The sequence below is a fragment of the Bactrocera neohumeralis genome, chromosome 4, assembly GCF_024586455.1.
Source record: "Bactrocera neohumeralis isolate Rockhampton chromosome 4, APGP_CSIRO_Bneo_wtdbg2-racon-allhic-juicebox.fasta_v2, whole genome shotgun sequence".
Lineage (NCBI taxonomy): Eukaryota > Metazoa > Arthropoda > Insecta > Diptera > Tephritidae > Bactrocera > Bactrocera neohumeralis.
Window position 1 is genome coordinate 5,821,536 of NC_065921.1, and position 124,265 is coordinate 5,945,800.

The 124,265-nt window shown below is 36.6% G+C and overlaps 7 protein-coding genes across 13 annotated transcripts; 6 read left to right on the forward strand and 1 right to left on the reverse strand.

The window, feature by feature from the left end:
- The first annotated feature begins 26,131 nt into the window (after positions 1-26,131).
- LOC126755085 (polycomb group protein Psc) lies at positions 26,132-48,599 on the forward strand. The gene is made up of 5 exons (XM_050467403.1): positions 26,132-27,374; positions 35,544-36,886; positions 37,774-37,864; positions 43,361-43,564; positions 43,798-48,599. The coding sequence occupies exons 2-5, from the start codon at positions 35,584-35,586 to the stop codon at positions 47,966-47,968; spliced, it is 5,769 nt and encodes a 1,922-aa protein (XP_050323360.1). The 5' UTR covers positions 26,132-27,374; positions 35,544-35,583; the 3' UTR covers positions 47,969-48,599.
- On the forward strand, positions 47,971-71,900 carry LOC126757498 (60S acidic ribosomal protein P0-like). Its single transcript, XM_050471439.1, has 2 exons — positions 47,971-48,061; positions 71,581-71,900. Exons 1-2 carry the CDS (start codon positions 47,971-47,973, stop codon positions 71,886-71,888), a joined length of 399 nt encoding a protein of 132 aa, XP_050327396.1. The 3' UTR covers positions 71,889-71,900.
- Positions 71,901-76,275: 4,375 nt separating this feature from the next.
- On the forward strand, positions 76,276-93,574 carry LOC126755281 (uncharacterized). 4 transcript variants are annotated; one of them, XM_050467734.1, is made up of 4 exons: positions 76,276-76,398; positions 77,490-77,915; positions 91,112-91,648; positions 92,200-93,574. In XM_050467734.1, the coding sequence occupies exons 1-4, from the start codon at positions 76,395-76,397 to the stop codon at positions 93,426-93,428; spliced, it is 2,196 nt and encodes a 731-aa protein (XP_050323691.1). In that variant the 5' UTR covers positions 76,276-76,394; the 3' UTR covers positions 93,429-93,574. The 4 variants fall into 4 exon arrangements, with proteins under 4 accessions (XP_050323691.1, XP_050323688.1, XP_050323689.1 ...); XM_050467731.1 differs by lacking the exons at positions 76,276-76,398; positions 77,490-77,915 and adding exons at positions 90,162-90,342; positions 90,673-90,714; XM_050467732.1 differs by lacking the exons at positions 76,276-76,398; positions 77,490-77,915 and adding an exon at positions 90,163-90,342.
- On the reverse strand, positions 80,132-83,447 carry LOC126755282 (uncharacterized). Its single transcript, XM_050467735.1, has 2 exons — positions 83,349-83,447; positions 80,132-81,169 (listed from the first exon to the last, which is right to left on the reverse strand). The coding sequence occupies exons 1-2, from the start codon at positions 83,350-83,352 to the stop codon at positions 80,313-80,315; spliced, it is 861 nt and encodes a 286-aa protein (XP_050323692.1). The 5' UTR covers positions 83,353-83,447; the 3' UTR covers positions 80,132-80,312.
- Positions 93,575-94,013: 439 nt separating the features above from the next.
- On the forward strand, positions 94,014-96,391 carry LOC126755284 (uncharacterized). The gene is made up of 2 exons (XM_050467737.1): positions 94,014-94,113; positions 95,665-96,391. The coding sequence occupies exons 1-2, from the start codon at positions 94,098-94,100 to the stop codon at positions 96,069-96,071; spliced, it is 423 nt and encodes a 140-aa protein (XP_050323694.1). The 5' UTR covers positions 94,014-94,097; the 3' UTR covers positions 96,072-96,391.
- A 1,504-nt stretch (positions 96,392-97,895) lies between these two features.
- Positions 97,896-100,089, forward strand: LOC126755283 (natterin-4-like). The gene is made up of 2 exons (XM_050467736.1): positions 97,896-98,053; positions 99,260-100,089. The coding sequence occupies exons 1-2, from the start codon at positions 98,050-98,052 to the stop codon at positions 99,778-99,780; spliced, it is 525 nt and encodes a 174-aa protein (XP_050323693.1). The 5' UTR covers positions 97,896-98,049; the 3' UTR covers positions 99,781-100,089.
- Positions 100,090-106,874: 6,785 nt separating this feature from the next.
- On the forward strand, positions 106,875-120,809 carry LOC126755371 (multidrug resistance protein homolog 49). 4 transcript variants are annotated; one of them, XM_050467897.1, is made up of 11 exons: positions 106,875-106,954; positions 114,771-114,807; positions 114,876-114,918; positions 116,467-116,660; positions 116,735-116,879; positions 116,941-117,041; positions 117,105-118,624; positions 118,683-118,852; positions 118,919-119,631; positions 119,693-119,855; positions 119,920-120,809. In XM_050467897.1, the coding sequence occupies exons 4-11, from the start codon at positions 116,500-116,502 to the stop codon at positions 120,667-120,669; spliced, it is 3,723 nt and encodes a 1,240-aa protein (XP_050323854.1). In that variant the 5' UTR covers positions 106,875-106,954; positions 114,771-114,807; positions 114,876-114,918; positions 116,467-116,499; the 3' UTR covers positions 120,670-120,809. The 4 variants fall into 4 exon arrangements, with proteins under 4 accessions (XP_050323854.1, XP_050323856.1, XP_050323853.1 ...); XM_050467896.1 differs by lacking the exon at positions 106,875-106,954 and adding an exon at positions 111,540-111,617 and having other exon boundaries at positions 114,656-114,807; XM_050467895.1 differs by lacking the exon at positions 106,875-106,954 and adding an exon at positions 111,549-111,834 and having other exon boundaries at positions 114,656-114,807.
- Positions 120,810-124,265: the final 3,456 nt, after the last annotated feature.

Genomic DNA, 124,265 nt, shown 5'->3' on the forward strand with positions numbered 1-124,265 from the left:
GAATACCGAGAACGATGATGGCAGTGGACGCCCTAAAGAGGTTGTTACCCACGAAAAAAAATCCCAATGTAGTTTCGGTTACCCGTAAAGTGAAGTTATTGGAGAGAGCTGAGACTCTTGAGATATCAATGGAAAGTATTGAATATATTGAGAATGAGTGGCTTTGCGAAAGCTCTGCGCAAAGTGGGTGCCGCGTAAGCTCAAAATCTGAGAAAAATGTCGATATGTGACAATGGATGAAATAATATTTCACACTGGAGTCCAACTCAGACTTCGGGAAGTCGGACACATTAGGGATCCCAGGGTGGGATGTTCCGAAATCTTCTCACTCTTCAATTGCATCCTATATATCTTGGACCCCTGCGCTGCAGAACCTATTCCTAGCGGCTTCTTCTCTACGCACACACCTTCGTAAGAAGTCGATGGAGAAGAGGTGCGGTGAAAATTTTCACGGATGGATCGAAACTGAAGGAGAAAGTTGGAGTGGGAGTCTTCTGCCGGAAGCTCTCAATAAAGTCTTATTTCAGCCTGTCATACCACTGTAGTGTCTTTCAAGCGGAAGTGGCAGCTACTAAGGTGGCACCAGAGATGTACTTCAAAGAAGTGCAACTTCTTTTAGATGCATACCTCCGATAGCAAAGCACAGGTAAAGGCTGATATTTAGTCAAGGAATGCATGACCCCACCAGCTGTATGATCAAGCTACTTCCAAATTAAACCTGTTCGGCTGCCTGGTCACACCGAAATCGCCGGAAACTGTAAAGCTTGTTAGGAAAGGCATCCTTAACCAAATCCCTTAGGATGGGAACAAGCTGGTTCCCCTGTCGTCGTGCACTCGGGCGCTGGATCTATGGGCCTCGCGCGAACTCAGCAAACGTTGGTCGGCAACCAGCTCTTGTGGGGTTGCGAGAGCTCCTTAACCCTAAGTGGAACGCAAAAGATCCGTGGAACTACTAGCTCATACCATGGTTCATATGGCCGCAATGATAGTTGTCCTAATTGGATATAGTGCCATTGGCACTCAAGCGCTGAGGCTAAAGATTTTGGGGAACAGGTAGGAAGGTGAGGTGGAAACATCAAGAAACTGTCTCCTTCACTCTTCAAATTTTGTCAGGCTAAGGTTGAAGTATCAGGATTGCGATACTTTCTACGAACCCGCCGAATTGGTTGGAATAGATATAAGCCAGCTCAATGAACTTGTGGCTGATTCTAGGCGCTTTGTAGAACTTCGACGGTCCGTTTGATCCGTATTTAGAAGTTCTGGATATCAAGCGTCTCTAGCAGTTCCAGTAATATTTTTCATGGTCTCATGAATATCAAGTTATTTACCTAACCTAACTTAAATACCAATCATTTGTTGGCAAACACATTATGCAAAATGTGTCATATCCCTGCTCGTTAAAATTCATAAATAACAGTTATTTTTTGTAATCAATTCCATTTGTCTGTTTGCATAAAAAACGCCAAAAACGCTGTCCTTGTGCGTTTAATGGGTTATCCAATACAACTGCCTACGCAACGGCAACCCACTGTGCGCAGTCAGATAGAATTACAAATACACACACACACATACAAACGCCGCCGCATTTACGAGCACATCCACTGAAATTGAACATGAAAGGATTCCAGTGAAGTGCGTAAATTTGCATTTATGTAAATGAGGAACATATTTACTTGCTACATGTAAGCGCTTATGCGTTTATGTAATATATAATATACGTATATATATCAATATACTTACAAACTTGTATACATACATACATATGTGCTTGATACAATACAACAAAGGTTTTGTGCTCGTATTTTATTTGCAAGTTTGTGGAAGTTGAGTGAAATGTAAAGGCAAATTGCTACAGCAACGCCTCGTCTTTAATCATCGAGCTGCTTGTCATTTTCATTTGGCGCGAAAAAACAACCAACCCTCTGCCCTCAAGCAAGCAGGGCAAAGTCAAAAATAAAACGAATACATACATATCTACATATACTCAAACAACCACAAACCAGTAATCACGCTAATTGCTTGTTCGGCGTCTGCCACTGGCGCGATGATAATGAGAAACGATGCAAAGACATACATATCTACTAGTAATTTCTCGAAATTGTGAGTAGTAGGTATAAAAAAGGGAGTTACATAAGATATATGTATGTATACTATATAGACACATGAGAAAACTCAACGATGGTTGTATTCAAAGTTATATAATATAATTACTATGTCCACATATGTATGTATATATATGTATATATACATATGTATATATAAACACATGTGATTTGTATATATAAGATATACATACATATATGCATATACATACATACATAAGCAGTTAGTTGGTTAAAATGGGAAATCAATGGAGGATTTTTCAAATTTGTTGACCTGGCATCCAAACTAATTCGGCTGGAACTGAAAATTTAAACTCTTTTTTCTCGAAATATAAACTTTTTTGTTACTGGAACTAGCCATAACCTCAAATTTGACTATTTTTAAGAAATTCGTAACATTCAAACAAAGAAGTACAAAATTTCTTTTCGGGCAGTCGTCATTTCGGCTCTCATCGGCATCTCCGGTACATTGCGGACTACACCAAGAAGGGTGCTCCAAGGCTAAGGAAAGCTGGGTATATGAAGGGTAAAGAACAAGGACGCTCCGAGATTTTCTTTTCCTTTAATTGCATTCTTAAAAATCTGTACCAATGCGTCGCAGTGGCCACTAGCTGCTTTATCTCTGCTCTTAAACCGACGGGCGAATGTGAATGAAGGGAAACCGCTGGAAAAGAGGCGCAGTGAGCTTTTTCACAGATGGATCGAAGCTAGAAGGTAATTATGTGAACGAGTCTTCTGTAGGGAACTCTCCATCAATCTTAGCTTTAGGCTACCGGATCACTGTAGTGTTCTTCAGGCAGAAGTGGTTGCTATCAAGGTAGCGATAGACGTACTGCTAAGAAGTTCAGCCTCTTTCAGGGAGGTGAGCATTCACTTCAACAGCAGGTGGCAATACTTGCGGTGAGCTCGCTAACTGTACGTTTAAAGATATCTTAAAGATAGATAGTTAAGCAGTGTCTGTTTTAACTAGAAATAGCATCAAGCTACTTCATCATCAGTCTCGTTGGGTGGATGAGCAAACCAGAGAGTACACATCCGCTCACATCGGAATGGGACCAAGTTGGATCTCCATTGACGTCTTGAGTTCTAGCCTGAACCAGTGGACCTCACGTGGGCTTAGTAGGCGCTGATTGACGGCCAGTTCGTGTACGACTAGGAGGTCATACTGGCCTGGAGTAGAACCTAAGAAATCTACGGAACTACTTGCCTTGTACATCTTGCCGCAATTGTAGGAGTTTTTACTGGACACTGTCAAATAATCATTCATTTGCTAATTGTCAAAGTTGGAGGAGGGTGAGGTGGAAACAACAAGCACTTTATACTCCATTCTCCAACCTTTGCAAGAGTGATGCTGAAACATCTCGGCAATCTTATCTTCGGCAAATCGAAGGACATGGCCGAAACTGATATTAACCGTCCCAACGTAATTTGTGACAGGTTTTGTCCAGATAGAACCAGATTTTGCGTCATTATTGTAGATTAATAATTTTTATAAATATAAATAATAGCTAGAAGGGTCGTAATCGCGACTACGTGTCAGTTTTTTGGGATACTCCACTTCATCAGCTGTTAATATTTTGATTTTTTTACATTTTTTTTTTTTTTTTTTTTTTTTAATATTCTTGTAACGTTAATAAATAACTAATAAAAAATTAATGGTAAAAATATTAATTGTCTTTTTTTTTAAACATTTCAAAAAATATCTGAAATTCATGCGACTAGACAAGAATACCCCTTAAGCCAACATAAGACCCAATGTGATCCCAAGTAATACCCAATACCACCATTTAACAACTTACAGAATTTAAGTGTTTTCATCCCTGGCTGTCCAATTTCTCTTAAATATCACATTCGCCAAGGTAATGTATGCTGAAACTTTGAAGTGTAACGATTCAATTCACCAAGTTTCCTGAAGGTGAAAATTTGGAGATAAGTGTTCTGTGATGACCGCTACAACGTTGGTTAGTTCAATCTTTCTCAAAATTAAAAGCTTTTAAATTTGTTCAACATGAATATTACCACAAAATGTTTTGCCATATAGTTGCCAAACAAACTGACCGATCAAAATAAAGTCTTTGTATGGACATTTTCGACAAGATAATATTACACGAAATAAAATGGAACAAGAAAGAATTTTGTAATATTGAAAACTGGTTTATATCTGATATGAACCTAAAATGGAACATGATGTAAAAATATATGTATGTAATTTTAATATTGGTTAAAACTCGAATTTGCATTTCTGATGATACATTATTTTGTACATAGTACATGACATAACATATGTCTAAAAATGTTGAACTTATGTTTTAGATATTATATATGTATGTAATTTGATTCTCAAAATAAATATGAAATTAGATAATCTCATTTAATATATTTGCTGATTTATAAAAAATGTATATGTTTATAAATATATGTTACATATATAAAATAAAATTTCATGATTATAAATTTCATTTCTGCATAAGGTATTTTCACGGAGAAACTTATAAAGTTTGACAACATAATAGCATAAGGTCTCATTATTTTATTCTACAAATAAGAGGTTTGTTTTCATATTAGTATAATCAGCCATTTTTCTCTGTTTCTCTTAATATAAAATGCATATATTGTTCGGTTTGAAGGCGAGCTAAAGTGAGAAGGGGAAACATACCTCTCCAGGGTGGTGCGCTGAGTTTGGGACAGCTATGTAAAAAAACACCCACAATGAAAAGAACTAAGCACCATACCCTACAGCAGTAATTAAATGTAAATAAGACAAAGAGTGTTTAAATTATTGTACTCCATTTTTTATTCAATTAAATTATTTTGACTTTAAAAAAAGCGAAATATGTACATATTTTATTAAAACAGCTAACTCTGCAAATTTAGTTGTTTATTGTTCATTTAGATTGAGTAGATTTCCGATTATTATAATATTAGCAATTTACAAAGCTATACATAGTATGTACATATGTATGTATGTACATACCCATGTTATAATATTTTCTCTACATACTTACATATGCATGCATTTATGTATATGTATGTATGCATGCATTTTGGTCTAAGATTTACATACATACTTATATACTATCTACTTAATTATATATTGTACGTGCTTCTTTTCGAAATGCGCATATTCCACAAACATACACTTCAAAGTACCCACATCAACCTTGGCCATGCCTAAGTACATACTATAAATGTATTGTATGTATGCACATTCTACTATTTTTCATACACAAAATACTATGTACATACTTATTTACATACATATGTATATTAGAAGCCAGTTCACATTTTTATATACTTAGCTATATCTATATACCAAAAGCCGATATGTACCTTTATTGAGAGGCATCATATAAAACCGTCTTTCTAAAATCGAATATGTATGTACCCAAATATACATACATACGTATGTATATGTGTGTACATGTAAATATTTATCATATTCTTTCATTACCATTCACTCCAACATGCAGAGCACGCACAATATCTCAAATTTCCTCTCTTTCACTTTATTTATTCCACTCGCCTTACAAAGATTTATTCTCCTCGCAACGCATTTACTCGCACCTATGTATGTATGTCCATATATTTTCCTTCTATTCGAATTCCTATCGCTTTAACGCATTCCTTATTTGGAATAGCTAGTATTTCCAGTATGCGAAGAAGGCAGCAAATGTTATTCCAGCAAAGCAAGCAGCCAGAGTCGCGACAGCAATAGCAAAAACTACCGTGCCATTAGCCAATATTGAGTGGAAAATATTGAGAACCAGCAAAACATTGAAAACATAGGCTTGTTTACTCCATTATTATATACGTAAGCACACATATATGTATATATAAATATATGTATATGCATGTAGACAAACATACGATATAAAAGAAAATCTCATTAATTTATTTTGTGCTCAAAATGAAAAAGCGAACCAGCAGCGCTTTAGGCCCGCTAGCGTTAAATACTCTCCAAGTTTTCGGCTTGGGCATTCGTTTGCTTGTTCGCCTTCCTGAACATATCTTTTTGTGTTCGCTGATAGCGACCGTGTAAAATTAAGGTATACAGAGGCACAGGGCTGCCATCATTCCTGAAGTAAAAAGTAGACTTAATTTAGTAACAGAATACATATGGATAATTTGTATGAATCAGGAGAACAGTTGAAATATTATTTTTTCTTATAGTAGGGGATTTTATCCGTTTGTGAATTTTAAAAAATCGAGTTATGGTTTTGAATATTTATCGAATTTACATGTATGTATGTATTTAAGGATGCCAATCAAAAACATTTCATCGTGACAAACAAAGATCACCGGACGCCTTTTCCAACATTCTTAAGGTTTCGGCACTAGAAATTTTATTCCGCACACTAAATCTATTGGAACTCCTTTATTCAATACTTTCAATTATTGCAAAATCGCCGAATACACTTTATGGACTTCCAAACAGCAAGCCTATACTTTAGTGATATTTGTCACAGATGTCACTGGCAAACACACCAACCTAAAAAAAGCTTCGACGAATGCCTTTTCGCTTGAAATTTAAATTAAAAAGTCTTACTATTTTTTGGCCAGAGTACTACTAACTAAAGATTTATGTTAAATAATAATTTTTCTCAAATTGGCGAATATACATTCATGAAAAATAAACTTATTATCACGTTCAGAGAAGTCGTAGTGTTACCAGCTGCTAAAATATATACACCACAATTATAAACTGCTAAACTAGCAAACTGATATTCTACTAGTATATGTTGGCAACCCTGTTGAATAAATTCGTTCGTTTGCGTCCTCGTCAGCACCTTTGTATTATTTGTGTGCAGAGTAGTTGTTGCACTGTCTTACCGTAACAGTTGTGTGGTTGTTTTTCGTAACATTGCGTTATCCACACACACACACACCCTAATATTAATGCAATGAGTTTCTGGTTGCGATGACTGTTGTTTACGTACATTCATATGTGCTATATGTATGTGCAAATGTAGCTATTGTTGTTCTCATTGGCGTTGTTATTGCTATAGCAGTAGCCGAATGCAGCAAACATCTGCCGCGAACAACAGACGACAATCAGACTGTCAAGCTATTATTTTGAATGCGCAAATGATAAATAAAGGCGTACCAAATTGGAAGTAAATGTATGTTTGTATCTACATATGGACATACTATATAATCAAACATAAGGTATATTATACATAAATACATATGTATGTATGTTAATACTATATACAATATGTACTTACATATTTATCATATAAAACTTATTCACGAAGTCTCATTAACCTGTGAGGTGCAAATAAATTATTTAGTCGTCTGTTAAAGAGTTTTAGATTTTTTAAGCTGCTTAAGTTGAATACAGCAAAGCAGTTTTTTATGCAAGGTCTGACATCAGACAACCCCGTTTTTTATTTTGTTAAACCAGAAGTAACAAGTAAGGAAGGCGAAGTTCGGGAGTTCTCACTCTTCCAATTTTCGAAGATGAAACCCGGGGGCACATTATGGTATCTGGTGCTAGCATAATAAAAATTATTGCGAAAGAATAAAATATTCTTTATCCAACGAAGCTATGGATGGATCATATTGGGCATCTAACTGAATCATAATCACTTAGTCCGATAGGTTTATATTAAAATCTATCTCACAAATATCCATATTCATCATATTAGTGCTGGGGAAAGTGCTAACCAATACATATATTTTTGCTTAAGGTGGTATTCTACTGTATTTAATTTTTTTTATATTTTTACTATTCCTATTTTCATTAGTTATTTATTAACATTACAAGTATACAGAAAAAATTAAAACATTAAATATTAAAAAATTAGCTGATGAGGTGGAGAATCTCAGAAAAATTGGCACGTGGACCGACTTACGATTTCAACCATCCTAGCAATCTGAAGCCGCAAAAAAACTTATTAATCTATAATAATGTCGCAATGACTGGTTATACGAAAATTGGAAAAACAAATGTTTCACGAAATGGCGACTGCCTGAAAAAAAACTTTTATACCGTTGTATTGGTAAAGAAAATATTTTTAATATTTTTTAACAGATATCTCTGAAAAAGTAGAGTCGATTTCGATTTATTTATTATTTTATTTATCAACAAATATTTGTATATAAAATCGGTAATTTGTTTCCAATATTCCCGGTTGCATTTGTGATACTTTTTTGTTGATATTTACATACATACATACATACATATATTGTGTTTTTCCTGACATATGTATGTATGTACATATGTATATGTACTTAGGTTCGCTGCAATTAATAGTTACATGCATATGCAAGTATATGGTAAAAGAAGCAATAAAATTGTGTACCCGAAAATTTACAAACCGATTCTTTTGTAAATAGAATTTTATGATAATTTGATATACATTGGAACAAAATTACTCATGCTCAAATTACTTACGAGATCAAAATAGTTATACATATATACATGTGTATATATAAATGATCAGAGTGACGAGAAAAGTTGAAATATGCCACCTTATGACCAAAAATTGTTCACATCCAACCAAAACTATTCAAGCCCCTAGGTACCGCATATGTGGACCCCAGTTGACTTTTGTTCCAAAATATCGGTTAATGTCTAAGATATATAATTGCAATTCTGGGAGAGTACTTCTCTCACAATGGTGTTTCTGTGTGCCAAAACTGGGTTGAATCGGACCAATACTTCCATTAGCCCCCATAAACCTAATATAAAGATAATCGAACTTCCGGGTGACTTTAAACCGCATATGCATACATACATACATATCGGCCAATATGCACGTTATCTCAATGAAGATGAGCTAGTGTGTTTTACTCATAACATTGTATCTTTATGCCTAAAATAGACAAATTTAAACGAAAACTTGACGTACCCCCATATAACTAATATCAGGATTTTCGAAAATCCGACTGACTTTACTCTAAATGATGAGTTTCTTAGTAACTCAAATGTTAATAGTATGTGGTATTAGGAAAAAAATAAAATCGGGTCGATACTACGCCAACTCACGAATACTACACAGAATGATTTTCGTTTCTCTAACAAACCTTGTATGTCTGTCAGTATAGGAGTTATATATGTATGTATATTATATGTAGACATAAAATTGAAATATGAAAAAATGGAGGACGTTTTACACCTCAAAGTATTTTCCTGGCTTTGATTCTTGCAAGTTGCAAGACTATAAAATGTTCGGTTGCACCCGAACTTAGCTCTTCCTTACTTGTTTTGTCATATTTCCGAACCATATTAAAATATTGGTATGAGAAAAATTTGCGGTATCGTTTTGACATGTAGTGATCATTCTTCTTCTTCTTTATTGCCGAAGATCCCGCTTACGCGGTTATAGCTTAATTTACTATACAATTTACAATCGTTCTTCGTTTTGCTGTTTAGCGCCAATTGGAGATTCCAAGTGTAGCCAGGTATTTCTTCGCCTGATCTTTCCAACGGAGTGGAGGTCTTCCTCTTCTTCTACTTCCTCCGCCAGGGACCGCGTCAAATACTCTCAGAGCTGGAGTTTTTTCATTCATTCCGCCGCTGACTCTTAATTCGCTGAACTATGTCAATGTCGTCGTATATCGTAAAACTCATTATTCCTTCTATAAATTTTTCGCCGAACTTTTGTCGAAAACTCGTAACGCCGACTCATCAGATATTGTCATCGTCCATGCCTTAGCACCATATAGCAACGTGAGTTTACACAAAAATCGACGAAGAGGGGGTATGTGTCGATCTTTCTTTCACGATTCTTTTCCAGGATTCGGCGCATGGTGAATATCTGGTCAGTTGTTGAAGCTGAAGCCTCATTGATAAGGTCAAATCAGTTTATTGATCTCCTGGTGTTATGTTTTCTCTACCATTCAGCAGGTTGGAGAAGTTTTCCTTCCATAATTCCAGTTGTTACACCAATATACTCACAAGCTTTTATCTTTTATTTTATCTATAGTATTTTTCGATTACTATAGTTTTTTCCTTAACGCTAACTACATCAGGTTTGAAACTTTGTGCAAAGAAAATTAAATCTACAACATTTTATACAAACTTCAATTTATATCCTTTTTGTAAAGGAATGAACTAAATTATATTTAAATCTAAAAATTAATAATGGAGAGTCAAACTTTAAGATACGTGGGTGCCTATAATTTTCAAAAGTATTGTATATTTACCGGTTTTTCTTTCGGGGAAACATCGCAGATAGCATTAGTCCATTTCTGCATCTCGGAATATGTCATTTTATAGCATTTGCGTAACTGTCCACAATGCAATGATGTGGGGTGCTTTGGTTTTTTGCGTCCATATATCCAAACTTTTCGGTGTACGCCGATACCATCTGTCTCTTTAATGTGCTTTTTAACAGGTCAAAAGGTGTAGATTCTCTGGAAACACTCAAATCTGATGAAATTTTCTCCAGCCAATCTATAATCCGATTGTAATTCGACAACGCCTCCCTGTCAGCGCGAAATGGCATATCCCGCACGAACGTAAAAATAATAGAACACGTGACACATGATAGATTACGTTAAGCGGACCGATTGGATGGTAAAAAATGGTATTTGGGAATGAATAGCAACTCAGCTTTCCGATAATGCTTTATCACGCAAACTATAAGGACTTTTATAATAAAATTGGGTAGTGATGTTAGTAAAGGACAAGTATTCGTAGTTCAACTTCTTGCAATCCTCCAAAAAATTGCATTACAAAACATGCAGTTATCAGTTATATTTTTCGTAATATGTATCTTTTAACTGTATAATCGTGTTAACCAATTATTTAATTAAGTAAAATAAGTATTAGAATTTTTATGTGTTTTACAAACACACAACAACTTACAATGGCTGATCTTCTTCTTCTTTAATGGCTGATAGAGGGAGGAAAATGTGCCAAGCGTTGTCAAAATAAGTACACCACAATGCAGGATTGCATTATTGGAAAATTTCCCCTGAATAACCCTTACTAAGAATCCAATGGGTATTCTTTACTTGTTTCAAAATAGTATATTTATAATATGGGCATTAACTTACCATAATATCTGAGCCCTACCTTGAATTTAATAATTTCACCAAGGAATTTATTCTCAAATTTATTGAAGAGCGTTAATACATATACATTTTTGTCAAAATTTGGAACGTGGTGATTCAATGATGATGATGATGATTTAACATACGTATCAGCTAAAACTAATCGAGATGCATAGATAGATAGATTTATTATAATTGAAATTTAGGGATATTCTTTTCCTGACAATGGTATATTAGTGTGTCAATGCTTCCCTTAGACTTTTAGATACTTTTTCCGCATATATCGGCCAACATGTGAGTTATCCCAATGAATATAAGAGAGGGTGCTTTATTCATAACAGTACCTTTGTACCTAAAATGGATATGCATCCGGGCGACTTTACTCCATATGATTCGTGATGGCATGTGAGGTACCTTAATGAAAATTATTTAAAATCGTGTCCATACTACCCCAAGTCCAATATACTATAAACTACATATGTATGTATAATGATTTTCGTTTTTCTAATAAACCTCTTGTCGTACACATACATACCTGTCGGTCCGATCCTCTGGTTGACTCTTTGCACCTTAAGGTATTTCCCTGTCTTTGTTTCTTGCAGGTTGCAAGAGCATAAAGTGTTCGGTTACACCCAAACTTAGCCCTTCCTTACTTGTTTTTTTTTTTTTTTAAATTTCTTACAATCGGTCCACATCTCAGCCCAAAACCTCTTCATGCCGACGATCTTATCAATTTTATGTGGTATTTTTAGCTCTTGGTATATTTCCAAAAATAATATGATTTTTGAAAAATCATCTTGCAGACTTATTCTTGAATAGTGAGGGGTTGTAAAAAAAATTGATATTTTTTTATTTCTAGATTAGAAAGCCTATCGAAAAGGCTGGGAAAAGTATTGACTTAATTATAACCTTTGTCAGCAATTATCATGGAAAGAATCTCTCTGACTTGAGATAACTCACAAATTCACCTTTGAATACGGTATAAATGAAACCGGTAATACGGAATCTTTATTTTCTGATAACTGTATGCCTGTGTGTAAATATGTATGTACTTGGTTGAATCGGATTAAGGATTCTGTTAGCCGTCATATACTTAATAAAAAGATTTTCGAACTTTCGGTTTAATTTATAGTGCATATGTGTGTCCATATGTGAGTTATCTTAATTAAATTGAGTGGGCGTAAATCGGGTCAATACTACATTTATTTCTCACACACCTAATTACTAAGATTTACAAACGCAAACTTCAAGTTGGTTTTGACCTTGGCCTTGGATATTCCATTTGAACTTTTGCATGTCAACTTTATATATTAAATAAACCCTCTTCGGCTAAATTTATCTTAGATATGTATATTACATTTGAGTATTCACTGACGCTGTATACATATATACATATGTATATGATATAACATAATAAAATACTACTTTTAATCGACAACTGAAGGCGTCCCCGTTTTCAATCCTTCGGTTACACCCAAACTTAGGCCTTCCTTACTAATTAAAATTTGCTTAAGTGATTACTCAGAGATCATTATGAATTTTTTCGATCGATTGATCGAATATCGAATTTAGGCAGACCAAAACCGCTCAAAATTTTGGGTAAAATTCAACCCTTTATAATGCATTCCCTCAACAAATATTATTATAACGATATGTTTGCGTACAGTCAGAGATCTTTTAGTCAACAACTCGCTTGCAATGGTATCCGATAATATTCTTACCGATTTAAGTGGCTGCACAAAAATAAATATAAAAAAAAAAAAAATCCACATCGATAAAATGATTCAGCGGCAGTCATTTTCACCCGATTTTTTCGCATAATTCTTCCGCAAAAAAATCCAATGCAAATTAATAGTTTGCAAAAAATTGCTCAGCGGTCAAGCAAAATTAAATATTAAAGCGGGTAGGTACATGTCGAACGTGCCGATTAGCATAACTAAGCGCTGCACAGTTGTTGGGCGCCTGCCAGACCGCTCATAAATAAAAGCGCTTAGCTGGCAGCAACTGAGCAACCTAAAAAAAAAAATCGAAAGAAAGTGTTAACGACTGGATTTCATTACGGTGGCGAAGGGTCGGGGTCCGTTTCGAATGCCAAGCAGTCCAACTGGCAAAAGCAAGCAAAGTCAGCCAAGACGAATGTAATGACACCCAAGAGACACCGAAGATATTCAACGGATGTAAAAGTAAACGATATTGAAACGTTTAACGGTGTACGAAGATGTAAAATTTTACGACCGCCAATGTATTGGCGAAAGGGCCGGGTCAAAAATGGGTTGCATTCAAACTATGTGTGTGGTGTAACGGAAGAGGGAAGGGCAACATTTAAAGACGGAAACTTTAAGTTAATGAAATATTTACGGAAATTGAAAATGGGGAAACAAGCCCCAGCATGCAAAAACTAGACACACACTGACTAGCAAACCATTTTAAATGCCTCTGTTGGGAAAAGCTGAACATCATACAAATCCGAAAATTGGTTTTAAACTTTGTTCATACAAATATATCATATATAAATATATACATATGTGATATTATTATGTATACATATAAGATATTATTATATCTTTCTCCAAAATGCAAAAGGTTCTTCCGAATCAATTATAACAAAAATTGCGGAACCTAAATTTCTTTTAGTGCCACGCATGCACACCCAATGCCATTTCCTACATGGTATTATAAATGTTGTCGGCTTGGTGAGCTAATGTTATCGATATTATTATTATCGGTTAAGGCGTGACTTATTTTTATACTCTCGCAACAAAGTTGCTAAGGAGAGTATTATAGTTTTGTTCACATAACGGTTGTTTGTAAGTCCTAAAACTAAAAGAGTCAGATATAGGGTTATATATACCAAAGTGATCAGGGTGACGAGTAGAGTTGAAATCCGGATGTCTGTCTGTCCGTCCGTCCGTCTGTCCGTCCGTCCGTGCAAGCTGTAACTTGAGTAAAAATTGAGATATCTTGATGAAACTTGGTACACGTATTTCTTGGCTCCATAAGAAGGTTAAGTTCGAAGTTGGGCAAAATCGGCCCACTGCCACGCCCACAAAATGGCGGAAACCGAAAACCTATAAAGTGTCATAACTAAGCCATAAATAAAGATATTAAAGTAAAATTTGGCACAAAGGATCGCATTAGAGAGGGGCATATTTGGACGTAATTTTTTTGGAAAAGTGGGCGTGACCCCGCCCCTACTAAGTTTTTTGTACATATCTCGGAAACTACTATAGCTATGTCAACCAAACTCTACAGAGTCGTTTTCTTCAGGCATTTCCATATACAGTTCAAAAATGGAAGAAATCGGATAATAACCACGCCCACCTCCCATACAAAGGTTATGTTGAAAATCACTAAAAGTGCGTTAACGGACTAACAAAAAACGTCAGAAACACTAAATTTTACGGAAGAAATTGCAGAAGGAAGCTGCACCCAGGCGTTTTTTAAAAATTGCAAATGGGCGTGGCCTCGCCCACTTATGGACCAAAAACCATATCTCAGGAACTACTCGACCGATTTCAATGAAATTCGGTATATAATATTTTCTTAACACCCTGATGACATGTACAAAATATAAGTGAAATCGGTTCACAACCACGCCTTCTTCCAATATAACAATATTTTGAATTCCATCTGATGCCTTTTCTGTATAATACGAGTACATACATTAGGAACCAATGATGATAGCGGAATAAAACTTTACAAAAATACGGTATTTGAAAAATATGTAAATGACGTATAATGAAATCTCGATTATCACTTTATCATGCGAGAGTATAAAATGTTCGGTGACACCCGAACTTAGCCCTTCCTTACTTGTTATATTTAGAACAGGGTAGGAAACGACGAAGACCCTTTGAAGTAACTGTACATATATATAAATTATCAACGTAACAGGCTGAGTCGATTTATCCATGTCCATCTGTCTGTCTGTATATGAGCGTATAAGTTCTTCAGCTTCTAAGATCTCGATCTGAAATTTTGCACACCCCCTTTTCTCTACAAGATGCTGCTCAGTTGTCGGTACCGCCTATAACGGATACAAGAAATAGTCGAAGCTAGCATACAAATTCATCTATCAAAATCAAGTTATTGTATGGAAAACTTTTTTTATCAAAGAAATTATCTTCACGAAATTTATCACAACTTTTTGTTCAAGACAATGCTACAATCTCTACATATTCGTATTTTGTATAGAGCGAACTATTATAGCATATGGATGTCATACAAACTGGCCGATTAAAATCAAGACACATATGTATGTAGCTTCATAAAAAATCTGTTTTACTTCTTTAGTAACCAAAATTCGACTTGAGGGTCATCAAACAATGTGGACAGAAACAGCTTGAAAACGTTTTTCGTTGGATGCCAACCATTGCCGGTTTACAAAATAAATATAAAATATTAATTATTATACGACTTTGCATCTTTAACGGTTGTATTAAGGGCTCTTTTACACGGTCGAGAAGTTTTTTCGAACCTCTTACTACGGCTGATGATCGATTTTTATAAACGACTCAGACTGTGCTCATCGCCATTTCAAAATGCTTTGGAAATCAAAGAGTAAGTTAACCTAACGTCTATAACTTGGAATGCTTGTAATGGATTAATCGTTAGTTCCAAAGTTAAAGTCTCTGCACCGTCTAACAAAACCCCGCAAAAAAATGCGACAAGACTTCCAGCAAGTGTTCTTAAGCTATAAATGTATCCTTTTGTACACGAAAACCTAAAAAAGAGATTACGATTTATGACACAATTTAAGAGAAATGGAAATAAAGTATAAACTAATAAATATAATATCGTTAAGGTATTCGTTTGTGACTAATTAAATCTAATTGTATCCTAAAGGTATATTTTGGCCATTGTTGTCACTTCAAAAAATCTTTGAGTACAAAATGTTTACCAAATCTGCTGCAAAACTACCAAATTTTGTTATCATCTAAACATCACATTTGCGAAAATATGTACATACAAATAAAAATTAGAGGTTAATTAAACTGAGCTACAAGTACATATACTCTTCCTCTTCTTCAAACCAATCGGAAACCCTTAAGGGGTTAGCTTTTCTTCAAAAATTTTTTGCGACGCCATTGCCGGTGATCCCTCGAAAAAACGATGCGCCCGTGTTGGCAGGATAACTCCTTACAGGATCATCTAAAGTGAAAAAAACCTTAACTTAGAGCTTGGACGAAAGAAAAAAACTGAAAATGGGATTTTTGGCAGACATTTTTACAAAAATAGAAAATTTTACGACATTTCAATTAATTTTAAACGAAAAAAATTCCTTTGTCGAAGTCTTTAAGAATTGTATTTCAAAGACCTGGGTAAAAATTTATGAAGATTAGTTGAGTACTTCTCGAAAAATTTTGCCAACCGACTTCTAAAACACAGTTCCGAGAAAAACGCGTTTAAAGACGGCGCACTTAGCCTAACTAGCCTCGAGCCCACAAGTTCTCAAGGATATATGTATGTATGTATATCCGAAACTATTACTCAGATCAAGTTGAAAACTTATGTCAATATTCTAGAGATGTTGTAGAATTTAATCAGACAATAAAAAAAATCAATTTTTTTAAACCCTTAAACCCATGTAACCCATTAAACACTCCCTGGAATTTTCACTTTGAAGGTCAGGCAACTATTCCACACTACAAAAGGTTATCAAGTTGTCAAGAACTATTTGAATGGTTGATAATCATCCGTACTGTTTCGACGTCAAAGTTCTAGATTAAGAAAACTAATAAGATGGTTCCGAATGGTGGTGCCTCTCCCCGCTACTATTTAACTTCTACATTTCGAGGCTCCCTCAACCATCAGAGGGAATTTCCATCATCTCATATGCAGAAGATTGTTCGATTTTGACGTCGTGCAGTGGAATCGGTGGCATGTGTTCGAAAGTAAACAGCTATGTATCTCACCGATCCTTCTCGCTTTTTTTGTAAGGATCCTGACTGTCTCCCCCACTAAATCAATAGCGACCATATTAACGAAGTGAACGAAGGAGTTCAGACTGGATCTTATTAGCTCAGACGATGGCTTGAAAATTCCAACTGTCAACAATCTTTAGATTTCAGGTGTTACATTAGGCAGCCTATGCTCCTTCACTCCATATACGACCGTATTTAATGCAAAAGCACAGGGTCGTAAGAAAATCCTCAAGTCTGGAGCCAGAACTGATGAGGCCGGCCGATTATGAACTACGCTGCACTGATATGGTCAACTGGATGTAGTGAAACGCAGAAGAAGAAGCTACAAACGCATCAGAATACTGCGCGGTCGATGTCTCCTGTCGAACGTCCGGCCAAGGAACACAATGCACTCCTTTTCAAGCAGTTTCTGCAGTCACGATTTCATAAATACTTGAACCCCATCACATAAGCAAGGATAAAATAATCGTTACAACAACAATAACATTCTTCAGTTTTTAATTGACTTCTCGTTAAAGTTTAAGTTTTCTTTTAACTTACGTCGCTACCAATTTGTCCGCTTACAACGGAAGTTTTAGGTACTTTATAGTTATACCTAAAAACAAGTTGAAAATATAATATTAATAAATAATTATTTAAAGTAAAACTGAATTATTTCTTAAGCATTTTTTCTTTAATTTGATCCAGGAAATTAAAGATATGCTCGAATATATCAAGTTCTTGACACTGTCAATCTTTATTTCACAGAATAACAAACAAAAAAGTTTGAAATTTTAAGCGAAGAAATCTTCATTCATTCTATATACAGCTGATAAAAAATATCACCAGCGACAAACGCTGGTAGTCGCGACTAACTCATTCCCATTACACTCTATAGAACGTAGCCGGTATACTCTCTTTAAGAATTACTCGCACAATTTTTTACGACAAATTATACATGGCAAGCACATCCCCAATATCCGGGACAGAAACGGGAATGACAGCATATTATATTATATAAGAGTTATGAAGTGATTAAGAAAAGTTCTAGATAAGTTTACCCATCAAGGGAAATGAAGCAACTGATGAGATACATACATATACCATACATACTGTACACATATACATATACATATGTATGTATTTACAGGTATATCTTCCGTAGAAAAACTTTTCCATCTTACATACATTTATACATTCAAAGGTACATTTGTACTTATATGTTCAAGTTCAAGTTTATGTTCAAGCTTCTGCTATGAAAAATACTTGTTAACATCAAGAAATTCGTGGCTGAAATTGAACTAGTTGGAGCAATACTAGATCAAAGATAGAATTAGTAAAAGTAATAATCCTAAACTACTCTACCGCCGATTGAATCGGTACCAATTATTTAAGTTACATTTCCATATTCGCTGCAGAAAAATAAAGCATAAATAAGAAAGGAAGAGCTAAGTTCGGATGCAACTGAACATTTTATATTCTTACAACTTGCAAGAATCAAAGCCAGCGAAATACTTAAGATGCAAACCGCCAACCAGCTTGTTCCTAACTCTAATCACCCTAATTCACAAAAAAATTTCGAGATAGAGAGACTTCGATTTATGGAAGGAAATCTGTATGAAATTTGACTTCTACTACAAATTCAAGAGTTCGAGTTATGGAAGACTGCCCGATATTCAAGAAAATGTTTGCTAGAAAAAATAAAATCATTATACATTATGTAGTATATATGAGTGATTCCCTTCACTCGACTCGATTTTATCTATTTTTGTCAATACTACATACTATTAGTACATATGCCACATATTAATAAAATGTTCTCTGGGGCTCATTAAGTTACCATCACCAATCATATGAAGCAAAGTCACCCAGAGATTATATGTTTGTTATATATGTACATAGGTGCTAGGTCAAGTTTTCGCCCAAATTTATCCATTTTATGCACAACGACACATTATTATCAGTTTTCATAGAGATAACTCACATGTTGTATATACGAGGGCGATAAGTGTGAAGCTACCACATCTAAGTCTATGGCTATTTTCATAATTTCAACTGCACTCATAGTTTTGCCGCGTTATGAAATAAAAAGGAGCAACATCGGTCGATGATTCGACTCTTGTTATGTGCTGAACAGGGTATAATAAGTTTACCACGAAATTTGTAACACCCAGGTGATGATGTACATACATACATATTTGTATAGTCGCTCAGTCTAAGAAAAATTTTATTCTTATACCTTCGGCGGAACGGAAGTTATTATTATTATTTTTTAGTTTTTTGAATAGAACTGTACTTTGGCACAAAGTGCTCATAGTCCGAATATTATAAGAACTCCCACTGACAGAGTGATAATCGATGAAATCGTGTGATAACCTCGCGCACTAGCCATATAACGGCACTGTTAAAAACTACTAAAAGCGCAATAAATCAATATTTAAATACGCGAGAGGCATTAAATGTTACACCCAAGGTAGTAAAACAAGGCTTTAAAAGAGCCGGGGTCAAAATTGTACAATGGGCGTGGCACCGTCCATTTTTACGCAAAAGTATCTCGGTACCTGTTCGATCGATTTCAACGAAATTCCCCGCGACAATCTTATGTTACAATGTAAATATGAGCGAAAACGGCCTACAACCACGCCTACTACCTACAAAACACAATTTTAAATTCCATTTTATTCTTTCAGTTTCCCGTATACAAATCAATTAATATATTAGAACAAAACTTTGTACGAATAGTGCCTTTGAGGTGTACCACCTTATGACCAATCGAACCAAATCTGTTCAAGGCCCTAAGTACTGTATGCGAGATATAATATTCAATATATGTATGTACATATGTTTAACTGAAATTGTGATAGAATCCCTTCCATTCTGTTTGTTATATTGGGTTGAATTGGGTCAATACTTCTCTCTAGTTTTCATCAATAAATAATTAATAGAAATTTATTAGTCTCGATTTTGTAAAAGTTATAATAATTTTTTAAAACTAATGTGTATACAGCTAATATAAAGGTTTTCTGTGACTTTGAACCGCATGTACCGGCCAACATATCTTAATTAAATTAAATGAGCATATTTTCCCCTAACGGTGCATCTACATATGTATAGTGTATGCTTAAAATGAATAAAATCGGGTGCAAAACTGCCTTAGACCCCATATAACTAACAAGCCTTATGTACTTGAAGGTATTTCCCTCGGAACATACATATCCCGAACGTGCTCCCCTCCTTACTTGGTTTTCATATAAATTTTGTTAAATAATATAATATATATAAACGGAATATAGGGTCGCAATAATGAATTTTATAATGTGATTTATTTAACGCTAGAAATTTAATTTTTCTCCATGTGTGCTCTCTTTTCTGAGATCTGCTTCGGCTTCTCACCTCCATGTGTGGGCTTGTTTTACACTTCCTCCACTTACTTCAAGATTTCAGTCTAGCGCTGTTCGGGCAATGACGGAGAGTAGTGTTCTTAAAATATGACTGATGTACTTATTTCTATTTACATTTCCACATGAAGCGGTACTTGTTTAGCTGCAGTCCGGAGGTTAGCTTTGCTAATAACGCTTGACCAGAATCTCGGCATAATTTTTCGAAGACTTCAGTTAAGAAAAGATTGCAGCGTTTATAATATGTGTTTTCTTTTGCTTTCAATAATTAATAAATTTAAGATGAGTAGGTGATTGAACTACTGCATCCGAGACTATGAGTTGCACCTTCGTTGATGATAAGTTACAGCGCGTTTGCTTGGTCGTCAGAGACTCGTTGATAATGAGCAGTATGTGAAGTTGACGTGTGGGAGGGATACATAGGTTGATCTGAACTGTTCAGAGATTATTATGCTGCCTTGGGCTAATTTAATATACGCTATTCAGGGTATAAAAATTATACAAAGTAAGTTATTCATTTGTTGAGTTGACTCTAACAAACACCTTTCACCTTTACATAAACTGATATCATTATTTAAATTAATTTATATACATATATACATATGTATGCTTACCTCGCTTATATACTGTTAATAGATTTATCTACACACATATGTGCATATGTATATCAATTGGATTTTGGTTGACTCTTTATCTACGTAGCATTTATGTATATCTGAACACATAACTTTTTTGTAAACACCCTTCTTAGGCAGCGAATGACGTGCACAAAATGAAATGTGGGATAATTAAAAATAGACGAAATACCAAAGCGACGCAACCTTCCCCTCACTATCAATCAAAACTTGTGTGCGCCGAACGAGTGTTTGCACACATTCACGCGAGCATAATTGAGTTTGTTTGTATTTAAGTGTTCTCAAAGGTTGGTTGGTTGGTATGCCAGCCCTAAAGCGATGAAGGTGGATGAAGGTGGAGGGTATAGTGTGCCCACTACATTCTTTCGGGCGAGTATATAACACAATAGCATTGCATATGCATTTATGTATAGATGTTTATACATACACATACTGTGTAGAGCGCTGTGTATATGTAAATAATATACTTGTATGCAAATGAGCGCAAGCACATAAACACATAATAACATTTGTTATATTATTTGTATTACATTTGCCCGAATGAAATTTCAGTCTCCTTATATTATGTTCTATGGACTTACATGTACATATAAATACCTAGAGAGGGTACCACAAGATGTCATAAATAAACTAAAAGCACACCAAGTCGGTCGCATTGAATAAAGGGTGAGTGTGTGCTCAGAGTGTGTCTTGCTGACTGCACGTTGTCTTTCTGTTTTTATTACCGTCTTTTTCGGAGGTAACAGCTGTAGCAACAAATCCAGTTCAATAACAGAATGTGAATGTGGCATTGAGTGTAAAGCTTCGCCGTCGATCTGTTGCTTTTACATTGCCGCTTTAACATCGCATCATTTTTGGGGAACGCTACATAAGCGACTACAGGGATGTAACAAATGTACGTAGGCATGTGTGGATTTATGTGTAGTCTTACATATGCAATAAAACTGTGCATGAGCTACAGCCAAATTTCTTTTGAGTAAGCAAGATGCTGTAAGTGGTCGCTTAAGCGTCATTAACCACTCACGTACTTTCTGGTGGGGGTCAGTTATTTTAATAGATACCATGAGTATGTAAAAGTAATGAGTGAGTACATACACACAAATGTATGTACATAAATACTTATACATACATATGTATGTATGTAGATCTACTACCTATCATATGGAAGTCATCAAAAGGTAAGCTCTTGATTCTTGATCTGTTATTATATTGATATTAAGGACTGTTCATTTGGTCTACAGAAGGGACTTAATATTCCTGGATTAGAATTTTGATGAGGAAAGCGAATAACAAGAGGATCATTAAAGGGTTTCTATTCGCGATATTTACAGTACAAATCGGTCCGGATGACGAGATCGTCTTTAAAAGCAAGCAATACGTTGAAAGCATTTTAAACAATTTTATATATGCGGCATATTTGGGCATCCTCTCTGAGTGGTGGATTCTTAATGACCATTGATTCTCTAATCATAGAATACTATATATTAGTTTTAACCTAGACAAAGCGGGTCCAGTTAGTAAACTTTATAGGATCTTTAGAAACACGGATTAATATTTAATGTATGAAACTTCGATCAGCTCTCCCAATCGGGCCAGGCTAGGGGTCTTTTGTATCAGCTAGCACATTTTATGATTGTGTCAAGTTTTTTTTACTCTACATGGTAGCTTGGCGACGAATTGGGGTGGCATATTTCGGGTTGAATGAGTCCTTTGCGTCAGAACTTTTATGGCGAAGTTGGTAGTCCATGTGCCCGTCGAAAGATAAATAGAGACACCTCAAAGGGTGGATTCTCTCACTTTTGCTCTAAGCCCTCCCTGGGAGCGACCTAATACAGGAACTCGAGAAAATAAAATTCTTGGACCCTATCTACAATATTGCCCAAGGGGATCTTAATGTCACTGGAAAGTAGGTGCAGTGAGCTTTTTCACGGATGGATGGATACTTAGAGAAAAGATATTAGGACGAGTCTTATATCACTATCAATTGCCACCAAGGTAGCTGTACTGTACTTCCTTCCTACATTCACTACGATCAGAGGGGTAATAATGTGGTTTTGCTGCCTCTGACAAAGACTGGTGAAGTAGTGTTTCACCTCTTGATCAGTAACATTAAGATACTTTATTATCCGAAATGTGTTTGTACTATCTCGCGTCATAGCGAAATCGCAAAAAACTGATGACTTTGCTGGAAACAATCAAAACCTGTGCCATTTTAAGATCCTTCTGACCAATACTGAAACGCAAGAGTTCTTCTGAACTATTCCCTCTTAGCAAGGTATGGTAGGTGTTGAAAATGGAGACTGTCCATTAGGACCACATGCGATGAGGCCGAGGAGATGGAATCATCGGAACCCTTTCTGTTCAACCATTGTTGAGGTTGCTTGACTGAGGTTGAAACATCTTAGTAGACTCACTTTCACCGAACCTGGCGGACTCAACAAATTTGTGGTAGGCTCAAAACGCTTGGTCGATCTATAAGGTATCCATATCTGGAAGTTTTGGGAATCACAAGGAACCTGTGTTCACTGCTGTCCAAATGGATACTTGAGTCGCTTTTGGTACGAGGAACAATCCAACGACCTAATCTAACCCTATCTTGATTTAAGCCCAATATTAACTTTACGAAAAATTTGTAACAATAATTTTAAAAATTTTAACGTCAATTTTTGCGCATTTATCGTAAATAATACATACTTTCACTGTTTCCTATATTTTTCTATAATAGCTCTCTTCGACTCGCCAAACATTCGAGGGTATTAAATCGGGCATACCAGTAGTTTAAGCACACTGGCAGCACTTGCTTGCAACCCTTTACTATTTGGCTTTCTTTTATGGAGGAAGTATTATTTTCACGATTTAGAAACTTATGCTTCGGATACTTTAAGTTTAAATCTGAAACTTTGGTAATCAATAAGAACAAGAGAAAAATAGACTTCGGCACACCGAAGCTATAATAGATACCATTCGCAACTACGGAGAGTTCCACCCCCAAAATATACATTATTTCCTTCATAAGTGGCACAAAAATTATATAGTTCCTCCCCTCCCCCCAAAAAATTCTAATCTGGATCCGAACCAGAATAATCTATGCCAAATTTGCTGGGGACTTGAGTTTGATTGGTCAGTTTGTATGACAGCCACATGCTATAGTTGTTCGATATCGACGGTTCCGACAAATGCGCAGCATTTTAAAGAGGAAAAGACGTATGCAAAATTTCAGATCGATATCTCAAAAACTGAGGGATTAGTCTGCGTATATATAGACAGACAGACAGACATAGCTAAATCGACTCAGCTCATCAAGTTGATCACTTATACATACATATGTATATACATATAATATATTGTGACAATTCAACTCTATAACTTTTTTGTTAATTTTATATGTAAATTTTTTGACAAGAGAGCAGCGCGCAAGGATAGCGAGCAGAGAAATAGCGAATCAAAGACAGCTATAAAAATTTAATGTTAAACAAAAGTATCTATAACAACGCGTGTGTGTATAAAACTGTAGTAAAATTTTTGTATGGGATGCTTCAATATGCAGTCTAAATTAATTATAATTAGTTTGTAGGTCCTTAGTTCCGAAATATAATATGTTAATAAAAAAAACAGTTTCATATTTTATTTGTCAAAAGTTGGTATTGCACTCGGCTTAACATCTCTACCCAAAACACTCCAGGTAACGTCTGTTATCTACTAATTTAAGCTGTTCTAAATTGTTTAGGACTTCAAATCATACTTATGATTTGTTTCCTAATTTGTTTCTGGACATGACAGGTTGATCTGAATATACTACTTTACGACTCTAAATATTATTATCTAACTTGATTAACCGGTTAGTTCTAAAACTGTGAAGTAATAGTTATCCATATACTTATACTACATTTTGCGTATGTATATATGTATGTACATATACATATATACATACATATTTACGTCGATTTATTTTAATTACAACAAAGTTTTTAGTGACAATTTTATTCGCCAGCACTTTGACACGCTTCTAATTTCAATCGCAAGTGCCACATGAAGCTGGCCGTGGGGCCGTGAGCATTGTGAACACAAAATACGGTAATAAACGGCTTAACTCAACGCCAACAATAGCAACAGCAGACACAGAATCGTTGTCGGCAGCAGAAACCAGTTCGAACATCCAACATTTACAGCATCAACTGACGACCAGTTTATTAAACACAATGCAAAAACAACAGACTTCGCAGCAGCAACTCAGCCGAAGTATTTACCACAGTCTCCACCGAGTGCAGAGCGATACATGTGTATATACACAGAAGTATATATTATTTATATAGAAATCATAAAAAGTGATTTCGAAATTGCTCAAACCAACTTGAATATGAAATGTGTCATGAATGTGAGCAGCTGCTTGGAAGCAGCAACAAATAAATAATGGAACTTATATACTATTATTCACTGCACTTATTGAACACTCGTACCAATCTAGTACCCGCCAATAAATATATAGTAAATGCGAGTACGCTCACACATGCCATAGTATACCGTTGAGCAGCAAAAAGAGCGAATCAACACATTGTTACTCAAATGAGACCAACCAAGAGCACGAGCCGCTGAAGCAACGTTAACGCTAAACCACGGCGACAGTGACAGCTGTCGAACGTTCAGCAAAGCAGTGTAACTGGACTGGGCCGGTCGAATGGCTGCGTTGCTGCACGGCAACGATGCGTGTGAATGAGCGAGAGAGGCAGAGAAAGAAGATATGATGGCAGTGAGTATATGTGCACACGAAATAAATGAGTGCTGTTGCGAATGAAATAAGGGGATGGGCAGTAAATAGCAGCGCTGTGTATAGCTACAGCTGCTTTGAGCAGATATTATATGTATATAACACGAGAGAGAGAGAATATGAGGAGGATGAGCGTTGAAAGAAAAAATAAATTCGTTGAAGTCCGGCGCCGCAAGGCACTAGCAATGCCATGTATTTGATTGTGTGAGCAGAAGCCACTGCCTCTGCGCTTGTATATACATAGCAGTAAGCGCTGCGGTCTGGCTATATAAAAAAATTATATATAAATGAAATTGAGTGTTTTCGAGACGGTTTATGGTTCATGGTTACAGCGAGTCGGAGCATAGCGCCAGAGCTCATTTCGAGACGGAACGTAGAGTTGTGTGGTAACAATTTAATATTGACGGGAAAATTAGTGTTTCTCGCCTTCACAAAGAGAGCATAGTTTGAAAGAAATTTCAAATGTTCAAACAAAGTAAATAAATTTGGCAACGGAGAATTATATATTGAAAACAAAGAAATTTATTTTAATTACAAATAATTAATAATAAAGTGAAAATAACTAAAAATTAAAGTCACGCTGACTAAATAAGTGAAGGAGAAGCAGCTACAGGCCAGACAAATGAAGCTGTTCATATGCAGAAGAGTGCACTTTGCGTGTATATACATATATTTGTGTGTGTAAGTGGAATATTAATGTCGGTAGCGCTGCCAACGTCGCCGCAGTCAAAAAACGCTTCGGTTGTCGCAAAGTCGCATTAGCAACGCTGCTATCGCGCTGGAAGAGAACAAATACATGTGCTCGCATATACAGAAATAAGTGTGTAGTGCCTCTCCATAACGCCAGGGTGCTTGTGCGTTGATAATAATTTTTTCGGAGTATCTCAAATACGGTTGTCACGTTTTTCGACGGCAGACTGCCAGCTACCTCTGACGTTTCATTTTACTGAACTACGCGTTCGTTATGTGTGTGTGTACAAACACAACACCAACAACATAGAATTTATGTACGTGTGAGTGAATGTTGTAACGTGCGGGTACAAAAAAGCAAAGTAAGCGATAAAAGTGTACTTAAAGCAAAGTAGTGGAAAATAAATTGAGGAAGCAGAAAAAAGTGCATTAGTGCCGATGTTATTCAGTGTATGAATAAAGAAATAAGCAAAAGTGAATAAAACTAATGCAAGCACACAAAAAATAATAAAATTCAAGGCAGATTAAAATAAAATCTGTAAAAAGTGTTGAAAAAAAATTAATTGTAATTAATTATTTACTAAATGTGCATAAATCATGATTTTGATTGGTTAAGTGAATAAGTTAAAGTTGGAGCTATGTATGTGTATATAAATATATTTATTTAAAACTACAATTGGGATTACAAATGGATATTGCCTTCTCCAATTTGGATAAATAACATACAAACATATATGGATAACCCTATACGCAATCAGCAGCCTGATAACAAATTATCTAAACTTGTCTGTATTCTTTACGAGCAGATTGGCGCTGTACTAGCTGCATTGGTACTCCGTTACAATTAGCAGCGCACACGTTCATCGTGTTCATTAAAGGTAAAAATATGTTTTTTTTTTTTAGTTTTGAAATATGAAACTTGTGCATGATCAGCTACAAAACCCACCACCACCTTTGCCAGCTCCTTTTACGTCTAAATGCATGTACCCTTAATATGCCTTCCAACTTGCCATTAACTAACAATTTTCTGATTCCTTTTTGCTTTTGAAATTTATTTATCAACATCTTCATATTTCAGTTTTCGGTTCATTCAATGCAATCATGCAAACTATATGTGGATACTAATACATATTAACAAACATATAAGCCTACTTGCATTTACCATTCTACTAGGCTTATATACATTTACAGCTGTATATGAATTTCATAGATAAATAAACGTACATATCTATGTGTGTTACATACATACACATAAATATGTATGTATATGTATCTACAGATATGTTTGTCCAACTTCAATCTCTTTAATGTGTAGTTTTATCATGGCATTCAGCCTTTGCACTTCGTTCGTTTTGCTTTACTTCATTTCATTTCGCCTCTGTAACGGCTTTCCGAGTACTACTTTCCTACCCTCAGTCCGTCCGACTGTTCCACAGCCATGCGGCATATCACATGCAATAACAACCAGAAACGACTGCCACTTCGAGACCACGACAACATTAGTAAAACGAACGTACAGAAGTAACAGCACAGCAAATAACAGCTATGCTGTAGTGACAACGAAAGCACCGACGCAGGCAGATTTGACACAAAAACCAACAACAGCAGCTCTGTATCGAAGTCATAGGCAGCGAGCAGCTTGCGTTTTTCCCTTCGCCTACTGCATACATATGTATACCATAAATCGGTATATCGTTGTATAGCTGTGTATTTACGTATAGACATAGATGTGTGTATACGTAGATATAATGCACGCAGCTGAAGAGCATTAACAGAGCCGGCGCTCGAACACATTTAGTTGCACAGTGCATATAAAACGCATAAAATTACTCAAAAAAACAGATGAATAATGAAAAATAATAATTAATTTACTGAAAAAACAAAATTAATTACCATTAAAATTAGTTTTTTTTTAATTTTGTAATCTCGAAAATGTTAATTTAAAATATTTTTCAGATTTCTATTTCCAAATACCGATTTGAAAATTAAAAACAAAGTAAAAGCAAAATAAAAATTACTGAAAAATGTTAATTAAAACTTAAATACCAAATTGATTGTATAAAGAATTAAGTCTTTGAATTTTAAATAATTTCGCGCTTGCCTACATCGTGTTGAATGGAAAAGTTCATTTTTAATTAAATATTCATAGACTTTAGCACTTGTTTACATTTACATATATGTACATACATACATACGTGTATGTACATACATACATATGTACATATGTATGTGTTAATTCCAGATTTCGATATCAAAAATATTTTTTTATTTCTTACATTAAATTTTAATAAAATTTTATTTTATCAAATTTTAATATGGATTTAAAAACAATATTTCCAATTTTAAGTTTAAAAACTAAATTTTTCAATTTTTTTTTATTTAATGTGCACATAATTGAAAATTAATTCTTTTATTTCTTCTTTTTCAATTTTTAATTTGAATTTAATAATACAATTTTCAAATCGAGATTAAAAATTAAATTTTCACATTTATTTTTTTTAACTTTTAAAAATTGTTCAAAATCAAAAAAAAAATTGTTTTTTTATTCGCAAATTTTATAAATCGTCCTATCATCGATATTCTCTAAATAGCTATCGTAGAGGCGAGTTATTCAAACTAACACACTGTGCAGCTCATACAAGTATGCTTCTCCTTGCTGGCTCCTTTGTTCGCTTATTCGCCTATGCCAGCCATACTTGGCTTCTGCATGCGGGCTTTCCGTTCGTACGCACATATACACATGCATATTATGTATGTAGGGGCATATCTATGTAAATATGCATAGATATTTATAATACATAAAGTCATACATACTTACATACAAATATTTTTTGTAAGTATGCTTGTATGTGTGTATCTTTGTTTACATGCAACGTTTGAACATTTGCTTTTGCATCTGTTTATGTGCGTTTGTTGTTGTTGAAACCTTTTCTGTCGACCGCTTTTGCAAATTCTCTTTTGTTCATCACATTCTGCACAGTGCCTTTGTGTCTGGTACGTTGTTGTTGATCATCTGTCGACGAGACCGGGAAGTTTGCTTGTTTGTCATACATTGGAACTGTGAGCTCACATTTCACATTTCCATCCAGTTTTACCTACATAGATCCTGTATGAAGATCGTCTTTTACGTACTGCGACACGAAATTCCTTGAAGAGTCCTTGTAGGTTGCGATAATGGCAGTTTACTTTTCAATGCTGCTCATTAACTGTCTCACGAAAGTCGATCTGCTGCCGCTCACATATTCACACATAGTTATTAATTACTTGAGTAAGTACATGTGTTCGTATATATACATATATGTAAATATCTATATGTGTATGTTTTGTTTGGGCACAAGTAATGTGCCAACGCGGAGCATCTCTACATCACATTTGGCTTTATGTGCATCCAGTGCATGAATTTATATAATATATTAACAAGTACTGCTAATGCTGCAAGTATAAAGTAATTGCGTATGTGCAACTCCATGCTTCCGCTGTTCAACCCCCTCTCCAGCATAATAGCGTGTTCATTTAGATAGGTTGTTGTTTTATGTAGGTATGTTGCTCATCGCTTTACACCTCACTGCCTCGTCAGATATTCATCCATTCACAGCAGACGGCCTTCTCTCTTCCAATGAACTCCAGCTGTAGCAACACAACATTTGCTTGAAACCCAAATAAATAGAGAATACTGACGCAGCAGCAGCAGTAGTAAATGCGATAGCAATGGCACAAACACACACAGCACTACACGCGCATATAAAGTTAGTAAATACGAGGCACTGCCGGCGGCTAACTTTAACTCTTCGCACTCCCCTCCAACGAAGCGGCATAATCACAATGTTCCATTTCGTTACGTGGCTTCACTGTAGTTTCAGCACAACCCAACTGCCTGTTTCGCCTTTGACCGACCTTCTCGACGTCTCCAGTGTGCAGCTTACCGTAGCTTTTCCAATTTTTATATTATTTCAGGGCGGCAGTGGCAGTGACAGCGGCAACAGCAACGGCAGCGACAGCGTTCCGACGTCAACTGTGCATGTTTTCAAATTGCCTTATCGTTCGGTGTAGGGTTGCCACCGCTACTGTTGAGCTACTGATTACGTACTGGTTGGTATGCTGGTGCCGGCGCTTGTACTTGCAATACCTATGTACATGTAGGCACTATTTATGTACGTAACTGGTATTAAAAAACAGATTTTTGGTATTTTTTTCGTACAGGGTTTGTCGAGTCTGTCATTTCGTGTGCGCTCAAAGGGCAAACCCGTATTTTGGCGTGGGCCAACCGGCCAAGAGCCATTTCACTGAGCTTCGGGCTCAAACTTCTTTGTACATGTACTATCTACTTGTATATTTTGTCTGCCTTGCATGCTTTCACTTGAAAGTTGTTTTGCTAGCGTACGAATTTTTGTCCCTTCACTAATATTGCCTGTCACTCATTGACATTTTTTCTTTTTTCGTTTGGCCTCAAGCTGCTCGCAATAAACTTTTCACCTTTTTCCTTTCCTGTCAGTTTATATTTCGTTTCATTATATATGTATGTACTTGTATTTTATTTTATTTTTTGCCCAATTCTTACTGACTTCCTACATTTTTTTTCTATCTAAGTTAAAGGGCAGAACTTTTCTTCCGGACATGTGATGGGAGTTTTTTACTGCTTCTGCCCAAAATGTATCAGTTTACTTACAAAAGTATGCACACATTAGGGTGAGTTAAAAAAAAACTAATATCACATTTTTCGGTTAGAACGACCCTTTATACCGTGAAAAAATATCCCTTTGTGTGTTTTTGCTTTTCAAAGTTTTTAAATTTATAAATTTTTGAGTTGGAAAATAATAACCTTGCCCTCTCCGCTCTACAAAATTAGTCGATGTGAAAAATGTTATCCTAAAAAATACGAAAGTCAGAGTATTTTTTAAGGGCACAATAGACCCAAGGTCGCAATGCAATCTTTGTCTATTTATCTTATCATGGTAATTTTAATTAAAACAAAATCGAAATATTATTAAATTGAGCGGCTTTTAACTCTCACACACACCTTTTAAACATTTAGCTGAAAAACTAGCCTTGCGGGGATATTTTTTCCTCTGTATATATGTAGGTAGCTTCATTTTAACTGAAAAAGTCTTTATCAGTTGTTTCTTGGTTCACCCTAACACACAATTACATAAGTATTTATTTATATATTTATTTGTGTATACATACATACATATGTACATGTGTATGTACACATTCTTTAAATTACTTTTGGCTACATCTTTAACCAGCATACATACTAAAGTATGTTTATCGATCGAGATCTTTAAGAAGTTAACTGAAGGCCGTCATTGAACTTCGTTTTCAATTATCCTTGGTGCACGTTTCATCAATTCACTATCTACTTGTGCGTGTAATCGTTGTTTGCTTTGATTACTGTGCACACGAAAAATAAACACAGAATTTATTAAAGTTTTCTTGGCAAAATAATTTATTAATTTTTTTTAAATCAAATCCTCCTTTAAGAGCTTAGTATTAGGAGCACATTTCTCTTTCTATATCGTATGGATGTGTATAGAAGATGTACCCATGATAAACATTTGAACGCATTGCCACTAAACGAAATAAAGAAGAAATATAAAGTCAATGTTTCTAAACTTATTCATATGTAAACTTGTATGTACTTTAGGGTGAGGTAAAAGCTAACCTAAACCGAATCCTTGAGTTAAAATGAAGGGTGAACATTTTTTTTTCAACTTAATTTTAAAAGCTCTCGATGAGCATTTTAAGTTTCCCGAATATTTGGTAGTCGAAAAAATCCTTTCCATGGTTTCTCAATAGATGTCGTTGCAGTCGTATATCTCTAGTGCTACCAATCACATTGTGTGTCATACCATATAGTGTTGGAAAGGTGAGATTTTTAGCTTCATTTAACAAAAAAAAAAAAAATAAATTCGGGGAAGTTAAAAAAGTTGCAGCTTTCAAAAATGAGTGAAAATAATGAAGAAATTCGCTATATTTTGAAACTTTTGTATAAAAAAGGGACGAATGCCACGCATGCCACCAATAAAATTTGCGAAGTTTATGGAGACGATGCTGTATCAGTATGTATAGCACATGAATGGTTCGCTCGTTTCCGTTCTGGTAATTTCGATTTACACTCTAACGGAAAAATGGCAAAAAGTGGTCGACCCAAATGGTACATATGTATATATTTGTTTATTTATTTATTAGTATAAAAAAGTTGAAGTTTGATTAGAAATACCAAAAGACTTTTTCGACTACTCAATATTTTTATTCAAAATACCAACCATAACTTTTGAAGCGTTTGAAATAAAATTTTTAACATTTAGAATTCTTCTAGAGCACAATTTCGTATTTTTTAAAGTTTTTAAAAGCTTTGGAAGGTGAAAAAAATTAAAATTAAATTAAAAGAAAAATATTCATATTTAACAAAAAACCTGAATTCAATAAAAAATACATCGTTTATACCCGTGAAAGGAGAATCGACACACACCACCTCTTCGTCGATTTCAAAGCTGCTTTCGACAGCACGAAAAGGAACTGCCTCTATGCCGCGATGTCTGAATTTGGTATCCCCGCAAAACTAATACGGCTGTGTAAACTGACGCTGAGCAACACGAAAAGCTCCGTCAGAATCAGGAAGGACCTCTCCGAGCCGTTCGATACCAAACGAGGTTTTAGACAAGGCGATTCCCTATCGTGTGACTTTTTCAACCTGCTTCTGGAGAAAATAGTTCGAGCTGCAGAACTTAGTAGAGAAGGTACCATCTTTTATAAGAGTGTACAGCTGCTGCCGTATGCTGATGATATTGATATCATCGGCCTTAACACCCGCGCCGTTAGTTCTGCTTTCTCCAGACTAGACAAGGAAGCAAAACAAATGGGTCTGGCAGTGAACGAGGGCAAGACGAAATATCTCCTGTCATCAAACAAACAGTCGTCGCATTCGCGACTTGGCTCTCACGTCACTGTTGACAGTCATAACTTTGAAGTTGTAGATAATTTCGTCTATTTAGGAACCAGTATTAACACCACCAACAATGTCAGCCTGGAAATCCAACGCAGGATTGCTCTTGCCAACAGGTGCTACTTCGGACTGAGTAGGCAATTGAAAAGTAAAGTCCTCTCTCGACGAGCAAAAGCCAAACTCTATAAGTCGCTCATAATTCCCGTCCTGCTATATGGTGCAGAGGCTTGGACGATGTCAACAACTGATGAGCCGACGTTGTGAGTTTTCGAGAGAAAAGTTCTGCGAAAGATTTATGGTCCTTTGCGCGTTGGCCACGGCGAATATCGCATTCGATGGAACGATGAGCTGTACGAGATATACGACGAAATTGACATAGTTCAGCGAATTAAAAGACAGCGGCTACGCTGGCTAGGTCATGTTGTCCGAATGGACGAAAACTCTCCAGCTCTGAAAGTATTCGACGCAGTACCCGCCGGGGGAGGCAGAGGAAGAGGAAGACCTCCACTCCGTTGGAAGGACCAAGTGGAGAAGGACCTGGCTTCGCTTGGAATATCCAACTGGCGCCACGTAGCGAAAAGGAGAAACGACTGGCGCGCTGTTGTTAACTCGGCTATAATCGCGTAAGCGGTGTCTACGCCAATTAAGAAGAAGAAGTAAAAATACATTGTTTATAACCTAAATTGGTACATAAAAATTGTAACTCTATTTTTCATGTTCCTCACAATATTCCGGCTCCATACTTAACAAGTCCGGTGATAACTACAGTACCTTGAAAAATTCTAACAATATTTAGTTTTTGGCTCACCCTAATATATATTTATTATGAAACGAAAGTTATTGCTCAAAAAGTTAGTACCAATTTATGTTTTCGAGCTAACTTGTGGCTCTTTTTTACCGCTGATACTCATAAACCCAGATGTCGCCACCAGTACCAACCAGATACATAAGCGGTTGTTCTTGTTGTTGTAGCTGCAGAAAATCTGCCAAGTTCACAGTCCTTGGCCGGATAATAATCCGAGTCCGTTCCGGTTACGTAGACCCGACTGTCATGAGAACGGATACGGTCTTTATCTACGTTGTCAAGCATCTCTATTCGATCTCTTTAGTTTTTTGGTACTACTAAAGTCTAGCATTGGCACGTTGAGTCGCTCCATAAGAGATGCTGAGTTTCTCTCCTATCTCTGTATTTAACAAAGGTGGATGGCTGAATCGCTGGAGATAAATTTTCGATGACTTCACGACCTTCGCTCAATGCTTTGTGCTACTCATATAGTTGTGTTCGCACTAAAGTAGACTCCCCAACACACTTCTGCAAAATTCCGTAGCCGTGATTCCGTTGGGAACACAAAGTTTCAAGCAAACTCGTGCAATTTTTTTTTTGCATGATAAAACTCTTCAGACAAATTCTTTTAATCATGAACATATAGCTGCGCTGAACACACACTAATTGACCTGATCAACCTTCACGCGAACACAGGAAGAGGTTGTGTCAATCCATGAAGGGTTTTTTTTTATCGATTCAATACGTCGGAAGTTCAAATGGACCAGTCCGAGTCAATTTTGATCAGATGGTACCTGTGTAAGTGTGGTGCCAAAAAGTAATCCTCCTTGGTGTTTAGGTTTACACAACAATTATAACCAATTCGTTCAGTCGGAATATGTTTGAATCGAATACATTTCATTTCAAAAATTTTTACTTTTCAAAGGACTAATATTTTATTAAATTTGTCACAAGAACACTTTTAAATTCTCATTTATAACGCTTTAAATCTGCTCCTGCACTTTGCTACCATTGCTTTATAATGTCCTCCTTATACAAATAACTGAAAAGGGCAGCACATATGGCATGTGGTCAAACATTACATACAGTCATTCGAATACACACATCCAAACAAACAAAGGTATAGAGATGCGCACCAAAGCATGATTACATATGTCCATTATATATACATTTGTACATTTTTTAGCCAGTCCATTCAACAAAACATTTCATTTCACTTTAATTATATTCTCCTAATCCGGCTTCCCCGTGGAGCACATAAATTCCAATTTTTCATTCGCTTTTTCTAACAACAACTTTTCGTTTTTCTCTTTCCAGATTTTTTTGTGAGTTCCTTTGTGGGTGACAGAAAGCAACAATGTCACCAGTGCCAGGAGCCACATCAGTGGTGGGCACTGGTCTCGCACCGCCACCTGCATCGCCAGCATCCACATTTGTTACGACAACAACTACAACCAGCGCGACCGTCACTTCGACCTCGCCTAGCCGCGTTCCAATGGTGTCCTCGCAACAACAACAACACAGTACACCTTCACGGACGGCGCAATGCCACACTGCCACTGGTGGCAGCACAGACAACAAGAGCAAGCATCACTTTAATAACAACAACAATATAAAGAACAATAACTGTAATAACAACGTAGTTGAGCAAAATTCAAGCAAAAGCAAAAACAACAAGTTAAGCGTACAGCACAATGGTGGCTTGAATTCGGCGAGTATGGAAAGTGTGCGCCAAATGAAGCAGCATCAACAGCAGCAACACAAACAACAACAGCAGCAGCAGCAGCAGCAAACGAACAAACATACCAATAGTGACACCAAGGCTAAAAGCAATGACATGCAAAAACACACAAATACAAATACGAATACAACGACAAAATTGTCCTTCACCCATGCCACCAGCACAACGAATGCTACCGTTAATGGCGCAACTGCCAAAAGCGTGAACAACGCGCAATTCTCCTCGCCTGTTGGTAATGTTGTTGGCACGTCGACACCGTCATCATCAGCGTCGCCGTCCGCGTTGTCGCCTGCGCAAACTAATTGCAGCACTAAATCACCGACGACGACGACGACGACGAAGGCGACTACAATGCCACAACCGACATCCTCCGCCACCGCCACCGCAGCCTCATCCACATCGTCAACTGCGAAACCGTTGGCCTTGTCGGCCGTCACAAGTAATGCTGCCACTTCAACACCAGAAGCAGCTCCAGCAGTATCATCATCCGAAGTGGCAGCTGCAACAGGCACAATAAATGCGAAGACAATAATAAAATCGGCTATTAATCAAAATGGTGTGGAAATAAAGGAGGAAAGCGATCCGCAACAAGTGATCGTCAAGGTGGAGGAAACAACCGCAAACACAAAAGCAACAACTGCGAAAATCACTACAACTACTGTTAATCAAGTAGCAACGCCTCCTACGTTGGTGACAAATCAAAAGGACACTACGGCTGCGACTGCGATTGCGGCGCCGGCGGAAGCCAACAAGAAGAAAGCTGATCCACTCGTTACCACCGACGATGCGTCTGCGGATAATCTGATTGTGGATAAGCCGCGCAAAGTACTGCTGAGCGTCATGAATCCGCATATAATTTGTCACTTGTGCACCGGTTACCTCATCGATGCCACAACCATTGTCGAGTGTTTGCATTCGTGTAAGTATCCAACACAAATTAATGAAGATTTATGCCGAGCACATGATTATGCTACATATTGTTAAGGGTCATCATAGAAAAGTAAATTAGGGGGCGGCTTCCCGAGCTCGCGAGCAATTAGCTTAATTTAGCCGTTTTGTCTTTTTATACGCAAATTCTTCCCTCAGTTTTTGAGATATGGATTTGAAAATTTACACCCGTTCTATTCTCTCCAAAAAGACACTCATTTGTCCGTTCTATTCTCTCCAAAAAGACACTCATTTGTCGGAAATACCATTATCGGACCACTATAGCATATATGTAGCTGTCATGCAAATTAACCGATTAAAATCAAGTCCTTTTATGAAAAACTTTTTTTATTTGACAAGATAACGTCAAGAAATTCGACATAAGTGATTTTTGAGGCAAGGCTACAATCTCCGTAAAAATTTTTCAGATTGGACCACTGTAGCATATACATACATAGCTGTCATACAAGCTAACCGATAAAAATCCAAACCTTATCTGAAAAACTTTTTTATTTGACAAGATATCTTCACGAAATTTGACATTGGTTATTGTCCAAGGCCATGATATAATCTCCGCACAAATTGATCAGACCTGGCATACAGACTGGCCGATCAAAATCGAGATAAAGATGTTCTTATACCCTTTTATTCTATAAGAAGTGGATATGTGAAGGGTATTACAGCTTCGGTGCTTCTGAAGGTTATTGATAAACTTCTAAATTATATAAATACAGAATAAACACAAAATATGTATGGAGAAAAAACGTATATTTGTAATTTTTTCTTGGGTTATACCCCTACGCTTATATACTTACATACACACAATATATAAATGTGGTTTATATATTATTAATTAATGTATTTTTTTCTTTTTTACAGTCTGCCACAGTTGCCTAATCAAACATTTGCGGACTGAACAGTACTGCCCACGCTGTGAAATGATGATAAACACGGCGAAGCCAAATATAAAGTGAGTACAAAACATATTATATTTTTACTTTGTGTATATTTTTAATGGAAATGTAAATATGTACGTGAAATGTAAAAGAGCTTCGTATACATACACTTATCTGTATACCCAGGAACTTGGGGCCTCGGTTTTCTCTCTAAGACCCTATGTATGCCCATCTAATAAGTTTGACTGTTCTCCTGTGATACTCGGGATTTCTTAAATAATTTCGAATTACGAAGCATACAGTTAGAACCTTATTGAATATTAATGAAACTGGTTTCCTTCTGACTTAGCTTGGTGTGAATCGAAGATGATGAATGCAGGTTGCAAAGATATAGGGTTTGTCCTGTAGCGTGCGCGCACAGACTGGATTCGATAGAGCGCATTCCAAACTAGCGAACGAGCAGAGGTACGCGATTAAATTCTGTATGAAACTCGGTAAATCTGCTACAGAGGCGTTTGTTATGATCAAGGAAGCTTACCCAGATGTTGCTTAATCAAGAAGTAGTGTGTTTCGGTGGCACTAGGCTGGCTGGGAGACCTGCGACTTCGACAACTCCTTCAATGTGACTCGTGTGCGCAAAGTTTTGAACTCAGACCGTCGACTAAGCATTCGTTCAATTGCCTAGATGTTAAATTTATCAAAATCTGTTGTTCATAACATTGTGACGGAGAACTTGAATATGTGCAAAGTGTGCGCGAGAAGGTCCCAAAAGTGCTCACTGACGACCAGAAATTGCGGCGAGTGGAAGTGTGCCAAAAAAATTTGAACATGTGTGAAAGTGACCCCCAATTTTTGGCCCTACAGCCAGCCCAGATGTGACCTGCCGGACTCTTTGTTTCCTTGCGTGAAAAGGCCGATGAAACGCAAGCATTTTGAGACGACAGAGGAGATCCAAGCAGCATGCGCCTCCGTTCTCAAGACTATTTCGGAGAATGCTTTAATGCTAACTGCATCTACGCAGAAGTAGTCTATTTTGAAAGTTTTTAAAGAATTGTAACGATTGGTTCATTGAATTTTTTTAAATCGACTCAGTTCTATTACTTTTCGGACAAACTCTGTATGATTGTCGTCTATTTAGTTTTTTATACCCTGAACAGGGTACATTAAGTTTGTCACGATGTTTGTAACACCCAGAAAGAAGCGTCGGAGACCCTATAAAGTGTATATATAAATGATCAGTATGTTGAGCTGAGTCGATTGAACCATGTCCGTCTGTCTGTCTGTCCGTCTGTCCGTCCGTCCGTCTGTATATATAGGAACTAGTCCCTCAGTTTTTAAGATATCGCATCGAAATTTTGCAAACGTCATTTTCTCTTCAAGAAGCTGCTTATTTGTCGGAACGGCCGATATCGGATCACTATAACATATAGCTGCCATATAAACTGAACGATCGGAATCAAGTTCTTGTATGGAAAACTTTCACATTTGACAATGTATCTTCACCAAATTTGGTAAAAATTATTATCTAAGGCAACAATGTATTCACCGAAGAAACTGTTCAGATCGGTAAACTATAGCAAATAGCTACCATACAAACTGAACGATCGGAATCAAGTTCTTGTATGGAAAACTTTCACATTTGACAATGTACTATCTTCACCAAATTTGGTATAGATTATTTTCTAAGGCAACAATGTAATCTCCGAAAAAATTGTTCAGATCGGATTACTATAGCATATAGCTTCCACACAAACTGAACACATAGTTACTAAAAGAAATGCACCTGTGAAGGGTATATTAGCTTCGGTGCAGCCCAAGTTAACGTTTTTTCTTGTTTTTAACTAAAAGTAGTTAGGTTAGCAGAGGAGACCTCAAAAATCTTTTTCATGAACCGACATGTGACAAATTCTTTATTATATAGAACCTAGTCTACTGTGCTTCAATCGGTCCAATGCTTTTTAACAATAAAGTTCACGTTTTTGTATGAGACAGCGAGGCAAAAAGTCTCAGATCTGTACGTGGAGTTAACTGCAAGGAGTACACCCTAATCATTTATAGGAAATCCTTCCCAAACACATACATACATACAGATGTGCAGATGTACAGATGTTCCCATACATCAAAAGGAATACAATCCACGGCTATTCTTATTAATCTTGCCAATTACTTCATTTCAAAGTATTTTTCTCGTTACTTTTTCCTTCGTGATCAGCGTCTTCGCTGTCCGGTAGTAGATAAAACGCACACCTCATTCATCTTCGCAGAAATTATTTTATATGGAATCTACTTGCGCAAAGTCACCCTCCTTTGAGCGCAGAAATCACTTCAACGCATTGCATTACATCCCTTCGACGACGGCAGTTGCGGGACAAGCTCGTGCATTGTCGATATGATCTGATTAACGGGGCATCTAGGGCCATGTAATGTGGCATGTGTGATTGTGGCCGATAGCCGTATGCATGCATGTGTGTCCGTATGTGTTAAAGCACGGCTTCCGAGTGCCATAAAAAGGGGCGAATCTGCAGTCAGAATTCGCTGCCAAAGGTAAAAAATACATTTTGGTATAAGAATGTCTGTATGCACAATATGTACATACAACGAAATAGCAGTGACAAAAAATGGCATATGCAATCTGCGCAAAGGCAACGGTTCGCTGGAGGGGGAAAATGAAACTCGCTCTCCGGAAACATAATCAAAATGCCAATTAAGTGAATTTAAGTCTTACCTTGTGTTATTTTTTCTGCTTTCTTACGTGCACATGCCCTTACTATTTTGAAGCATCTCGACATTGAGTCTTTGTTGTCAGCTCTAACCCGCTTTTGGCACATCTCGCGTTATTTGGGCGCTGCATTGGTACCGCATGCAGCGCCGTAAACACTTACAATGGCATACACTGGCGGGCGGGGTTTCGCTTCGATTTGCCGACGGCATGCATTTCCACACATGTAAATGGGTGTGTGTGTGTTTGTAGTATGTGGTTGGGGCTGACACATTGTGGCTTTTGCGTTGCGAGCACAGCTGTGAGCGTTTTACATAAACCAGTGAAGTGAGCTGCATGCTTAGTAATGTGCCGATTCCAGATCGTGCCGTTCGATGCCAAACATCCCATTCTCTGGCGCGCATTTTGAGGAATCCCATTTCGTTCTCAGGCAAACAACAAACCGAAATGCGAAGCAAAAAAGCAGCATAAATGTGTAGCAAAACAAAGAAAAGTAGGCATTCAAATGCACGATAAACGAGAGGAATGGTATGATAAAGTGACGAAGGAGCACACAAAACGTACGAGTCGAAAAAGGTACACAAATGTGAACAAAAAAAAATCGTATGAGAAAAAATGCTGAAGTGTTCGTATGTTTGGGACAAAATTGTGCTCTCGCGTTTTTTAATACGCTCAGCGTCGCTGCTTTGGTTATCGCTCGCTCATTTGGGTTCGGGTGTTGCGGGTCGGAGTGCAGGCATTGTTTATTGTTTTATTTACATTTCTTGATTTTATTTCATTGAATTTCAATTTTTTTCTCTTTACCACTGCTTTCGTTATCATTGTGACGTCGTAGTTGTTATTGTTGCTGTTGCTGTGCTGCTATACTGAATGTGCGCGGAATCCGAAATGCAGTGTTGTGTTCTGTCGTCATTGTTGCCGAGATTCCCGCAGCGACGGTGGGCAACAGGCACAAACAGCAGCAGCACCGCTCTCCCATAGTCGTCATGCTCCTTTGCACATTTTCAAACTGATAAAGTCACCCGCCACGTCGCTCCTGCCATCAGCATCAACATTTCCATCAGCTACGACACCATTAGTGTTATGTGCTGTTGTTGTTGTTGTCGTTGAATTTGCCTCACCATTGATGATGTTGTCGTCAGCAAAAGTCTTTGGTATCTTTTAGTGTCTATTTGTACATACTATGTACATATACATACAATGTGTATGTATGTAGTGTAAATATGTATGTGCATTTGTGTGCACAGCATTTATTTGTTTGCGCTTTGCATTAGCCAAATGCTTCGGTACTCAAATGAAACATTGCTGAAATATTTGTGATTAGGAAGGGCGAAACACAGTCATACACGCATACAAATGTACTCATTTGTATACATATCCACATATGTAGATATGTATGTATGTATGTTGGCGCATGCATGTAGCAGCATTGCCGTTGGTTTGGTAGGTTCGTTCGCCTTGTGGAAGATGAAAACTTTTTCACACCACATTACATTTGAATACACATGTGCATATGTATGTATGCATTTATGTTCGCCCATATGTGTATTATCACCCTGGTCACAAAGCACCTTAAACCCAACCGTTGCAGGCAGTGCGCTTTGAAAGGGGCCAAATCGAAGCTATTAAATGCGATTTTTTCCAACTTGATGGGTGGTTAGGATATCCAGGGCATTGACTTTCGAGAATTATACGACCTTTAAGCAGATTACGACTTTAGTACACATATGTATCTGTTTGAGACAAATTAATCAATTTATATGCAATAATAAAAGAGTTTAATCCGTTGGTATTACGTAAACATGATGAAAAAGGGGTAAAAACGTGAAACTCGGGTGCACCGCAGCTAGAATACGGCTCACAAATAGAAAAAGTGTCCATACAAAAATTTTATTGTGAACGCTAAGCATATTGTAGTATCACTGGACCGATCTGAACATTTTTTTCGGAGGTTATAGTTTTCCTTGGACAATAACCCATGCTAAATTTCCTGAATATATTTTGTCAAAGAAAAAAATTTTCCTTACAAGGACTAAATTTTGAGCTATCAGTTTAAGGGGTTACATGGGTTTCCTCGGGTAAAAAACAGCATTTTTTCAACAATTGCTTCTCATATAAAAGATGAAATATTTTATTAGAATTTTTTATTGTTACGAAAATACGAGTAGTACACTACTAACAAAGAAATTCTGAAATTTTTGGAAAAAAATGTTTTAAACTGGGCCATTGCGACGCAACCCGAAAATTAGATTTTTGACATTTTTACAAAAAAATTAAAATTTCAGTTAAAAATTAAAATTTTTTTCAAATTGTCCAAGTCTTTAAGAATTGTATCTCAAAGACCTGTGTAAAATTCCATAAAGATCGGTTGAGCAGTTCTCGAGAAATCTTGCCAACCGACTTCAAAAACACAGTTTCGAGAAGAGGCGTTTAAAGACGGCGCACATAGCCTAGCTAGCATCGAGCGCGCAAGTTCTCTAGTCTGTAACTTCAAAACTAAACCTCGGATCAACTTGATTTAGTTCAATATTCTAGAAGTGTTGTAGAACTTAATAAGACAATAAAGAAATTCGATTTTTGAAAATAGTAAACCCTTGTAACCCCATAAATGGCAGGTATGTGTTGTATTGACTCAATATCGGTGATTCCGACAAATGAGCACCTTTTTTGGGATAAAATAACATTTGCAAAATTTCACATCGATTTTTCAAAAACTGAGAGCCACGTTGATTTATACATACATGTATGTATATATATGTATTTATATGCATATATTTTTAAATTATATTTATACGTACCTATGTATTTATATTTCAAAGTTATTCACCACATTATCCCTTTTTATTTTCAGGCCCGACACGACGTTGCAAGCCATCGTCTACAAACTTGTACCCGGGCTTTATGAACGAGAATTGATGCGAAAACGCGCCTTTTACAAGGATCGGCCGGCCGAAGCCGCTATCGCTACACCGGAGCAACGTGGCGAAGACACCGAACACCTCATCTTCAGTCCCTCGGACTGCATGTCCTTATCGTTGGAGTTCGCAGACACAGAGTAAGTAACCATTTAATTAAAATTATTGTAAAACAGTAGAACATACATACATACATACTTATATATTGTATATAAATACAAACTTTAGACTTATATATAAATATATACGAAGTCCAATGGCACTTCATTTGCACATTTAAGTCAGTCATTTAAATTACTTTCCACAACTCAATTTATCAACGCACAATGCTACAACTCTGGACCTTTCCATCTTTTCTTTCGCTCTCTTATAGTGAACTGGTGCGTCAGAACAGCGATTACGGCGAATTGTTGAAGCCACGTTACCTGCAGTGTCCCGCCATGTGCACTGTTGGACACTTGAAGAAGTTCGTATACGGGAAATTCGATATCGATACGCAGCGCTTCAACATTGACATAATGTACAAGGTGAAGACGATAGTGCTGCTCGATCACTACACGCTCATGGATGTGGCTTACATTTACACTTGGAAACGTGATGCGCCAATGCGTTTCTATTTCCGTGTAAAACGTTCTTTGCGTCCAATTGTAAAGGCACGTAAACCAGCAGCCATAATGCCTGCAGCAGCAGCACCAGAACCGGTAGAAATTAAGGATGAGGTTGTAGATGCAGCAATTGCAGTCAAATCACCGAAAATTCCCGCTAACGAAACTCCACAAACAACCATTTCGCCCATACCAGATGCCATGACAATAATTCCAAAACCAGTTGCGTCGGCCTTAAAAACTAACGACCAACTAATTATGACGCCAGAACATATTAAAGAAGAGGAAGTTGAAGAGGCTGAAGAATTGAAGGCTAAACCAATTGTGGAAGCAATCGTTAAACCGGCGAAGCCAGCCAAGGTTACAAAAGCTGCCGCCGTCAGCTCAAGTACAGAAGGCAAACGCTCACACTCCAACTCTTCGGCTGAGCGTAAAGCCGAGAAAGCACTAAATGCGCATAACTCACATAACTCACCGAAATCGTCCAAAGAGAAACGCGAAGCTAAGGAAGCTTTAAAGCAAGCCGCCGAACAGCCACGTGATGAACGTAAAGTCGAAAATATCAAGTTAAAGATTGATTTATCGAAGCATAATAGTGTGACAATTATAAATATGTCCGATCCACAACGTCGTGAAATAACTAAGCCGGTACGTCCTGAAAAGGAGTGGAAGCAGAAAAATAAACGAGATAAAGACTCCAGTCCCAAAAACTCACCGCACAGTGAACGCAAAAGCAAGACACCTAGTCCGCTTACGGTGCCACCACTAACTATAAAAGCCGAACAAATTAGTCCACAGACGAAAATAAGTCCATTAGCGAAAACTCCACCGAGATCAACTGAAAAGTCGCCTGTATCTGCCTTAACCATTGAGGAGGAACAAAAGTCACAGTTCCTCAAGTCATTTTCGCTGACACCGATAAAAGCTGTCAAAAACGAAACAAATGAGAAATCGCCGAAATCACCAAAGTCACCAAAAAGCATTAGCTCTTCAGTGTTTACCCATAAGGTGGTTGTTAAGTCACCAACAAGTGGCGCGCGCGATTCGCTAAAGACGACAATCAGCACCGTTTTCAAAGGATCCGCCATACCGTCTAAGCGCAAAATTAAGGAACCTGTTAAGAATGTGGCCAAGAAGCCAAAATTATCGCCGCCATTACCGGCTGAAGATTTCAAAATTAAATTGCCGCCAAGTCCGATTGCAAACACAGCAAAACCAAATTCATCTCCTGTGGCTAAGCCGACTACTCCAGCGAATGAAAAACCTCTCATGCCTCCGCCAGCGAGAATCAACAACAGCACACCGTCTACCACAAGTTACACTATAACAACAACAACGCCCAATTCCAAAACTAACCAAGTAACTTCAACAACTAGCAGCCAAGCAATGATGCGTCCACCAATTGGTCTGCCGCCGAAAAAAGTTTCTGGTAAACTGAGTGCTTCGGCCGCGCATAAAATGAATTCCATACCTCTACCTCAGTCCATGCCCCGTATTGAGATGGCTGCGCCAGGAAATCGCACACCGATTGCGAAGCGTTACCAACCTATTCTGCCGAAATCGACGCGTCCGAATCCCTTCGCTAACATTCCCAGTGACGTCAATAAGCTGCTGAAGGACGCAGGTACTGAAATCAAATCAATCGCCAGCAATACGAAGTCATCCGGGAAAGTCTACGGCCCAAAGAGCACCACAAGTGGCACAACTATCACCGCCGATAATAGTCTGATGGGACCACCACCTGCGCCAACAACCAAACCACAGTCTCAAAGTGTGAATCAGCAGCGTCATGGCATTGCGGGCAGTGCCAATAAATTGGGTGCTAAGAATGGTAAAACCAGTAATTCGAATAATTATCTTAATCTGGCACTTTTTAATGCCTCAAAATCAAAAGGCAATGAGGCTCCGCCCGGTTGTCGTACCCCTATGTATACGCCAAGCTCGCCAATATACTCGCCTAGCTCTCCGCAGTATATGCCGAACTATAATATACCCACAGTTCCAACTTACAAATATACCCCACGTCCATCTGGCGGTAGCGGTAGTTTCTTGCAAAGTATATTAGGGGGTGCGAACAACCAAATGGCCGGACTTTTCCCCGCGCCACCCACTATGAAAGATAATACCAACACTGGTACCACAAACGGTAATAGCTCGCCCTCTCACAACACTAATTATAAACCAATGGATATTGGTGGTGGTCACCAGCAGGCACCCAAACGTGTTTATCCCTTCGCGCGCAGTCCCAGTCCAGAAGATCCGCCAGAGAAGCAATTGAAAGTGAAATCATTACTCACTTCTTGCAACATAAACATTCCCTCATCGCTCTCGATTACCATCACACGGGAAGACAGCGAGTCACAGACCAATAATGCCTCGCATCCAAAACATAAGAGTCCTGTGAATAACTACATTGAGATCCTTAAACTGCCTGAACAGTCAAGCGACGCTTTGGAACAGAGCAAACGCGCCTCACCACCGGCGCAAAAGTTACCAGCAACTCCACACGCCTCGTCGTTAAAGCTGCTTATGCCACCATCGACGAACGGAAACACCACAAGCTCCCCTGTGAAACGTGACAACACCGAGGGAAAATCCACCAGTTATGGCACCACAACTTTGTCGCAAATTACACAAAAATCGCAGAGCAATCCATCAAAATCATCATACAACAACGCATCGAGTAGCGCGAATAAAACACAAGCTACCACCCCGAACACCACAGCAAAGTCACCACAATCGAATTCTTCACCGAGTCAGATGAACCAAAAACACGCGAATGACAACAACCAACAAAAGTCCAATATGAAGGTGATGGAGCCACTGAAATCCCCACAAGCAGAGCAACAAAAATCGGGCGCTGATAAGAAATCGCCCCTGCAAAGCCCAGAGAAAAATAACGCGTCACCAAACGGCAAGAACACACACAAGTCGCCAAACAGCGCCACCGCTGTCGATGCTAGCAAGAAGTTCCGCCCAATTTTGCCGCGACAAAATCCCGCGTCCTCCATACCGGAAATTGTACCGCCGAAGGTAACGACCGGCAGCATTATAGGCACTTATTCGGCACCAAGCGGTGTTGCCGTGAAAGTTCATGCCGCTAAGAAAGTATCGCCGCCTAAAAAATCGCCAGGTGCACAACAGCCACAACCGCAAGTGGCACATCAGCAGCCCAAAAACGGACAATCTCCGAACGCATTGAGCGCCGCAAAACCCAACATACCACAGTCCAACAAATCACCCGCACCTGCACATCAGTCGTCATCTAAGTTGTCAACGAACGCCAAGTCTGATATCACGCCAGCACCAATGTCATCGCCGAACGCCAACACTAACGCCAACAAGCTCGTGCATTCACCACACCCCGGCATACCCCCAGCCATGCCATCATTGCCCAGCCTACCTACCATGCCCAACATGCCGCCCACTGCGCTCCAAGTTGCCGCCATGGCCGCCAGCCTCCCCGGCATGCCGTCGCACTTGGGAAACGTCTCCGCTGCCGACTTCAGCAAGCTCTTCAAGGATAATCTGCTGCGCGCACAGGTACAAGCGGCTGCGGCCGCCGCACAACCCGGCGGCATGTTCTACCCATACGCGAACGCGCAACAATTGAGTCACCACTACAGCTATCAGCAGGCCTTCATGCTGGAGCAGTTCACGCGCATGCAGCGCGCCGAGGCATTGAATGAGTTCATGCAAAAGTTTAAAAGCGGCCCAGGCGATAAGCCGTTAGACAATAGTGCTGGTAGCGTGGGCGGCGGCAAAGCACTGGCTGTCCCAGGTCCGAAAGCGTCACCCGTTGCGTCAACCAGCGGCAGCGCAACCACCAAGTCAAACGCGGGCAACACCAACACCACGACTACCGTTGTCAATAGCAACAGCAACAGCAACGGCAACAACAGCAGCAACGGTGGCGCAAACGTGACGAAGGCCAAATGAAAATGAATGTGCGGAAGGCGGTGGAGATGCACTTGGAGATGAATGAACTCTTCCAAACAGCGCTTATGGAATTCAATTCCCGCTGTGCGGCGGGTGTGTGCGTTTGGCGGTTTGCCTAATCAATAAAAGAAAACATTTCAAATGAATAAATTTAGCTGTGCGAGTACATGTAATCGCGTGTATATACATACATATGTATGTATGTATGGTATATACATACATACTCGCTCACATATATCTTGGTTTAATTATAGTTTAGTAATACTTTAATTAAGCAGTAAGTTGAAAACTGTTTCTGTTTAAACTGGTTCTTGTTTTTGTTATCCACTTTACCTATATTTGCTTATTTATTATTATTAAATGCTAAAATAAAACTAACACTAGCGTAAACGAGTATTCGTTCACGAATATTGCGTCAAAATGTACACACTCACATACTTGCCCACAATCTGCGTGTATGTGTGAACAGTGTAGGCCTAAGGAGGGAAATGTACATAAATAAAATAATTATGCGTATGTTTGTGTGTAGCTTTACCCACCCTTAAATAATCTATAAATATATCTGCTCCCCGTCCCTGACTGAATTTTATGAAACACAGTGAATTGTATTTTATATAAAAATAAAAATAAATAAATCCCATTTTTAGAATTAGAATGAAATAGAAATACATATGTAAGGCTATGTATGTATATATGTCTGTTGAAAACTAAATTTTTCAGAAAATTTAAATGTAAAAAGAATAAATATTTTCGTAAAATTACGAATCATTAAGTGATTTCAATAAAATAATTGAATTATATATGAAAATAAAAAACTGCTTTTTAATTCCATTTACCGAAAACAATAAATATTCGCATAAAATCTTCACCGTTTCTCGACAAATGAATGTAAATACTTGCCACAAGACGTACTTTCTCTTCTGTTCGGAAAAATTTAATTTGCAATTGGTCCTATCCTATGATAGAATTTTCGTAAATGTCTCATCAAAATACTGGGAACCTGCTCGCTCTCACGAATTTTACTTCAATAACTGCACTGGTGATCCAAGAAAAAATCTCTTACCATAGTTGATGAAGGAGCGCTCTTGGCCGTACCCACACAATCGGCTCTGCGGAAAGCACACGGTTTTTATTCGGGCAGGGACTATTAATTTTGCTTCAGTAATGTTTTCTGCCGCTACAACAACAACAACAGCGCTCTCCGAGAGCTGAAATACGAATGGTTATGTTTTGTAATCGATTCGAACTTTCTGTCATTCAAACGTATAATAAACTGGGAGATGGTTACGATTAGTATATAGAAAGGCTACTCAGTAACAGAACATGCATATTTGTATGTAATTTACAAAAAAAGCAGTGACGTAAACCTTTCTTACGAAGCCGATATAAGGGTGATCTATTTCAAGGTGCCCTAGTTTTTTTAAAGAAAAAACACAAAAACTTCAAATTGATTAGGAATTGTTTATTATCATTCGAAAGAACATTCTTTGGCATTTATTTTTCGAAGATTATCTCTTTCAAATCTTGGCCGCGGCTACGTCTCAGATGATCCATCCGTTGAATCCAATTTTCGATGACTCGTTCAAGCATTTCGACTGGTAACTAGCGAATGACATGCGTGATGTTTTGCTCCATGGCCTGAATCGAAGCGGGACTGCTGCATAGAGTTTAGACTTTACATATCCCCACAGGAAAAAGTCTAACGATGTGATATCATACGATCTTGGTGGCTAATCGATCGGACCGAAATGTGAAGTTATCTACTCATCGATGTGTGGGAAGTTGCGCCGCCTTGTTGAAACCAAATGTCGCCGAGTTTACGCACTTTAATTTTATGCATCAAGTAATCGGTTATCATGGCGCGATAAAGGTCGCTATTTGCGGCTACGTTCTCATCGGTATCATTTTTGAATAAATATGAACCGATGATTCTACCGGCTCCAAACCACAACAAACCGTTTTCAAAGCTGCTTTCGGCTATTTGAGCTAGAAAAACTAATACGGCTGTGTAAACTGACGTTGAGTAACAATTGCTAAACCAAATGATTCGAAAAACGAGGTTTCAGATCTTCCCTATTGCGACTTTTTCAAAATTTTTGGAGAAAATAGTTCGAGCCAAAAACCATCTTCTATGTGTACAGCTGTTGGCGTATGCCGATTATCATCGGCCTCAACACCCGCGCCGTTAGTTCTGCTTTCTCCAGGCTGGACAAGGAAGCACAGAAAATGGGTCTGGTAGTGAACGAGGGCAAGACGAAATATCTCCTGTCATCAAACAAACAGTCGTCGCACTCGCGACTTGGCACTCACGTCACTGTTGACAGTCATAGACGTCGTAATCTTTCGTCTATCTTGGAATTAAACACCACCAACAATTCTCCAACGAGGAAACTAATTGAGAAGCAAAGTCCTCTCTCGACAAACAAAAACCAAACTCTATACGTCACTCATAATTCCCGTCCTGCTGTATGGTGCAGAGTCTTGGACGATGTAAACAACGGATGAGTCGACGTTGCGAGTTTTCGAGAGAAAAGTTCTGCGAAAGATTTATGGTCCTTTGCGCGTTAGCCACGGCGAATACCGCATTCGATGGAACGATGAGCTGTACGAGATATACGACGACATCGACATAGTTCAGCGAATTAAAAGACAGCGGCTACGCTGGCTAGGTCATGTTGTCCGGATGGAAAAACTCGAAAAATATTCGACGCAGTACTTTTTACAGAGGAAACTTGGAGAAGGACCTGGCTTCGCTTGGAATATCCAATTGGCATTTTCCAAAGAAGCGACTTGCGCTGTTTTAAAACTTATAATCGCTTAAGCGGTTTCTACGCCAATTAAGCTGTATACAACAACAACAACAGCGCTCTCCGAGAGCTGAAATACGAATGGTTATGTTTTGTAATCGATTCGAACTTTCTGTCATTCAAACGTATAAAAAACTGGGAGATGGTTATGATTAGTATGTAGAAAAGCTACTTAGTAACAGAACATGCATATTTGTATGTAATTTACAAAAAAAGCAGTGACGTAAACCTTTCTTACGAAGCCGATATAAGGGTGATCTATTTCAAGGTGCCCTAGTTTTTTTAAAGAAAAAACACAAAAACTTCAAATTGATTAGGAATTGTTTATTATCATTCGAAAGAACATTCTTTGGCATTTATTTTTCGCGGCTACGTCTCAGATGATCCATCCGTTGAATCCAATTTTCGATGACTCGTTCAAGCATTTCGACTGGTAACTAGCGAATGACATGCATGATGTTTTGCTCTATGGCGTGAATTAAAGCGGGATTGTTCGCATAGACTTCAGATTTTACATATACCCACAGGAAAAAGTCTAACGATGTGATATCATACGATCTTGGTGGCCAATCAACCGGCCCCAAACGTGAAATTATCTGTTTACCGAAGTGTTATCCAAATAAATCCATTGATTGATGCAATGTGTGGGAAGTTGCGCCGCCTTGTTGAAACCAAATGTCGCCGAGATTACGCACTTTAATTTTATGCACCAAGTAGTCGGTTATCATGGCGTGATAAAGGTCGCTATTGACGGCTACGTTCTCATTGGTATCATTTTTGATAAATATGAACCGATGTTATATTTTAAACAAAATTTGACTCGAAAACATCGGATCTTCTTGAAACTTTTCAACATTCCACGAGCAAAGCGATGTCGCTTGGGATGGTCAAGCGACTTCAGTTCTTGCACAAGTTGTATTTTGTACGCCTTTCAATTTAAAATTTCGACGTGCCTGCCATGGACCTGCGAATGGTCTATTCGGTCGTGTACACTCTCAGCTTCGACTGTTATATTTTCTTCACTGCCTGCTGGACCTGGTCTATTCGGTCGATGATTATCCGATAATGATTGCTGGGTCTCAAGATGTGTTCTTTAATCGTGTTCCACTAATGAAATGTTGTTATGTTCAATAATTTCATTTTTATACTACTCGGGTGGTCCAATAATTTTGGACATGTTGCTATTTATTTCATCGATAGATTTGATTATAGCGACGGAGGAGGACCCGATGCATTTTCCTGGCTCCATGCGTCAATTCGCAGGTAGTGGATGTAGATCACACCTTTTGAATCCTTCGAACCTACAGCAGATGAATCCCACTGTTTCAACTGTTCATTGGTCTTTGTTGTATACCAGGAGATCCATGGTTCGTCGTTCAGTCTTGAAAAGATAAAGAAGCTTCTTTGGATGGCTCTGAAACAGTGTAAAACACTGAAATGGTATCGGTTGCACTTGTCATCCGAAGTGAGCCAACGTGGCAACATCGCACCGATTGCTTCATCTATGCCAATATGAGATCGTAATCTTTTGTCAAGTTATCTGCGTGGTACCCTCTTTCCGGGAAGCTATGAGTGGCTCATTAAAGTCGAGCAGAAATTTTGGGAGTAGTCGTCTATGAAACTGTACCACTCGATCGTAAATTTCTATGGCGAAAGTGACGCTATCGGGCGGAGAGGCTACGTAATATATTACTCACTGCTGAATCGTGGGCATAAACTTATATATATGTACATATAAATATGTAGTTATACATCTGCATTTATCAAAATACTCCCTCCAGCGTACTAATGTACACGTATGTACATATGTATACATATTTATGGAGCAAGCATTTGAAATACATGTTGTCGTTTTCGTAAATGTGCTCCCCCCAACATACATACACACATCACATAAGTGCTTATACCATGTATATAGATACATATGTACATCCATAAATATCTCTCATAATCCCTTGGGAGAAGCACACCATAAAGCCAAGCACTTACTGTGAGACAAATTTTTTGAGCCGTTACGCATGTTGAGTGAGCAGATGAGTGGCTCCCTCTTATCTCCCCAAAATAAGAATAAATTAAATACATAAGTTGCTGGGCAATCATGCTCAAACCAGTAAGGTGCGGCTAATTGCGGGTACAACCGACCATTAGAGACTACGAATCAAATTTGTAGAAATAAGGGTTTGTGATATGGAGCTCATTCGACTTCGTTTTCAGTAGTAAGGAGTGCTTAATATCAGAAAAATATGCTTTAAAAAAGAAAATATATATATACGTACATATATATATTTATTATACTTGTATGAGGGATAGATGAGCTCGGTGTGTGAGCGCAGCAATGGTCCTTTGCGTCCATTTAAGAAAGTAGCATGAATATTAATTAGTTTTATCTACTTGCTAAGTCTCATCAAAGTTATTTCAAATTGGTATGGAGTTGCTTTGACAGTCGCATAAAGGAAAGGACAAACGACAGATGTCGTGAAGTCAAGTGTGAAATTTACTAAAATATGACCATAAAGCTCAAAGCAGCTTATTTATTTCAGAATAATAACACTAATTTATAGTCGCAAAACGACGATGTTAGGACGGTTTCTTGCTAATTTTGGGTGGCTAAAACTGAAAATGCGATTTCCATGGTCGTCATCAAAAGGAGGATTTCTCTTCCGAGGCTGTAGTTTCATTTTCATTGGGAGCGTTTTTTATGTGGCGGGTCTCAAACCCAGGGCACAACCCAGGGGAGGGATGGTTCACCTTCTCACTTTAGCTCGCCTTCAAACGGATGTTCTTTGGCTACCCAGAGTATACTAGGTCTAAGACTGGAAGTCGTGAGCTGCTTGAGTCATATGTAAAAGAATCGTTTCTGGCCACTCCCGAGTGAATGGCAATCAGAGAACTTTCTTGAACATCTACACATGACTCCATCCTCCTCTGTATTGTTCTTTCGGTTATAACGGCGTAAGTGGTGTCAACGCCAGTAAAGAAGAGACGCCGAAAATGATAGTAAAAATGTCCTAATATGTAGAATATTTGTGTTGTAGTCAAGGGGTGTAGGGGTCAAACTACCACCATTTACTAAAATCACAAAAATAGCTGTATGTGATGGAAAAGTTTTGAACTCAAATTCGTAATCCGTACACCTCAAACACCCGCCAGACCTCTTAGCACATTTCAAAATTTTTCCTTCAGCTTTGTTGAGTAGTTTAAACCCATTTTTCTCGTAGGTCGCCCTAGAATGTTATCCTTTATTTGTGTATGCTCAGATATTCCCCCTTCTCATATGTATCGAAGAACATGTCGCATTTGCATTAAGGTGATTCTGTGAGAGTCCATAAGAACTATGCAAATAATATCTGATCAATTTTGACCCCGACTGATCTATTGATACTTCCCGCTCAATACAGTACATTTTTTTCTAGATTAACACAACCTTTTACATGAACGTAAGGTTCAGTTTGACTTCCAAATGTCAATTATTGTGTTTTTTATCCAGTTTGTTTGGCGATTTGTACAAAAAAAATAATAAATTGAACAACGATATCCTGAAGTAATTAAAAACTTGCCTCATGCGAGTCGTCCATCTGTCTCTGTTAACGATGATAACATCGAAAAATTTGAGTACCTCAACATCTTTTATGAATCGACTCGATACCTTTTGGTTCATACATATTTTGAATATGAGGAGTATCAATGCAAGACTCGTTCTTTTGCAAAAAACGGCATCGAGTAGATAGGAGAGATTCTTGACAACATAGTTGAGGACCCTACATTCTTCAAACGAATGATTACTGGTTACGAGCAGTGGATTTTGTGAATCAAATGTCGAAACGGTTCAACAATCTAGCGAATGGAGTTCCAAAAATCAGCCGGAATCGAAAAAACCAAAAATGGAAAATTGGATTAAACGTTGGCATTATTGTATTGGCTCTAGAGGCTGAAAACAATAATAAATATTTGTATTAAACTTCGTACAATGTAGTTTTAATGTCAGTCCGGGTCAAATTCGATCAGATGGCGACTGCAGGTTTAAAAGCGGAACGATTAAGGAAACCGGCCGAGCTCTAAAATGTGATGACCTGCGGTTGGGTTACCGAATATGCGAAAACATACATACAAATAAATATACGAGGGCATACACGAATCAATTATTTACGAGATATCATCTTTGGTTCTCATTCATTAAAGGTACAAGCACGTTGCCACCAAAAGTATTAAAGCTTCGTGATGGAATGATGAAACGAATAATATTAACAAGGCCGTAAAGGCACATTGAGTAAAAACAACAACAAATATAACAATAACAAGGAGTGAGAGGAAACCTGAGCTACTTTAAGCTAAGTACACACATATGCTTGCGTATGTGGGAATAATCAAGGTAAAAAAAAGCTATAGTCTGGGAGCATCATTAGATCATTTCGGGACAACAGCCATTCGCAAACACTCCGCCATTCACTGGCCTAACGAATCTTCGTTACACATTTACGTACGAGTATAAGACACGATATCGCGCTGCGTTGGTACACTTTCGGTACACGGACCTGCGATCGCATCAACCGGAAGTCATCTCAGCCAGCGCAAAAGCAACACTGGCGGTACCAGTACGGGTAGACCATCAAGTATGTTTTTATATAGTACATATGTACATATGTATATGACAAACAAACATTTGTAAATCAACTGCGTGATGTTGAAAATTGAAGCTGCGGCCGATATCGCGATGACGTTGGATCAGACGCGGAGGCAGAATCTGTTGAGCGGCGAGCAGAGGAAAGCCAGCTACTTTATGCGGTGGCGCGATTGTGAAATCATGCGCGCATGAATCCTGTTTCTTGTTTTCTTGTCACTGTGAGCAACAACTGGGGTCGGACTCGCGTCGAAACTGAATAAATAAACAGCAGTGGCTGCCGCTGCTCGGTAGACCGACTCGTTTGCCGCCTCAATGCGATGCTATTATGGCGTGTACATACTTACGATTATGTATAAGTATGTATGTGAGAATATGTAGTAGGTGGTGGAGCGAAGACTGCGAACGCCGATGCTAATGAGCACTTACATGTATTGAAAAACGTGGAAATTGTGGATAAGTGGCAGCCAGTTGTGTTGCGTCGACTGATGACGTCTGCGGCTGGAGACGTAAGTGCACGGGGAGCGTTTGCGACAATATAGAGTAATGGTTTGTAATTAGAATTGTGTGACAGTAAATTGCGAAATTCGCGGACTTTCGCCGTTTTGAACATAATATAAAAGCTCGATTTGAAGTCACTGATAAATGTTAGCGGATATTACTGTGGCTTTGTAGAACTTTGACGTATGCATAGTAGATATTTATCATTATACAAGGTACGTTTCAAAGTAAACAGGACATAAAAAAACATAACAAATGGTTTTTTCAGCAAAATCAATTTATTTTATTCAAAATAGTCTCCTTCTGCTTCAATACAGCTTTTTTCACGGTCCAAAAGCATGTCGAACGAGTGTTTTAGCTCGTTGGCCGGTATGGCCACCAGTATGCCGGTGCAAGCCTTTTGAATGGCCTCTACGTCTACATAACGCTTTCCTTTCATGAGCAAATGCATTTTTCCGAAAAGGAAGAAGTCGCACTTTGTCATATCAGGTGAATAAGGAGAGTGGTTAACGGTTAAAATGTGATTTTTGGTCAAATAATCACAAGTGTCAAGGATTCCGAGCATTTTTTGGTCGTCCGTCAATTTGTGCGGAACAAACCGTGCACACACCTTTCGTAAGCCCAAATGTTCGGTCAAAATGCGATACATCGATGTTTTGGAGATGTTCAATTCCATTTCCATGAATTTCAATGATGATTTCGCACAGTTTCGATGGAATTTCCGGTGTTCACGGATTTTGATTGGCCCACATGTTGATCGTCATTTATGCCCTCACGACACTCTGAAAACGTTGAAACCACTCGTGCATCGCCATAAACTTGTTTCCACAATTGAAACGTTTCGGTAAAAGTTTTACCAAATTTAAAACAAAATTTAATGTTGGCTGGCTCTTTGTTCGAAGCTCATTTTCACAACGATAACACAAACATACTGACACTTAAAACGCAATAACTTCACTTTCAATCGATGTAACGCATCAGTCGACAAATAGATGGCGCCATCAGTGAGCGCTAGATTCAAAAAGTCCTGCTTACTTTGGAACGCACCTTGTATATGGTTGCTTTTGTTGATTAAAAAGGGTATGTATGAAAGACCGGACCCCGGCGGCCGCACTTAGGCCATCATTAGGCCGATTGTGCTCCTGAGTGGTAACCTTTAAAGCCTTATTCAACAACTCAGAGAATTTGGTGAATAACCTGATTCTTTTCCACTCCAGCTGCCCAATATCGCTTAAGTTGTCCCTTCTCATCCGGCTGTAGGCTGGGCATTTGCATAGATAATGCTCCAGCATTTCATCATTCTCCGCGCATGCCCGGCATTCCGCCGGATCCACTTTTCACATTTTCTGGAGGTGGGATATATATACCATCTGATGACCCTTACAATATTGCCAAGCTTCTTTTTGCTAGAACTAGGAGCTTTTTGGTCTGTCCATCATTAACACACCCAAAGTAACTTTGAGGTATTCCCAGTATTGCTTTATATTTCAATGCCTGCGGTGTTCCTCTAAAGTCCACCGCTTCAAACAACTCTTGAAGGAGCTAAATAACCTGTGGCCGTTTTGGGGAATTGCGTCTTTAGCTGCTCTTGACTGGGTACTCAGATGATATTTACCTACTACAATCCTACTAATTGCCTGCTTTCTTAACCTTACGCAGTGAGACTTAGTATTGGCGCAACGGATGGCCTTAATTGCTGCTTGGCTGTCAACTAGAATGCTTATGGACTTGCTGGTTAGAGCAGAAGCCCATTTGGCACCTTCTGTTACGCCCACAATTGGTTCACTTAGTTAGTTAGTTAGTTTAGCCCGTTCCCATTTTCCCCTTGATCCGTCAATAAATATGTAAATTTCGCCGGTGGATCTGACGATCACAGAACCATTGACCCAATCTCCTCCACTGAGGAATGAAAACGATGTGCTTGGTATCAGGTCTTTTTTCTCGGTCATTGACAGCTTAACTCGAATTCATTAACAAGGTCGAGTATGATACCAAACCTGTAGTGACTCTAGCCTGTTTCTAGTGATCTAAAATCATGAGCCGGCTGGCCGCTATCATGTATATTGGTCGGATGTCGAGGATAATCTCCAGAGCCTTTGTTGAAGTGGTTTTGATTGGGACCGTAATCGCCAGTAAGAAAACCAGTTGCATGTTCTAGGGGTTTAGTACGGCACTTTTTTGATAATGCCGTCCACCATACCCCTGTACCATACGTTAGTATGAGTCGGATGACACTTGTATAGAGCCAATAGACCATCTGGGGACGTAAACCTCGTCTTGGGGCAATGGCTCTTCTGCACCTTCCAGGTCAATGAATGCCGCTAGATAAATAATTGAGGAATGCACCGCGACCTTAGGTCTATTGTGCCCGCTAGGATGAATTCTCGTTTCTCTAAGAAACATTCGATGTCCCACCTACGTCATCTAGAGCGGTATCAACCAATTTCCCTTTGAACCGTGGAGGACCGGCCACAGAGAGATGCTTGCCAACGTACCTGAGAACCCCACACTCTTCAAACTGCAGTATTACAGATGGGAGACATGGATTTATGAGTATGATGAAGGCAATTGAAAAGTAAAGTTCTCTTTCGACGAAGAAACATCAGACTCTACAAGTTTCTCCATATGAGTCGACCTTAGAAGTGCCCGAAAGAAAGGTTTTGAAGAAAATTTATGCTCCTTTGCGCATTGACAACAGCGAATAGGGATCAATTGAACGCTGATCGGCGACATTTACATAGTTTAGCGAATCAAGAGAAAGCGACTACGCTGGCTAGGTCGTGTTGTTCAGATAGATGAGAACACTCCTGCTTTGAAAGTATTCGATTCAGTTCTCGCCGGTGGAAGCAGAGAAAAAGGAAGACCTCCACTCCATTGTTGGTGGATAAGGACCTGATTGCATTTGTTACCATCAATTTGTGCTACATAGCAAAGTCAAGAAACGAGTAGAGCGCCATAGTTGACTCGACTATGATCGAAAAAGATGAAAACACATAAAAATGTGTGTTTTTTTCTCAGTCCGTGTCAACTTTGATCAGATGGTAAACCATATTTCGAACAACGTCTATTATTTTATTTAATGTAATCGGTAAAATGAAGCCGTTCAGGTTAAATTTTTGACTAAGAATTTGGATAAAAAATGACGCTTCTCTAAAGATAAGAGTATATCCACTGTATTTGGAAGTTATAGACAATTTCGTCTATCGGGAAGTATAAGAAAAAATACCTTGAATAATGTAGTCTTTAAGGTCAATAAGTTATTACTGCTCTCAAAACATGTTGCTTGGACTGACTTGAAAAATAAAGCTATCTCTAGACCATCATATCCCTTCTAATAGATAATACAGAAGCATACAACTTAAACTAAGTCAGGGGTCTTGCTGTCAACCGATTGGACACCATTTTCCAGTTCTAAAAATATTTGATATTGTGCCAGCTGGTAGTAAAAGAAGAGTGAAACCTCCTAAACAGTTAGTACTTTTAAAGTAATATAGTAATGATAGGGACAACACCCAGCGCTTACCAATAAACAAGATAAAAATAGCAAATCATAACGGTTGTTTGTATCACCTAAAAATAATTGAGATTGATAAAGAGTTATGTACATATGTATATATAAATACTCTGGATGACGAGGTGAATAATAATCCGAGTGTGTGTCCATCTTACTATGCAAGCGATAACTTGAGTATATATTGAAATATCTTGATCAAAGTTGATACACTTGGCGTGGGCGGAATTGGACCGCTGATATGCCAACAAAATGTAATTTATGTAAAAACTTTAAAATGCATAACTAAGCCGTAAATTAATATAAACAAATCTGGTGAAGCGAATTGTAGGTAGTAGAGAAGGGCATCTGTGATTTTTAAATAACCAGATAAGATTAGAACCAATAAGTTTAATGTATATACATATCTCATAAATCTATATCAAGCGAATCCTTTTGCTCCTTCCGCTGATGATGTGGAAATTAGTGAAATCCGATGTTAACCACACTCACTTCCTATAAAACGGTTATATGAATAACAACTAAAGAAACGATAACTCACTAAATATAATAAATATATAAAAAACGATAACTCACTAAATATAATAAATATATAATAAAATGTACTATGGCCCTGACACCGTCCAAATTGGGGCAAAATCTTTTATCTAAGGAACTTATCGACCAATTTCCACCAAATCTCGTGCATTATATAATATTATATCACCACTCGTATGTTACGTTGTGAAAAGATGCGAAATCGTAACAACCACGCCTCTAAAATAAGAGAATTTAAAATTCCATATGAATCTTTCAGTTTACGGAAATATTCCCAGTAACGTTATCGAAATAAATCTTTTCACAAATAATTCTCTAAGGTGTACCAGGTGTACGGCTAAAAATTGTCGATATGGAACCATATACCATACAGTTCAGTGCCCAGATACCGGAGATGTGGACCACAGTGCCTATGACTCACTTCTTACCGAAAATAGCGCTCAATCTGTAAGTTATATTATAAAAATTTAAAAATATACATATTTATTTTCGTAATAAAGGATCATTTTCGCAGTTTCCTACATTTTTTAAAGAAAAAAACACAGAAACCTTAAATTTAATGGGTAATGCTTATTATCATTCGAAAGAACATGCTTTGGCATTTATTCTTTGAGGATTATCTCTTTCAAATGTTGGCCGCGGCTATGTCTCAGATGGTCCATTCGTTGAGTCCAATTTTCGATGACTCGTTCGAGCATTTCCACTAGTAACTGGCGAATGACACGCTTGATGTTTAGCCTCAAGGCCTGAATCGAAGCCGTATTGTGCACATAGATTTTAGACTTTACATATTCTCACAGGAAAAAGTGTAACGATGTGACATCACACGATGCTGGTGGCCAATCTACCGTCCAAAACATCAAATTATCTGCTTACCGAAGTATTCTCTCGATTAATTAATGCTATGTGTGAGAAATGGCGACGTCTTGTTGAAACCAAGTGTCGCCGAGATCACGAGCTTCAGTTTCGGGGACAAAATAGTCGATTATCAAGCCGAAATAACGGTCGCCATTGACGGTTACGTTCTTACCGGCAGAAATATGGACCGATGATTCCCCCGTTCCACAAACCACGCCAGACAGTTGTGTTTGCTGGATGAAATGAGAGCTCTTCAGTTTGCTCTTCGTCCCAAATGCAGCAATTTTTCTCGTTTACAAACCTATTGAGCCAGAAATGGCTGTATTTTGTAATGTTTCAATTTAAGATATCGACGTAAAATGCGCCAAGTCGTTCTATACGTCAGTCTTCGTGTACACTCTCACTCTCGGCTGAGATAATGGCAATAATGGATTAAATCGGTGTAACACTACTTGTAGGCCACTTTAATGTTAAACATACTACATATAATGATCTTAGTTATTCTAGAAGACTTTATGCCAAGTGTGTCGGTCAGAGAGTGAGTTATCTTCCTAAAATTTCGTGGAAACATGTTCTCGAGTATATTAAAAACCAAAAGTTAATGCAATGTGTTCAGACTCTTGCCCAAATAGTATACTCAAAAAGTAAAAGTCATTCGCCGCTAGCCCTACTGTGACTTGTGCTAACACAAATTAAGAGATTGAAATTGCATAAAGACACACTAAACTTTGCTGTTCTCTAAAAATAATTTACCCCTAAAATATGAAATCCAATTACATGCATTTAATTTTTGCATTTATTAAATAACAAATGATCTAATCTGTAACCGGGCAGGTGTGTACTTTGTATATGAGGTCTTATGTCAGTATTGCGGGCTAAGCAGCAATATGAATGGGCTTAATCAGCAGCTTATTCATTAATTTGGCGCGATCCTTTATTCATAGTTCTGACGCTGTTGCAAGCAAACAAACATATGAACGTACACACACATGTGCGCAGTTATGACGAATAAGTCGAGCGACAATAATATAATATAGAATGTATATATGTATATATATATATAAGTATATACATCAATAGTAAAGGGAAATGTACGCACAAATGCAATTTTCATCCCTTTCAGTACAAAAATGCATATGTCTCCAACAACAAATGCTTGCCAATTTAAAGGTGATGTGATGTGTTTGTGTTTGTGCATTCATATGCGTGGCAAAATTATGCTCACATAGTGCGCGTGCGATATATTAACGCCACCCTGCAGAGAAAATCATCGATTTCGAGGCAAAATCCTTCCGTAGACTTCAGCACGATTAAACAACCTTTGGATATCCCAGAAATAGCAATTATCCCTTTTTCATATTTCGTATATGCTTTTCCTGCAGGGCATTTTTGACCCCGTGCCGAAATTTACGAATTGTTGAATATTTCCTTGAAATTTTGCTTTCCTGATTAATTTGATTTTAAGTATAATTTTTTTTCCAAAAAAAAAAAAAACAAATATCGTGCTTTTGAAGTTTATTTCTTAATGTTGTACTGAATCAAAACAAGAAAAAGGGCACATTTCGTTTAAACCAAAAAGGCTTTCCATTGTTGATAGAAAAATTAGGGTTAACCCAAAATTTTCACAGATGTAGAATTAATGAACTTAGAAAAGACGTGTTGAGTATAAAATAAAGATCACACTTTTTTGCGTTGGGTGTCACGAATCGTGATTTAATCCTGAACAGCAAAAATTTATTTTATAACTAAAATAACAAAAACTTTTGTTTTATAATTGTATAAGTTTAAAATCCCATTATTTTAACTACATGGGACACTAATTTGCCGCTAATGATGTGACAATACTACAATTAACACTTAGCGGCACCAGTCGTTTCTTCTTTTCGCTATGTGACGCCAAATTGAGGTACAAAGTGCAGCCAGATCCTTCTCATCTGATTTCTCCAACGGAGTGAAGATCTTCCCCTACCTCTGCTTCCTCCTCCTCCTCCTTTGCTTCCACTGGCGAGTACTTAATTGCTTCAAAGCTGGAGTGTTCTCTTCTATCCGAACAGCATGACCTAGCCATCGCTGCCTCCGTCTCTTGATTCGCTGAACTAAATTGGGTCAAAAACGCTCCCAAAAATTGCAACTAAATTCTCCGGGTACATAATATTAAAAAAAAAAATATTTTGCTTAATTGGTAGGACTGTCCTTAATTACTATGTCAAATAGGAGCGCGATCTGTCTGCTTACAGCAGCTTCTTAAGGTTTCCTCTGATAAAAAACAGACTTTTTTCAACAATTTTTTTCATCTAGAAAAGAAGTATTTTATTAGAATTACTTTATTAAAAAAGAGATTCTGAAAATTTAGGAAAAAAATATTTTAAACTCGGCCACCGCGACAACATTTCCGGTGTCCCCACGGAAAAAAGATGCGCCCGCATTGACAGGATAACTCTTTACATGATCATCTAAAATTCAAAAATTCATGTTTTAGTTAGAACTTTAACTTTAACTTGGACGATAAAATTGTTTTTGGCAATCATTTAAAAAATTTCGCGAACTTTTTTTAAATAGTTGTAATCGCCAAAAAAATTTGTTAGAATTATATCTCAAAGATCTTTGTAAAAATTCCTTAAAGATCGGTTGAGTAGTTCTCGAGAAATCTTGCCAACTGACTTCTAAAACACTATTTCTAGAAAACGCGTTTAAAGACGGTGTACTTGGCCTAGCTAGCCTCGAGCGCACAAGTTCTCAAGGCTGTATCTCCAAAACTTTTACTCGGATAAACTTTAAAATTAAGGAAAATATTCTAGAGAGAATTCTAGAGAGAATATTTTCTCAGTGTGCGTTGCGATTTTTACAATGGGTAAAAAAATCAAACTAAGAATTTGTCTCAAATTTTGTAGTTCTAACCAAATTTTGTGTTTGAAATCGTTTCGAAAGTTGGAAAAGGCTTAATGTGATTCAGTTTCATCAAAAACACAAATTTAAAGCCAAAACAACGCATCGATCAACCACCATATTCACCAGATGCCGCTCCATGAAACTCTTTTTCAATAGATCGAAATTATAAAACAAAATTCGCTGAAAGAGCTTAAGATCAACCCAAAATGTGTTTCGAGAACTGGAAAAATCGTTGGCATAAGTGTATTTACATCTGGTTGGTATTACTTTGACGTCGACAATAAACATTGATTAATAATTAAATATTTTGCATTTATTTACAATTTCGGGTACATTTTTCTCACAAGGTATATCAATATCATCGTATATCTCGTACAACTCATTGTTCCATCGACTCCGGTATTCGCCGTATCAATGCGGAAAGGACTACAAATCTTCTGCAAAATCTTTCTCTGGAACACTCCTAACGTCGACTCATCAGATAATTTCATTGACCATGCCTCCGCGTCACATACCAGGACGGGAATAATGAGGGACTTATAGAGTTTGGTCTTCGTTCGTCGAGAGAGAGTACGAGGCAGTTGTTTCTTTTTCACTGGGAGTGGTTTCTACGTGGCGGATCCCAAAACCAGCGCACAACCTGGCTAGGCGAGTAGTACAAAGTTTTATAGACATTTACCATATATCATGAAAATACGCTGCAATTAGATTTCAGCGAACGCTTAAAAGGAATATGTCGGAGTAGCTCTGCCGAAGCTTCCATTATTGTAGCCGTGGCCCCAAACTCCTCACGGGTTGACTACCACATCTAACACAAAGGTTGCTCACATTTCCACGGTGCGCGGCGGGGACGCAAGAGTAGGAATTGGGTATAGCCCTACGACTGTAACTGCTTACCCAGAGACATGCCTACTCCCCATACATACCACAACCATATTTGTTCGGTAATTGGCTTCTATAACGGCTTTTGAAAGTTGTCTGTTATTGTTTTTTACTCTGGAAGGTAAACTGCATATTGCTGTTCGCATAAAAGAGATTTTTTCGTCATTTTTGATTAATTTCGCAGCATGAAAAATATGCAAACCTAGGCCCCTTTATCTGTGTTGAGCATTCTAATTGTGGTTAAAAGTCAAATCATTAACCAATATATACAATGAAAATAAAGGAATAAGGAAAAAATATATCTTGATACTAGGATAGATGCCGTGCTCTAGCGCAACGAAAGAAGCTATCTACACAGTCCGAGTCCGAAATGAGTGGGTCTAAAATGCTTGAATTTAAGGGCTAACAAGAATTATGAGTAAAAATTCAATATAATTTGACTAAAAACAATGCAGACAGCAGCAGAGCTAAATTATTTTGCTTTGAAACTCTATTTGGAGAGGACCGGACTACTAAATCATTATTAGTGCGCAGGTTTGATCCGCTAAACCTTGCACACACCCAACTCGACACTCTCCAAACGATTCACCGGATAAGGTATTACTGCGTGGGACATGGTATGTACATGTATGTATATACATACATATGTATGATGTATTTATGTGTGTTTGTATATACATACATATGTACATTTGTATTTTTATTACACTCGTTTTACTGTGATCGGAATTTATTCGTCTTATCTCTTTTAATGTACTTTAAAATATGCTCAAATGCCCCCAATTAAATAACAATTCCGAAAAAAGGTTAAACCACAGAAAACATTAGCAATTGAAGGCGTAGGGGAAAGAGTTAAATTAACCAGTGCATATTGGTCTCAGCTCATTCGCTCACTCACTCACTGAAACAACGCACAATAAGAAGCAAATGAGGTGATGAGTAAAATAAATATGTCCCCTGCCGACGATGTGCATAAATATGCATATAAGACTTACCGTAAATGAGTCCATCTGTGTACATACATACATATATACATACATATATGTATACGTAGGTTTAATGGTGCACCTACATATGTATGTACTTCGTAGGTTGCTATGAAATATATCCAACATTCTGTCGCTTGATTCTATGATGCATAAATACATTTATGCAAACTTGTACATATGTACGGTTCCTAGCGAACCGCTTTACGCACACATTTTTTGAAAGACCGCTCACAGCTCGCTTGACTGCATTTTGAGTTTTATTTCTTCTGTTTCAGTATTAAATACATACTTATGTACGTGCTTTATAACAGCTATATGCATTATATGTAAATATACATATGTGTGTGTACTTACCAATGTGCACTTTGAATACTGTTTACACGCTCTGCTTTACATGTCCCCAATACATATTCTATGTGCTTGAGACATACTTAGTTATATGCGTATGTATGTATGTATTGGTTGCAAATGAGTCTTATGTATGCCCTTAGGAACTACATGGTACTTGTGAATACAATTTCTGTATGAAATGGTCTTGCACTTTTTCATTTAAACATAAATGAGTGCATATCTATGCGTGTGTATATAATGAATCCGTTTCTCTCAGCTATAAATAAGTACGAAACTCAGGTACTCATACCCGAATGCGTTTGGCTCCGCTGTATATTCACATTTGCTATATACTTGCATGTACTCATCATGTAAATGCGTCAATACCACTTACTATGTATGTATGTATGTATATATCTACATATGTATGTATGTACATATGTATATATAAAGGCTTACGAATTTATATGCATTTCCTTACTTTGAGAGAGCAGCGCATGCCACCAATGTAGATATTATATTTACTTATATACATACATACATACATATCGTTTGTCGATACATTTGTATGTAAGCACGTTCTAGTGGTTGTCGTCTTGTGCGCGGTTGACGTTGACGTTAATACAGCAGCAGCGGCGAAAGCTGGATAACAAGCAATAGAGAAACCAGCAACAGCTTGGTTAAACGAATACATATTTACTTTAATTTCCAACGTATGAAACTAAAAATTTAGTGCAAAAAAAATGTAAACTACAATATACACACACACATGTGCATGCTGATATATACTGATACACATTAATTTACAACTTTAAGCTGCTAAATGAATAACGTGTATTCTCGGCACTTTATTGCATAAAAACATATACATACATATAAGACCATGCATATCTACAGCCTATGTAAATACAAATATGTACTTACCTGACAACAAAAAGATCGAAAGTAGCAGCCACAGCAGCGCAGCGACCCGTATACAGATACAGTATCCATACAAGTAAATATGTAGGTCCGCCTGTGTGTATGTACACATTAAAGTAGTCATACCACCAGCGCCAACGTTTCAGTCATTCCCAGCGAGCTCGCTAGCTACAGAAAACCAGCACAGAAAGTCTCGCTGTTGTAGAAGTTACCCTCAGTCGGTATTTTGTTTTTTTTTCACTATTCGACTCACTAACGAGCGACGTTGAATCGTCAGCCGGTGCGACTGTTAGCCAAACGACCCGTCGGCCAACGCTAGCAATTCTGCTAAAGTGCTGCTGTAGGTTGCGCAGTGGCGTTCTATTATGGGGATTATTTACTACACATGCATATATTTGAGTTGATAATTTTCTTAAATTATCAAATTTTATGCATAGATACTTTATTTCTTGTTGATTGATATTTCTTTAGATGAACATAAGTAAATTACCAGTCTAACGAGCTGCGTCGATCTGACTGTTTGTCTGTAAATACACGAACTAGTCTCTTAGTTTTCAAGATCCATTTGAAAATTTACATACGTTGTTTTTACCCTAAGAAGTTGTTCATTTGTTGGAACCGCTGATATTGGATCGCTATAACAAAGAACTGACATGCAAACTGAAGGATCAGAATTAAGTTTTTGTATGAAAAACTTTTATATATCACGAGATATCTTCATGAAATTCGGCATGAAGTATTGTACGAGAGAATGATATAATCTCTGAATAAATTGTAAATATTGGACCTTTGTAGCATATAGCTGTCATACAAATTGATCGAACAAATTCAGTCCTTGTATGAAAAATATTTGTAATTGAGGAGATTTGACGGTCACAACTGTTTTGTAGGGTGGCTGCGGAAGCGTTTGGATGCCTGCCGTGGTGTTCACAAGTAAGGTGGTGTGAACAGGGGCGTTGTCGTGGAGCAACTTCCAACCGGCTACCATGTCTTGTCGGACCCAATCGATCCTTCGTTTGATCTCTTGAGGACTTCCACGTAAAACTTTGCGTTGACCAGGAGGAAAAAATGCATGGTGGACGATGCTTTGATGTCAAAAAAGAAAATGAGCATCGTTTTCACTTTGGATTTGCTCATTCATCAGCGATTTCTTCCCGGCTTCTTGCTAAAGCAACATGTGGGTAAGCCTGCTTGATTATATATGTATCAAACATCTCTGTCGCAGATTTACCGAGTTTCACACAGAATTTAATCGCCAACCTCTGCTCTAACGAACGCTGCATTTTCCGCTTGAACCTCTCACGGAAACACGTCGCGACTCTCCAGGTGATATTCGACCTTCACTTCCTTTTCTCGCCATTTTTTCGAATCGGTTACTATATTCAACATAAGAGTAATCCTTAACACTAGTAGATGCATAAAAATGTACTCTTGGTTAAGAAATATATATAGAAAGTACATAGGTGCAAGGTATGAAGAATTGTACTCCAATATGTTACCGCACCCCAAGTGAAAATGTTGAGCACTCCGCCACTGTTTCGCCTGTGTGTTGTGTATACTGTCAGTATTGTGTGTCGCTGCTGTCAGTTTTTTTTGTGGTAGGGCGACAGTCGACACTTTGGGTTCACTATGTATAAATGTATGTATATGTATGTGTGGGCTGTATGTGCATGAAACCTTACGAATTTGCGTGTAAGAGTCGATAACTTTATGCTGTTGTAGGGTATTCGGCAATTCGACGTTGATGCATATGGGTGTGCGCATACAACCATGTATTTATGTATAGCTGTACGTGTAAATTTTACGAACTATTGAGATTACTTGCATTCACTGAAATTTGTACCTCCATAATCTAAATGCATAAGTACATAAGAACGTAAATATATTTCATAAAATGTAAATAAGCACGAAAACCTTATAAATATAAACGCCAATATATGTATGTATGTATGTATTCACACAAAAACATTTACCGCTGTACTTTTATGTACATACTTGGTTCACTGCATGTAGCCTATAACGCCTATTGCCGGCATATTTGTTGGGTGTTTGTGCATTCGCCACACGCGTGTTTCTCGAATGGCGAGCTATAAGCAACCGTATATTAAATCACTTCGCATTTCCAATCGTTAAAGAAACCAACTACAGGGTTGCATTTACATACAATAAGGAAATTTATACACACATATGTATGTACATACATACATATGTATTTATAGGTTATGAGTGTGTGTGTCTGCATATGAAATTCGTAATCAAATAGGTATTTTTGTATGTACATATGTATGTACGCATATAGTGTGCACAAGCAGCGGAAACCGGAAGGTGTACCTTGCTTGTGAAGTACGATAAGGTTAAGGGAGCATGCAAGCAGTCCTTTACATACAATTTAAAAGCAATATTGAAAATTAAATAATACGAATCTTTGCAGCTTTCATTTTGATATCTTCAATATTCACGTTTTTTCAGAGAAACTACAATTTTTTTAAGGGAAATTTATTCAATTTGCTACAAAAATTTTAATTCATATATGGTTACATTTTCATGCATGTACATATGTATGTACGTAGTCTAATATTACTTTTTTTTACTTTTTCGTTAATATACAAGTACACTTTAACCGTTACAATTTTTATGTATATATAAATATAGTCCAGTATTACTTTTTCGTTAAAATACTTACAAGTAGGTACACTTTAACCGTTACAATTTTTATCGTTTTTTGCTGGCTTTGTCTCCGTTATGTCATGTTCAATCGTCCCTATAACTCGAATTGATATCGATAGAAACGTGTTAGGCCTCACAGATCAATGGAAATTGCTGCTTCGCTCAGCCAAGCGCACATATGTACATACATACATGCGACCGTTTGGCAGCATTTCAAAGTTTTTTTTGTTTCTACAACTGTGTACGCTGCTGTATATTGCCTTCCCGATTATTGCTTCATTCCGATTCTCGGTTATGTTGCTTTATTGCAGCGTTGAATACGAACAACAAGGAACATTATATCGTCGATATTGGTTTTGACATCATTAAAAAGTCGTGTGTGTGTGCATGCATGCGAGTACACACATGAGGGTACGTATGGCCTTTTAAGTCTACTGCTTCAGTATTTCACATTGGATTTGGTTGTTTGTGCGTTCTTTCATCTTCCAATTTCATTGCTTTCGGGGTAAGAGCCACACAAGTGCCATAGTTCAACTAGATATTAAGTTCGGTTTGTAGAATTGTGTATGCTTGTATAGCATGTATATTTGGATTTGTGCGTTCGTATTGGTGTATGTATGCCTCGAGTGATAGTACTGCGTCTGGCTTCAACCTCTCTTCTGAGGATGGCATTTTGGGTATTAGATACTCGAAACCACCCCAGTCTACACAATTTTGAGCCATTCTCCTCTGTTCACTGAATATTCACTCACATTATTTGTTGTTAGTGCCGCTTAGTGATAACATATACATATATATGTATATATGTATGTATGTTTGTTTGTGCTGACCATTGAGCTTGTGCTCGCATAGCCTTTGCTTACTGCGGATTTACTCGCTCTTTAATGTTGCTTTACTGCTGTGTCGTATTTTTCGAATTCATTAGTGAACGTTTATTGTTGTTTCAAGTTTCATATACCAGTTGTGGTGCTTTAATCACTTTTTATGCGTTATTATTTAGTGTTCGTTCTGTCATTATCCTCGATTTGGTTTCCAGTACCGCTTATGGTTTGATCTTTCTATTTGAATGCGTTGGTATGCTATTCTAAATGGTTTTTGAACATAAATACCTATAGGTTTGATTGAATTAAGTGGAGTTAGACCTACATACTTTCTTCTTATGATTCCATTCTTTTATTTTATAGTCAATTCAAAATGTGATTAGCTGTTAGTATTCGAATAGCGAAACAATGCTAGGGAAATATTCGAATTTTGAATCTTTACTTTGGCCGATTTTTTCCCTTAGGTGGGGGTTAAGGTACTAAATTTTTAATAAATGCACAATGTAATAATAATGTGTTTATATTTCTTTCTTATTTTTGCAATTATAATTGAAAGCATGATATTACGTTAAAATTTCATCTCATCGGAACAAAATTGACGAAGTTAGGAGTTTTTTATTATTCAAGACTTTATGTAAATTATTTTCTCCATAACTCAAGTTGTCAAAGTCGGCGCCCTTGATAACATCGAAACTACTACACCAATCCTCTTCGAATTTTGGACACTCTTTCTTTACATAATTTATGAAATATGTATGTAACTCTGGAGAATTATTTTCAAATTTGTTCACAAAAGTTTTTTCCTTCGAAATGTTCCAAAAAAGTGAAAAAGTCAAAAACCTCAACCAGAGTTATCTACTTGGGGAAAATTGTAATCTAAGTACAGTAGAGGCCCGCTAATCCCGATCAATTAAAACCGGCCCCTATCCGGAATATAAGGAAGTCCGGATTACCAAAGACATATCAGAACTATGTATTTGAAAAAATATTTATAAATTTCTGTTTGTTTATTATAACAAATAATACACATGTTCCAAAAAAACAAAAAAAAACTTAAACCCATAAAGCATAAAAGCGAATGTAGTGAATAATAAATGAATGAATGAATGTACATACATACATATGTATAAACCGGCCATATAGAGAAAACTGAGGTCCAGGGATGATTGTAATAAATACTTAGTTGGATGGAAAATCTGTAAAAAAAAACTTGTTGCAGAGCACCTGCTTCACCGAAAACCCCGGGCTGAATCGTCACCGAACTCTCCCTCTCTCTTTAAGCTGGTGCTCCCACTTCGGCCAGTATCGTATCATTACAGATTGTTTACCAAACTATTGCTTCGACACCACACAGTGTTGCCAAAGATTTCAATAATCTGTTAGCTATTGCTGCGGCCACCGAAGTGGATTTCAAGGAAGCTGCTGGCATCAAGGAGTTCATCAAGAACCCTAGCAAGTTTGTTGCTGCTGCTGCTGACTCTGTTCCAGCTACTGGTGCTGGCGCTGCTGCCGAAAATAAAGAAGAACCCAAAAAGGAGGAGTCGGAGTCTGAGGAAGACGACGATATGGGTTTCGGTCTCTTCGACTAAACAGCTCAACTGTAAAGTCTTTCGTTCTACTCGCCGATATTAATCTTTAATATTATACTCTTCTATTTCGACCGTTTACTATTTCTAGATAGTCCAGTTATTATGCATTCAGTATCACCGCAAAATACTCCTTCGAAAATATTTCTAGCTACAAACATACGGCTGGGTATCATGGGACGGGGTATATTAAGTTTGCCACACCGAAGGAGACTCTTTAAAATGTATATGAATATACATAAATTATCAGCATGACAATATGCGTCGATTTCGCCATGCCTGTATCTTTGTCTCCATGCTAAATACTCGAACTAGTCCCTCAGCTTTTGAGATATCGACCTGCACTTCCTCCTTTTCTCGCCAAGAATCTGCTCATTTTTCCGAGCCGTCGATTTCAGACAACTATAAGATGTAGCTGCCATATAAACTGATGGACTAAAATCCTGGTATCGAAAACCTTTTTTTACTTTTTTTTTTCTTCTTATATGAAATATTAAAAATGTTTCTATTTGGAACCGGATCTTGATCCTGGACTTGAACTTGATTCCTAAAAATTCTAAAAAATCGACATTTTACTCATAGCCGCAAATTAATTTTCACAGTTAACGTCAATAGTGAAGCTTAAAATAATAATGAATAAAATTTTAAACTAAAATATAATTTATAAAGCCATTAAATCACTAAAGGTGTCTTGCATACTTGCATTTCAATTCCCGGCGGCAACTCAACAGTGCATATTGGTAGGATAATTATGTCTCAAAATTATAAATACAATGTAATAAATGTAGGAAAATAACTTATTATAAAATAAAATTTTAAAACTTTAATTATATCAAATGTTCATTTGTTCACTTTTTTATCTAAAAGTATTTAAAAAGTTTATATTGGTCTGTCTTCGAATATTTATCATTTTGGACCAACTGCATTTGCATTTGCAGAGCTTTCGCAAATGCTTATAGCTACGTAGTATGTATGTGTGTATATGTGAGAATAAATTTAGTTTTCTACATCAACAATCCTTAAAAAAAACTGTAGTTCAGCTATATATCAACTTTTAGATATCTTAACACATCATTGTTTCGAAATTTATAAAATGCATAAATATCAAAATTTTATATTTTTATTGACATTTAGGAAAGAATTTTCTATTTTTCAAAGTGCTTATTATTTTATTCATTAAAATTTGGAAATAAACATGGTTTAATAACATGAACTGCTACTTAAACTGTTATGACGACCTCTCCATTTTGCCGTCGGCAAGCACGCCTACACTTGATTGAGAGTATCAAGTTCCACACCAACACCATCGTTTCGCTCTAAAATTTAAACTGAATATATTTCTCGATTGTATGAGGATTTAACTAGGTACCACTAAATTATAAAATGTACAAGACAAGCTTACTATATGGCAGCTAAGAATTTACGTGGACGCATTTTGTAAGTCCTCTCTTGTACTCCCAAATTTTCCTGATATAAATAAGAAAAAATTTTAATACTATCGGAAACGTGGCTATAATACCTTTCAGAAGTGCATTTCTTTTAGCATATAAAGGGTATATCAATTTCTTCTAATCAGTTAAGTGGCAGCTACATATGTATATGCTTAATGGTCTGATCTGAACAATATGTTTGAAAATTAGAGCATTGACTTGGACAATAATTCATGCCAATTTTCGAGAACACATATAGCAAAGCCACGCATAGACCAGTTTTGGTCCTTTGCGATATCAGATAAAGTTCAGTAACTAGGTCCATGAGCAGTGGTCATCCTTTAGGATGCTTGCGCTTGATGCGAATTTTAACAGACTCTGTGGCCTCACTATCGATACCTCCTATAGTGTATCATACCGTGTGGACTCCAGATGACAAAATTTTATACAAGGACTTTATTTTGATCGATTAGTTTGTATGGCAACTATATCCTATAGCGGCCCGATATCGACGGTTCCGATTACTGAGCCGCTTCTTGGAGAGAAAATGACGTGTACAAAATTTCAGATCAAATACCTCTAATACACCTGGTACTAGTTCGCGTATATAGAGGCAGACCACGTTGTGGTCAACTTAAAATGACATTGGTATAAAAAAATTATGTAATTGTTTGAAATTCTCTCAAAGCTTATAGGATACTCCTAAAAACAAAAACAAAAAAAAAACTGTATTTAGGAGAAGCGCCAATGTTATTACTATTACTGTCACGGTGGCCTTCAATGTGACGGTCTCGGAGGCGCCGAAATTATTTGTTATTGGGAATTTTTTCAGAACCTACTGTTATTATTAACGGAATGAAAAATATATAAATTGTAACCCTGACAACAAAAAGGCAGCTTACTTTTAATGCTTTTTGGTTTGCTAAATAATCCAAGTTTTGACTTTGGCTCGAAGCCTACCATTTTTCATCACATTAGAAATCTACAGAAATATATTACATATGCACATGGATGGTCTATATGTACTTGAACTGGATAAATTAAAAAAAAAAGTTATTTTCAAAATAATTTTCATTTCCTCGCATTCGAAATACGATTAGTTCTACAAATTTCCATTCGTTTAGCACGACCAATCAACTGTCAACTAAACCCTCCCAATTTCTTTATACAAACGAACACTCTACCAAATGACAAGCCTTCATTTGAGTGGAAGTAGATTGAGTTATGTTGCAAGCCGTCGATTGGCCAATGTCAGCCAATGAAAATCCACCAAAATTAATATAAGATATTGGGTTGAGAGCGTATATACGATAGTGTGCACACCTCCGAAGAGAGGCGAAAGGAGAGAGATGAAACAATGAGAGCGAAAAATATTTCGTTACTATTCGGTTTGGGCGAGTGTTGTAAAATATAAGTACATATGAGTTCACCGTTTGACGAGCGAAGAAAATGTTGGTATACATACACATGAACATATGTACACATTGATGCAGATATAAAATCTATAAAATGCTTCGCTGTAACATACATGGTCATGCTAAACAGAAAAAACGTATGTATGTATGTAAAGAAGTTAATTCACAAAATGAATAAAATTTATGCCGACTAATAAAAAGCTTATTTGGCACTTTTAGCAGTTCTTAAAATCTTAATTAATTATAGCCAGTGTTTATTTACAATAAAGACAAATCTTTCCTATCCTACCCTACAAATTTTGAGGGCAACTCCATACAGTTTTTCGATATTATATACACATGTACATACATACATATGTATGTATGCAGATAATTATAATTATTATTATAATCAATATTTCCTGCCTATGACATATGTACATACATACATATGTATATCATCGTTTTTGAAATAAGACACCCCAAAGATACCACCACGATTTTTTCGATGTAGCGGTGTCTAATTCTTGAAATAAAATTTCTAGGAAAGTATTTACCAAATTACTTGACGGATCTTTTATTTCCTACAGTACACACACACACTAATTGCCATATCTGAAACTTGAAAAATTTGTCAAAGAAGATTGTTCCAATACAACTTACTAAGTTATAAAGGCGATTGGAATACAAAAGTTTGCAAATTTCAATAATTACATATAACGGGTGATCCAAGTAAAAGTACTTTTTCAATATCATGTTTTTCACAGATCCCTAGTGAGTCGTGTCAAGCTGACATGTTATTTTGGTCGGTCGATTGGCCACCAAGATCCGCATCGTTAAACTTTTTCCTGTGGAGATATGTAAAGTCTTAAGTCTATGCCGACAATCCCGCTTCGATTAAGGCCTAGAAGCAAAACATCACGCGTGTCATTCGCCAGTTACCAGTCGAAATACTAGAACGAGTCATCGAAAATTGGGCTCAACGGTTGGACCGTCCGAGACGTAGCCGCGGCCAAGAAAGAGATAATCTTCAAAAAATAAATACCAACAAATGTTCTTTCGAATGATAATAAAAATTCCACATTAAATTTGAAGCTTCTGCGTTATTTTAAGTAGAGAACCTCGAAATGAATCACCCTTTATTTTGAGATATACAACAAATATATGTACATATATTTTAAATTATTTGCACATGTATTTACATACATTTATATGTATGTATTTATTTAGTAGTGCACCTGTATACACTTGCTCTCTTTCATCTGAACGCCTTCCTTATCTGTCTTAACTTCGTTGAAAAAATTATCAAAAATATCAAGCCAACAGGCAAAATCTCTCAGAGTACACTGGTGGCTAAAGAAAGATTACACTGTCGTCACGAGCGATCATAATAAAATTCTTGTATAGGGTACTTTTTTGTTATTTGTGTAGATAACAATCATTTTACTAAGAAAACGCAATTTTTTATTATTTGTCCAAATAGAGTTTTCCCATTCTTTCCATCTGTGCGACACTGTGCTTAACGCTTAATCGAATTTGCTCTATATATAGCTTCCTTTGGCAATGTTGTATTGCAATAATTTAAACAGTTACAGTTGCAAACTCACAGCTGAAGCATCGGTCGAGCGTAACGCTGCGAATATTTGATATTTTTAACAATATAAAAGTAAATTAGAAGAATAGAAATGGGTGAGTAATGAGGACGGAGTGCGAAACAACCGAATGTAAAAGTTTTCTTAACATTTTTCGAGTGATTTTTTATTTTAATAGAGTACTATAAGAGGTGAAACATTCAAATATAATAAATATGTAAATATGTATATACATATTGGGTAGTCGAAAAAGTCTTTTCGTATTTTGTCAATAGATGTTGTTTCAGTCGTATATCTCTAGTTCTACCAATCGCTTTGTATCATACCCTAGAGTGTTGAAAAGGTGAGATTTGAAACTTCATTTGACAAAAAAAAATTAAATTCGGGGAAGTTGAAAAAAAATTACAGCTGTTCCAAAATGAGTGAAAATAATGAAGAAATTCGCTATATTTCGAAATTTTTGTACAAAAAAGGGAAGAATGCCACCAAGCCAGCAATGAAATTTGTGAAGTTTACGGAGACGATGAATTGCTGAAATAAATAATGCCTCTAGCGGAAAAATGGCAAAAAGTGGTCGACCAAAATGCTACATATTTGTTTATTTAGTTATTAGTATCTATAAATATAAAAAATAAGTTGAAGTTTGATTAAAAATATAAAAAGACTATTTCGACTACCCAATATTATGTTTAATGAAAGGAGTGCATTTGTATTATGTATATTATGTAATGGCTCAGCATTGAAAGCTTTATTAAAAAATTTCTAAGAATTCAAATAAAAGGTTTATAATCCGAACGGAATGACTAATATGTTTGCCGATAATTCAATATATGAAATCTTTTTTGTATTTGTTGTTTCAACTTTATTCTGATTTGATAACCGTTTATGACTTTGCATATACCAAATGATAATATGTACACGTACATATGTACTTACATACATACAAAAGCTTTAATTGCTCTTTCCTATGAATGGCCACTTGAAAGTGGCATTTAAACTTTACGTAAAACTAACTGCACAGATAACTAACGGTGTTTATAAATTTATAACAGGAAATTGATTGTAGTATATACCGATAATAACGGATCAAACTTACATATAAACCATATACATACATATATGCATATACATATGTATATAACTTAAACAATTTTTACCGATCTCGTTCACCGCTTTCTTTTCCAACAGGTGAGCATCACTGGTTCTCTACAACAATCACAGCCGACTTACCGCCTTTCGCTGTGCAAGCTGGTCATGATTCGGATGGGGATCCCATCTATGTTGGACGCGCATATCATAATGGCGATATGCTGGTTGCTAAAGTTGTGCCAAACAAAGGTCAAGCGTATGTAGCGTGGGGCGGTGAAGAGGTGAACAAACACGATATTGAAATATTGGCTGGTCACCATTACCATTGGGTGCCCGATGCAAATGGTTCGGTGCCACCTAATGCAATCAGTTGTGGCCAGACTAGTCTCGGTGAGCCGTTGTATGTGGGACGTGGTTATCATGCCAACAGTTTGACACCCGGAAAAATTCATCCATCGCAGGGTTGTTTGTATATAGGTTTCGGTGGCGAGGAGGTCTCTCTTAGCAATTACGAAGTGCTCGTGCGTAATTATTAATTAAACAAAAATGTTTAATTAAACAAAAATAATTAATTAAACTAATTAAAATAAATGTAAGCTCAAAATATGTTATTTTTTTATTAATAAAACTTGAAAGTGGCTTAAAGAGCAGTTATGTCATCTAACTGCATATTATATAATGATGAATTCGTGATTTTCTGATAACTCAGATACATATACATATGTATGTAGACATATATTTTATACCTAGAAATGACAGAAACTCGATGGATGAGAGAATCGGCAACTTAGTCCCTAATTTAGAAAAATCAGAAATTATTTAAAAAAATATATTCTTTAATTATTCTTATTAAAAATTTCCTTATGAAGCAAGAAAGGGTATATTGAGTTAAATCGTTTTCGGGTTGATCCAAAATGGTGAATCATACTTGGACAGAAAATCTCTTTTGAGTTACCCATAAACTCCTAAAAGGCTTGAGCACCAGATTCTCATCGATCGATGAATCGGTTTGTGCTTATCACAAATTTATAAAGGTGGTCAGTATGAATTCCAGGAACTTCGTTAGGTTCGCCGAGATATTTCAATCTCAGTCTGGCAAAAGCTGGAAAAGAGAAAACACATTTGGACAGTGTCTAGTCAGAACAGGTCGCATAAAGTAATGGATAAAGTTCAAGTCCTTATGTGGAAAACTTTCTGATTTGGCAAAAATCTTCAAGAAATTTGGCATAGGTTGTTGCCTAAGGCAAGCCTATAATTTCCAAAAAATTGTCATTTAGGTCGAGATCTTAAATTGAAAGCGTACCAAATACAGCTTGTGCAAGAACTGAAGCCGCTCGACCTTCCCAAGCGAGATCGCTTCGCTCTATGGGCTCTTGAAAAAGTTCCAAGAAGATTCGACGTTTTAAAGCCAAATTTTGTTCAGCGATGAGGCCCATTTCTGGCTCAATGAGTATGTAAGTTAGCAAGCCATACATTTAAAAAGTATCATATGATGCATTAATATCATATGATACAAAGCAATGTAATATGACACTACTATATCGCTGAGAGTGCGACACGTGTAGTGGCAACTCGTGGGAAGCGCAACGTCAGCAAACTCCATACCCGTTGCAGCGGCAAACGTAGGTTTAGAGTTAAGCGTAAATAATTGTAAAATTCAGTTCTTGCACAGCATTCAAAAGGACCATAGCTCCCGAAAAACATTTTTTTATAAAAACTAACTAAACGTTTTTTAACTTGTATAGTATAAGCAAATTTTTCGCATTAGGGACAAAGAGCAATCCGAAGAGATTCAAGAGCTGTCATTTCATCCAGAGAAAACAGCGGTTTGTGTGGTTTGTAGAACGGTGGAATCATCGGTCCATATTTCTTCAAAAATGATGCCGGTGAGAACGTAATCGTAAATGGTGACCGTTATCGCGCCGTGATAACCGGCTATTTGATGCCTGAAATTGAAACTCGTGGTCTCGGCGACATTTGGTTTCAAAAAGACGGCGCCATTTTCCACATATCGCATCAATCAATGGATTTATCAAGAGAAAACTTCGGTGAGCAGATCACGTTTGGACCGGTTGATTGACCACCAAGATCGTGTGATACCACACGTTATCGATCAAAATCAACATAGAGATCTCTATACTCCTTTATGCCCTAAGAAATGTACCTTCGGCTTTGGATTCGTTTTTTCTTGTTACACTTTTCGTTACCAATAGAGGCATCAAGACGTCACGACTAACGAAACTTCAATATATTGAAAGAAATAGCATGGATGACTATCATAAGTACACAAAACATTCGGTTAGTTTTGCCAACTCGGTCTTAAGAAGCTTATGGAAGAAACTTAACAGAGGTGTCTGGTGTAATTAACCGGTGATTTAATCGACTGTGTAGCAATTAAAGCTAAAAGTCACTTTGAGTGGGTTTGGAGCCTAAAACTATGCAACAATTCTACAACTTTCACAAACTTTCCATTAAAGATTTCTTAAGATTGATAAGATTTGATTGAAAGATAAGGGAAAGATTTAAACTTAAGCAAAAAAACACAAAAATTAATTCATGAGATATGTACATACATACATACATACATATGTATGTAGAGGTATAAGCAGGTCTTGTCGAATTTTGTTTTTTGTATAGGCTGGCCTTTTAAGATGTATGTTCATTTTTGTGGAGAATCGTATAGAATTTAAGCATGTTATGCCTGATTTGGAAAATACGAAGAGAAATCCATAAAATAAAACTTTGGTTTTCTAACTCAAATATTTATTTATTAAAAAAGTTACAAAAATTAGAAAACGTAAATTGACGTTTTTTTTATTTATTATATGTGAATGTGTGGCTTTATTCTACATTGCTTATGAGTTTTTGGGTTATGGATGCGTTGTTAACCGCAACATGAGACACTTGCTAGAGGTCAATTTTCTAGGCGCGTACCAATACCTCGTAATTGGTGAGGGTTATCTCCTGACCACCGAAAGGAATATACAAGCAGCCGTGAGATGGATGAATTTTGCCGGGTGTGAAGCTACCGCCATAGTGTCCACGACCAATGTATAAGGGTTCACCGTCACTGGTGCGTCCACAAATAACCGCGCCTGGTGGCACCGAACCATTTGCATCGGGCACCCAACCATAGCCGTAACCGGTTAACAACTCAAAATCATGCTTGACAACTTCGCGACCACCATAGGGCACGTATGCGCAACCCTTTCTGGGTATAACTTTAGCAGGCAACAAATCACCCTCATGATAGGCACGTCCCACAAAGATATCATCACCATCAGCATCATGGCCGGCATGAATGGTGCCCGGTATAATATTGGAACCAGACGAGTTTACCCAAGTCTCCGGTTGTACCAGTACTTCGTAGTTATCGAGGCGATGTTCACGTCCACCAAACGGTATGTAGAGGCAGCCATGTGATGGATGCACTTTGCCAGGTGTCAGACTACCCTCCCAATGGCCACGTCCAATGTATAGCGGTTCACCGTCGTTTGTGCGACCGACGCGGAATGCATGTGGTGGCACACCACCACCGCTGGCAGGTACCCAGTTGTAATGTTGGCCAGTCAACACTTCGATGTCTTGCTTATTGATCTCTTCACCGCCCCACGCCACGTACGCTTGCTGCTTGTTTGGTACGATTTTGGCTGGCAAGACGTCACCGTTGTGGTAAGCGCGTCCAACGTAGATTGGATCGCCATCCGCGTCGTGGCCGGCATGCATGGCAAAGGGTGGCAAGTCGCTGTAGACATTTGTGGAAACCCAAGTGAATTCGCCTGCAAAAACAAGATTTTTTTGTTAATTTTTTAATGAGTGCGCAAAAGTATATGCATATGTATTAGTATATATACATGTGTATGTACATATGTACATATGTATATATGTATGATTGAGTGTTAAAATACTATTTGCACAAATATTAGCGTGAAATACAGCTTGATTAATGCCATGTGCCGGTTAACTCATTCAAGTACAGTTATCTGTATGTAAGTTTACTATCTATTTATCACTTTTAAAACTCTTCTGTACACTAAACTGTTAAACATTCATAGGACATAGTGCAATTACTTATTTTTAGACGGCTTATCAACTTGTTTTTCAATTAAGTAATCATAAAATAGTCAATAAAAAGGAAATAATCAAAACTGCACAAAGATACCGTTTGAAAATGTTAAGCCACCGTAAGAGGACATGTGTTCATATGTATGTATTTATTTACAGTTAAAAGTGTTGTGTATATTTGTTTGCACACGTATCCATTTTGTTTATGACAAGTTAAGGCGTGGCTATAAAACCTTGATACCGTTGTATTTACAGAATTACATGCAATTAGACTGAAACTATGTATGTCAAGTGGTATGTTAGAGCCGAAAAGGAAGCACCCAAAGTTTACATGTCAATTTACTGTACTTGCAGAACATTTATGTATACTAGACATATGTATGTATGTGTGTATTATGTGTCTACCAAAAATACTGGAAAATAGTATGAAAAAATTTTAAAACATTAAGAAACGGTTTCAGCGAAACGATAATATCCTTCTCGAGTAAATAATTTGTATACAAGAACAATACCAAGAATCCGTTCTGACAATATATTCGAAGGAAGAACTCGACCAATACAAAGTTTTTCAAACAAGAACTGGATTATGATCGGTCAGTTTATATGGCAGCTATATACTATAGTGGACCGATCTGCGCAATATATTCGGAGATCGTAGTACCAAGTTTCGTTAAGATATATTGTCAAGGACCTGATTTGATCGGTCAATTTGTATGACAGCTATATACTATATGGGCCGATATCCAAAATTTTTTCGAAATCAGTACCGTTAGTTTGAAAAATAATTTATGCCAAATTTCGTAAAGATTTATCGTCAAATAAAAAAATTGGTCATACAAGAACTTGGCTTTATCGGTCAGTTTGTGTGGCAACTATATTCTATAGCGGTCCGATATCGGTGGTTCCGACTACTTGCAGAGAAAAGGACGTGTACAAAATTGCAAATCAATATCTCAAAAACTGAGGTACTAGTTCGTGTATATACAGAAAAACAGACCGGCAGACGGACATGACTAAATCGACACAGCTCGTCACGCTGAATATTCATTTTATACATTACCACCTTAGCATAATTGAAGCCGGCTAATGTTAGATTGAAGCTCATTTCTTCTTCTCTTTAAACCGTTAAAAAAATTCTAGCAACATACTGTTGGTTTTATATACATATGTATGTATGTATGTATGTACCATCTTTTTTCAACCCCTGAAGGATCCTCAAAACTAATACTATTAACTATTTTTTATCAAAATTAAATATTCTTTTTCAGTTTTTAGCCAAATTTCTGTCATAATTCTGAAAAGAAAATTTTCAGAACATTCTATGATATTTAAGGTTGACACAAATATAACTGAGTGTACTGAAAACATGTCGAAGACCTCTCAAAACGCTCAACTTTATGACAGAGAAACTGCACTTTATCTGATAAAAGCAATTGAAAGTTGAGATAAGATAAAATACAGTTAAAAGCATCATAAATAACAAAACATAGAAAAACATAGAATGACACGTAAGTTAATACGCCAGCTCCTACTAGAAATTAGTGAAACATTTAGAAGAATTGAAGTAAAAATAACAATTTTAATTTGACAAATTGAAATAAAAATAGGAATTTTTGCGTTTTTAGCATATTTGCTTTCACCTTTTTTATATATGTATTAGATATATATATATTATAAACACTGTAATTGTAAAATGACTTTTTTCACTAATATTAGTTTCAAATTGATTTCAGCAGCACTAAAAATAATTTAATTTTTGAAAAATATTTTTTTCATTCGTGGCACTTTCAAGCAGTCTGGTTTACTCATAAAATATTTGCTTATTTTTTGCAAGTATTTTCTTTAATTATTCGAAAGTTATGAAAATTGCCTTATTCACTTTCGCCTACTCACCCATTTTGTCTTTTTTAAATAGTCACTAACTTCTTAATAAATTAATTAAAAAATACTTTTTGTACTTGTTAACGTTAGTACGTCGTTTCGTTTTGAACTCGCAACTGCAAATGCGCGTAAATATATAGTTACCGCCAAAAAATATACAAAAGCCTACACTAGCGGACAAACGAAGAGTTACATGATATATTTCTACAAAAGTAATAATAATCATGTGTTTCAATTTCAACATTTTTATTATATATTTAACTAAAAATTATATTCATATTTTACATATTTTTAAAGATAATGAAAGTATATTAAAAATATATAAGATTCTACATAAAAAAAATTTAGGCACACATATGGAAAATATTGTTTTGAATCCGATTTTTTTAATTCTAATATTTTGTTAAGACTCATTTGGCCTGAACAACTGCTTCCAAACGTCGACACGTGCTTCCAACAGGGTTAGATGTTTGCCTATTCTGTACGTATGGCCTCTTTAAGTCAATCCTTGGATGTTATAAGTGTGAGTCCGTATTTTTTTCTACAGTAGATGCCAAATATGCTCTATAGGGTTAGTGTTGAGTGGGAATTGCGGTGGTGTTTTTAATTGCTTACAAAGGTAGATAAGCCATTCTTGCACAAGATATGACACATGCTTCGGGTCATAGTTCTATTCTCTATAACTAGATTAATTTTAAGCTGAATAGAGAAAAAAATTTCAAAATAAAACGTATATTTCCCAAAAACTTTACTTACTCACAATTTCACAAATCACGGAACATTTTTTTGCTTAGTATGATATACATATGTATATACATGTACATATATACATACGTAAGCTAATAATACGAACTGCGTCGAAAATAGAAAAACTTCAAAATAATTATGGGTAATAAGCCCCAAAACCTTCTTCATGAGATGAGATTATTTCTTTGCTTAGTATGATTTTCTTTCAATTTTGAATACACTTTTCGGCAAAAAGACAATGCCTGTGCCAAAACTTTTTTGATTCACTGTATGTTATGATATATTATGAGTTAAATTTGACACAAAAGTCCAACCAAAACATCCGTGGTCACTATAAATATCAATTCATAGAGCAGGACCGATAATTTTTGTAAGGAAAGAACTCATAGTTTGGTGAAACCCATTAGATAAGGAAATTAATAAAACAAACCTAAAAGGAAAAAAAGGGAAGAGGAAGGGTACCGACTTAAAAAAACAAAAACAAGATATTTTGACGAGAGAATTTTCGATACAAAATTAGGAACCTTTTCCGATATTAAGTCCAATTAAAAAAAAATACAACGTATTTGCCATATAAAACGGTTAGTTTAGCGAAAATTTTGTGAAAGAAACACATTTTTATAAACGAACTAAAAACACCAAAATCTTGATTATTTGAATTTTTCACATAAATTTTGAGGTTATGTGGAAAATGTGTTTGCACGAAAGTTGTATAACTTTTTATTATCTAAAACTTTGTCATTTAACTTTTTTCCATAATATTTGTATAAAAAAATAATAATAAAATGCATTTTTTTTGCATCCAATTTGCCAAGTCAGCAAATTAGTCGTTATGGTGAAGTGACACTATTATCCCGAACTGCAGTGTAGATAACAGTAAGTCCTAGGTGCTTTACCGTTATCTTATCAGTATACTATACGTTTTGATGGATATTTGCCTGTTTCAAGATAAAAGTCAAAAGTGCTTTTGAAATATGATGTTTGTTGCCGATGTGTGTTCTTATATACCTACTTACATATGTACATATAGTATATACTATGTACATATGTATGTAGCTATATGTGACAATTTCTACAGAAACTTATATGAGTGTGTTTTGCAGATATGTAAATAAAATTTATGACATATCGATTATACATATGTATGTATGTACATTAGGGTGATTCAAAAATTTTTTTTTTTTCAATTGGTACTAAAAATAGGTTCAGAACCTCTAAGAAAGCCTTATATGAGTTTTTAATTGTAACGGGAAGGTTGCAGAACGGTTTATTATCAGAAAAAAATTTATATCTCGACAAAAAATATTTTGTTATTATATGAATGCTACTCTTATGATTTTTTCGTAAACAACCGTTTAAAAGATATTAACAGTTATTTTGTTATTTTTGTTGTTTTTATTAATTTTATAACTCAATGAAAAAAAAATTATTATGAATTGATTAGTTTTGTAGGAAATTTACGCAAAAAATGGTCTACTACGATGCGTTTACGAGATATTCAAACATGGTGTAGTCCAAAGGGTTGATAAACTTTGTATAAAAAATCTATTCAAATAATTTTTTTTATTGAGTTTTAAAATTAATAAGAAATAAAACGGTTTTAATCAAAGCAATATCTTTTAAACGGTTGGGAGCTCAGAGACCATTTTTAAGTTTATTTCCTACAAAACCTATATTAACAATAATTTTTCAAGTATAAGCATATAAATTTTTCTACTATAATAAGAAAAAATAGAAAACCGTGATACATTTTACAATTAAAATTTTTTTAAGAGAAAAGACAGAAACTTTTTGCGATTTAATGAGGAAAAAAAAAAATTTTTTTGATATTTTTTGTGCTTTTGTTGTTTTCCACCTGTGCCTGTTATTGTGGCGCAAATTGTGCGAAGCACTGGTGTAGTCCAAAGGGTTGATAAACTTTGTATAAATTGAAGTAAATAATACACTTTGTAGACAATTAAGGAATAAAGACGGTTTTGACAAAGCAATTGTGAGCTCAGATTATTGTTTTTAAGTTTATTTACAGAATTATATATTATGCAATAATGATAAGCATACATACACACATACTAAAGGGTGATCCATTTCGAGGTTCCTTATTTAACGAAAAAACACAGAAACTTCAAATTTAATGAGGAATATTTATTATCATTCGAAAGAACATTCTTTTGCATTTATTTCCTGAAGATTATCTCTTTCAAATGTTGGCCGCGGCTACGTCTCAGATGGTCAGTCCGTTGAGTCCAATTGAGACTCGCATGATGTTTTGCTTGAAGGCTTGAATCGAAGCAGGTTTATCCGCCTAGACTGTAAGCTTTACATATTCCCAAAGGAAAAAGTTTAACGGTGCGATATCACACGATCTTGGTGGCCAATCGACCGGCCCAAAACATGAAATTATCTGCTCACCGAAGTGTTTTCTCAATAAATTCATTGATTAAAGGGATGTGTGGAAATTCGCACCTCATTCGTTTATCCACCAAAACGTGCCAGTGTCCGTATTGGTCCAACCTCACATCTTTCAAAGGAACATACTGAACTGAGCCCTTCTTTCTTTTATTTTGATAAAGAAACATTCAACCCAACTTCTGCGCTTCAAAAGCCTGACTGTCTAATATTTGCACAATGTCCCTTCTACGGTTACTCTGAATTCCACAGAGTATGGAACTTTGAGGATACTATCATTTTCAGCAAATATTCCCCAGTACAAAAACCAAGAGTTACATAGCAACAATCATAAGATGGGAAAAAATCGTATATACATGTGTATTCGAACCAATGCTTACCACATAGCTTAATTTTGTAGTGATCCATAACAGAGTATACCATAGAAGGTCATCATCAACAAGGACGTACAAAAAATACGTGTTTTTTTGCCGAATTAACCCATCTTCCTATACAGATTTGCCAAGAAAAACTAATTATTAATACTAAATAAAAATATATTCACTTAGCTTTTACTCACACAATTTTAAATAGAACAATGCTTCCTTTCAAAACAAGTACTACATATGTATATATAATGTATGTATGTATATTATACATACAAATGCGTCACTTTAAAGCAATTAAAGTAAAAACATAGGCCAACATGTCAGAAAAACTTTCATTTTATCGTTAGAATGCTTTGTTGCTGTTGTCACCGAGCAAATGCGGTCTATCGACAGGTGTTATACCATATTTTAATTTTAACTTCAGTGGTATGTTGGAGATGTGCAACAAGGCATCGTAATCCCTGTTTTGTAAAAAAGCAGAACCAGAATTTCATTTTCGCATTTCCTGAAAAGAGCTCTGTTTCTACAAGTTTTCTATTGTATGATCTATTTACGTTGCGATATGTGCATAACTAAGCCATGATAATTCATTCACTCAATGAGTCACAGCTATAGAAGTCAAGAAAACACCTGACGATAATGATAAGATAATGAAAGAACAAACACTCATTGACAAGCAAAAAAATGTTTTTATTTTTGCTCAATAAAATTGACTCCAGAAGTTTCACAACGACTGAACGAGAATGCCCAAGATATTGCGGCAATTACAAATCGATACCATATCTTGATACCGATGTTTTTCAATGTCTGTGGAGTTGTTTATATTCAATAAGTATGGACTTAGTATTGTTAATTTTTTGTACTTATAAATGTTATTAATAATATTATATTTATATGCCGGGAACTAAAACTTCTACTATTTACATTTGAATATTATTTCTACCTAGTACATAACCGTAAGTACATATTTCAAATTTATTACCATACATAAATATACTTCACGTACATATGTACATATATATGTATCTAGGTTCGTCTCTAACCGAGTAAGCGGTGTCTACGCCAATAAGGAAGAAGATATATGTTTGCTAAGCAAATTTCTTAAAAAGTCAAATAAATAAATAAAATGTCCTTTAGTGAGTGTCCAAACTACCAATAAACATTGATGAACCCTATCTGACTACTTCTCCTTTTGATATCAGGAAATATGTCAAAAACCGGCACAAAGTTATTTTTATTGTAGTGAATCATTGAACCAGACTTCAAGATCTCATATATAGTACTTATATGATTTGATTACGTGTGCTTAGTTAAAAACGGGTATTTACCCTGAAGGTAAGTTGAAGTTACAGCCTTTATCATAAAGTTTACCAAAGTATGAGTGCCTTTATCATATAATCAATTTTCATATAAACTTGACAAGCATTACCCATACATGTATGTACATTAGGGTGCCCATTACTTGGCAAGAAGATTTTTTTATTTCAAACGCACACTGAAGTTTTAGTAAAAACAATGATCTAACAAAATAAACACTTTATTTTCAATTTAAATCGTGTCTAAATCGTATTTATCGTAAAACATGGAATTTTTTGATATTTTGCATGTTGGGGGTCATCCCGTAGGAGGTCCGTTTGTTTAAGTTATTTTTCGAAATTTTTTATTGAGAAATGAAAAACAGACCTTCCAAATTTTTTCTATATATTTATTAAGGGATCGTCTCAGTGTGACCCTCTAAAAAAATATTGATTTTCGCAATTTTTTTTGTTTTTTTCTTGAAATTTGATAAAATGGCGGAGGTTTGAATAAAAAATATAAATTTTTGCACTTTTTTCGAAAGTTTTCATGGAAAAAATAGAAAGATTTCAAATAAAGCTTCCATAAAATGTTCTCTCCAAATTGGAACTAGATATCTTCAAAACTCTTCCTTTGAGAGTGGAAACCGTTTTGAAGAACACCATTCTGAGAAAAACGCGTTTAAAGATTGGAGTCGCTATGTTCCCCACTCTGTTTCCGTTTCTACAAGAAACGCTGTAGCGACCGTAATAATTTGAATTGCGATTTCAAAATTTGAGAGAATGCTTATTACAGTTTATATTATCCGATAATGCAACAAAAAAAAATCGTTTTCACGAAAATTTCACGCTGAGACGATCCATTAAGTCTTTAGCCGTAATTTTGAATTTTTGGAGGAAAATGTTTTGTAAATTGCGAGACTTATAACTCTATTAACAGCGAAGAGAAAAGGTAGACCAAAAGACGGGCTAACCTAAACAATAAATTGCATGTCAATCTGTTTATATGGCTTTTACTGGTACGAACTTTTACAAATCTTGAAAATTAAATTTTTTAATAATCCTAGTTTGGTCGATAGCCACATGTGTGATGAATCTAGCATTCGCACTCTTGTAACTTTCCTACTACATTCAATTTTGGAAACTTACTTCAGCAGGACATTCTATGAATGCTGTAGATTGCATTTATAAAAAAAATTATTTTTGGAAACCGTCACGCAGAATGATCCTCTCAACCAAGTAAACCTTGAAAAAATTGTATTTTAGTAGACATTTTTTTTGCTCTACGAAAAAAATTCAGTAACTGAGCCGTCATGAAGTACCATGTCGTATGAGCAACAAATAATTTATAGTACTCCCAGGAATGCTCTGTACATTTGATTCATGCCTTTAACTGCAACCAACTTTCAAAGTCATGTTTTTATTACAAAAAATCAACTTGGAAAATAACGGACACCCTAATGTACATATGTGTTATATACAGCCAAACATACTATTTTTAGTGAGCTGTGTTTCGAAAAACAATAATGTAATAATACCACAAACGAAAATGAAAAAAACTGAATTTGAACATTTTTATTCAAAATATTTTCGGTCCATTAGCTATATACATACATATGTATATGTATCTCTCATTCAAAAAGTGGTATAGCTGCTTATTTTCTCAAACAAATAAGTTCTAAATATCCACAAGAGTTTCTAAAACTGTTTAGGTGCGAGTTGTGCTTTTGAGAACAAATTAGTACTTTCTTGACCACCCTAATGCGTATTTTACATAAAATGTTACTACTGAAATTAAACGTTATTAACATAAAAACAAAATATTTTGGCCATGAATGTAATGTACAATAAATAGTAAATATTGCATATGGTGTAACGCTTCTGAGCTGGAAATTTTATTGCGGTTTTTCGAAATAGCAATGCTAATTTAAATCTAAAACAAAAACAGTACCGTTCGATAAGATAAAATAGTCGATGACAGGCACATTGATAAAAGGTCGATTTACGTTTATAACCAACTCAGTTGAATTCACGAACGAAAACAGTTACAGATCGACTGTCGAGGCATACGGAGCGTTATATCCGTGGAATAAAATAGAAGAGAAATTTTGATAACGAAGTCATAACGATAAGAAACAATAATAAATTGAAGAAGATTTTTTAATCCGTGCAAACACACAATAAATATGGGTAAGGCAAATTACAAAAAGTGGATAAAGTGCGTTTTTAGATCAGAAAAGAGTTGAATTTTAAATTTATATTTCATTGATAATTATTTTCTATAAATAAAGCATGTGATAAAATTGACTATGAACTTACAATTTGCCTGAATGAAGTCTTATAGTTTTATCGCTGATCAGTGCAGTGATAACACTTTATCTTTATCTATAACTCAGATAATTGTGTGCCAGTGTCAATATAAATTCATAAATATTCACAAGCACATAATAATTTGCGAATTTCGCATTTGAGTAAGCAAAAAGTGTAGTCTAATATTAAAACGTAATTGCATATTTTTAGGCGCTACGATTTCGGTGCAACCCGGTGCTGTTTTTCAACACGGTAAATTGCCTTTATAATTCAAAGTGTAATACTTTGATAATAATTAAATCATACATTATCTAAGCTTTTAAGGCAAATAGTAAATAACTAACGGCAACGATACATAAATACTTTCATTACTTATATGTACTATATGCATACATATGTATGTATGTGTGTGCCAACTTATCGAAATGATTCATACTTCGTGCGAGAGCCCATAAGACCTTCTCATTTTATAATTTTTTTTTTATACGAAAAGACTTTTTCGACTACACAATATTTGCATAATTTTCATACACACTGTGCAATCACTGTTGTCTTTTCTTCAAAAACAAAGAAAATATATTATAATAAATCTACAGTATTGCCAAGCATACATATATCAATGGCTTTAATTTGATGTATTTCTTTTCAGAAACCTGGGTACATTCGTCGCCATATCAGCCGGTGCCACCGGGTGCCGTTGTGGGTGGCCACGACTCTGACGGCACGCCCATCTATGTGGGTCGTTCATTTCACGAGGGCGATAACCTACCGGCCAAAGTGATACCCAGCAAAGGTTGCGCTTATGTCTGCTGGGGCTGTAAGGAAATACAGAAAACACACTATGAGGTGCTAGTGGGTCAAGGCTATGCTTGGGTTCCTTGTTATGGTGGTGCTGTGCCGCCCAATGCTGTGCGCAGCGGTACCACACGCAACGGCGAACCATTGTACATAGGTCGCGGTCATCATGCCAACAGTTTAACTGTTGGTAAGATACATCCATCACATGGCTGTTTGTATATACCGTTTGGTGGGAATGAAGTGCGTCTTGACTCATACGAAGTGCTCATCAGACAGGCTGCAGATCAATGGGTGCCCGCAACACCATACCATGTGCCGCCGAATGCCGTCGTTGGTGGCTACGATTCGGATCGTGCTCCCATTTATGTGGGTCGTGCCATGCATGAAGGTGAGCTGCTGCCTGCTAAGTTTGTTCCCAACAAAGGTAGTGCATACGTCTGTTGTGGCGGTTACGAGATCAATAAGACCTCTTTCGATGTGCTCTGTGGCTACGGTTACAGCTGGGTGCATGTGTATAATCATGTGATCCCACCGAATGCTGTAATAAGCGGCGTCGGACGAGTCGGTAATCGTTTGTATGTCGGTCGCGGCCATTATCAGGGCAGCTTAACTCCCGGTTTAGTTTCACAATTGCAACGCTGCCTCTTCATTCCATATGGTGGTCGCGAAATCCGCGTCGACTCATACGAAGTTCTCTGCCGGGTTTAACCTTGATTATTTTCTATAAAAAAGAACAAATTTGTATGAAAAGAACAGCAAAAATAAAAAGCATATTTGATACGAAATATATACATACATACATACAACTAAGATTTACTTATTGTTATATTCCCCCAACTCGTACATAGCGGACGTATGCACCCTTTTGTTGAATTTGCATAGTTTAGTCGGTTCACACATGGAAAATACATTTAATTTTATCTTTTCATTAAAATTTAGACTACAAATGGGTGCATTCGTCCGCGTACGCCTCCATTCCACCAAATGCCGTAATTGGTGGTAACGACTTTGAGGGCGATACTATCTACGTCGGTCGCACATTCCACAATGGTGACACTTTGGTGGCACAGGTTGTGCCTAAGAAGCAAATTGCATTTGTATCATGGCGTGGAGAAGCCATTCCCAAGGATCATTTTGAGGTACTTTGCGGCACAAACCTTATCTGGCGTCATTGTTATGATCACGTTATACCAGAGAATGCTGTGGTTTGTGGCAAGACAGCGCTGGGTCAACCAGTTTATATTGGGCGTGGACATTACGAAGGCAGTTTGAGTGTTGGAAAGGTTTCATCAGTTCATCGCGCCTTATTCATACCATTCAAAACTGCCGAACGTCGCTTGGAATCTTATGAAATTCTGGTGGAACAAAAACGCCACGAAGGATGGGCAGTAGGTGATACAACGCCACCACCACCACCACCAGCAATAGAGGACATAAAACCACCATATCCCGTACCGCCCATTGTGGACGTAAAACCATACATACCACCACAAGATGTGAAGCCACCATCGGGACCACCAAAGCCTATGCCAATGCCACAACCACTCGCTCCACCAGCAACAACCGATCCCTACAATCCGCATCCAGTTTTCGATCCGCCGCCACCATATCACTCAATCGGTGTTCCAGTTTATCCACCCACCCCGCCAATTCCACCTTATATACCACCCAGCCAGCCAGCTGGGTATGGTCCGCAACAATCTGATACTTGGGTGGTTTCAAGCGCCAATTATACGCCACCAAATGCTGTGTACGCCGGACACGATACTGATATGTCACCAATTGTGGTTTGTCGCTGCTTCCACAATGGCGATTTGCTACCAGGCAAAGCGATACCGAGTCGCGCTTGTGCCTACGTGTCGTACGCGGGTCAGGAGATTCAGAAAGAAAGTTTCGAAATTCTCGTCGGTGAGGGTTACGATTGGATGCCGGCTTCAAATGGTATGATGCCACCAGGTGCTATAGAGGCAGGACGCACTGACAACGGCGAAATATTATATGTGGGTAGGGCCCACTATTGTGGCAGTCTGACACCTGGTAAAATTCAACCATCGCACGGTGCACTCTACATTCCCTTCGGTGGTTGTGAGCGGAGGATTTCTAACTATGAAGTACTTGTACGCCACAACAATTTCTACCGGGATGAAGCGATAAAAATTTGTTATTAAATGGTGAAATAACAGAATAATTTGTCAGTAACATATTTTTCATATATTTAACATATATGTATGTAGATGTACATATTTATTTAATCAATGCAGCATTTTCAAATATATACACACATATTTAAGCAACGAAAGCTTATTTCACTAGATTTCAAAATGTTGCTTTACTTTTTCCTCATAAATTAAATATACAAATAATTGAATAACACTGTGGAACATTTTTGGGATTATTGTCTGGGGGGTGAGAAATTCCAAGTCAGGGTGATGGTACTAGGTCAGTATAGTAAAACCCTCAAAGGGTTTGGCGTTCGTATGTGTCTGTTTTTTTATGACCTTTTAAATTTTTTCCTTATCTTGATGTTTTTTCGCTTAGTTGTAACATTTTGGCAAAAACGTAGTTTAACATAACTCGCGAACCACTATTATCTATTTTTCCAATCCATTTGACGGTTGTAGCAGCTTTTACACACTATATTTGGTACCCAATTTTCGTTCACTATAACATTTAACATTTGAATAAATGTCGATTTAGGTTCATAATTGACTCAGTTGAATCAACGACGAACAGTTACACATCGACCGCCGAGGTGTACGTACCGTTATATCTGTAGAATAAAATTAAAAGCAAAAGGATAAAATAATAAATCAAAGAAAATTTTTGTAATCCGTTGAATGAAGATAATTATGCGTAAGTAAACTTTACTTTAATCAAGGAAGGAAGGACTAAGCTCGGTGTATTCTCTTGATTATTAAATATCAAAGTCAGGACATATTTTCATGTGTTGGCAAAACTTTATACATAACAAAGAAGTTTCTGAGAATTCAACCTTCACCAATCGAAATTCGAAATTGTCTTAATAACTTTAAAAGAAAAGGTCATTCTGGTTTCATTACTAGGTTTTTTTTGGGTCCGGTATATTTAATCAATAATCACTTTGTAGGGTTTGAAATGTAAGTTGGATTGGATGAAGGGAGTTGAAAAATTGCGGTCTACGCCCCTTGTCCAAAGTTTATACCGGTTTCGTTGCAGCTCTTAGATATCAAATCTTTCTTATACATACATGTACTTTATAACTTTTTAAAAAATTTAAACCACAGATGCTTCTCTTTTCATCGATACTCTGTAACGAATAACAGTTTCGTATTATAATTTTGAAATTTTGATAGCTTTGAACTTGTCTTGTCATCCTGATTATTTTAATATACATATGTATATAGTATATCATATTTATGTCGATTAGTTTTAGGTGTTACAATCCCTCATTGTATTCCATCGATACTTAAATACTTTCCTGAACTATATTTGTATGTGGTATATTATCGAACCGATACTTTGTCATGATGCTAATATTAGAAAAGGCCTACGGTTATTTAATTTTATCAAAAACACAACCCTACGAGTGGTACAAAGCCCTCGAAGACGGTGGACATGTCTCGCATCTCTCAAAAGTTCGTTCAAATGATTTTGGTGGATATTTTGGGTAAGAAACACGTTCTTGATCGACTCGTTCCGATAAACGTAATTTTTTTCAAGAGTACCGTAAACAAGTCCTTTTGATATTCCGATCCTTTATATATTCAAAGCATTATAACTGCCGATGAGACATGGGTTTATGAGTTTACCATGCAAGTAAATCAACAATTATCGGAATGGAACCCGTTTTCAGTCGATCGAAGAGATAAAACTAAATTCGTTAAAGGAGGTGAAGGCCAGCCCAAGAAGTGCTTATGAAAAGTGTTCCGAGGACTGGAAAAATCGTTGGTGTAAGTGTATTACATCTGGTGAGGATTACTTTGAACGCGACAAAATAGATATTGATGAATTATTGAATATTTTGCATTTTATTTACAATTGTCTGGTACTTTTTTGTCATAATATACTTCCTTTTAGTAGCTGTCTTCGATTCGCTATTTCTCTGCTCGCTTCTGTTCTTAAATAAATTACGTGTGAAAGCAACAACAAAGTTATCGAGTTGAGTTCGTATAAGAAAGTGTACGAATACCTTATTAAAGTGATATAGCCGCAGAGAACGTATAGAGAGAAGATTCACGGTGCGGAAATTATCAAAACATTTCATTTTACGTTCTCTATTTTAGATCAGTTTTTGTAATGTGAATGGTTCAAATAACAAATAAAATATAAAAATTCCTGTATTTTTAAAATATAAAACTTGAAATCAATTATAGTAGTTTATAGAAAACCAAAATTCGGTCTTTTATTTGTCCTATTTATTTTCAGAATCTTCGAAACCTTCGTCGAATTATCAGCTGGTGCCACGGGAAACCTTTGTTGGCGGACGCAACTGTGGCACTCCCATCCATGCAGACCGTTCATTCCACAGAAACTATAATCTACCGGCCAAAGTGATACCCAGCAAAGGTTATGCTTATGCATACTCTGGTTTTGAGGGAATACAGAAAACACACTATGAGGTGCTAGTGAATCAAAGCTATGCGCGTGTAACTTCCTACGGGGGTTCGGTGACCATCAACGCTGGAGGCGGTGGTACCATATCCAATGGTGAGCCATTATACATACAAGTAGATCGTTGCACTTATGCCAACAGTTTAACCGTTGGTAAAATACATCCATCAAATGGCTGTTTGTATAAACCGGTTGGAGGTAAAGTAGTGCGTTTTCATTGAAGTAAAGTGCAGATCAGAAAGGCCGATACCAATGCATATTAATATGTCTATAAGTGTCGAGTATTAGACATTGTTTTATATCTGGTGGAGTTGAGAGAAACTGCGACAGTGTCAGTGAGCACAAATATAAAGACACCCACTGAGGACTATGGAACCTTACATTTTCACAATATTTTTATTCTATCGTGAAACAAACTATTCTGTGCTATTATATTCATTTTAAATATTTTACGGGTTCAAGAAGTATATTGGATCCAATAGACCTTAACTTTAGTGGACTTAATATAACAAAATAAAAACCTTTATATGCACCCAACATTTTAACTAAACGTTTTAATTAAATTTAATAAAGAAAATATTTTGTTTTTTGATTTCAAAAATATAAAATCGAGAACACTCTTATATTGTTTCCCTTTCGAAAAGGCATTGAAGTAATGAACTCTTGGTAAGAATATTTTTTTTATAATCGGAATCTTATAAATTCTAGTGGAGCAAAATTGCAGTGAAGGATAGGTAGTTGGTGATACAACGCCACCAGCACCACCACCAAGAAGAGAAGACATAAACCCACCATATCCCGTACTCCCATTATGAACGTAAAACCATATATACCACTACAAGATGTGAAGCTCCCATTAGGACTATCAATGCCACAACCACTTGGTCCACCAGCAACAACCGATACCTACAATCCGCCTGCAGTTTTCGATCCAACTTTGAAGTACTTGAAGCGATAAAAATTTGTTATTGAATGGTGAAATCTGAATAATTTCTCAGTAATACATTTCCATGTATTTTACAGTAATATACATATGTACATACTTATTTAATCAATATAATATTTTCATAAATACTATACACAAATATATAGCTGTAAGCCCTGGCAGCTAGTGCTTCTTACTCTATAAGATAATAATTGTATTATTATTTTTCATTTAGTAAATAAATAAAAATACACAAATATTTAAGCAACGAAAGCTTAGTTCAGCTTATGACTAATGCATTTCGAAGTCGTAGAAACGTTTCTATCAAATGAACCATTCGAATCGGGGAGACTTTATCAAGTACATTGAGCCCTGTTGCGTTAACGCTTCATATGTATGGCATAATACAGTTCGCTATAGATATGATTTTCCAAATCAAAATCGCGCTCATAATTAATTTAAAGCAATCATCTTCCTCCAGCATCATACTCTCGCAATTACTCACTTCTCCATCATTAAGACGTAGTTATAATAATGAAATATTTTATATCTTCTGGCTTCGATGACATTTAATATTCTTCTTCTTTATTGGCGTAGATGCCAGGTTCTTCTCCACTTGGTCTTTCCAACGGAGTGGAGTTCTTCCTCTTCCTCTGCTTCCCCCAGCGGGTACTGCGTCGAATATTTTTAGAGCTGGAGTGTTTTCGTCCATTCGGACGACATGACCTAGCCTATTAATGTCATTAATTTGAGACTTAGTCATAGTACTTTTGACTAAACCAACCTCTGCTAAGTCACATGTGTACTAAGTTTCATTAATATAATATATTTAAATCTCGTTTGCGCGGACAAATGGATGGACGGAAAGACATCTAATGCTTACGAGGTTCAAAGCGTCTCGACTTCTTGATCATTGTGATAAATGTGGAATTGTAAAGTTATTGCTGATCGATTAAGGGGGTTTTACTGTAACAATGTGCCTTTTGCCTTCAATGTGTTCTATATAGGCTAACTTGCACGTATTTATAAACTTTTATCTCCCGAAATATAGCATTTTTTATTACATATTATTGAATAAATGTCGGTTTAGGTTTATAATTGACTCCGTTGATTTCAACGACGAAAACAGTTATACATCGACTGCCGAAGTATACGTACCGTTATGTCTGTATAATAAATTAAAAGGAAAAGTATAACAAAGTCATAACGACAAGAAAAAATTATAAATCAAAGGAGATTTTTGTAATCTGTGCAACAAACATCACTCGATTACTATGCGTAAGTAAAATTTACTTAAAACAGGGGAGGAATGGCTAAGCTCGGTATAACCCTGCAAAGTCAGAACATAATTTCAAGTGTTGGCAAAGTTTTATACTAAATAAAGAAGTTGCTAATAACTCAATGTTCATCAATCTTAATTCGAATTTAGGGTTATATACATATTTGATAACTTATTACTTAGCTATCTTATTAACTTTAAAATACTTTTAGATCACTTCTAGTTTCATTAGAGGAAGTTCTGGACTGATTATGCTCGACATTTTTATAGACTTGCAACCAGTTGCAACAGAGTATTATAGTTTTGCTCACCTAACGGTTGCACGTATCGCCTAAAACTAATCGAGTTAGATATGGAGCTAAATACATATGTAAATGTATATGTAAAAGTACAGGTGGATGAAGGGAGTAAAAATTGCGGTCTACGCCCCTGGTCCAAAGTTTATACCGATTTCGTTGCAGCTCTTAGATATCAAATCTTTGGTAGTTTAATCTTTGTGATTTTGTAAGATATACATACATGTACCTTATAACTTTTTAAAAAAGTTAAACTACATATGCTTCTTTTTTCTTCGATACTCTGTACCGAGTAACAGTTTCGTATTATAATTTTGATAGCTTTGAACTTATCTCGTCATCGTGATTATTTTAATACACATACTTATTTAAATCGATTGGTCATAGAGACTATGTTCCATCAGTTTACCATATAAGTTTTTAAGGCAAAAAGAGAATAACTAGCGATTTCGATACTTAAATACTTTCTTGAATTTCACCTGTATGTGTACGAATGCTTTTAACACCAATAACACTTCACTTATAGAAACTGTCTTCGATCCGCCGTTTCTCTTCTCGCTTATACTTGCTTGTCAAAAAAATTACATGTGAAAGTGATCACAAAGTTATCGAGTTGAATTCGTACAAGAATTCGGATATCACATTAAAGTGGTAAAGCCATTATCTTCAGTGTTACCAAGTTTTGTTTTGTATATTTTAGACAGCTTTGACTATTGTGAATGGTTGAAATGACAAATAAAATACAAAAATTCTTGTATTTATAAAACATAAGATTTAAAATCAATTATACTATACTATACTAGTTTATAAAAAATCAAAATAAAGATTATAGCAGTACATTTGGTTGTTATATGAAGTTTCCAAAAAATATATCAATTCAGGGGCTTTATTTGTACTACTTTCTTTCAGAATCTTCGACACCTTCGTCGAATTGTGAGCTGGTGCCACCAGGAGCTTTTGTTGGCGGACGCGACTGTGATGGCTCTCCCATTTATGTGGGTCGTTCATTTCACAGAAAAGATAATCTACCGGCCAAAGTGATACCCAGCAAAGGTTGCGCTTATGTCTGCTGGCGCGGTGAGGAAATCAAAAAAAGACAATATGAGGTGCTGGTTGGTGATGGCTATGAATGGGTAACTTCCCGCGGTGGTTCGGTGCCACGCAACGCTGTACCCGGTGGTACCACACGCCATGGTGAGCCATTATACATAGGTCGTTGCTCTTACCACAACAGTTTAACCGTTGGTAAAATACATCCATCACATGGCTGTTTGTATATACCGTTTGATGGTAAAGAATTGCGTTTTCATTCATATGAAGTCCTGATCATGAAGGCCGATCGTCGAGTGGGTCTAGCCTCTTTTCAGAAGTCATCTGCATCTTCCTTTGAGAAGATCGATCTTAATATCTCTCTAAGTGTCGGGTTTTAGACAGTAGTTTATATCAGTGGTCGGCTTGAGAGAAACTGCGACAGTGTGAGTGAGCACAAATCTAAAGACACCCACTGAGGGCTATGTATCCTTACATTTGGACAATATTTTTATTCTTTCGTGACACAAGCAATTCTGTGCTATTTTATTCATCTTAATATATTACGATTACAAAAATTATTTTGGATCCAATAGACCTTAACTGTATTGGACTTAAATAACCTATAACAAAATAATAATCTTTATTTGCATTCATCATTTTTACTAAATTTAATAAATGAAACAAATTTTTTTATTTCAAAAATATAATATCGAGAATACTGTTATATTGTTTTCCTTTCGGAAGGCATTGCATCCTTTCTGAGGATATTTTTCATAATAAGTAAAATTCTAGTGGAGCTAAAATGTAGCGAAGATAGGTGCCCCCTACATTTACAAATTACATACATAAGTATACAAATTTTTCGTGAATATAAAAATCTATGCCAAATGTTGCATTAATGGTTTCAAGGAATGAAACGTGCCGAAATAATATCAATGGCGTATATTACCAATGCATTTCGAAGTCTTAGAAACGTTTCTATCAAATGCAACATTCGAAAACGTGCAAAAATACGAAGAAAGGGTGAGCTCTTACTGTGAAATAGGGAGACATGATGAAGTACACTGAAAATACTTGTGTTAACTTTTCATATGTACATACATATATGGCATTTAATCATCATTCTATTAAAATAAATATGTATATAATAAAGTTCGCTTAGATATGACTTCCCAAAACAAAATCACTCTCATAATTAATTTAAAGAAAATATCTTCCCCCGAACAGTGTCATACTTTCTCAATAACTCGCTTCTAACCTCTTCATCATTATGACATATGTAGATATTATACTTACACAGGGGCGGATCCACAGGGGGGGAATTCTCTCGCAGTTAAAAGTTATACATTATTTCTATTGAGTCACAAAAATAATAATCAAATCCAAAATTAAACATTCTATAATAATATTAGCGAAAAAAGTATATTATATAAGTTAGGTTATAATTAGGTTTATAATTGGCTCAGTTGAATTCTACGACGAGAACAGTTAAATATCGACCGCCGAAGTGTACGTACCGTTATATCTATAGAAAAAAATAAAAGGAGAAGGATAACGAAGTCATAACGACAAGAAAAAATAGTAAATCAAAGAAGATTCTTGCAATCCGTGTAACAAATAACACTCAATAACTTTGAGGAAGTAAAATATACAAGGGAGGAAGGGCTAAGCTCGGTACAAGCCTGCACTTTCTCTTGATTCTTAAATATGAAAGGCTTTATACTATCGAGTTGAATTCGTACAAGAGAATACGCGGATACCTCATTAAAGTGGTAAGGCCGTTATCTTCAGTGTTACCAAGTTTTGTTTTGTACGTGTATTTTAGACAGCGTTGACTATTGTGAATGGTTGAATTGGCAAATAAAATACAAAAATTCTTGTATTTATAAAATATAAAACATAAGATTTAACTATACTAGTTTATAAAAAATCAAAATAAAGATTACAGCAATCATTTGGTTGTTATATGAAGTTTCCAAAAATATATCAATTCAGGGGTTTTATTTGTACTACTTCTTTTCAGAATCGTCGACACCTTCGTGGAATTGTGAGCTATGTGGGCCGTTCATTCCACAGAGACGATAATCTAACGGCCAAAGTGATACATCACATGGCTGTTTGTATATACCGTTTGGAGATAAGGAAAACGTCTTACTAAGTGCTCTTCAGAAAGGCCGACGTTCGTGACGACAATTCTGATAATTCTAGTCGCGTGGGTCAGGCCCCTCTTAAGAATTTATCTGCATCTCCCTCTGAGGTCATAGATCACGAAGCGCGCCGAATTTGATCGATATTAATATCTCTCTAAATGTCTTGTTTTAGACATTGGTTTATATCAGCGATTAATTAGAGAGAAGCTGCGACAGTGTGAGTAAGCACAAATAAAATTCGTTATTAATTTTAAATAAATAACGATTACAAGAAGTATATTGAATCCAATAGATCTTAACTTTATTGGACTTAAATGTCCTATAGCAAAATAATAATCTTTATATGCAATTTAGTAAAAAAAAAATATTTTGTTTTTTGAATTGATTAAAAATATCTCCCATGGTGGACGTAAAAGCATACATACATATGTATGTATATACTACCACAAGATGTGAAACCTGCTTTGGGACCACCAATGACTATGCAAATGCCACAACCACTCGGTCCTCCACTAACAATCTATCCTTACAATTTGCATGAAGTTTTCGATTCGCCGCCACCATATTACACAATCGGCGTTCCAGTCTTTTCGCCCTCCCCGCCGATTCCACCTTCATTTGCATTGTGAACACGCAAAACTGTGTAAACGTCACGAGCCATTTATGTGCATATTCAGACGAGGACTCTTTTTGCCGCCCAAACCGGTTTTCGTAAGCGAGGGGACGAAGAAGTAACTGCGCTATTTGTGCTCTCACTCGACTCGCTGCTACGCAATTCGGCATTTTTTTCATTCTGAAATTCCTTTCATGTTTGCAACTACGCTGGGTTCCATTGGAATACTATATTATATTCAGAAATTTAAATGTTGTTAGCCCTGAATGCAAATATGAATAATATATAATAATAATGAGCGTCCGAACAGCGTATATGCAGCTGACGTCTCTTATAGATTTTATTGCTGACTTCTGTCATTTCATATTCTGGTTAGCAACTAGCCAAGACTTCTTTTTTTGGTAGAGCTTACCAAAACTTACCTGCCAGATTATTGCCAACCAGATATTGAGAAAAACATGAAAATCATTTTTTCGACATGTTGCCGATAAAAAGTTCTGGTTAGGCGCTTAACCAGACATTGAGAAAACGGCCGGAAATCTATCCGCTATGCCAAAATAATAATAATTCCGGCGATGACGGGTTCAAACATGGCTCATACAACTCGAAACAAAGAAAATGAAAGGCAAAAAGTGATAACGCCCCACTTATTTACCTTTTAACCCGTGATTCAAGTAGAGGTACTTTTTTCATTAGCCTTTTTTTGACAGATCACGTGTGATTCGTATAAAGCTGTCATGTTATTCTTGCTGAGTATTGTTTGGCATTTCCTCATGAAAAGATTTACACCTGAACAACGTTTACAAATCGTTCCACTTTATTACAAAAACTCACGTTCTGTAAAGAATCACTCATCTTGTGACCCAGCATTCATTGTTGGATAATATTCGACCGAATAGACCACGTTCAGCACGCAGTGAAGAATACATAGCGGCCGTAACTGAGAGTGTAGAGCCGATTCGGCACCGTGCGCAGTAACTCGGACTGACGTATGGAACGACTTGGCGCATTTTACGTTGACATCTTAAATTGAAAGCGTACAAAATACAGCTTGTACAAGAACTGAAGTCGCTCGACCTTACCAAGCAGCAACGCTTCGCTTTATGGGCTCTTGAAAAGTTCCAAGAATATCCAATGTTTTCGAGACAAATTTTTTTCAGCTATGAGGCCCATTTCTGTCTCATTTGGTATGTAAACAAGTAAAATTGCGGCATTTGAAACGAAGAGCAATCTGAAGAGACAACGGTTTGGAGTGGTTTGTGGGCCGGTGGAATCATCGGTCCATATTTCTTTAAAAATGATGCCGGTGAGAATGTAGTCGCAAATGGTGACCGTTATCGTTCCATGATAACCGACTATTTGATGCCTAAAATTGAAATTCATGATCTCGGCGGCATGCACCGCATCAATCAATGCAAGACAACACTTCGGTGAGCAGATAATTTCACGTTTTGGGCCCCCCGATTGACCACCAAGATCGTGTATCTCAGAACGTTAGACTTTTCCTTTGGGGATATAAGTATGTATAAAGTCTTCCAATTTAAGTAGATCTTGGAGCAAAACATCACACGCGTTATTCGCCAGTTACCAGTCGAAATACTCAGACGAGTCATCGTGAACTCAAAAAATAAATACGTATAAATATTCTTTCGAATTATAATAAACATTCCACAATAAATTTAAAGTTTCTGTGTTTTTTATTTAAAAAAGTAGGGAACCTCTAAATGGATCATCCTTTATATGTACAATATAAGATGGATACTGTTACATAAATATCGACATCATAAACACACAAAATGTATAATATCTTTGATACACTAGCTCTCGCCGGGTATAAATATACTTACTCTGAAAAATCTTTATGTTTATTGAGGGCAATTGAGGTATTTCACAACGTTCTGAAATATACATATGTATGTACATATTCTAATAGAGCAAACAAAGTCATGCACACGCATACCAGTAAAACGATGGGCACTTGATTAGCACACGCCAAATGTACATACATACATATGTGCACTTGTATAACCTTCACTCTTTGCCAGATGTGTGAGAAATAATATCTTCTTTCATTTCATAGAACATTCAAACATTTCTAAAATTTTTATACCCTCGCAACCTCTTGCAACAGAGAGTCTAGTAGTTTAATTTATCTAACGGCTGTTTGTAACCCCTAAAACTAAGCAATATGGATTTGGAGTTATGTCCGTCGGTCCAAGCTATAACCCAAGCAAAACTTAAGACATCTTTATGAAACTTGTACACGTATTCCTTGGCAATCATAAAATGATCATTTGTCCTAACCTAATATAGTAGATAATTACTTCTTGAATATAAATACATGGAAAACGAAGCAAAATGAAGAAATTTAACTTAGTGTGTTGAAGACCTGTAATACATACATAGAAGCTCATAAGATACCAAATACGATTGTAGTCCATTGACGATTTCGTTCATAAATGCATGAAAACAAATTCTTACGCAACATTTTTTATTATTAAGTTTTGCAACACCTCAAAGAGTATAAAATGTTCGGTTGGACTCGAACTTAGTCGCTTCCCACGTAGACGCATGTTTTTGCTTTTGAACGCACTGAAGAACAGGTGGTAGTACGGCGCTGAAGCACCGCCAACACAATCACCCACTCATGAGTCAATAATAATATCTAACATCCGTTGGCGGGCAATAAGTTAATATATTGGTTAGCGTGGCTTATCATCTCGTTATCGACAGATACATACCTGTTATCAAATAAACAACAAGAGTATTAAGTACACGACAATAAATAGGTGTTGTTTGTTGTATCCAAAAGAAGATGGAATTTTCATGCTCGTTATTTTTAAGTCAAGATAATGGAGTTTAATAATAACAAGAAAAAACGTTAACTTTGGCTGCACCCTTCACAGGTGCATTTCTGTTAGTAACTATGTGTTCAGTTTGTATGGAAGCTATATGCTATGGTAATCCAATATGAACAATTTCATTCCAATCGTTCGGTTTGTATGGCAGCTATATGCTATAGTAAGCCGATCAGAACAATTTCTTCCGATATTACATTATTTCTATGAACTTGATTTCGATCATTCAGTTTGTATGGCAGCTATATGGTCTGATATCCGAAGTTCCGACAAATGAGCAGCTTCTTGAAGAGAAAATGACTTTTGCAAAATGATCCAGTTAAGTGATAAAAATTTGTATTGCTGTAATATATTTGCAAGCAGGAAAAGGAAATCAGAATAAATTTAGTACCTAAGCAATCAAGCGTTATTGTTATTCATTAAGTAGAAGCAGAGTGAGGACTTCAGTCATGTTGGACATCTCGCGGAAACCCTTTTTGCAAATGAGTTTTTTTATGGAGTAAACCATAATAAATATCCATGTAAGTGGTCGATTGAAGCCAGTTCTTTATAGGGTCTACTATGCTTCCTTGCTTAAATATGTTATTTAAAATAAATAACTGTTTTCGGTATGAATTTTGTTAAGGACAAAGCTCACGAAGAGCTTATCAAAATTAACGTGGTGGAAAATTAATGACTTTTTTACACACAAATTCCCGAAACGAAGAGCTTCCGGTCAAGATTTGAAGACTTCACGTCACCAATAATGATGCGTTTGATGAATGTAGGGTCCTCAACCATGCAGACAAGCATCTCTTTCGAGACCTCTACTTGACATCGTTTTTGCAAAATATTTTGCTATTGTATAAGTCTAGTATTTACACACAAACCATTTACCGAAATATGATAAGTTGAGATCGTTCACTTTCGCTCTGAAGTCGACACGATCCAATATAAATCTAAAAAAATCTCTGTCTTTTCCAGATAATCTTGTATGAAAACTAATATCTATATTTCAAGCAAATCAGTGAATAATTGAGCATTTTATGCATTCGGACGCGTCGGAAATGTAGTTTCATACCTTTTAGCTCTTTGAATTCTCAGCTCGCGACTCCATAGGGTTTGAATTAAAAACGATTTTTGATATTTTAGAGCTCATATACATATTATATGTTAACAAAATGACGTTACCAGAACAAAAATAACAAAATTTTTAATAGTTAGTATATAATTGAAAACAGCAGTTTTGAATACAAGTTTACAAAACAATAAAAGGTAAAATGTTCATAGAACAACACAAAAGTTCGTAAATGTTTATTGTGCTCATTATTGACGTAGTCGCTTCTAATTAAATACAGTACTAGTAAATGAATGACGGGATATAGTTTTGTTTTACATCTTTATGATTTTATAGCCAAGATTGCCAACGGTATTGCCCGTGGATTTGTAAGAAAATGTCTGAAATCTTTGTTAATTTTTATCTCCACTACGTAAATGCAGTATATATGAATATAGGCATGTGAACGTGTGTATGAATTTACAGCGCAATAGTATGCAAATGATCGCGACATTCTTTGCTTGCCGATTGAAACAATTAAATGATTTGTTATATTTCGAGGCGTCAAAATTCCTTGATCATGAATTGGAATCCACAATTTGTGTGTGAACACGTCTCTGGATTCATGCATACATACATACATATAAAGAAACAGTTAAAAATAGTTCTGTCTACCATACACTGAAGGGCTTCAATTTGTAATGTTAAGAAATCAAAATGACATTTGTTGTTGTTACACAGTATTATTTATCTGCAGAAAGCAAAGTGTTTTGAACTCTTTTATTTTCTTAATTTTAGGAAAAGATTAGTACCCTCTAGTTTCTTTAAAAAAAAATATAAAAATAGTCAGCAGTAGCTATAATATTTCAATACCAGGTCCTTCAGATCCTGCTGAAAACTTCAAAAAATCAGAAGGTCTGCCAGGACCAAACGATTTTCAGAAAACACAAAAGTAAGTTGTACACTTTAAATTTCTATTCCTCTCTTACTAATATTCGTACTTTGCTCTTCTGCTTTTAGTGAGAGCAGAGAGAACAAAAAATAAGTATCCTTATTTGGAGCTGGTAAGTGACAACTTAAAAAAATCAATAGTCTACATTAGTGACTTTTTGATCACAAAAATCTTATACATATGTGTGTTAATAGACCGATTATTATTGATTTAAACCAAATTAACCTGCGAATAAATATGAATTAATTTTGTTTATACAACTATGTATTTATTGTTCTCATACAAATAAAGTCCGTTAGCATAGATAATACGAGTATTTGGAATAATTATAATATGACAAATGCTACTTTGGCGTTTTAAGGTTTCACACATAAACTATGCAGATTAAATTATAGATTATCTAATAGTACAATGTCAAAACACTTCATTATTTAAATTTAATTATAATAATAATCAGTTTATTTTGTTTATATAAAAACTTACGCTAACATTGAAATTTATAAAACAACAAGTGAGGTAGCAGAAGGACCAAGTTTGATGGAAAACGAATATTTTATACTCTCGCCATTTTAAAGGATCAAAGCCTAAGATTCAAGGTCTTCACTACTATTCATAAATATTCAGTGTCTGATTATTTTTAAGAAAACTTGTCCTCTAAATTTCAATAAAAAATCATAAACGGTCTGAAATCAGATGAAAGGCGGATATCACTATATCGTGCATATGGGAGCTAGAGGAAGATCTGGACTGATTGCATTAATTCCAGATATTATTCAAGTATTCTTGAGAATATGACTAATAGAGAAAACCTCTCATTCGAGCTGAATGTGCCCACATACAGGACTTCCGAGTCGAGTTGTGGGTTTATCTTCTGTTTCAATGATTATACTCGTACAATCAGAGAACGTAAAATAGCGAGAAGGTGCAGGTTCGACAGCGAACATTTGCAAATTTTCAACCGAGGAATTCACCTTACGACGAAGTAAGGTTCAATCGAAGATCATACGAAATTCGATGTGCACCTTCATGTTATTTGACGTTCACTGATTTCACCATATTATATAATGATATGTACATATAATTTATAATACCTTTTACTCTACCCGGCTATAAAGATAAACCTATTTACACATGTATGCATATATGTATGTATATACAAATATGTATGTATATAATGAGATATTGCAAAAATATATTCTGGAATTTAGATCGTTGTAGAATAAGAAATAAGTGTAATAAAATGAAAGCGTGAAGTAACGAGTATCTATCAATATATATTTGTAATTGATAACGGATTTTGTTGTTATTTAATCTAACACCCATTTTTAAGCATATGCATACATACTTACATACATGCACGTGCCGTTTTACAAATGTGAGTAAAAGTATGGAAGGGAATGTAGAGGCTTACGAACCGATGACACAAGAGAAGCGTAAAACCCGTAAAAACTTACCCGTGTCTGCATTAAAAGCAGATATTAGGTAGTCGAAGAAGTCTTTTCGTTTTTTGTCAATAGATGTCGTTGCAGTCGAAATATCTCCAGCGCTACCAATCACATAGTGACATACCATATAGTGTTGGAAAGGTGAGACTTTAAGCTTCATTTAAACAAAAAAATAAATTTCGCGGAAGTTGAAAAAAAGTTACAGCTGTTCAAAAATGAGTGAAAATAATGAAGAAATTCGCTATATTTGAAATTCTTTTATAAAAAATGGAAGAATGTCACCAATGAAATTTGTGAAGTTTACGGAGACGATGCTTTATCAGTTATTCGACGTCCACTGAAAAACAATGGCTCGCTTCTCCCGTTATGAAAATTTCGATGTGAAAGATGCACCTCGCTCTGGTCGACCTATCGTTGAAAAATTCGATGAAATTATGGAAAAGATTTACCAGGATTGTCACATAAGCAGCCATACGATTTCTGAAGAGAACGGTAACAGGAGACGAAAAGTGGATCAAATACGACAATAATGTGCGAAAAAGATCTTGGTCCAAGCGTGGTGAAGCTCAACAAATAGTCGCAAAGCAAGGATTGACGCCTCGAAAGATTACATATGCTGAGTGTTTGGTGGGATTGGAAAGGAATCATTCACTATGAGCTGCTTCAACCTGGTTGAACGATTGATTCTGCTTGGCTTCCATCAGGACAACGCTAGACCACACACATCTTTCATGACTCGGCAAAAATTAGGAGAGCTTGGCTGGGAAGTTTTGATACATCCACCATATAGCCCTGACCTTGCCCTATCGGACTACGATTTGTTTCGGTCAATGCAGAACTCCATTAATGAAGTAAAGATGGCTTCAAGAAAAGCCTCTGAAAATTACTTGTCGCAGGTTTTCGCCGAGAAACCATAAAAGTTTTACACTGATGGAAAAATGTCTCTGGCTAATGGGCTAAAAGTTGTGGACCAAAATGGTACATACATATGTACATATTTGGTTCATTAAAGTTCATTATAAATATAAAAAATAAGTTGAAGTTTGATTTGAAATACGAAAAGACTTTTTGGACTACCCAATATTAATAAAACAATAAGAAAAAAGGAAACTTGTTCTAGAGAATACTTGAGTAATGTCAAAAGTTAATGTAATCGTTCGGGAGATCAGGATTAGCTCCAGTATACGTAATAAGTCACTATACATGTATATACATATGTATATTCCTTCTGATTTTAAACCGTTTATGTTGATCAAAAGTGTAATATTTTAATGAAATTAAGTGAACATGTTTCCTTGCCTTTGATCTTTCCAAAATGCAAGAGTATAATATATTCGGTAGCACTCGAATTTAGCTGTTTCTTACTTATTTACTTTACCTACTTTTTTTCTTTGAAAATACCGAAGACTAGGTGAAGGCAGCGCCAACACGACCACCCAAGCACTAATTTAGATAAGCAGATGTTATAGAACAATATAGTTTTATTGGTTAGCGGTGGATTGAGATCGCGTTATAGACACTCTGTCTATTAAGCAACAATTTAGCGAGCCACTCCTGCCTGTTATCAAATAAACATTATTAAATAAACAGTAATACAAGTAGATGCGGATTGTTTATTATTAGATGTGAGAATTCATCTGCTCGGTACTTCTAGATCAAGATAAGTTAATAATAAACGAAGAAAAAACGTTAACTTCTGCTGCACCGAAGCTAATATACCCTTCACAGGTGCATTTCTTTTAGTAGCTATGTGTTCAGTTTGTATGGCAGCTATATGCTATAGTAATCCGATCTGACCAATATTTCGGAGATTATATTATTATCTTAGAAAATAGCCTGTGCCAACTTTTGTGAAGATACATTGTCAAATGTGACAGTTTTCCATACAAGAATTTGATTCCGATCGTTCAGTTTGTATGGCAGCTATATCTTATAGTGATCCGATATCGGCAGTTCCGACAAATGAGCAGCTTCTTGAAGAGAAAATGACGTTTACAAAATTTCAAAACGATATCTTAAAAACTGAGGGACTAGTTCGTATATACACAGACAGACGGACATGGCTAAATCGATTCAGCTCAACATACTGATCATTTAAATATATACTTAATATATACTTTATAGGGTCTCCGAGGCCTTTTCTTCTGGGTGTTACAAACTTCGTGGCAAACTTAGTATACTCTGTTCAGGGTATAAAAAAGGGGTTGGTTACGAGAGAGTGTCATTAGATCTCTGATTAATTTCCTCATATATATAATAAATAATACTACTTTTACTATGAATTTAATATTGTAAATTCGTAATAAAATGCGCTATATATAGGGTGTATGGTTTGTTTCCCTAATAAACAGAGAAAATCAATGATTTGTAATAAAACTAGCATAATCCATCCCTCCCACAGGGTTTGGGTTTGGGACTCGCTACGTAAAAAAACACCCCCATGAAAAGTAGAAAACCGCCTGGCTAAACTGGACTATAACCGCGTAGGTTATGTCTAACCAATAAAGAAGAAGAAGAACATAATCTCATTGCTTACTTATCTACGGCCTCGTAATTTCTTTAAAGAACTTTGCTTCCACCGAACAAAGTCATCTCTCGCAGCTACTAACTCTTTATTTCTGGACCATTATGACGCAAATAAACTGTTGAAATAACTCAGATTCTCTGGCTTCGACCATTTTGAATATTAGAGCCAAGTGACTAGCAGTCGTTTTACTAAATAGTCGTGTCATATGTTCATAAAATGAAACAGCGCATAAAATTATATACATAAATGATAGCTCGAAGTCATCTCCCATACATATGTAAATTCTAAACTAAGTGGACCTGCTACACATCTGGTCCAGGCATATTAACAAGAAGCTATTGTGCTTTCAAAACCCCCAATTGCTAACAGCTTTGCTAACACATGTACGAATATATTGAAATGGGTAAGGCAATATTTCAGTAAAGTGATAAGAACTTTTATGGCCGCAATATACCTATTTGTAGCCCAGAAAAGGAAAACCGAATAAAATTAGTACGTAAACAATCGGGCGTTATTGTCGGCGCTACGACTTTCTCACAGCAATCATTATAATTAGCGGTACTGCTAGCCAATAGTTTCATTCAGTTGGAGCAGAGTGAGGACTTCAGTCGCGTTTGGGAGCTCGCGGTGATTGCACGCGTTGGCGAATATTTGGTAGGAAGAAGTGGTGTAAAAAATTTGATTCAAGATTGAAGTGTCCTCCGATAAGATTGTGAAGCTTAGACAAAGTTGACGGTTGTTGTGGGATTTTCACATTTACTTATGTTTATTTGCGCGAAATATCAACAATTAAAGCTGGTTAAAATTGCTACTACGCTTTTTGTATATAACTTTCGGGCTTTTTATGAAGCAAACCAAAATAAATATCCGCGTAAGTGGTCGATTGAAGTGTTTATAGGAAATAAATATCGATAATAGTGCTTTTTACTGATAGAAAAGAATTTAAATTAATTATATTTAGAAGTGTGTGCTCTAGAAAATTACTAGTCAAGTGCTTTTGGAAGTGTTGAAGCAATGTAAAAATTTCATAATTCGACGAAAGTTTAAAAAATAATTGTGAAAGGCCAGATATCGATGCTATAATACACTTAACAGGTGCATTTCTTAGATACGAATAATTTGCGCATTGCCTTGAATAATAATCTATAGATATGCCAATTTCCTGAATTTGTCAAATAAAAATTTTTCCATACTCGAACTTGGTTTACAACGATCAGCTATACGCAGCTATACACTATAGTGGATAGTAATCTGTGTTGCGTTTCCTGATAACGAGAAGAAAAGTTATTCATACATGAAGGATTAGAACGCATATAGACAGACAGAGAGACGGACAGATGGACATGCCTAAATCGACTCAACACCTCACACTGATCATTTCTTTATATACTTTACACGTTTCTTTCTGGGTGTTACAAATTTCATAGCAAACTTATTATTTAAAAAAAATTGCCTATTCTTAGTGTGAATTTTGTTAAAGAAAGTATATAATAAATTACCTTTTTCTATAAATAAGTGGTTATAAATTAACGAAATGTGAAAACAGTAAATGTTTTATCAAAGTGCCACGATTAAGTTGGCAAGGTCATGTAAAAAGAATGAACACTAACAGGCCGAAGAAGAAAATTGTTGAAGCCAATTTATTTAAATTAAGACAGAAAGAAGACCAAGATCAAGTTGGAGCGAGATTTGTAAGAAAGCATGAAAAATTGTGTTATAAAATATTTGAAAAAAATGCGAAGTGATTGAAATGTCGGGAAATTACACGTGCAACGGGCCAAATCTTACAAATATATTTAACAGCGTCTTATCGTGGTAAAAACTCAAATCGTTTGTCCATCGTTTAGAAGACGGACAATTAGTATTTATATTGACAAATTGATTTCTGCGCGTTTTTGGAGTGCCATTCGCTAGATTGTTGAACAGTTTCAGCCTAATATATTAATATATGTATGTATATAAACCCACGTCTCATCACCAGTAATGATGCGTTTTATGAATGTGAACCCTACGTTGTCAAGCATAACTTTTGCGATCTCTACTCAACGTGGTTTTTGCAATAGTTGCAGGTTCTTTTATACAAGCCTAACATTGACACGCTTCAATGACCAAAAACATTAAGCAAAATATGTTGAGTCGATCCGTTACAGCTGTTGAAAACCTATGTTATCTGTCTGATGCCAGCACTACGATTTTCAAGTATTGCTTTTTTCACTTTTTCGATGTTATCGTAATTTCTATGACTTCACGACAACAAATATTTTTAACGATCTCCATTAACAGCAAGAAATCTTAAGCAAATCCGTTGTTGAATTTATTTTTCGTAGTAAAAATCGCCAGACAACCCTTCGAGTTTTTGGCAAAAAGGCGCAAAGAACCAATACAATATGACATATGACATGGTGCATTTGAGCGATTTTGGCACGAATGTGGATTTGACAAATAATATTCCAACACTAGCAGCGAGAGCTCTAATTATCAATCGCTGAATTTCAAGCACCAAATCTTTGATTTTTTTGGATGTGGTTTTTGTCGGTAGAGGATGATAGTCGTCCAGAGTGCGGTTCGTCTGCAAAGCGTTCTCGGGCCACTTTGAACTCGTTGTACGACTTACAAACGTTTTTGTGTGCCATAGTTTGACCACCGAAGGACTTCAGTAATATTTCCAACGTGTCTGGATAAAAATTGTCTTTCTACAAACAAGATTTTAACCAAGTTCTTCACTCAGCAAAATCAACCATTGCAAAAATCGAAAAATTCACTTTTAGTTTTTTACAAAAACGCGTAATTTGGATTTTTAAAAAAATATGCATGCCTTCCTGATGACCGGCAGTTATAAAAGACTTACTTTTTGAACACAGCAACAAATCCAAACTTTGTATGTGAATCAGTAAATAATTGAGCATTTTATATTTCCGAACGAAAATTAGTTTTATAATCATTAGCTCTTTGAACCCTCAGCTCAGGACTGCCGTAGGGCTTGCATTAAAAACGATTTTTGATATTTTAGATTTCACATATTATAGTTATGTATGTGAATAAAATAACGTTATCAGAGTAAAAACAACAAACTTTTTAATAGTTAGTATCTAATTGAAGTCATAAAAGGTAAAATGTTCATAGAACAACACAAAAGTTAATAAATGTTTACTATGTGTACCGGCGTATTCGCTTCTAATTAAACACAGTACTACTAAATGAATGAAGGAATATAGTTTTGTTTTACATCTTTATGATTTTACAGCCAAGATTGCCAACGGTATTGTTCTTGGATTTGTTAAACAAATGTCTGTAATGTTCATTATTTTTTATCTCCACGTAAATACAGTATATATGAATATATGAATATAGGCATGTGTACGTGTGTATGAATTTACAGTACGTATGCAAATGATCGCGACATTCTTTGTTTGCCCATTGAAACAATTAAATGATTTGTTACACTTCGAGGCGTCAAAATTCCTTGATCTTGAATTGGAATCCACATATACATATAAGTATGTGTGAACACGTCTCTGGATTCATGCATACATACATATAAAGAAACAATTAAGAATAGTTCTGTCTACCATACACTGAAGGGCTTCAATTTGTAATGTTAAGAAATCAAAATGACATTTGTTGTTGTTACACAGTATTATTTATCTGCAGAAAGCAAAGTGTTTTGAACTCTTTTATTTTCTTAATTTTAGCGAAAGCCTTGTGCCCTCAAGTTTCTTTAAAAGAACATAAAAATGGTCAGTAGTAGCTATAATGTTTCGATACAAGGTCCTCCAGATCCTGCTGAAAACTTGAAAAAATCAGAAGGTCTGCCAGGACCAAACGATTTTCAGGAAACACAAACGTAAGTTGTACTCTTTATACTTTCATTCCTCCTTTACTAATATTTGTACTTTGGTCTTCTGCTTTTAGTGAGAGCCATACTACAGAAAAGAAGTATCCTTATTTGGAGTTGGTAAGTGACAACTTAATAAATTCAGTAGTCTTCATGAGTGACTTTTAAAACACAAAAATGATCGGTCGATTAACGATTATTATTGACTTTGACGCCTAATTAAACAGCGTATAAATATGAATTAATATTGTTTATACAACTATTTACTGTTGCTATTCAACTAAATAAATCAGGATGTGCTAATGGGCCCGAAGCCTTTGACAGCATTATGAGTCTAACTAACGTAATACAGTTCGCGTAGATGGGGGTCAACCGCCTGCATGATAACTTGAGCGTCCGCTGCAGTTGTATGTATATAGTTTTAAAGTAATTTTCTGTATTAATTACAATGTACGCGTTCATTTTTGAGAACCAAAAGATATTATTAGTTATCCAAAAGCTATTAAGGACAACGGAATATGAATATAGGCTTCAGGAATCTCTATACCGATTAACATCGAAACATTTAGTCAATAAAATCTGATTTTAGATTTGAAGCGACTATTGAACTCTATGGTTTCTTGATTGTTTACACAGAGCTGCAACGAGTATGATAAAATCAGAACAAACACACGTGCCAAAAACACAATCAAATCAATTCAGTTCAGCATAGACAACATTGTTGATCAATTCGAATAAACGCCAGCGTCAACTGATCTGATGCAACATGAACAATCTGTTCTTCGGCAATCACGATCGAGTAAACGGTATGGCTGGCTTCGGTTCCAATCGCATCATGTCAGTTCATAGCGTTGCGACGATTGCTTGAATCAATGTGAAACTTCGGGTAAACTATAAGTAAATCTACGAGTAAATCTATTAGTACAGCAAACAAGAACAATTTTCTGCTGGACTGATTTGAAGCATGTGTAGAAAAAAATCTATCAGCTTTGAAAATGTGCGCATGTTACAAATTTTCAATGCGTAAACAATGGAAATTCCATCCATTACGTACTTATATATGTATATATATTACATACATTTGTTGTATGTATTTACTCGATGGAATTTCCATTATACATTTACTTACATATATACAAACATATGTATTTCAAATAGAACAGAAGTGCACGAGTAAATCAGTGTTTAGGAGATGACATACAAACCGAACGCTGCCGATCATTTTAATCATTGAAGCATGAGTTTGCATCACTTCGGGTATTTTCTGCTCATGCGACCGTTCATAAACAAATCAGGTATAAGGTGATCGCTAGTGGTTCAAAGTTGTTCTCTATCGCTGATTTGAAGACAAACGGTTCGCTTCGTATAGAGTAACGGATCAGTACTTAAGTATAAACAAAAATTCATTGCTCGTTGCAGTTCTCTGATTTGTTATAAGAGTAGAATGGAAGCATTCACAGCCTTTCGATAAGTTCCTGAGCTAAAATACGGTTTCAATAACAAAAATCCAAAAATAATTCTATAATCAGGAAAATATCAATGCATATCTTACGGTACTGGTAATGGTACTTAATAGAAAAATTATTTTTATGTGTTATGCAAATAGACATGTAGGAACAGATATATTTTGTGGAAAGTCTCGCTATAAATAGAATTTATACTTTTCAGTTTCGCTATGCCAGCATATGGGATCGTCTGATAATGATCATCGGTATGCTTGCGGCATCGCTGGCTTCAATATGCGTGCCATACAATGTCATCATTTACGCCGAATTCACCACTCTGCTCATAGATCGCGATGTGGGTATTGGCACTTCAACGCCTGCACCAATCTTGAATATTTTCGGCGGTGGCAAGACGCTGTAAGTTTCACAATTTTTTCTGTAACTTCATTTATTTTTCACAAAAATAACGGTTAAACATTGGTATCAATTAGCACAAATGCCACTCACGCCGAGAATATGCAGGCTGTTAAAGATGATGCGCTGGCTTTTGGTTTGGGGACGGTGGCTGGTTGCATGGTCCAACTATTGCTTTTAAGTTTGGCGGTCATGATGTTGAATAAAGTGGCGCTCAGACAGGTTTGTGGGATACGATGGACTAATATGTATGTTTTTAAACTTATATGATTATTTAACATAGATCGCGAAAATTCGAAAATTGTTTTTGGAGTCTATATTACGTCAAGATATGTCTTGGTATGACACTTCTGCCGGCAATACGTTCGCCAACAAAATGACAGAGTATGTGTGAAGGAAGGTTTTATTCAAAGCGAAATTTTTTTTAAATCATTTAATCCATTGCAGAGATTTGGACAAAATGAAGGAGGGCATTGGCGAAAAGGTCGCAATGTTTGTATTTCTGATAATGACGTTCGTTGCGGGAGTTATCTTCTCTTTTGTCTATGGCTGGCTGTTAACACTGATAGTGATCAGTTGCTGTCCATTTATTATTGTTTCTACGGCACTGGTGGCTAAAATTCAGGGCACTTTCACAGAAAAGGAGTTGAAGGCTTACTCGAATGCCGGTGCGGTCGCTGAAGAAGTCTTCTCGGGCATACGTACTGTGCTTGCCTTTAGCGGTGAACGCATAGAAACTGAAAGATTCGGCAAGTTGCTGGTGCCAGCTGAGAAGATGGGTCGAAAGAAAGGCTTCTACTCTGGGGTCGGCGCCGGCATTATGTGGTTCATAATTTATATTGCCTATGCGATAGCTATATGGTATGGCATTAAGTTGATATTGAAATATCGCTATATGGATGATAAATTATACACGTCGGGTTCGTTAGTTATCGTGCTATTCAGCATCATCATGGGTGCACAGAACTTGGGTTTCTCACTGCCACATGTGGAGGCATTCGCAACGGCAAAAGGTGCGGCACAAAACGTCTTTGCCACCATCGATCGCAAGTCAGCGATTGATCCGTTAAATGAGAGTGGTGACAAATTGCAGTCTGTGACCGGTGACATAAGTTTCGAAAATTTACACTTCCGTTATCCAGCACGTTCAGATGTACAAGTACTCAAGGGCTTCTCATTGCAAGTTCGCGCTGGTCAAACCGTGGCTTTAGTGGGACCATCTGGTTGTGGTAAGTCCACCACTCTACAGTTGTTACAGCGCTTCTATGATGCTCCCAGTGGTTGTGTACGTCTCGATGGGCGTGATCTACGTGAATTGAATGTGGGTTGGTTGCGGTCGCAGATAGGTGTAGTCGGTCAGGAACCAGTACTATTCGCTACTACCATTCGTGAAAATATACGTCAGGGCAAAACCACAGCAACACAAGAAGAAATCGAACAAGCCGCACGCATGGCCAATTGTCATGAATTCATTGTCAAACTACCGAGTGGTTATGATACCATGGTGGGTGAACGTGGCGCTCAAATGTCTGGTGGCCAGAAGCAACGTATAGCCATTGCACGTGCACTCATACGAAACCCGAAGATATTGTTACTGGATGAGGCAACCTCGGCTTTAGATCCCACATCCGAGCGTCGGGTGCAGGATGCGCTCGATGTGGCCAGTCAAGGACGTACCACGTTGGTGGTTTCACATCGTCTTTCGACGGTGACAAATGCTGATTTGATTGTGTTTGTCAAAGATGGTGTGGTGGCTGAGCAGGGTACACACGTTGAACTTATGCGCTCGGGTGGTCTTTACTGTAAGTTGGTAATGATATCGAAACGTAAGGAAGAAGAAGAGGCTTTGGCGAACACCTCCAATGCAGTGCGACAGCGTAAGCAACAACTGCAAGTGCCTGATAACTCCGACGATGAGGACGAAACAAGTGTCGATGAAGCCGACGCTGAAAGTGATGTGGGCAAAAGTAAGACACCCAAACATTTGTTGAGACTTAAACGATATACATACATATTTTTTTACAGAGAAATCGAAAAGAAAGAAGCCTAAGGCCGAAAAGCATAAGATCACTTTCAAGCAACTGATGAAAATGAATGCTCCAGAGTGGCGTTACATACTAGTCGGCTGCATATCAGCTATGTTGCATGGCGCCACATTTCCTACATGGGCTGTGCTTTTCGGCGACTTCTTTGGCGTAAGTATCGAATAATATTTTAATGTATATCAATACCAACTCTTCCATCTACTCAATTCGATATAGATTTTGTCCGATCCCGACGACAGTTACATCACAAGGCAGTCGATTTTGTTTGCCTTCCTGTTCATCGTTATTGGCGTTATAACCGGCGTTAGCTCACTCTTGCAAACCTACATGTTCACCATCGCGGGTGTGAAGATGACATCCCGACTGCGTCATGACGCTTTCAAAGCCATAATCAGCCAAGAGGTCGCCTACTTCGATGACCAACGGAACTCAGTGGGTGCGCTGTGTGCACGTCTTGCTGGCGATTGCTCGAACGTGCAGGGTGCAACGGGCTCGCGCATCGGCATCATTGTGCAAGCAATCTCTACTCTAACCATCGGCGTAATTCTATCGTTTACATACTCCTGGAATTTGACACTGGTCACTCTGCTTACTGTGCCGCTGGTGTGTGCGTGCATACTTTTCGAAGCACGATTTATGGAGGCGAGTACAAATGTAGAGCGACTGGCAATTGAAGATGCGTCGCGTGTTGCGGTGGAGGCAATAGCTAACATACGCACTGTGACCAGTCTGGGGCAGGAACGCCATGTGCTTGAGCGCTATTGCGAGCAAATAGACAAAGCCGATAAGGCGTGTCGCAAGAAGGTGCGTTTCCGCGGTGTGGTCTACGGCATGGGACAAACGGCACCGTTCTTAGCCTATGGGATTTCGTTGTACTACGGTGGTATTCTAGTATCCAATGATGAAGTACCGTATGCGAATATTATAAAGTGAGTGGAGTAAACTATTTCAATGATTTTTTGCCATAAATAATAATATGCACATCTTTAGAGTCTCCGAGGGTCTTATTTTCGGCTCATGGATGTTAGGTCAGGCTCTGTCATATGCGCCCAATGTTAGCGCTGCCGTGCTGTCGGCAGGACGCTTACTAAAACTGTTTCAACGTACACCCGCTATCTACAGTCCCGCAGATAAGCCATACAACACAACAATGGTAAGTCTTCAAACCAATATGGTCTAGTACTGAACATTTTTAATCATCCATTTCGATATTTTAGAAATCTGGAGGCGACATTACTTACGAAAACGTCGATTTCAATTACCCGAATCGCAAAGGCATAGCTATATTGCAGAACCTTAATTTGACCATCAAAGGCGGCACTACAGTGGCCTTGGTTGGGCCTTCAGGTTCGGGCAAATCCACATGTGTACAGCTGCTGTTACGTTATTATGATCCTGTTCGGGGTAAAGTCAATCTGAGTGGCGTACCAACAACGGAATTCTCATTCGATAGCTTACGTTCCGGCATGGGTCTAGTTTCGCAAGAACCCGTTCTATTTGACCGAACCATTGCTGAAAATATCGCGTACGGCAACAATTTCCGCACAGATATTCCGATGGCTGAAATTATTGAAGCGGCCAAGAAATCGAACATACATGAGTTTATCACCTCCTTACCGCAAGGCTACAACACACGTTTGGGCAGCAAAGGCGCTCAACTGTCTGGAGGTCAGAAGCAACGCATTGCCATAGCACGCGCTATGGTACGTAATCCAAAGATATTGATACTGGATGAGGCTACTTCTGCATTGGATATGGAGAGTGAGAAGGTGGTGCAAGAAGCCCTTGACGCTGCACGTAGTGGTCGTACTTGCCTTACCATTGCGCATCGACTGACCACAGTGAGGGATGCGGACCTCATATGTGTGCTAAAGAGAGGTGTGGTGGTGGAGAAAGGCAATCACGAGGAATTAATGGCATTGAATGGCATATACGCAGAGCTGTACATGATGCAGCAAGTGGCTTAACCAATGGTTCCCCTTAGAATTAGTGTTGGCAGTAACCTGATATGTACATGAAGTCCATTCGATATTAATGTAGCATTAACTTTTTGTTATTTATTGCGTAAAATAGATAAATACATAGAATTTTAACTAAATTTCTTAAATTGGTATTTTGCTGAATATACAATGAGGCTTAAAACTGTGATGCACTTAAAATTGTGGTTGTTGATGACACCAATAACACGCTTATCGTTTACTCGTTTTGCTTCAAATCTTACTCTCCGTCAACGCACCGGCTAAGTTTTCTGAAAGGTCCCAAAGGTAACACTAAAGTTTTTACATCCGCCTCGATTAACAGTATCAACGTGTCCCGCGCAATTTGCTGTTTCTGAAAACTAAGAGAGTAAATTCTTCATTTGAGCTGATTGCCCACATACAGGATTTCTGAATCGCGTTGCATACCTAACAATAAGCGACGTTATTGTGTGTTTATCATCTGGTGCAATGGTTATACGAGCAGAGAACGTAAAATAACGAGAAGGTGCAGGTTCAACAGCAAAAATTTGAAAATTTTTAACCGAGGAATTCACCTTACGACGAAGGAAAGTTTAATCGAAGATCATACGAAATTCGATGTGCACCTTCACGTTATTTGACGTTCACTGATTTCACCATATTATATAATCATACATATGTATGTATATTATATAACCCCGGCTATAAAGATAAACCTACTTACACATGTATGCATATACAAATTTGTACATATATACATGTATATATTGAGATATTGCAGAAATATCTTCTGGAATTTCGATCGTCGAACGCCAAGATAATAAATGTAATAAAATCAAAGCGAAGTAACGAAATTCGAGTATCTATCAAATTATATAATCGCAGCTATACATATATATGCTACATATTATATAACCCCGCTACTCACCTCCCATGTTCATTATGACATTATATGCATATATTGAGATATTGGGGAATTTCGATCGTCGAACGCCAAGATAATAAATGTAATAAAATTAAAGCGTAACAAGTATCTCTCAAAATAGAATGCAGCTTAAATATTTTCATTAAATATTTTCTATCGTCTGGCTTCCACGACATTTAATATCAAATCTATGTGCTCGATTTGGGGTTTAGTAATAACAGGCGCCACTCGTTTACAGTTTCGCACTTAACAATTTATTGCAATGATGCAATTTCGCCTATCTTCCGACTCCCAAGGAACACATGTAATAAGTTCCATCAAAATAGATTTTCTCATAATTTGAATAGTAGTTGCAGCTATTTCTGCTACTTTTTCATGGTCTTGAAACAATTCGATTCCCAAACGGGAAAAAACATTGTAATTTATATTTTTTGCCAAATTTTGTGAAAGGAAAATTAAAACGGTGCGGTAAGTCGGTTTTACACAATTACATTCGCTCTTCGAGCAAAAAATATGTTAGTCCTGTAACAATAATTTAAAACTTTACTGATAAATTGACACACAGTGATTAATCGAAATGTGTGATTTTCGGAGATTTGTCAAAAAAAAGTCAGTTACGGTAAATTCATTCTCTTATCAGCGAGCTGGTGTTATGGACATGAATTGACATTCATTATTATGTCATTAATCCCAAACCGTTGAGTGTAAGATTAAACACATATATATTTGCAATTGATAACGGATTTTGTTTTTATTTAATCGTACACCCATTTTTAAGCATATGCATACATACTTACATACATACATATGTACATATGTATATATGCACGCACATGCAAATATGAGTAAAAGTACCGAAAGGAGTGTTGAGGCTTCCGAACCGATGACACAAGAGAAGCGTAAAACCCGTAAAAACATACCCGTCTGCATTATAAGCAGATATTAGGTAGTCGAAAAAGTCTTTTCGTATTTTGTCAGTAGATGTCGTTGCAGTCGAAATATCTCCAGCGCTACCAATCACATTGCGACATACCATAAAGTGTTGGAAATTTGAGACTTTAAGCTTTATTTAAACAAAAGAATTAAATTCGGGGAAGTTGAAAAAAGTTACATCGGTTCAAAAATGAATGAAAATAATGAAAAAATTCGCTATATTTGAAATTTTTGTATAGAAATTGGAAAAATGCCACGCAAGCCACCAATGAAATTTGTAAAGTTTACGGAAATGATGCTTTATCAGTTCATGTAGCACAACAATGGTTCGCTCGATTCTGTTCTGGAAATTTCGAAATTTCGATTTAGACTGATGAAAGTTTTACACTGGAATAATGTCTCTAGCGGAAAAATGGCAAAAAGTGTAGCATTTTGTTTCTTAACTGCTGACTATCACTAACTTATGGATAAAACTAACTGACACAGTTTCCGTTGGACAAGCGTTTATTAATCCAAAAATTCATCAGAAGTGAGCACAAATTGAGAGCGTAAAAAACTCAGAGAGCTGATAGTTTCTGGCAGTGTAATTTCTGTTAGCAGAAAATAGCTACTGTCACACTAAGAACCAGGTGTTAAAACAGACGCATAAATAAAAAGTCTATTAATGAATTTTCAAGTGAATTTCAATGAATTTTCAAGTGTTGATATGAAGAGATTGTGTCAAACACCATTTTGATATTTTATTGCTAGTTTCTGCTACTCTCCCGTTTTTTTTTTTACTTTTTCTTAATTTTTTCTTCTTCTTCCTGATAGATGGCAGCAGTTAAGATACAATACCCACTTAATGAAATGATTATCTAAATAGTCAAATTAGATTAGAAATTAGGTTTTTCCTTCGTTATGAGTCACTAGATTACCAAATATTGTGAATACCGTTTCATATGCATTAGGTGGATGTGCGGTACATTAGAATCAATATCATAAACATGTATACACATTTTAACATATTTTTGACTCTACTGGGGTATAAAGATATACTTTGAAAAATCTTTACGTTTATTGAGAGCAATCGAGGTATTTCACAACGTACTGAAATATATTCTAAAAGAGCAAACTTAAAAGTCCATCTTACGCATACCAATAAAACGATTACTTACATACATACATACATAAGTATGTGGTATGTGGGGTTTTGTAACTCCTTAATCTTATCGAGATACCAACCGTACACTCTATAACCTTACATCTAAAAATCGTTAATCATACCTGTTCTAAACACAATATTCCGTATATGTGGACCCCATCGGCTGGTTTTCTACCGAAAATATCTTTCAATCTGTGCGATGTGTTATTGAAATTCAGAGAAAATCTTTTCTAAATAGTAATGTACCCTCTCGTCCGAATAGACGAAAACACTCTAGCTCTGAAAATATTCGACGCAGTACCCGCCAAGGGAAGCAGAGGAAGAAACGACTGCCGCGCTGTTATTGACTCGGCTATAACCTCGTAAGCGGTGTCTACGCCAGTAAAAAAGAAGAAGAATATGCCCTTGTGTTAAAAAACTGAATAAATACTTTCCCAATCCCCCATATACCTAACATAAAGATTTCAATCTTCCGCTTGACTTTGTACCACATATCCATCTTTATCTTAGCCAAATTAAGCAAACTTAAGTTGTGCCCAAATAAAATCTTATCTCTAAGCATTTGCGTTTCACATACAATGCTTAATTTCTATAAAATTTTAT

Coding starts and splice junctions, on each gene's coding strand:
- LOC126755085 (XM_050467403.1), top strand. CDS start 35,584: ATGTCACCAGTGCCAGGAGCCACATCAGTGGTGGGCACTGGTCTCGCA. Junction 36,887..37,773: donor TGTCGAGTGTTTGCATTCGT/GTAAGTATCCAA, acceptor TCTTTTTTACAG/TCTGCCACAGTTGCCTAATC. Junction 43,565..43,797: donor TTGGAGTTCGCAGACACAGA/GTAAGTAACCAT, acceptor GCTCTCTTATAG/TGAACTGGTGCGTCAGAACA.
- LOC126755281 (XM_050467734.1), top strand. Junction 77,916..91,111: donor CAATTACGAAGTGCTCGTGC/GTAATTATTAAT, acceptor ATTTCTTTTCAG/AAACCTGGGTACATTCGTCG. Junction 91,649..92,199: donor GGGTCGTGCCATGCATGAAG/GTGAGCTGCTGC, acceptor ATTAAAATTTAG/ACTACAAATGGGTGCATTCG.
- LOC126755371 (XM_050467896.1), top strand. CDS start 114,698: ATGGTCAGTAGTAGCTATAATGTTTCGATACAAGGTCCTCCAGATCCT. Junction 114,808..114,875: donor GATTTTCAGGAAACACAAAC/GTAAGTTGTACT, acceptor TTCTGCTTTTAG/TGAGAGCCATACTACAGAAA. Junction 119,632..119,692: donor CCGTATGCGAATATTATAAA/GTGAGTGGAGTA, acceptor GCACATCTTTAG/AGTCTCCGAGGGTCTTATTT.
- LOC126757498 (XM_050471439.1), top strand. CDS start 47,971: ATGAATGTGCGGAAGGCGGTGGAGATGCACTTGGAGATGAATGAACTC. Junction 48,062..71,580: donor CAATTCCCGCTGTGCGGCGG/GTGTGTGCGTTT, acceptor TCTCTCTTTAAG/CTGGTGCTCCCACTTCGGCC.